This window comes from Macaca fascicularis, chromosome 4 (assembly GCF_037993035.2).
Source record: "Macaca fascicularis isolate 582-1 chromosome 4, T2T-MFA8v1.1".
Taxonomy (NCBI): Eukaryota; Metazoa; Chordata; class Mammalia; order Primates; family Cercopithecidae; genus Macaca; species Macaca fascicularis.
In genome coordinates this window covers 129,964,436-130,105,285 of record NC_088378.1, presented here as the reverse complement: position 1 = coordinate 130,105,285, position 140,850 = coordinate 129,964,436, and the positions used below count along the sequence as shown (strand labels likewise).

The following is a 140,850-nucleotide window of genomic DNA, read 5'->3' as shown; positions in this document are numbered from 1 at the left end:
TGCAACTCCCACCATACCCCCTGGTGTTGTCACTTTCTAATCATCACCCTACTGGCCCGCACCCTTGCACGTCTTCCCTGGGACAGGGCTGGTCCCCACAGAGAGCGGTGACCAGAGTCACCCTCTGTCTTCAGGATGTCCCCCACCTGCACGGCACCTCTTGTGCTCCTGCCAGGTCAATGCCCCTTCTGGCCGCGCCCTCGACCCCTCCGCTTCCTGGGGACTCTGTTCTGGATTAGAATTTTATTTTTATTTTTATTTTATTTTATTTTATTTTTCTGAGACAGAGTTTCACTCTTGTTGCCCAGGCTGGAGTGCAATGGCACGATCTCAGCTCACCACAACCTCTGTCTCCCAGGTTCAAGTGATTCTCCTGCCTCAGTCTCCCGAGTAGTTGGGATTACAGGGATGTGCCACCACGCCCGGCTAATTTTGTATTTTTAGTAGAGACGGGGTTTCTCCATGTTGGGCAGGCTGGTCTCAAACTCCCAACCTCAGGTAATCCGCCCGCCTCGGCCGCCCAAACTGCTGGGATTATAGGCATGAGCCACCGCGCCCGGCCCTGGATTAGAATTTTAAAGCAAATAAATTCTGGGATTGAAATAAAAGCTGTCTACAGAGAGCCTCCTCACATTCCTCCTTCTCCCTCTCTTTTGCCGGCTTCCGGAAGTGGGAATGCTGGAAAGGCGTGGTCTCAGGCCCTCCACAGTCTGTGTGCACCCTTGTGCCCCTCGGCCCTCGCAGGCAGTCTTTTTTTCTATCTGCTGCCCCTCCCTACTGACTGCTCCTCACTCTGAGCCCAGGACCACCACAAGGACGCCCAGTTCCTAGGCATGGGTTTGGAATTGGCTTCCCCAGAGAGAGCTGCCATTGCTCAGACCCCCACAACTGCAGAAATCTAGATTATTGCCCATTTAATGAAGGGCTGAAGTTGCAGGGTAAGGGAGAAAGGAATAAAGAAAAAGTGAGAGGTTATGGAGAAGGAACCTAGGCCCTCACAGGAAAAAAATGGTCTTTCTTAGATGCTAAAACCCTGGGTGCCAACACAGTGCTTTTCTCTACAGGGATCGGGGTGGAGGGTGGACAAGTGGCAGCCCTGTCCTCATCTCTCCCTCCAGACAAGGGTGGCAGGCCCTGCCTCCTCCCCAATTCAGGAGTGATGGAAGGCCACAGACCCATACCCTCTGCTCCCCAGCCTGACTGCTGGATTCGTAACATTTCAGACATGAGCAGTCTTCATAGGTGCCGTCTGAAGCCACCGGGAAACAAACTTGGTGGCCCCCCTGCACTACCCCACCCCGGAGACCCCCAAGGAGAAGCTGTCTCTAGGAAAGGGGGTCGGGGGAAAGCAGAGAGACAAAGTGATTCTTAAATATTTTCCTTCTCTGCAGTCACTCAGGGAGGAGGGGGTGAGGGGTGAGGGAGGCTGGAAGGGGGGACAAAGGGGGCTTAATAGGCTCCGGTGACAGCACAGTGTCCACATTGGGAAAAGATTAATGACGAAAATTAATCGCCTGACCTTTCTTTCCAGGAGCTGGAGGTGAGGCGGGCCATTAAAGCCTCTTATGTTGTAATTAACGTTGGAGGGGAGAAGAGAGCTGCCTTCAGAATGGATGTGATCATTTAATTAGGCTTAGGCGTAGGTGCCACAACAGGTCCGGAGAAGTCATAATTTAACTACAGCTTTAAATTACACAGGCAGAGTGGGGATGGCAGAGTTTGACGGCAGGAGAGCCTGCCTCAGAGCTCGGGGAAACAATTAAATAAACACCCGAGTGAGTGAGAGAGACGGTGAGAGACAGACAGACAGACAAAGCGGTAGGCGCTGACTGCAAGAGAGGTGGGGAAGAGGGAAGGAAGGGGGTGGTGCGAAGGGCGGCGAAGAGGGGCAACCGTAGGAGTCCCTGAGCGAGAAGAAAAGTGAGATCCCCAAGAGTGAGCGGCGGCCTCAGGAAGAGGGGTGTGTATGTGTGTGTGTGTGTGTGTGTGTGTGCGTGTGCGTGTGTGTGTGTGCGCGCGCGCACGTTTCTGGGGCGAGTGCCTCTGGGCACCCTCAACAGCCCCAGCCGGAGGTGCAGCCTGCATTCTTCAAACATTCCTCAAACACATCCGACCTTCCAGAACGTGCAAAGACACTGAGCTGAGAAGGCGGCAAGGGCCAGGCATTGCATTCGTCCTCGCCTTGTCGGGGCGCCACTCCCCACACAGTCTCCCTGCTCGAGTTCGGGAAGAGGAGACACCTTCCTTTCCCACCCTGTAGAATCTGGGGGTCCCCGAGCGCCCCGCCCCACCCGCGTCCTCAGGGACGGCCAGGGCCGGGCCGCGCGTCCTAGGCACCCGGAGCGAGCTGCGAAGCCGGACGGGACGGCGGGAGCCAGCTGGGCCAGCGCGGGGGCCGGGGAAGTTCAAGGCCCGGGCACTGCGCAGCGCCGAGCGGGATGACCCGCCGTCTCCGGGGCGCCAGCGCCGGCTAGTTGCTCAACCTGCGGGATTAGTCACTCGGTGGGACCCGCGGGACCGTCGGAAAAACGCGAAGGGAGCGCTAACGCGCATGGGGAGGGAAGGAGAGGACGAAGAGAGACGGGGGAGGGCAGAGGAAGGCTCGGCTGCCAGGCCGAGGTCGGGTGAATCCGCAGCTGGGCGGACCCAAGCGGAGGTGCCGGATGGACACCCCGCGGGGCTCTGGGGCGCGCTTTTAGCGAGGCGCCGCCGCCAGCTTTGTGCCAGAAAGTGGGGGTTGTCGGCTCAGGCTTGAATCCAAGAAAGGCTCCGGGTGGAACTCCGGGACACCCTGGGTCCTTACTCTGCCTTCAGGCGCTGGCCACTGTTGGGACTTCCTGGGCCCCAAGGGACTTTAATGATCTCACCGTCCCTCCTACTCTAGTCCACGCCAAAACCACTGTGAGATGGAGGGACGCTGGGGGAATAGAGGGGAGAGAGAGAGGCCGAGGGATGGAGTTGTGGAGGTGGGGTAGGAAGCGCCGGGCAGAGCTCCTGCTGCTGTCAACACTGAGGCCTAACCCGTGGAGGGCACCCACCATTTGGGTGGGAAGAAGCGAGTTATGGATGCGGGGGAAGACAGAGACCCCGCACCCCCAACTTCCCACTCATTTACTAGCCCCCATCCTCAGATAGTCAAGTAAGAGCCTCCCTCCTGCCCCTCCCCCACAGAAAAAACACAAAAGCCACCAAACGGTCGCTGGAAGGACACTCTTCTGAAGCAGGGCAGAGTTTCTTCATTTTGATTAAACATCCACAAATTTCCAAATTAGTGAACCTCTTCTCAGTTGGAGCTTTGTCCCTGGCTTGCTGGTTGATTGACTGATTGACTGCTTGATCGGTTGCCTAATGAGTCTCTTTGGTCTCTCCTAGGGCTCAGACGTCTGTCCTAAGAATGACCAGCCTGCATTGCGGATAAAGGAGGAGCTGTAGCCTCAAGAGAGACACTAGGGTGGGACTAGGTGGAGGTGCTGGGTGCCAGATGGGGGATAGGGCTCTGCTCCTTGCCCACGGCTCAGCCTGGCCCAGAAGGCTTGGGGTCACGTCTGGATTGTGCCTGGGGCTGCCTTTGCCGTGTCGGTTGTCCACAGAGCCCAAACACCCAGACCCAGAACTCCTGAGACCCTGACCTAAGTTTGATGGGGACGCAAAGGCCACTTGGCACCTGGAAGGTCAGATGGGGAGTACAGAGAAAAAGTGGGAAGCAGGGGGTGGGGTGAGGAGGCAGGGAGTTGGGAGGAGGTGGGGAGGAGGGAGTTGGTGAATAGAGATGAGGGGGAGGGGAAGAGGTAGGGGAAGCGGGAAGCCTGGACCAGGCTATAGCTCCCCTAGTTAAGACTAGCAGGGAGAATCCCTGCCTCCCACCCCACTAAGTGGGACAGTGCATCCCTCACAGAGAATCCCAGCTCCTAGGAGTCTGCTTTCATCGTTTAGATGTTCCCTTTCTCTCTTAACAAACGTGCACTCGGGGACCTTCCTAGGGAGGGACCCTGGGACCCCTTCCTTTACCATTTCATTTACAATAAAATGTGAACTGGTAAGAGCCTGCCAAACTGCCCTGGGCCCCACCTCTCCATCTCAGTCTCATTTCCCTCTTCACCTCTTCACCCGGCTCCAGACACATCCTTGACCTTCTTTCTTTTCCCCATCTACAATTAAGCTCCAGGAGGGCCAGCCTAGGCTGTCAGGTTCACCGGCTACTCTGCAGTGCTTAGAATGGTGCTGGCCCATAGTAACCACCCAGGAAACATTTGCTGACTAAATGAGTGTCTTATAGTTCTCTTTCTGCGAGTCCGCCCTCCACCCCAACAGGGCTTGGCACACACAGAAGCCCCTCACCACATGGCCCTCTTATATCCTGCTTTAGCTTTTCCTTCTGTTTATAAAGCTTCCTTCTCTGCAGAGACAGGAGTTGAGTGTTTTGCGGGGAGGGTCTCATACAGAAGTCACAAATTATCCTACAGCAAAAACCAACAGTCCACTTGGAATCTCCAACCCAAACAGCTAAGATGGTGGGTTCAGCCAGGAAGTGCAGGGGCTCACCTGGCCACTAAGTGCCCTATCCCATCCTATCGAAGTCCGTGCCAGTGAATTCCTAGGAAATAGAGGAGGAAAAAGCAATTAGAGGAAGCAGCTTTTCAGAATGGACAGCAGGGTTAGCCCCCTCAGATGAGATGAATGGGGTGATAGGGGCCCTGCCTGGAGGAATTTGGTTGGGAGGAGTCTGAGAGTGGAGGAGGGGTGGAGGGGTCCGCCTCTCCGTGTGAACAGCCCAGGCCTCCGCTGGCCTGTTTGTTTTTGTCTGTTTGTTGGATGGGGCGGGGAAGATAAGGATGTGGAAACAACCTTAAAATAACCTCCACAATTCCCTAGGCGCTGTCAGGACTAGGCGCTTGGGTCTGTCTTAGGTCTTGCAGACTTGTATTGTGGCTGTGGGGGATGGGGTTGTGAGCCGATTCTGGCGTGTTTGTGTGTGTGTGTGTGTGTGTGTGTGTGTGTGTGTCTGTCTGTCTGTCTGTCTGTCTCTCTGTCTGCATGGATACACTACTCTTGCCCTGATCCTTCTCCCCTACTTGCTCCCTTGTGTGCTCTGGGTGAGCTGGCGTTGATTTCAGTCCCCTCAGCTGACACTAGCAGGAATAAATAATCTGGTGACTTGAGTTAGGAGGCAGGGCCTCAAGGAGACATGGCAAGTGCATAAATCCTAAAGATGTGGGGCTCAGGTGGTCCCCATAGAGCACTGGGGTCACTCCCTAGGAGTTATGACTCCTTAATTCACTTACCTTCTTCTCCTCCTTTACCCCTGGCCAGTTGTATCAGCTGCAGAAGGCTTAATCCTGGACCCCCTACCTCTGTGCCCTGGGGAAGGGTGGGCACTGGGCCTTACCTGCAGAGTGGGATGGAGGCAGTGTGATCCCAAGACTCTTTTTCTCAGCCCCCATCTCTCCTGCCCGCCTCTCCTGGACTCCCATCCAGGTGCCTCCCCACCCAAGTAGGCATTCATGGCCAAGTCATAAAAACAGGTTTCTGGCCAGGCACCTTGGTGTATACCTGTAACCCCAGCACTTTGGGAGGCCAAGGCGGGAGGATCACTTGAGCTCAGGAGTTTGAGACCAGTCTGGACAACATAGCGAAACCCCATCTCTACAAATAATACAAAAAATTAGGCAGGCATGGTGGTGTACACCTGTACTCCCACTATTGGGAGGCGGAGGTTGGAGGATCACCTGAGCCTGGGAGGTTGAGAAGGCTGCAGTGAGTCATGTTTGTGCCACTGCACTCCAGCCTGGGCAACAAAGTGAGACCGTGTCTCAAAAAACAAAATAGGTTTCTGTCTCACCTATGATGACCCCAGCATCTACTCCTTCACACTGTTTAGGGGAATAAGAACCCAGGCATAGGAATCCACAGGCAGGCTCAAGTTAATCCACCCCTCCATATCTGGGCCTATGTCCCAGGGACCTAGATAAAAGTGCAGGGTAAGGAACATTTGTCTTAAAATCTACTCGCTCCCCTTTTGTGTTTTTTGAGATGGGGGCGTCTCACTCTGTCGCCCAAGCTAGAATGCAGTGGCTCAATCATGATCGAGCCTCCATGGCTCACGTGATCTCCCTGCTTCAGCCTCCTGAGTACCTGGGACTATGGGAACATACTGCCATGCCCGGCTAATTTTAAGATTTCTGTGTAGAAATGGGATCTTGCTATGTTGCTCAGGCTGGTCTCAAACTCCTTGATTCAAGCAATTCTCCCGCCTCCACCTCCAAAAGTGCTGGGATTACAGGTGTGAGCCACTGTGCCCAGCCCCACCCCGTTTCATTGCCCTTCTCTGGCTCTTGCTCAACCTGGTTTTGAGTCCCCACTCTGCCACCAGCCTCGCTCTGCAAGCCTGACCTTGAGCAAAACCTTCCCTTCTGCCTGTTGCCTGTAGCATCACCCAGCCAAGGTCTTTAGCTCTTGGTCGAGTGGTAGCATCTCCCTAAAGGAGTGTCTGAGTTTTAAGAGGGACTTTTTAACCCCCATGTTTTAGTCATTAGGTAGATGTGTGAGTGTGGGGGGACTTTCTGAAGAGGGACTTTCTAATGGATGCCCCCTTGCCCACTCAGAAGGCTCCTTTAAGCAACAGAGATGCCCTTTAACTTTCAGAAGGATGTTAGTCTCTGCCATCATCACCCCAAACCCAAAATAGTTGGTGTTGGAATTTTTAGATGTTTCTGAACTCAGGGAGACTGGGCCCCAAACTGCCAAATATAAAATAATTTTCCAGTCAAACTTTAAAAGAGCATATTATTCATTCCTTTAGACATTAAACATTCATCGAGCACCTGCTGTATGCAAAGCACTGGGCACCCACACTAAGATGAAAACCAAGATAAGTAAGACACCATGTAGATTCTAGCTGCCTGGTTGAGAGGTTACAGTCAGAAAGTACTTATAGCCATTCGGTGAGATGCAGATAGAGATAGGAAAGGAAATGGGGTGAGCACAGGGAAGGGATAAGTATAGGGTCAGGGCTGCCACCCTTCTTTTCCCCATGACCCTATGGGGCAAATACATCCTGTCTCTTGCTGGGTGGGTGATGTTCACTGCCCCTTTCTCCATTCCAACTGGAACTTCTAGACTGAGCCTGAAGCTAGACTTGCAGATCACAATTTTAAGAAAGTTGGATGTTCTGCAACAGCTTACACAGGAGCTATCATTGATTCGTCTTTTTGTTCACCCAATCATTTATTCATTCATTCATTCAACAAGTATTTCCCAAGCACCATTTCCATCCTCAACAAAAGACTCCTAAACCATAGACCAGATGAAATACATCACTATTCAATTGGAAAGATTCAGCTGATTACGATCCTGGTCAGAGTGTGCTCAGCATCCCATCAGAGACACGGACCTGTAGGGCTGCAGGAGCTCAGCAGAGGGAGCTGGCACCACAGTGGGGGGCATCAAGGAAAACTTCCTAGGGGAAGTGGTACTTCATTTACCTTTCGAAGGATAGGTATGACTGATATAGACTGAGTAAAGGGGGAAAAACTTCGGCTTTCAATAAGAAGAAGGATAGGAAGGGAAAACCGCACATTAAGTTAGGCAAGTGGGAGTGAGAGGGAATGCTACATTTTGTGGGATGCTGAATGGACTGGTTTGACTGGAATCGAGTTGTTGAAATGGGGCTGGAGAGGTAGGTGGATAGAGACCTGCTTGGAGATGACGATGACCTTGAGGCTGTATTAGTCAGTTCTTACCACAGTAGTGCTGCTTAGCAAATCACATGAACACTATCATGGCTTACAACAAGCCTTTGTCTTCTCGAACTCACGGACTTTGGGTTGGGCTCCAGACTGCTCCACATTCTCCTTGAGCCAGCATGGCAATCACATGAACTCAAGAGATAAGAGACCAAGCCAAAGAGCACAGACATTTTTAATCCTGTATTCTGGTCAAATCCATTGATTGACGTGGCATTGGCCAAAGCAAGTCTACCATGATGAAGCCTACCACCAGTGTGGTGGGGAAGTAGAGTCACATGACAAAGGGAGTGACGGTATAGGACATAGAAACTAAGAGTGAATAACTGGGACAAATGATCCATTGGAAAGTTCCACAAAACTTCCTAAGCAATTGGGTGGTATGAACCGCACCCTATGGTTGCTGATAGGGTTGCTGGATTCTTGTTTCTAAAGCCCTTTCACAGACAAAATCCCATTTTCATCCTCCCAACAGTCTTCTGAAGGAGGTGTTGTGATCCCGTTTTTCAGATGAAGAAAGGACACTCAGAAAAGCAGTGTGGCTCACCCAAGTGACATAGCTGGAAGGAGATGGAGCTGAGATTTGAACCGGGATCCTTAAGCTCCAAGCCCAGAGCTCCTTGCTCTCCCCTGCAGCTACTTCAGAAAGATAGATCTGCTGTTGTGTGCAGGATGTGGGAGAGCCGTGGGAGCTTGCTGCAGATGGCTGACAGCTGAGAGATGAAACAGCAGTCCTGGTCCTGCACAGAGGCCCAAGCTAGGCTGACAGCAGAGGAAGGGGAGACAGAGGTCTAAGTCTTTTGTTTTTTGCATTTGCTTCCTTTATTGATGTGCAGTTTGTCTAAAGTAAAATGCACAGATCTGAACAGATCTAACAGACAGTTAGATGAGTTTTGTCAAATGTGTCTGCGTTATCAATACCCAGATGAATGTAGGGAACATTTCCATAATCCCAGTAAAGGTTCCCTTGTGTCCCTTCCCGGTCAGTCCTCCTTCCTCCAGGCAACCATTTTTTGGACCCCTTATCACCACAGGTTAGTTTTGCATCTTTGGATATAAATGGAGTCACACAATATGTTCTCTTTTGTGTCTGGCATATTTCACTCAGAGAGTCTTCGGGTTCATTCATATCATTGCATGTAGCAGTAATCAGGTTTTTTTAATTGTAATACGTATTCCACTGTATGAATGTATCACAATATTCAATCCATTTTCCTATTGGTGGACATTTGACATTGTTTCTAGTTTCTTGGCTTTACTGACGTTGCTGCTATGAATGTTCTTGTACAAGTCTTTTTCTGGACCTATGTTCTCATTTCTCTTTGGGTATGTCCCTAGGAGTAGAATTGCTGGGTCATAGGTTAGGTATGTATTCAACTTTACTAGCAACTGCCAAACAGTCTTCTTTTCTTTCTTCTTTTTTTTTTTTTTTTCTTTTTTATACCAGGTCTGTCTGTGTCATCCATGCTGGAACATAGTGGTGCAATTATAGCTCACTGCAGCCTCAAACTCCTAGGCTCACATGATCTTCCTTTCTCAGCCTCCTGAGTAGCTGGGACTACAGGCATTAGTCACAATGCCTGGCTAATTTTTTTATTTTTTTGTAGAGATGGAGTCTTGGTATGCTGCCCAGGCTGCTGCCAAACAGTTTTCTAACATGATTTTACTATCTTACACATAGCCAGCAAAGGAAGAGAGTTCCAGTTCCTCCCTTTTCTTGCCAACATTTGGTAGGATCAGTCTTTTTGGTTTTAGCCATGCTAGTGAGTATGAGAAGATATCTCATTGCTGAAAAGTTCATTTTCAATCCAGTTTTCCTCTCTCCTGCTCTGGTCTATATCTCAGGAGGCTGCCCTGGTAGGCTGCTTTTACCAGCTCCTGTTATCAACTGACTGCTACCCAGGTTTAGCCAGTAGGAGGCTCTGGCAGGAGATTGGAGGGAAGGAGCAAGATAAAAGTCAGGGTAGGGTGGGTGCGGTGGTTCACGCCTGTAACTCCAGCACTTTGGGAGGTCGAGGTGAGCAGATCACTTGAGGTCAGGAGTTCAAGACCAGCTTGGCCAACACACCAAAACCCCATCTCTACTAAAAATACAAAAATTAGCCAGCATGGTGGCACACGCCTGTAATCCCACTACTCAGGAGGCTGAGGCAGGAGAATTGCTTGAACCGGAGAGGTGAAGGTTGCAGTGAGCCTAGATCCTGCCACTGCACTCCAGCTTGGGGGACAGATGAGACTCTGTCTCAAAAAAAATCCTCAAGACACTACCTCAGGTAGTGTCTGCAGCCACATTTCCTCCATGGCTCCAGCTCTTGGCCCACAGGCACACCACGGTTGCAGCTTCCACTGGGTGACCCTCATCCTTGGGTTCCCCAAACACTGCTCCTTCTTTTATCTGTCTAGCCTAGGAGTGGTAGTGGCTTCCACTAAATTTCTTCACCGGTACCTCTGCGGCTTCTCAGCTCTTCCAGTCCTGCCTCTGGGATCTTGTATTTGCTGCTCCTGTTACTAAGACTGCTCTTCCTCCAGTTATCTGCAGGGCTCTTTGGGTCTTTGCACAAACGTTACCTTCTCAGTGATGCCTCCCTGCCCGGACCACCCAACTGAAAATTAATCACCCAGCACTAGTTATTTCTCTTTCTTGTTTTATTTTTCTCCATAGCAGCTATCATCCTTTTTCATACTTTCCTTTCTACATTGTACTTGTTTATACAGGCGTCCTGCGTTTTATTGTGCTTCACTTTATGGTGCTTCACAGATACTGCATTTTTTACAAATTGAAGGTCCATGGCAACCCTGCATTAAGCAAGTCTATTGGTGCCACTTTCCCAACAGTATGTGCACAGTTCATGTCTGTGTGTTACACTTTAGTAATTCTTGAAATATTTCAAACATTTTCATTTTGAGGTCAGGAGTTTGAGACCAACCTGGCCAACACGGCGAAACCCCATCTCTACTAAAAATACAAAAATTAGCTGGGCGTGGTGGTGCGTGCCTGTAATCCCAGCTATTCCAGAGGCTGAGGCAGGAGAACCACTTAGAACCCGTGAACCAAGGCGGAGGTTGCAGTGAGCCAAGATAGCGCCATTGCACTCCAGCCTGGGTGACAGAACTAGATTCAGTTAAAAACAAAAAAGAGAGAGAGAGAGAGTCTTGCTATGTTGCCCAGGCTGGATTCAAACTCCTGGGCTCAAGCGATGCTTCCACCTCAGCCTCTCAAGTGGCTGGGATTTACAGGTGTCTGCCACGGCAGTGGGCTTTCAAATTTTATTAGTATTATTGTATCTATTATAGTGATTTGTGATCAGCAATCTTTGATGCTGCTACTATAATTGCCTGGGGTACAATGTGTATTCTGACCACTCCACTCACTGCCCATTTCCCCATCTCTGTGTTCCTCTCCTAGGGCCTCCCTATTCCCTGAGACAAAATAACATCGAAATCAAGCCAATTAATAGCCCTCCATTAGCCCATACGCATTCAAATGAAAGGAAGAGTCGCACATTTCTCACTTTAAATCAAAAGCTAGAAGTGATTAAACTTAGTGAAGAAGACACGTTGAAAGGCAAGATAAGCCAAAAGCTAGGCCTCTTACGCCAAGCAGTTAGCCAAGTTGTGAATGCAAAGGCAAAGTTCTTGGAAGAAATTAAAAGTGCTACTCCAGTGAACACACCAATAATAAGAAAGTGAGGTCGGGTGCAGTGGCTCACGCCTGTAATCTCAGCACTTTGGGAGGCTGAGGCAGGTAGATCACGAAGTCAGGCATTGGATACCAGCTTGGCCAGCATAGTGAAACCCTGTCTCTACTAAAAATACAAAAAACTTAGCCAGGCATGGTGGCACACACCTGTAATCACAGCTACTCAGGAGGCTGAGGCAGGAGAATCGCTTGAACCTGGGAGGTGGAGGTTGCAGTGAGCCAAGATTGCGCCACTGCACTCCAGCCTAGGCAACAGTGTGAAACTCCATCTCAAAAAAAAAAAAAAAAGAAAGAAAGAAAGAAAAGAAAGTGAAAAATAAAGAAAGTGAAATAGCCTTATTGCTGATCTGGAGAAAGTTTGAATGGTCTGGATGGAAGATCAAACCAGCCACAACGTTCCCTTAAGCCAAAGCCTAACCCAGAGCAAGAACCCAACTCTTTAATTCTGTGAAGGCTGAGAGAGGTGAGGAAGCTGCAGAAGAAAAATCTGAAGCTAGCAGAGATGGGTTCATGAGATTTAAGGAAAAAAGCCATCTCCATAACACAGAAGTGCAAGGTGAAGCAGCAAGTGCTGATGGAGAGGCTGTACCGAGTTATCCAGAAGAGCTGGCTAACATCACTGATGAAGGTGGCTACACTAAACAACAGATTTTCTTTCTTGTTTTTTTTGAGATGGAGTCTTGCTGTGTTGCCCAGGCTGGAGTGCAGTGACGCGATCTCAGCTCACTGAAAGCTCCGCTTCCCAGCTTCTCGCCATTCTCCTGCCTCAGCCTCCCAAGCAGCCAGGACTACAGGCGCCCGCCACCACACCTGGCTAATTTTTTTTTTTTTTTTTGTATTTTTTAGTAGAGACAGGGTTTCACCATGTTAGCCAGAATGGTCTCTGTCTCCTGACTTCGTGATCCACCCGCCTCAGCCTCCCAAAGTGCTGGGATTACAGGTGTGAGCCACTGCGCCCGGCCAACAACAGATTTTCAGTGTAAATGAAACAGCCTTCTATTAGAAGAAGATGACATCTAGGACTTTCACAGCTGGAGAGGAGAAGTCAACGACTGGCTTCAAAGCCTCAAAGGACAGGATGACTCTCTTGTTAGGGGTTAATGACTTTAAGTTGAAGCCAATGCTCAATTACTATTCTGCAAATCCTGGGGCCCTTAAGAATTATGCTAAATCGGCCGGGCGCGGTGGCTCAAGCCTGTAATCCCAGCACTTTGGGAGGCCGAGATGGGCGGATCACGAGGTCAGGAGATCGAGACCATCCTGGCTAACACGGTGAAACCCCGTCTCTACTAAGAAATACAAAAAATAGCCGGGCGAGGTGGCAGCGCCTGTAGTCCCAGCTACTCGGGAGGCTGAGGCCGGAGAATGGCGTGAACCCGGGAGGCGGAACTTGCAGTGAGCTGAGATCCGGCCACTGCACTCCAGCCTGGGCTACAGAGCGAGACTCCGTCTCAAAAAAAAAAAAAAAAAAAAAGAATTATGCTAAATCTACTCTATGTTCTATAAGTGGAACTACAGATCCTGGATGATAGCACATCTGTTTACAGCATAGTTTACTGAATTTTTTGAGCCCGCTATTGAGACCTACTGCTCAGAAGAAAAGATTCCTTTCAAAATATTTCTGGTCACTGACAATGCGCCTAGCCACCCAAAAGCCCTGATGGAGGTGTACAAGGTGATGGATGTTGTTTTTGTGCCTGCTAACTCGATGACCATTCTGCAGCCCAAGGACCAAGGAATAATTTTGACTTTCAAGTCTTATTATTTAAGTCTTATTTTGTAAGGACATACATTTTGTGAAGACACACATTTTGTGATCCACCTGCCTCGGCCTCCCAAAGTGCTGGGGTTACAGGCATGAGGAAAAAATAATAATAATAAGACATACATTTTGTAAGGCTATCACTGCTATAGATTGTGATTTCTCTGATTGATCTGGGCAAAGTAAATTGAAAACCTCCTCGAAAAGATTCACCATTCTAGATGCCATTAAGAACATTCATGATCATGAGAGGAGGTCAAAATATCAACATTAACAGAAGTTTGGAAGAAGTCAATTCCAACTCTCATGAATGACTTTGAGGGGTTCAAGACTTCAGTGAGGAAGTAGTTGCAGATGTGGTGGAAATAGCAAGAGAACTAGAATCAGAAGTGAAGCCTAAAGATGTGACTAAGTTGTAGCAATCTCATGATAAAATTTTAGTGTGTGAGGAATTGCTTTTATGGATGAGCAAAGGAAGTGGTTTCTTGAGAATCTACTCTGGTGAAGATGCTGTGAGCATGGTTTAAATGACAACAAAGAATTTAGAATATTACATAAACTTAGTTGATAAAGCAGCAGCAAAATTTGAGGATTCATTCTAATTTTGAAAGAAGTTCTACTGTGGTAAAATGGTATCAAACAGCATTGCACACTAGAGAAATATTTTATGAAAGGAAGAGTCCATCGATGAGGCAAACTTCATTGTCTTATTTTAAGACATTGTCACAGCCACCCCAACCTTCAGCAGCCGCCACCCTGATCAGTCAGCAGCCATCAATGCTAAAGCAAGACCATCCACCAGCAAAAAAATTACAACTCACTGAAGGCTCAGATGATCATTAACATTTTTAACAATATTTTAAAATTAAAGCAGCTACATTTTTTAGACATAATGCTATTGCACACTCAATAGACTACAGTACAGTGTATACATAATTTCTATATGCACTCGGAAACTAAAAAATTCATGTGACTTGCTTTATTGCAATATTTGCTTTACTCTGGTGGACTGGAACTGAGCCTGCAACATCTTCGAGGTATGCCTGTATTCTAATTGCCTCTCTACCCCGACCAGAATGTTAGGTTCATGAGGGCGGGATTTATTGTCCGTTTTGTTCATTGTTGTATCATCAGTGACCACTGGCCAATACAGAGTAGGCAACTGAACATTTGTTGAGTGAATAAATATGGGCAGAGTATGACAGCAGGCAGTCCCAAGGTTCTGAATTGGAACTCTTGAGTTAGGACTCCACGGGCATCTTTAAGTCCCGTCACAGGAGTTCAATGGGTGAAAGAGTCCCAGCTGAAAGATGGAGAAGGTGTTTCATCCCTCTGTCCCTGTTTTTCTCATCTGCCAGGCCACTTCCCTGGAAGAGGTGGGCCAAGCACATTTCAGGACCTCCCATGTTGAGCTCAGCTCTGGCCCCTACTCAGAGGCCCAGAGGGCTGCTCTTGAATTCAGCTGTCAAAGGACACATTTGGACACAAAAGCCCTTCTTGATTAAAGTAGGGCTTTCATTGGGAGTGGATGGGGTCAGAGGTCAAGATGGTGCCAAGCTGTATTTTTTAAATGAATCTTGACCCCTACCTCACGGCATATACAAAAATCAACTCCAGATGGATTGTAGATCCAAATGGAAACAATACGACAATAAAGTTTCTAGAAGAAACATAGGATATGTTCATGACTTTAAGGTAGGCTAAGTATTCTTAAAAAGAGAACACAAAAAGCACTTAGCCATGAAGGATAAATTGATACATTGGCCAACATTACAATTAAGAAGTTATGCTCATCAAAAGACACTTTGAAGGGAGTGAAAAGACAAGCTGCAGGATGAGAAAATATATATGTAAAATATATATTCACCAAAAGATGCATATCCAGGAGATAGATAGAGATGAAAATATAGATATATAGATATAGATAGAACTCTTGAAAATCAATGAGAAAAAGAAAACCAGTCCAGCACAGTGCCTCATGCCTGTAATTCCAGCACTTTGGGAAGCCAAGGAAGGAGGATCACTTGAGGCCAGGAGTTCGAGGCTGCAATGAGTTATGATTGCACCACTGCACTCCAGACAGAGAAAGATCCTATCTCTAACCAACCAACAAACAAATCAATAATAATAAGTGTTTTTAAAAAAAAAAAAAAACAAGAAAAAACAGTAAAAAATTGAATGAAATTCACAAAAAGGGCATTCAAATATCTAATACACAAAAGAAAATGGATTTCATTTCATTAGTCATTAGAGAAATACAAAAATTAAACTCACAATGTAATACCACCATTCATCCAGCAAAGTGGTTAAAATAATAAGACAGAGAATACCAAGTGTTGATGAGGATGTGGAGCAATTGGAACTCTGATTTATTGCTGGTGAGAGTATACATTGGTTCAGCAACTATTGAGAACTGTTTGGCATTACCTACTAAAACTGAACATAAGCATACTTTATGACCTAGAAATTCTATTTATCAGCAAATATTCATAGCAGCACTACATATAACAGCAAAAATTGAGAAAAGCTCAACAGTAGAATGCAGAACTAGATTGAGGTAAATTCACACAGTAGAACACTAGAAAGTAATGATAAAGAAGGTACTATTTCTCCATGCAACAATGTAAGTGAATCTTACAAACATAATATTAAGCAAAAGAAGCCAGACACAAAAAGCTTACATATTGGGAAACCAGGTGGGTAGTGTGTGCCTGTAATCCCATCTATTAGGGAGGCTGAGGCAGGAGGATCACAAGCCCAGGAGTTTAAGACAAGCCTGGGCAACATAGTGAGACCCCATCTCTTAAAAAACAAAAATAAAAATAAAAACTTGTTTTAAGTTTTAAAAAGTTTACATACTATATAATTCCATTTATATGAAGTTTAAAAACAGGCAAAATAAATCTATTGTATTAGAAACTAGTATAGGCCAGGAGTAGTGGCTCATGCCTGTAATCCCAACATTTTGGGAGGCCAAGGTGGGAGGATCCCTTGAGCCCAGGAGTTCGAGACCAACCTGGGCAACACAAGGAGACCCTGTCTCTATTAAAAATGAAAAGAAAAGAAAAGAAAAGAAAATAAAGAAGTTAATATAATGGTTACTTTGGGGGAGGAGTAGGTGGACAGGTACTGGCAGGAGACGTGATGTAATATTCCAAGGTGCTAATAAATGTTCTGTTTCTTCATCTGAATGTTGCTTACATGGGTGTGTTCACTTTGTGAAAATTCATCAAGCTATGCACTTATGATTTATGTTCATGTCTATATGTATATTCTACATTAATAAGAATACTATTTTCAAAAGAAGTTTTAAAAATATTTAAAACTATTTTAAAATTAGGCTTGGAGGCAAACTGGAGCAATAGAAGCAAGTGACTCGGAGTGGGCAGATGGCCCAGGGTAGAGAGACTGGGGGGTGGACTTCTGAGCTTGTCTCTCCTGTAAAACCTGGTCCTTTCTCCTCTGGCATTGCAGCTTCCCTTTGGGTCCTGGGACTGAGGTGCCAGCACCTCTATGGCAAACACAAGGAGGGCAGGCAAGGAACCAGGCATGAAGGCAGAAGCCCTGGAACGAAGCACCAGCTCTGCCACTGACCCCAAACTCACATGACCTCTCTGAGCCTCAGTAAAATAAAGGGAGACTGCACTGGTTGGTTGCAGGGCTATCGCTCCAACAGCAGAGGCAGAGGAGCCACACTAGCTGGTGAGGGCTGCACAAACGGGGCTGAAGGAGAGTCACAGCACGTGAGCATTTGCTCAACAGCATCCAAGCAGCAGAAAACCAGAGAGACACTATTAAACCCGGAGGTAAGAGTGTGCACCCAGTGAGCTGGGCATGGGGACATCATTTGACGAATATCTGCCCTTCACTGTCATTCCAACAAGACTTGAACATGATTCTCAGTTTCAACAAGTCAGTCCGCTATACAAAGCCAGAGGCTCTGTCTGGTCTTAGCAGCAGACATCCCCAATCTGTTCCAGGATGAAGAAAACACTGGCAAGGCGGGGAACCACAAAAGTAGGACAGCAGAAGCTTCCAGAAAACCTCTGAGTAAGTGCAGTTTGTTCTCCACATAGCTGCGTCCCGCCTCCCTGTCCCCCTCCCCACCCCAACACTGCCTGGTCTGCAAAATCAGCATCCTTTCCTGCCCTCCTTCCAGTGAACCTGAGCACTCATTTCCCCCAGATCACCTTCCCAGGCTTGGTCCCCTCCATCTGCAGTTAGGGGCACTGTTCTGCCTCCCCCTCAACCCCTGAGCTTATCTCCATCATAGCTTTTCTCCCTGACTGCCATGGTATGTTTCCCTCTCTAGACAGGGGTTTCTGGGGAACAGGTTCTGTATCTTATTCACCTTTATGTCTTTGGCACATAGGAAGTGATCAGTAAATATTTCCTGAAGAATGGAAGGGAGGAACATTCCCCTAACTAGAGTCAAATTGTAAGTGATCTGCTAAACTCATTCAAATGAAGATGAAAAGCTATCAAATTCCAGGGATAGTTAAATAAGGGATAAATACATTCACCTAAAGGACTGATCGTGACATTGATCAGAGACTGATGAGGGGAAATATATTTCAGTGGGATCCTTCACAGTGATGCTGCATTGTCTGTGCAGGAGACCAGTCCTGCACATCTGTCATCATATCTTCAACACCATCGCCAGTGGCAGACCAGACACAGTGACAGGTGTGTTGTCTTGTTTAATCCTGACAATGCCCCTATGAGGTGGCTACTTTCATCATCCTCATTTTACAGATAAGGAAGCTGAAGCACAGAAAGGTTAAGTAACTTGTCCAGGACCACTGCTTAGCAGAGCAGGAACTTGAACTCGGCTGGCCGACTCCCAAGCCCATGTGCGAATCATGCAGCTCAGTGCCTTCCTATGACCCTTCAGAACCGTGATCTGCAGGGTGACTTAGAAAATCAAGGTCCCCGCCTGCTTAGAGGCTTGGAGTTGAAGGTGAACTCACCCAAGATAACAGCAAAACATATACAAAGGCTGAGGGAGGCAGGAGAGGGCAAGCAGCAGCCGTGTGTGTGTGTGGGGGGGGGGTGTGTGTGTGCGCGTGCGGATGCGCCCATGTACCCATGTATGTACACATGTGTGCGTATGTGCCAGTGCTTACATTTGCATGCCAGGAGGTGGATGGGGTGTGTGTGCATGCATGTATGCAGGAGTATATAAGCAAGCGCATGTGTGTGCTGGGGCCAAGGGGAGGGTTTTGACAATTAGGAGAAGGTATGACACATAGTAAATATTTGTAGAATTGAATTGAAATGCTAAAGAGAGTACTTTACAAATGTGAGGTGTTGTTATTACTATTACCTCCAAATCACAGGCCTTAGGAAAAGAGAAGAGAGAGTTGGTAACAGTTAGTTGGCCTCTTTTCACCCGCAGAGAAAGAGAGAGTTGGTGACGGTTGGCCTCTTTTCACCTGCAGGCTGCATTGCACGGACCTCTTTACATGGCCTCTCTCTGGATCACTTTCCCCCTGAGCTGGCTGAAGCAGGGCTCTTGTAACCTGTAAGGATGGCAGTGACAGTAACAGAAGGAACTAACATGCAAGGAGCCCACCATATGGGCTGGTTCTGTGCTAAGTGCTCTGCATGCCTGTTGTTCATTACAAAGCCATCAATGCGGTGGGGACCTTTGGTATTCCCCATGTGCAGAGGGGGAAAATGAGGCCCAGAAGACCTCCTAGAGGACCAGGCTGTGCCTTTTCCACCACACTCTCCTGAGTCCTCCTGCACAATGCTAGCACATAGCAGGTTCATAGGTGGTCAGGGCCATGCAATGGACGGAAAAGTGCAAAGCAATACTCTCTAGAGCCAGTCAGCCCTGAGCAGGGCACTTCATCTCCCTATACCTCTATTTCCTCTGGTAAAAGTGGGGGTGAATAATTGCCATGTCAGAGGGTTGCCGTCGTGAGAGAATGTATGTAAAATGCCCAGTCCATTGTGAGTGCCCGAATACGTTAGCCATTACTATAAATGTGCTGCAGTTTTACTTGAACATAATATTCCCTCCTCTCACAAAGTAATGAAATTAGACTCAGAGAGTTGCTGCAAGTTAAGGGATTATCCAGTCCAACTCTCTCAGATAGCAGCTAAAAAAAACATGAAGCCCAAAGAACAGGCCTCATCAGTGGCAGAGCCTGGGTTGAACACAGATTTTCTTCTCCCAGACAGGGCCTCTCCCCCTGCCCGCACTGCCTCAGATGGGGCCTTGCCTGCTCTCGTAGAGCCGGCCCGAAGGTGCAGAAGGGCTCGGGAGAAGTGGGGAAGGCACCAACTCAAAGCTCCAGTCTCTAGATGTGGGTGGCATTAAGGCCTAGGGGGGAGAGCAGCTGACAACACCTCCCACTGTAAACACCTGCCAAGGAGGCCAGAGAATGGGGCCCTCCTGAGGGGGCACCAGCTGGCCAGGGATCATGGAAGACAGCATGACTCCTTATGGCCCAGAGTCCCTCAGCGCTCTCAGGCTCATGGAGAAGAGCTCCTTCTTCTCCCGGCTCCCCTGTGCCCACTCCAGTGATGGCCAGTCCTACAGTCTTCAAAAATGTGACAGCCAACCCATGAGGACACAGAGACAGCTCTTGGGCCCTGGGCTGGCCCCAAACCTCTCCCCTGCCCCTGCAGCCTCTCCAAGGCCTTGGGCCCTCCTCAGCCTCCCTCTGGCTTCCACGTAACCAGGAGCCCACAAAACACCCACGTCAACCTGCCTCCTCCCTGGAGGCCAAAGGCCTTAAAATTTAATAGTCTCTCAAATGCTGTAACGCCAGAGGGGGCTTTTATGGACTCAACAGGGATAATATTATGAAGGGCGTTAGCCGCCTAAAGTGGGCTGCTCACGGTGGGGGGCCCGCCCCAGCCCCTCCTACACACTTCAGGGGCCTCCAAGGGGCCCCTCCACCATAAGGGCCAAGTCCCTCAGCAGCGGCTCCGCTGCCTGTGACAAGCTTATTACAGAACAGTCCGCTGCAAACAGGAACCTGATGGGAGGCTGGGACCCCGCTGGCCTTGGCTGGATTGGAGCAGAGGAGTTGGAAAGGAGGGCGGTCCAGGGGAAATATCTTGGTGACTAATGAGCGGGCAATTGAAAGCTGTAGTGTGTCAGTGGGGAGCAGATGGGGAAGGAGGGGAATTCCTGCAGCCTGGCCTCAGAGGTTGTGGCGGGGGCTGGGAGGGAGAAAGTGGGAGGAGGAGGGAGGGACGAAGGGAGTAGTGTGGGGTCAGCAGGTGGGGGAGGAGAGGGAGGGAGAGAGGCCTGGCCTGGCTGTCATCCACAGATGGACGCGGTTTCTGGGGCCCAGGTCCAGGGGACTCTGGCACAGCAGGAGCAGGGACCAGGTGGTGGGCTGAGGGCAAGGCCACTGGGGTTTTCTGGGTCACTCGGCTTGTTTTCTTCTCCTTTTCTGAGGTCTGTAGTTTTCTGCTGTTCCCCTTCTGCCACTTCCTTTCCCTTCTTGCCCTCTTGGTATCTCCTTGCTCATTCTTGCCTGCTTTCTTCCCTCTCTTCCTCCAGGTTCCCCTTCACCAACCCCCTTTCTCCTTTTTCCTCCAGCTTGCTGTGTCCTGGGACATCAGAAAGAGGCATTCTGCCCAGTCTTCAGTAGGTGTGGGTGACCCCAAAATAAACAAAATACTAAACAACACTAAATAAAAGACCCTGGCTGATTTGCTAAAAAACACACGTCTCCACTTATCCTAGACACACAAGTGTACACGCACAAAGGTGCACACATACCCTGGACATATGCACACACATTCACACTTGCCCACACTTCTATGTGCAAACACAGGCACGCTCACACACACACATATTTTCTTCATTACCTCCTCTAATACTGTCTTTTTTCCATCTTGAGTTCAATGTTGTTTTTTGTCTCTTTTCGACCCTCCCCCTCCACTTCCCGTCAATTTATTCCAGCTGTGAAAACCTTTTTCCCATCTCCTCTGTCACCCCAGCAGATAGGTGAGTGGCAGGCAGAGGAGTCCACTCCGCAGCCACCGTTGGTAATCGATCCCAGATGTTGCGCTGGCCCCCAGCCCAGCCCCAGGCAGGGCTCCTGCGCCCGCTCCTACATCTGAGTATGAAAGGTGAGCTGCAGCCAGGCCTGGGTCTCTGTGGGATCAGGACCCCGGGCTCAGGGGACACTGGTGGAGAGGGCTGGGTCCAGGTGCTGCAGGAGAGAGGAGGCTGGGGTGCAGAGGATAAGGATGTGGGAGTCCTTGGAGGGAGGCCTACAGGCATCCAACAGATTGTCTGGGTTATTAGACCAGACTGAAAGGGACCAGGGCAGCCCAGAGCTGAGATGCTGAGAGATAGGCCTTCCCTTAGCCCCTTGTCAGCCATTTTATAAAATTATTTTTATAGAGATGCGGTCTTCCTCTGTTGCCCGGACTGGTCTCAAACTCCTAAGTTCAAGTGATCCTCCCATTTCAGCCTCCCAAAGTGCTGGGACTGTAGGTATGAGCCACCATGACCAGCCTGCCATTTTATTTTCTTGGGAAAGAAAGGTTTCCTGCTGCTGTTTATAAATATATGTATTTGGTAAAACACAAAAAGCCAATTATACCACTCTAGAATTCTCCACATGTACCACTAATGGCAATGAAACCAGCTAACAGTTATTGAGTCTTTTAGGTACTTTCTGAGTCATTGTACGTCAATGCATTCTGTCAAGTAATTTTCACAACAATATTATGAGATGAGGACTAGAGTTGTCACCATTTTACAGATGCAACCACAGAGGTCTAGAGCATCTATTTGTCCCATCTAAAAATGGTGGTACTAGGATTTGAGCCCAGATAATCTGACTCCACTGATGACCACATTAGGCTCTCAGTTTTGGAAGACTTTAAAATCTGGAAAGGTCAGAGCTTGAAGGAACCTGGTTCAAACCTTTTCTTTTCTAAAGGAGGAATCGAAGACCAGAGGGAAGTAACTTGCCCAAGGACACGCAACAAGCTGGACCCACAGCAGGACTGAATCCTAGGGCTCTTGGTTCCTGTTCAGAGCCCTTCACAGCACCACACTCTGCCTCTGGTTCCCACAGCCTTGACCAAGAGCTGGGCTTCCTGGGGGAGCTGTCTTTTGCAGGGCTTGGAACAAGATGAGAATCACAGACTAGCACACAGGCAGGAGGAAGTGCTTGTATTGTATTGTATTGTATTGTATTGTATTGTACTGTACTGTACTGTATTGTACTGTATTTTTTTGAGATGGAGTTTCACTCTTGCCCAGGCTGGAGTGCAGTGGCACCATCTCAGCTCACTGCAATCTCCACTTCCCAGGTTCAAGTCATTCTCCTGCCTCAGCCTCCTGAGTAGCTGGGATTACAGACGTGTGCCACCATGCCTGGCTAACTTTTGTATTTTTAGTAGAGAAAGCGTTTCATCATGTTGGTCAGGCTGGTCTTGAACTTCTGACCTCATGATCCGCCCACCTTTGCCTCCCAAAGTGCTGGGATTACAGGTGTGAGCCACCGTGCCCGGCCACGAAGTGCTTTTAATGATGAGACTTCTATTCAAAGACCGGTGTGTGGGGAAGGCTACGCCACAGTGGGGCTAGCAGACAGCATGGACTGCATCTCTACTGAGTGCCCAGCCCTGGAATCCCAAAGGGGATAAACTCTGTCCTCAAGGAACAAACTAACAAAAAAGTGAAAAACAGCACAGGGGAATAGTGGGCGTCATGGGGGTGGGGGTGGGGTGGGCGTAGTATGAGCATCTGGGGTAAGAGTGTCAGCAGAGGGAATAGTGAGTGCAAAGGCCCTGAGACAGGAGTGTGCTTAGCCTGCTAATGTGTCCAGGGAACCTATGGCAGGGGAGAAAAACATAGGAGGCATGTTAGAGAAGGTAGGTGCAGATGATGTGGGACCCTACGGCTGTTGTAAGAGCCTGGCTCTTCCTCCCACTGCAATGGGGAAGCGGAGGTGGGGGTGCAGTTTAAGGAGAAGACTGGCACCATCCGAATTCTACAGCATCTTCCTGCCACTCAGTGGAAAGAGTACCCCATGGGGGAAGGGGATGCAGGAAGACCAGGAAGGAGGGCACCACAGTCCTCCCAGGGAGAGGGGGTGAAGACAGGAACCAGGGGCTCACCATAGAGGGGGTGAGAAGTGATCAGATTCTGGACGTATTTTGAAAGTAGAGCCAACAAGATGGTTTGAGAGTTGCGTGTGGGGTATGGGAGAAAGAGAACAGTCAAGTATGTCTCCGGTTTTAAGACTACAGAAGGCACAGGCTTGGGGACAGACCAGGTTCATCTGAACATCGAACCCGCTGAATTTGAGGGGGCAGTTATCAGTGCCTGATGAGTGATACTACAGGAACAATCCGGGAGACTGATCCGGTGTCTGTTTAAAATTATAGGGTTTTGCTCATCATTAATTTTTTGTTGCATTGTTTGATTTATTAAAATATTATATTCACATATGATTTATCTTGGTTACTGAAGTTTTGTTTCATCTCCCTTTAAATTTTGCACCCCAGTTGCAGTCCTGCCTGCTGCAGACAACCATGTGGAATGCGGGGGTTGGGCTGACCTCCCGATTCCTGGCCACTCCCTGTCCACCACGGGCCAGTGGTCTTCTGATCAGGATCCGTGACAGGGAGGGGAGCTGAAGAGTGGTCACAGCCAGGAGGTGCTGGACAAGAAGCAGGGTCTGTGTGGATGTGTGGCTGGCTGACCTAGAAGCAGCCAGAGGGGTGTGAGCCCATCAGCCCGCCTCGCCCCACCCGGCCCCGTGATGGATGGCATCTGTCTTCTGCTTTATTAAACTCACGCCGTGGTTCAGCCCTGGATTTGCAAACGGCTTAATAAGCATTTGGAAGGGATCGGGGGAGGGAGGCCGGGATTTCAGGGGGTTACCAAGACCCAGACAGGAAACAGCTTTCACCCTGAGTGGGCCTCAGGAGGGAGTCAGGTGTCCGGGTGGGCGAATAGGGGGAGTATTTGGTTTCACAGAAGGCACTTGGGGCCCCAAAGAAGAAGGGGGTACAGGTCTTTGGTGCCACGCCTCCCCCAGCACTGTTGTTACCACACACTGGGGGTTCACAGCACCTAGAGGGATGTTCTGGGCATTGCAGAGGGCAAGGGAGTGCAAAGACTGGCCAAGATCGGGGAGAAAGGATGGAGTCAGGGGAGAAGAGGCCACTCCTGTGTCTAGGAGTTCCCAACTGCAGAGGACACAGGGTTACACAAAACAGACACCAATCCCACCAGCCAGCCCCCAGCACTCTCTCCCACCTCTGAATTGCTACAGACTCCATGGCACGTGCCATTGGTCTGGAACCTTCTCTGCAGCCCCTGGCATCGGCACAAAATGCGGGTACCAGGTGCCCCTTCTATCTTGAATGAGGTTTGAAGCTCCCAGCAGTCAGGAAAGATGGGCACACTGAAGTCATCTCTCCACACAGGCAACTTGGGCCCTGCTTACTCAGGGCCGTGCGGGAGCCAGTTCACATGGGCTCACCAGAGCAGACTGCAGGCATCTTTTCCCAACTCCTGGCCCAGCGAATGCCACGTTAGTAGCTTGAAGTTGGCCATGATGGGAGTATTTACAGCATGGAAATTGGCAAATGCCTTTTTTTCCTCCTGAAGAGCCAGCTGTTGAACATTTACCAGCACACCACTGCCTCACCTGCTCTTCCACCCGTAAGAACTGCAAGCCCCTTCAGGTATATAAAAATCCACTTTTCCTCCCCAAAAGGCTGGGGAGCTCCTTCTGAATGGTGAAGACTGGGACTGTCTGTCTCTTATTAATAAGGGTAGTATCCAGTGTGAGAGGCAGTAGTGAGTAAGCTTCAACTATCCACATTCAAATCATAGCTCCACCATTTAACAGTTTGTGATTTACATTGTTCTTTAGTCTGTGATTGGAGGGATTGTTCTGAAATTTAAAAGAAATAATTCCTGAAAGATGCTTTGGAACAGGGTCTGCAAACGTAAGTAGCCAATAGATGTTCATCCTTACTGAGCCTCTGACAGTGCTAAATACTTTATTGTAATTTGAGTCTTACAGCCACCCATATGCAAGATACTTATGTTATTCCCATTTTATAGATAGGGAAAGTGGGATTAACATGTGTTAGGTCCCTTACCTGAAGTCACATAGTGGCAGAGCTGAGATTTGAACCCAGGAGTGTCTGGGTCTAACAGCCCAGCTCCCTCATGCCAGTGGTCCATGCCATTGGATCTCTCCACCAAGAGGATAGTGTTGGAAGTCATAATGATAGCGGAAGTGGCCTTTGGTATTCCTCCTCTCCATCTGGCCACCAGCAGAAGTGATGAAACTTCTTTCTATATTGCCCCCAAAAGAACCCTGTTCCCCAACACATCCCCTCCACACATGCCCATCAGACAGTCCCTTTAGAGGCTGGGACTGTCTTATCAGGGAAATCCACATTTCCCGTGGGCATTTTCTACTCACCTCTTGTCTAATACACTACCTTTGTCTCCAGGTCAGTCTCCCAGTCTGGAGACTGGGAGACTCCCAATCTCTTTCCTTCTCTCACCCCAAGCTCCATATAGCCACCCCTAGTCCTCCAAAGCTATGCAAATGCCCACTCTAGGGCGGCCTGATTCCTCAGGGTCCAAGGCCAGGATCAGCAGGGGCAGACTCAGGAAGGTCAAGGGCTCAGCAGCCTTCTTACAACTTTCCTCCTGGGTCTCCTTTTTTTCCCCTGCCTCTTGCCAATTTCACTTTCTCACTCCCTTCTTCTTCCGTTTCCTTTCTTCTCATCCTATTTGTCTCTTTGGTGTCTCCTTCTTTATGTCTTATGTCCCCTCAACTCTCTCTCTGCCTTTGTCTCTTTCTGGGTCAGTCTGTTTGGTGGCAAGAGTGCATGTATGTGTGTTTCTCTGTCCCTTTGTTCTTTGTGGATGTCTGTGTGTCTGTCTGTCTCTCCGCGTGTGTCTCTCCCTGCTTATTCCAACATCCTGAAGAGTGTGTGCATGTGTGCCTCTGTGTGTGTGTGTGTGTGTGTGTGTGTGTCCCCGTATCTAAGAATCTAACTCTACCTCGATGCCTCCCTGCTCTGTGTCTGTCTGTCTGTCTGCTGCTGACTCTGTGTGTCTGTCTTCGTGGCTGTCTCTCAGGGTCTCTCTCCGGCAGCATTCGTTCATCAGGGCTGCACTCCGGAGGCTCCCGGAGGAGACCCCCACTCACCCCTCCCAAAGTTCACTGCCTTGTCAAACGGAGCTAATCTCCTGCGGGAGGAAAAAGCCTCATTCAAACTGGGCGGGGGGAGGCAGAGGGGGAAGGGGAGGTCTCCTTGGCTGCAGCCTGAAAACACCCCGGCCCATAATACCCCTTTTGTTCTAGGCTGGTGGGAGGGGGTGGGCGGTGGAATGAAAGAAGGGGGATATTAAAGGAGCAGGTGAAAGACATGTGTCTTCAGCAGCCATAGATAAGCGCTTACCCCCTTCTCATCTGACTGAGGCCTATTATCTTCCCGCCACAGTCATTACTATTAATATTAAACACCCCCAATCCCGCTTGAAAACAACCTGAAGGGGCTGCTTCTGTCTCTAGCCAGTTCCAAGGGGAAGCTGCTGCCCTGACACCTCCCCCCACAGTACTTGACCACCAACCCAGTTTCCCCAGACCCAAAGTCTCCTTGAACTTCCCCGTGACCTTCAGCCCTGAAAGTCCCCCTCCACTTTCCCCCCAAGCCCCACCCTGAATCCTCTCTGATCACCAAGCCTTTCTGCCTCTAGTGGATTCCCCATTTCAGCTTTATTCCTAAAGATTTCTCTATACCCCAGCTCTCTTCTCTCCACCCCTCCGTATAACCTGAAATGGAAGACAGAAGCACATAGATGTTTGGTTCCCTGGCTTTGACATCTAACAGAAGTGGACTCGCATTCCGATGCTGCCACATTCAGGCCGGGTGACCATGGTCAATTTCCTTAACCTTTTTGGGCCTCAGGTTCTCACCTCTAAAATGGGGGCAGGGCACTGCCAGGCACAATAGCTTACGCCTGTAATCCCAGCACTTTGGGAGGCCTAGGAGGGTGGATCATCTGAGGTCAGGAGTTCAAGACCAGCCTGGCCAACATGGTGAAACCTCGTCTCTACTAACTACACAAAAATTAGTTGGGCGTAGTGGTGTATGCTTGTAATCCCAGCTACTCTGGAGGCAGAAGTAGGAGCATCGCTTGAACCTGGGAAGCAGAGGTTGCAGTGAGCCGAGATCGTGCCACTGCACTCCAGCCTGGGTGACGGAGAGAGACTCCATCTTAAATAAATAAATAAATAAATAAATAAATAAATAAATAAAAATCGAGGCAAATTATAGTTCCTAAGACATAGGGTTGTTTTAAGGATTATTGTTTAAAAATGAAAGAGTTCCCAGGACATACCCGATATATTGTAATGGCTCAACAAACAGTGGTAGCAACTGTTGTTACCTGGACAAAAAGCATCCCAGGGCAGCAGGTGTGTCCACTCATTCCTTCTTTAGTCCATCACTGGGCCCCTACTCCATGCCAACTTCTATGTTGAGCACCAGAGAAACAGAGGTAGAGAAAACAATTCCTGCCTCCAAGAATTCACAAACTGGTGGCAGCAAGAGACTTATAAACAGGTAAACGCATCACCGTGGTGCTGGGTAATATATACCACAAAAGAAGTTATTATAGGAGCTCTGGGGAAATGGGACAATGAACTGCTCCTCGTTGGCTAATGTTACACCAGTAAAGCACTAATTGCCTATTCAGTATCTACAAGGTGGCAAGGCCAGCTATCACCATGCCCATATCTACAGTTATAGCTCGCAAGAGGAGTAACTCAAGTCTTCTTCCAAGACAGGTAGAGGTTTACCTGGGGCCATGTGAGGGGCCCCCTTCCCCGGCTTCTAGGGCTCTGGACTGCTAGGGCTGGCCTGCAGAACCCGCAGACACAGGAAGGAGGGAAATGAGAGCTCACATTTACAAAGTGTCTCCTTCAAGCCAGGCACCGGGCTGTGTGTTTCAGCAGTAGGTCACATACTCCTTCTCACCACTTCTCTACCAACCAAGCATCATCGTACTCATTTTACAGGGAAGCAAATAGGCTCAGAGAGAGGATGTGACTTTCCTAGGATCACACTGCTAGAAACTGGTGGAGCAAGATTCTAAGCTTCATCTCTCTGGCACCAAAATCCATGTTATTTCCATTTCTAGTGCATCTCCAACTTTCCAGCCCCAGCTCCATCGCTGCCCAAGTATCCTTAACATCAGGGGAGCTTGAACAAATACACAGGGAGGACGAGAGGCAGATTCTATAAGAAAAACAGCCTCCTACAAGTCCAAAACTTTTTTGACATCTTGTGTCTTATCTTAAAAGCCTATGAGCTTTGAATTTTACTCCATAGTATAACTATGTGTATTATAAATTAAAACAATGTTTTAAATGTCATTTTAAAATGTTTCCCCAAAATCTTCAGATAAAATGGAAGCTCCAAGAAGGTGTGTTAAGTTTATTTATTATACTGCTTTCTCTGTCCTCTGGGGTAGGAGGCAGGGAGGGAGTGAGAGGGTGTTGTCGTGGGCAGCCTTGTCTACTTTTGGTGACTACAACCCTTTCTTCACTGAACCCCTGCTCCTCTCTTCCATGCAATTCTGTGGGGCTGCCAATTACAACTCCCCAGCTCCTCTGGCCTCAGGGTGGGTCCATGAGCCAGGTCTAGCCAATTGTCAAACATAACTTTCTTAGACACCTGACTTGTCCAAAAGGTGGGCACATGACCCAAGTTAGGCCAATAGGAGCTCTTCGCTAAAATGTTATAGCTGGAGGGTGCTGGGAATAGCAAATCCTCTCTTTCTTCTGAGATGTGAGCATGAAATTGCTGCCATGCTCTTCTACCCACCTCTCCCTGCCCTCCAACGGACGAGAGAAGTCTCGACCTCCCTCTCCCTCTTCACGCCCCCACTGCAGTTAGAGAGAAAGATCAATTGCAATAGGAAAAACTAAACAATACAGAAAGATGAGGCTGTCACACACCAAAAAACATAGCCACCATACGAATGAGATCAAGAAAGAATGCAAGAGGCAGGGCGCGGTGGCTCACGCCTATAATCCCAGCACTTTGGGAGGCTGAGGCGGGCAGATCACGAGGTCAGGAGATCAAGACCATCCTGGCTAACACAGTGAAACCCTGTCTCTACTAATAAAAAAATACAAAAAAAAAAAATTAACCAGGCGCGGTGGCGGGTGCCTGTAGTCCCAGCTACTTGGGAGGCTGAGGGAGGAGAATGGTGTGAACCCGGGAGGCGGAGGTTGCAGTGAGCCGAGATCGCATCACTGCACTGCAGCCTGGGCGACAGAGCAAGACTCCATCTCAAAAAAAAAAAAAGAAAGAAAGAAAGAAAGAAAGAAAGAAAGAAAGAAAGAAAGAAAGAAAGAAAGAAAGAAAGAAAGAAAGAAAGAAAGAAAGAAAGAAAGAAAGAAAGAAAAGAAAGAATGCAAGAGAAAGAGAAAAAGCTGAAGATCTCTTTTGAGGCATGGCAGTCCCTAAACTTTGCCCCCTGCCCCAATGCATGTGCACGTATGCGTGCACACACACACACACACACACACACACACACTCCTATCCTTCCCGGTTATTTAAGCCAATAAATCCCTTCCTTTTGCTTGAACCAGTTGGAGGTGAATTTCCATCACTTGGTCCCTGAGCAATATCTCCTGGCACACTCAGTCCTACTTAATAACTCCCAGCTCCCAGCACACTACAGCCCAGAGAAGGAGCAAGGGCCCAATGGGGTTTGGAATTGGGGAACTCAAGTTGTATGTGGAGTAGGTGTCACATTCTTCTACCAGGAACCTCCCAAAGTTCTCCCTCACAGAGCGTTGGGCTGGAAGGGACCTCGAGCAGAGGGCTGGCAGGGAATCTATCCCAACTAGCTCTCTGTTGCCTTCAAAGAAGCTTGACTCAGCCTCCTGCCTTGGAAACCCATCCCAGGACCTCCTGTTTGAGACACTGCAAATCTGTCCAGCTTAGTCAAACCTGTTTCATCTTCTCCTGCTCTAGTGGAAGCTGGAAATAGCCAATCCCTCCTCTCCTTTTCCATTTCTTCGGAGGCTCAGCCTACTCTTTACTATTCTTTTGACCTTGTTAGTGTAGGTTCATGCATGTCGTGTGTACTAGGTACTGGCTAAGAGCGCAGACTCTAGACAGATTGCCTGGGGTCAGTCCTGGTTCTGTTCCTTCCTAGCTGTGAGACTTTCGGCAAGTTGCTTACCTTCTCTGTGCTTTGGTTTCCTCATCTTCAAAATGAAAATGATTATATGAATTAATATATAGAGAGTGATTAGAACCATTTCTGGCACATAGTAAGTGCTCAATAAATATTCATTATTATTATATGTTAATGCTGTGTGTATGGATGTTCAGCCCCTCTCCCATCTGATTACGAGTTCTCTGAGGACAAGAAACATACCTTATTCATCTTCAAAGGCCCAGGGCATCAAAGGGCTTGACATAAGAGAGGAAGCTCAAAAAAAAAAAATGTATGTTGACTGAATGAATGGTGAATTGGCTGAACACTTAGAGAATTTAAGTCCTGATTCCTGTCCTTAAGTTTCTCAATAGTCCCACGTGGGTAGCCATCAATTCTGCCTACATCTGAACCCAGATGGGAGGTATGTCAGGCAAAAAGGATCTTGCAGCAGAGTAACAACAGAAGCAAGACCAACCAGCTCTGCCCTGTGTACACCCCTTAACAACATCCAAGGCTGTGTCCCAATGCCACACATCACTGTGAAGTAGACAGAGCAAGCGTAATCCTTATCCCATCTTACAGATGAGTAAACTGAGGGTTAGAGCAGTGATGTGATTTTCCTAAAGACAGACACAGCTAGCTAGTGGCCCAGCTGAGGCCACAGCCCCATCACCAGACTTGATCAGATCTCTGTCAACCACATCCCAGCAGTCAAATGCTCCCTCCTTTTGCCCTCCTGCGGGGCCATGCAGCACCCACCACAACCCCTTGGCCCACTGTGGTCTAGGCAAGAGCAGAAGAGTCCAAAAGCAGATGACTATCATCTTCCATTTATCTTGGTATCTATGACCACATCTTCCATATGTCTCAATATTTGTATAGCCCAGTGGGAGGGTTGTAGAGAGTCCAGAAGTGAAGGCAACTCCAGAGCACACAATGGTCCATTGTGCCCCTGTATCCCCCTTCCCTTCACCACACCCAGCACACAGCGTCCTGTTTACCTGCCTCCAGGGCCTGGCTCCATCTCAGGTGCCACTCCAGCTGGGCCCACGCACAGGCATTGCCAAACCCTCTGCCCACAAGCCCTCGGCTTGGCAGTGATGCCTTTCTTGGGGATTCCCCCCAGCTTTTGTCCCACCCCCAGTCCCTTCTACCCCAACACAGACTCCTCCTCTTGGCTCATAGCACAGTACATGGCACACAGTAGGTTCTCTGGAAATGGTTCCCGACAATAAGTTGCTCCTTAATGACGATCATAATCTCAGGCCCATCTGTCAAGGGGTTCTCCCAGCTTCGGAGGTGGGCGATGGCATTGTGAAGGAGGTGGGTTCCAGCGCTGAGTGTCAGCTAGACTTAGAAAAAGCTTCCTGTCCCTTTCCCTGAGCCTGGGACTTTGGGGGGAGGGCAGCGTGGGAATACAGAGCCTGTCCATCTCTAGGGACAGAAGACCCATATTAGGCGCTGTCTTGGTCCAGCTGGGATGCCATTCTCCCATTCTCTCAGAAGTCAGAAGTCAAGGGTCAGGGCACCAGCAAGGTCTTCAGGGACAGAAGTCCAGGCAAGAGGACAGATGGAGAGGTCTGTTCCTTGGGCCCAGATTGTGTTTGGGGGTCAAGAAGCCGGGTAGAGGTGGGAGGGGAAAGCTGCCCGGGAGAAAGTTAAGCATCAGTTCATCCACATACTTTTCACACCCTGGGACAGAAGAAGAAGAGGAGTGAGAAAGAGAGGAAGATAGCTGAGGGGAGCAAGAAGGGAGAAAGATAGGGACACCACAGAGAAAAGCCAAGAGGCAAGGCCAGGGGCAGTGGCTCAAGCCTGTAATCCCAGCATTTTGGGAGGCCAAGGTGGGCAGACCACTGGAGGTCAGGAGTTCAACACCAGCCTGGCCAACATGGCAAAACCTTGTCTCTACTAAAAATACAAAAAATTAGCTGGGTGTGGAGGCATGTGCCTATAAACCCAGCTACTCGGGAGACTGAGGCAGGAGAATCACTTGAACTCAGGAAGCAGAGGTTGCAGGGAGCTGAGATCATGCAACTGTACTCCAGCCTGGGCGACAGAGTGAGACTCCATCTCAAAAAAAAAAAAAAAAAAAAAAAAAAAAAAAAAACAAAGAAAAGCCAGGAGGCAGATGGGAAATGGAAGAGCAGAAAATCACACCTCCTCATAAGCAGGCTCTAGGAAGGAAGATGAGGTTCCCCCAGCTGAAAGAAGAAGCAGACATCAACCACAAACACTGCAGAGGAGCTTGGAGAGCATCCAGTCCAACCTACTCATTTTATCTATAAGGAGTCCAAGGCCCAGAGAGGGACGTGTCTTGCCTGGGGACACACAGCAAGTCAAGATTCAACCCAAACCAGAGTCACAGAATGATGACTCTGGGCTAGAAGACATTTATTGACTTTCTACTGAGCAGAGAAAATGAGGCTTCAGAGGGTCATACTCTGCTTGACTTTTGGAAATGTGGGAGCAAGAAGAACAGCTATCAAGGCCCACCCAGCCTATGGCCAGGTATCAGAAAAAAGAAATGGAACATTCAAGCCCACTGCCCACAGCCTTGTCTACCTAGTGGCACTTGAGCCAAGGTTTGATGGGTTTTCTGTTGCACCCATTGATTTATTCCACCACTTACTCTATGTGCCCAACACTGTGCCAGGCCCTCAAGTTGAGGAGGAGGAGGACAAGAAGAGGGTGGCAAGGAGGCTACAAGCTAGTCTATTCGAATGCTTTGAAAGAAAGATAATTAAGTGGACAGTCATTCAGAGATTGCTGTATGCCAGCTGCTTGCCCCATATTACTATGTCAGAGACTCACAAGGCAGTTCCTATTGTTAGTCTTACTTTTCCAGATGATGACACTGAGGCTCAGAGAGACTAAGAGGCCCTCGATCCTACAACTGATGTGGCAGAGCAAGAAGTTAAACCACACTGTTTGCTCTTAACCATTACGCTGTAGGGTCCCCCGGGATGGGCTTTAAGAGCTAGAGTGCGGCTGGGCGCGGTGGCTCAAGCCCGTAATCCCAGCACTTTGGGAGGCCGAGGCGGGCAGATCATGAGGTCAGGAAATCAAGACCATCCTGGCTAACACGGTGAAACCCCGTCTCTACTAAAAAATACAAAAAACTAGCCGGGCAAGGTGGCAGGCGCCTGTAGTCCCAGCTACTCGGGAGGCTGAGGCAGGAGAATGGTGTGAACCCGGGGGACGGAGCTTGCAGTGAGCCAAGATCTCGCCATTGCACTCCAGCCTGGGGCAAAGAGCAAGACTCCGTCTCAAAAAAAAAAAAAAAGAGCTAGACTGATGAGGTTACCCCCACCACCCTGTGATCCATCACATCCTATTTATTTATTTATTTATTTATTTATTTATTTATTTTTGAGACAGAGTCTCACTCTGTCATCCAGGCTGGAGTGCAGTGGCATGAGCTCGGTTCACTGCAACCTCCTCCTCCTGGGTTCAAGCAACTCTCTGCCTCAGCCTCCGGAGTGGCCCGGATTATAGGCACCCGCCACCACACTCGGCTAATTTTTGTATTTTTAGTAGAGATGGGGTTTCACCATCTTGGGCAGGCTGGTCTTGAACGCCTGACCTCGTGATCTGCCCACCTCGGCCTCCCAGAGTGTTGGGATTACAGGTGTGAGCCACTGTACCCAGCCCACACCCCTCCTTCTATCCCAGCCAAGGTGAGTCAGTCCCTCCTCTGAGGCTTTTATAAATGCCTTCCATGGCCCCTGATTTTTGGCCTTGTCTTGGAATTAATTGTTGGCATGTCTGTTTCCCTGGCAAGTTGGAGGGCAGAAATGACCTTTGCTCAGCCCTGAACCCCCAGTGCCTAGAACAGTATCTGGCATATGGTAGGTGCTCAATGACTGGTTATGGAAAGAATATAGCTGGGTAATATAGTATCCCCATATGAACAGAAAATAAAGCCCAGTAGAGGCTTAGGCCCACGGGAGGGGCAGGAAGAGAGTTTTATTAGTCTCCAAATGTCCTGAGTCTAGCACACTGCCTGGAATATACTAAGTACTCGTAAGTGCCCTTTGGAGTGAGTATGGAGAGTGCTCCAGATATGAGGCTTCCATGGGCCTGGGGGATGGACTCAGGAGGTTTGAGACTGCATTTGGATTGTGGCCAGAACTCAGGGCCCCTCCTCAAGAAGTTTGAGGCCCAGCCAGACCACCATGAGAGTCTGCAGAGGCCTGGGGTTCAGGGTACTGGGGGCCTCTTTTAGGAGTGCAGGCTGTTCCTGTGGACTCTGCCAGGGCTTGGAACTGGGAACTGGGGGGTGGGCTGGATCAGAGTGAACAGGAGCAGGCAGGCTGGAGTTGGGACACATTCTCCAGCCTCTTCTGCTTGCAGGTGCCTGAGGACACCTTCAAACGTCCGCTCCCTTGTAAAACTTTTCCCAGCAAGAGGTAGAGGTAGGACAAAAGGCTGTGCCTTGGTCTCCAAAGTTTAGGAGAGGAGCCATGGAGATGGACAGAGAGAGGTGAGGAGAGAGAGACCCAGGAGGCCTCTGGGAAGGGAAGGGAAGGTTGCTGAGGAAGGAAGTCTGCACTTGGGGCCAGCTCTGCCTCTGGCACCAGCCCCACTGGGCCAGGGTCCCAGGGATTTATTGACTAATCCTCAAGTGATACACTTTCGGTGATTTATTCTCTCTCCCGCTTGCAATCTCACAAGATCCCATTGTCTCCGGACACTGCTGGCCAAGGGCCTCCACCTCGGGAGCTGCTGCCTCTCATCCACTTCCGGGGGGAATGGACGCTACCTACCACCAAGCACCACGACCCTCCCCTGCCCTCTCCAGGCCTAAGAGTCAAGCTGCCAGGCCACCAGGCAGTGCCAGGTACGAGGATGGCAGCACCTAGCCAACCCGCGGAGAAGGCGGTGAGCTGGGTGACCTCCTGAAGCTGCAGGAGTTTGTGCCGGCTGATGCGTTGCTCCACCGAGTCTTGGGGGGAGGCAGCTGGCGGGTGAGGGCGTGGCTACCAAGGAAGTGGGTGTCGGATACTGGGCGAGGGGACAGAGCTAGGTCACAGTCGAGGTTTTCACTGACCCGAGTGGGTGGGGGTAAAGGGAATTCGTAAAAAGTTTCTTTCTTCATTAATGGCCTTTTTTCCCTATCCGAGAGCCTGGGCGCGGGAGGGAGCAAAGACGGGCGGGGGCAGGGCAGGCCCTCCGCAAGTGACACTTAATTCCCGGTCTGGACTGGGCCGGCGCTTGAAAGCAACTAAATTAGCAAAACAGAAGTCAACTGTCGATTGCTTCATTGGAGGATTAAGTGTGATAAATGGGGGGTTTGTTCGCTCTCCGGTCCAGATGTTGTGTCTAAGTAAGGGTTTTTTCAAAAAAAAGTTTTTTTACATTCTTGGCCCAGGGCCCATATATATTTTGGATACTGCTGGGAGTATATAATATCATTGGAAAATGATGCGGTCTGCTAACCTTTTAAATAACATTTCCTCCCTCCTCTATTTTCTAATAGTTTGTTTTTCTTTCCATGTTTGCCTTTTATTGGGGGAAATTTTTTTTGGAAATTAATGAGGCTCAAGTTTGGAGACCAAAATAAAAAAGGGGTGGGGGAGTGTGAGAGGTGGATGGGGTGTGGAATGAAGCTGAGTGGGGGGAGGGCTACTCTGTGTCTTTTAAAGCGCTCCTGGTTTGATTTTCTTTCTTTTTTTTTTTTTCTTTTAATTTTCTCTGCCGAGGTTGCCCGCGGCCCTCCGGCGGGGCTGCGTGGTGGCGCGCGCGGGCAGGGCGCCCGGGACTCTCCGCCGCGCCCGGCGCCCGCTCGCCCTGCCCGGGCCGTGGGGCTGCGCGCCGCTGGCCTCCGGGAAGAACCTGCCATTCCCCCCGCAGCCGGGCCCGACGTGAGAGGGGGTGGGGGTGGGGGCGCCTCCTTCCTGAGTGAAACCTACGGAATCCGGCAGGAATTCGGGCCTCCCAGATTTAAGAAAACAAACAAAGGAAAGATTGTCAGAGAGGGGCCGCCAAGAGCCGCCGGGCCGCCGCACTGCCCTCCGCGCTCACCCCCGGGGCGCCCGGGCCTCCCGGCGGGGGCGGAACGCGAGGCTGGGGGGCTCCCCCGGGTGGTCCCCGGTGGGCTTCCCTGCCCTGGGTCTTGACTAACCTCTGTTGAGTCATCCTCCTGTCTCTAGAGCTAAAGAGGCCCCAGGGCTCATGGGAAAGGAGGGTGCTGCCGAGGTGGCTGCCTGGGGACTGGCCCTACAGAGGTCATTCGGGGCATCCCCTGCCTCTAGGCAAATCCCCACGGAGTCCCATCCCGCACCCTCCCACAGCGTCCAAGGCGAACCCCTGTCTCCAAGCCCAGGCTTGGGAGTGAAATCTCGACTGCTCAGGTTCCTTCTCTACGCAGTCCCCCAGCCAGACTAGGAATGGATCACCGCGCGGGTGGGCTCAGTTCCCGGCTTCGCCCGGGTCTAGGAAGAATGATAAAAAGTGAGAATGTAAAGGGAGGAGATACTATAAAACAAAAGGGGTTAGACACCTATAAGGCAGCAGGGACCCGGTGGTAAACATGCGGGTCTCCTGTGTTCCCACCGCTTGCGTTCTTCCCGGTCGCGTCCATGTTCGTTTCCTTCTCGTTATCTTGGTCTCTCCTGATTCTGTTCCCGTGTCAGTCTGCCCTGCCTCTGTTTCTCCAACTCTCTGTGGTCTCTCTCCCTCTCTGCCTTCTCTGTCTCCTTAACCTGAATATGGCTCAGTGCTTCTGGCTTTCTCTTTGTCTCTGAAGCTATCCTCCTTCGTGTTTCTCTGTCTCAGAGCTGACGCTGTCTCGTGGCCTGTCTCACTGTGTCTTCTTCTCTCCTCCTCTTCCTCCTCTCCTCTCTTCTCTCTCTCCCCCTTTCGTCCCCCAACCCTCCTCCCCCAACCATTCCTCTCCATCTCTCCACCCTGCCCCCGCCTTAGGTAGCCCAGCGGGCGGGCGCCGGGCCAAGGCCGCCCTGGGCAGGGCCTTGCTGGCGCTGACAGAGCCTCGCGCCCGCGGCCCAATTAGCGCGCGGCGCGAGGGACGCTGCATCTGGAATTGCGCTGCGCTCACGGCCAAGGCCAATTGTTTAGTCTGCGCGGCGGGGCGGGCGGCCCGTGCGGTGGCCCCACATCTGGAGCCTCGGCCAGACGGCCCTGCTGGCGGCTGGCCGGGGTGCGTGTGCATTTTTAACTCTGGGATTTGCTGACAAGTTAAGAAGTCGGAAAGTCAGTGACGGCGGGAACTGGCGAGGCACTCAAGGAAGGGAGGGGCAGGCGGAGGCTCGGGCGCATCAGCCGCGGCGGAGACATGCTCGGGGGCGCGCACAGCAGCTCAGTGCTTTGCCCTCAGTCTACCCCCACCCGTAGCTGCCCAGAGCCGCAGCCACGCGTTGACTTTTCTTCCTTCCCGGTCTTTATCCTCTCCCACTTCTCCTTTCTCTTTATTTAGTCCCTGAACTATCCCGAAATCCCACACTTCCCAGCTGGCCAGAGCTCCTTGGAGGTCAGCCTCTAAGAGGGAAGCCCTGGAATCTCAGGGCTCCCACGCTCTGGAGGAAACACACAGAGGGCCAGAGAGGGCCAACAAATTGCCCGGAGGTGGCTCGGTAGTTAAGCGGCAGAGCTAGGACCAGAGGCCAACTCTCTTGACCCCTAATAGGGCTCTTGGCACAGCTCCAGGTCCCCCTTGGGGCTGATCCAATGTGAGCATTCTCACATTGTCAGAGTTCCTTCCCATCCTTTAAAAACGTGCTTTTGCACTTCCACTCATTCATTTCACAAATATCTGTAGCACACTGTGTGCCCAGCCTGGGAAACACAGAGGTAAACAAGACAGGCATGTCCTGGTGCTGCAGAGCTTACATTTTAGTGGAGAAGACAGAAATGTTAGACAGACAGAAACTACGCAGCAAACAAACTATCCAAAGTTATAAACTGTTGAGGAACAGGAACAAAATTGCTAATGTTTATTGAGTAACTATTGTGTGCCAGTCACCATTATAGATATTTTCATTGTAACCAACTGATCAAATCTTCATTATGTCCTCATGAGATAGGCATGTGTCCCTGTTTTGCAGATGGACAATTCGAGGCTGAGAGAATTACATGATTTATCCAAAGTCACACACGTGCACAGGTGGTGGAGCTAAGGTGCAGATTCAGGTTTGACTTCAAAACCAGGGCTCTCGCTCCAACAGTGGGCTGCAAGGGCTTGAAGGACAATGGTACAGTTGTCCAGAATTGGGTAATTGACATCCAGGTGGTATACAATTTATTCTCAGCAGCAAAACAAGTATTTACCAGGCCACTGCTGTAAAGATCATTACTAGCATTTGTGTACTGCTTTCTTATTTATAAGCCATTTTCACTTGCATCATCTTCTTTAATCTTCACCACAACTTAGAGAGGTAAGTATGATTATCATTTCCATCTCTGCCTCTGGAAACTAAGACCTGCCACGTTGCCCAAGCTTCACTTGAGTTTTAAGAGCACTCCCTGCCCCAGCACTCTTTCTCAGTAACAGAGAGCTCCATTTCTTTCCACATTTGGCCTAGCTTTTCCTTGTTCTGTTTTCCGTGGACATAGAGCTCAGTGCTCACCCTCATCCCCAGAAAATAGTGACTATATCATGCCTTTGAGATGTTTCCCCCAGGAGCAAGTAGAGACTTTGTAATGTGCCATGGACTTTCAGCACAGCGTCCTGATGAACCAGCCTGCTTTTCTCGTTGTGCAGCCAGGCAGACCTAACTGTTTAGGTCTGCCTGGCAGACCCACAAAGCCACACAGGGTTAGAAACCTTGGGTTCTATCCAGCCTCTACTGTGTGACCCAGCAGGTCGCTTACCCTCTCTGGACTTCAGTGTCCTCCCCTTTGAGATGGGAGATTTGGGATAGAGCAAATTTACTTTTCTTGGATCACAAACTCCTTTGAGAATTTGCTGGAAGCTTCAGGTCACCAACTTAGAGTGGCTTAGGTGTACACGTTTACTCAAGCACTCCATTTTTACATATACACACACACACACACACACACCCACACACACACACACACACACACACACATATATATATATATATTTTTTTTTTGAGATGGAGTCTTGCTCTGTCTCCCAGACTGGAGTGCAATGGCGCCATCTTGGCTCACTGCAACCTCCGCCTCCCGAGTTCAAGCGATTCTCGTGCCTTAGCCTCCCGAGTAGGTGGGATTACAGGTGCCCACCATCATACCAGGCTAATTTTTGTATTTTTAGTAGAAACAGGGTTTCACCATGTTGGCCAGGCTGGTCTCAAACTCCTGACTTCAGGTGATTGGCCCACCTCGGCCTCCCAAAATGCTGGGATTACAGGTGTGAGCCACCATGACTAGCCATTTCTTACTTATATTTTTAAGGGACTTAAGGAGTCTTAAGGGTTATCCGTGGGCTCCCTAGGGATTCCAAGACCCCCCACCCCCACCCCTCCCACCGCCAAGTTTGGAATTACTGTACAAAATGGTTTTTACACTCATCAGATATCCGTAAAACCCACTACTGACCTAGGTAAAAGGAACCACAGGCCATCCCTGGTAGGCAGAGAAATGTGGGATCCTTTTCACTGAGGAGTCAGCAGATCTTACCCCCATGGCCTTTTCTTTTTCCATGTTTTACCTTTGGGGTTGTCTTGGAATAGGAGGAGGCAGAAGTCATCCCGCTAGTGCCAGGGGAACACACCTTTGTGCTTTGACCACAGAGTGAATAACATAACTAGGTACTTCTTGGTTGGATCATGCCTAGATAGGGGAACCTTTCCCTCCCCTACACACATCATCATCATCATCATCATCACAGCCACTTCTTACCTGTTCTGAGCATTCCCCAAATGTCATTCCAGCTTGTTCCAGCCCGGCTATGGCATAAGCAGAGAAGGTAGAAAGGTCTCAATTTTATAGAATATGTGGTCCAGAGTTGTCCTATGTCTTGCTTAGCATCACACAATGAATTAAAAACTGAACAATAGGGAGAGTCCAGGTTTTCCTAACTCTAATGTCAAGCCTCCTTTTGGTCCACAAATACTTACAGTGTGCCTACTGTGTGCAAAATGCCATGCTGGAGGCTGTCAGGGCTTGAAAAGTGATGATTCGGCAGAGGATGCTGTTCGTGCCTCACCCCATGTCCTCTAGCCCACTTCTCCACTCATCTGCCACTGTGATGGGAAGGTGTCAGCAAGCCCAGGAATTGTCCACCCTAAGCAGCCTTTCTGCTTCTCACCTGCAGGGTTTCTCCAGCGCAGGGGCCAAGGGAGCTTTACTCAGCCTGCAGGACAGCTGGGATTTAACACTGCAGGGGCAACCCTCAAGTTATTAATAAGATATAAGAATGAGTGAATGAGCAACCTGGCTGCCTTGGGACTCTGTGGGACAATTCCATGGTGTGTTCTCATGATTCCTCAGTGAGCCCCCATTGCCCCCAATGAAAGTCAATCATTAACCACTCTTCACTGGCTTTTCTCCTATCCCATCCCTATATCACTTCCCCGTTCCCTCCCTCCAGCCTCCAGTGATCACCTCCTCAGTAAACTACCTACACACAAGTCTCAGGGTCTGATTTCAGGGGAAACCAAAGTAGGACATGCAGAGACACACGTGCAGACACACACACACACACACACACACACACACACACATCTCTGTGAAAAGACGAGGCACAGAGAAGAATCATTCCCAGTCATGACTGGGTGGCATCAATAATAAAGGCTGACATGTCCAAAGCTCTAAGACTATGCTCCTCATTTTGCTAAGCACATTCTACACTTGCTTCATTTATTTATTTTTGTTTATTTTTTATTTGGCAGGTGAGAAGTAGGCATCATAATTATACCTATTACAGAGAGTAAGAAACTGAGGCTGAGAGATTAACCTGCCAAGGTCCCTTAGCTAAAAAGCCTGGCTGTGTACCTAGACCTATCCACCTCCCAAGTAGGTGTCTTGTAAAGACTGCCTAGGCTGTCTGTGGCTGATGCTACAGGAATAGAGCCCAGAGAGGACTAGGGATGGGGAGACTTCCTAGAGGAGGTGGGGTTTGGCTTGGCCTTGAAGAACAAGATAGGCTTCCACTTCTACCCATCCAGGGCAGGCCGTATGGAAAACAGGGAAAGTTCTAGGCAAAAATGAAGAACTTTGAAAATAACAGTGAGGAATTGGGTCCAGCTAGCCAGGAATGTGTCTTGGAGCAGGTTGAGGCCAGGCTGTGGAGACCAGAATGTCAGCCAGCAAGGTGGCCTCTTCCCCACTCCAGCCCGAAGGCCTGTGTTAGAGAGGGCTCACCAGGAACAGAAATGGTGGAGGCTGGGGACTAGACAGCAGTCCTGCTCAGGCATGGAGGGCAGAGAGCTCACACCTGGTCTGCACCCCATTTCCTGGCCAGGCACCCCTGGTCTCAATCATCCCCCATTTCCAAGTAGTAAATAGATGTATAAAGCAACCGTTTCCATTTAAAGCTCTGCAGACCGTAGGGAGGAGGGCCTGCAGGCCATCTGGGCCCTTGTTTGGCAATGTTTGTGCTCACAACAAACCTGATAGACAGAGATTTATCGCCGTTTTCATTAGCTGGGGTTGGTTTGGTTTGCTGCTTTTCCACCCCCTCCCCCCTACACACACACTCCCGAGTTACAGATTTATGGTGGGTGGGAGGACCAGGGACTCAGAGAGAGGGGAGGAAGAAGGCCGAGCAAGGTATGGACTTGAAGCAAAGGGGATGGGGTGGGGATTCGGAGGATGAAGAGGTGGGGGTGGTGAGGAGTGCACCAGCTCTAGAGAAAAGACTGAGCGTGTGTGTGTGTGTGTGTGTGTGTATGTGCACACACTAGCATGCATGTTAGAAGGTGGCTGAAAGACACCTGCAGCCACATCCCCTCAACACACACATACACATACATCTCATAATCACCGTAACTGTTGAGCGTAGAAGCTGCTGAAATTCTAAGCTATCAGCACTAGCACTGGGCCCAAGGCCAGGAGGGATGCAGACCTTTGGCAAGCTCAGGGTCCACTCTGGTCTGACCGTATTTAACAAATGCCTATGTAGCATTCCTTCTGTCCTGAGACAGATCTTCACTAATTTATCTATCTAGTGAAATTAGCTATCTTCACTAATTTCACCCTTAAAGCAACCCTCCAAAGTGGACACTGTATCATTTCCCTAATGCTGGTTCTTTCCCTCCCCTCACAGCAGGGTATACACACCACCCATCTCTGTAGGAAGGAGCCTGGACTTGAGTTCCCAGTTGTAAATATCATTTTGCCCCTTGGTGCTCCTGTGAAGTTCCTGTGGGCATCCCCTGAGGACCCCTTCTTGGGTTCTTTGCGCTTCCTCTCCTCCAGCACTTCCCACCCCCAGCCAGGCTGGCTCCTTCCCTGTCTGCATCTTTTCTCACACAGTGTCTCCTGCCCAGTGTGCCCTCCCTACACCTTCACTCATCAAAGTCCTTCTAGCCTTGCAGCCCACGTGGACTGCCTCTGTGAGGCCATTCCTGAGCTGTTCCCTGAGGTTCATGCCTTCAGTGAAAGACACTGAGAGCCGCCCTTGGGGATCATCCTGAAAGAAGAGGAAGAAACCAGAGAAGGTTGGCTCCCGCCTCTCACAAGCAGAGTGGCTCTACTTTTTATAGCAGAGTTCTGTGTCAGATTTCATTAGAGCTAATTTTAAGATGAAAAACAAGGTTTAACCCAGTGATCAATTCTAACTGTCTCATTTCACAGGTGAGAAACCAAGATCAGAGAGGGTGAGTGACTTGTCCAAGTCACACAGAGTTCTCGTCAGGGCCACAGGGCCAGGCTCTCCGACACTCTTTCCATGGGATAGTTTCCCCAGAGTGTGTGCCCATCCTGCTAGGAAACTGGAAGCTCTAGAGAGCAAGGACCAGAACGCGGCATCTCTGTCTCCACTCAACAAGCATGTGATGCCTGAGTGTTATTTCACAGGCATTTGATCCCCAAGGCTGGCAGCTTTCGGAGGGTCCATGTTATCAGCTTGCTTCCACAGCCCCCAGGTAGGGACAGGCTGTAGGGCTGAGACAGGGCTAGAGTGCGGAAGGGGGAGTTCCTTGTCCCTATAGAATCCCCTCCGTCTGGAACACTCACTGCCAAACAGAGCTCTCTGCCTCAGGATTTTCAACACACAAAGCACCTGTCTTTCCAGACCCACCCATAGTCATGTCCCTTGAAAAGAAAGGGTTGATGGTTGGTTGGTTGGTTGGTTGGTTGCCTGGAAGGCCCTTAGCTATAATCTGAAGGAAACCAAAAGAACTTCCTCTCCCCAACAAACCAGAACGTCAACCCACCGTCAGCCTGCCTCAGTGTCTACCGTCCCATCAAAGTGCCTCCTGTGGGACATGGCCTTGGCTCCAGAAAGTCCCACCTCTTTCCTAAGCAGGAGTGTCCCACTAGTTCTGACTAAGTCAGGACTCATCGAAGTCAAGAGTGGACTCTGGAGCCACACAGTCTTGGATTCTAGTCCAAGATCTGTGGCTGAGAAATACTGAAATACTTAACCTCTCTCTGCTCTGGTCTCCTCTGGGAAATAGGGATAAGAATATCTGGAACAGTGCTCAGAGGATTATTAAAAGAAGTGAACAATTTGTCTCAACTTCCCTGATGGAAAAAAAAAAAAGGACTGAATGAGATAACCTGTTGGGGCACTCAGCACAGCACTGGGCCCACTGATATCTTCCTGTGAATGAGGTCCTCCGGGATTAGCAAGTGGGTTGCGTGGCAAAGTCCCCAGGGAACGAGAGGATGGAGCTTGTGGAGCTTAAAGACACAGAGGACAGAGGGAGTTACCCCAGGCCACAGATAGCCCTGGTGGAGGAGGGGGAATAGCTTGATCACTGAGCCCCCATCTGCTATGGGGGATCTTGAAAGTGGGAGGAGAAAAGTCTGGCACCAAAACCAATGTCTCCTTTTCTGATTTGCCAGGAGCTGCCCCTTAGCTGGGCTTAAAAGTTCCTTCCAAGGGGTCATTTCACATAACAAACTTTCATAGAACTCACTACATGCCAAGCACTACATCTTCCCCCAGTAAACTAGGCGGTTGAGGTCATTAGGGATTATTATTGTTATCCTGTCTTACAAGAAGGCGGCCGATGCACCAGGAGCTAGTAACCTGCTGGGGCCACACAGTCCTAAAGAGCAGAACCGGGCTTTGAACCCAGGCGGTCTGCCTGCTCTTAAACCCCTGGACACTGGGTCAGCTTCCTCGCCAGCCGTTGGCCACACCTCCAAAGCCCTCGACAGTCAGTTGCCTGATCAACCTTTTCCCTCCTGGGGTCTCATCAAGTCTACATTTCTCACTGTCAGGCTGGGATCTGATTCTCTTTCCAGTTTGATGGAAATTACCAAGGTCCAGGGGCCCAAGGTTGGGGAGATGGGGGAGGGTGAACAAGACAAAGAAGACATAATCCGGGCCCTCGGGAGTTTTCCACTCACCCCTCTTAGACCAAGCGAAAGTACAAATGGAGGCCCACATTCCATATGTCTAAATATTTAAAAGTTAAAAATCAAGTTAACAAACTGTTTAATAAAATATGTTCTATTCTCCTAGGCTGACACATACACCTTCTAAAGACCTGGAAGGCCAGATTTGACTTTAGAGTTCTCAGGCTTATTGGAGTTCTGCACAGGGACACCGCACAGGGAGAAACTCCCTCTGCTCTCCCCGAGCCCTGCCCTTAGCCTGCCTCTTCTCTTCCCATCCCACCTTCACCTTAAACTAGGGCTTCAAGAGCACGTGTGTGGATACTCCAATCTGCACACGAAACTGCTGACCACATGCCCCACACTCAACTCACAGCCAAGACACAGGCTACCCTCTGGAGGTTGGACCTGGGGAGGTGACCTGCAGAGGGCCTGGATGCAGGGTACAGGTCCTTAGGGCGGGGATTTCTAGGGCGCTGGGCATCTGGAGCATGGTTCAGGAGTCGGGGTGGCTCCCTCCTTCTGGACAGACTCCTACACTGTGAGGAGGGCCAAAGGAAGGCTCTAAGTATAGGGCCCCTTGTCTAAAGGCACTGGAGCTGAAGGTGGGTCACTCTTTATTCCTTCTGCTTTCTAATCCCTTTGTCTGATCAGCCAACTCTGAACATCTTGGCAACTTTCCTTTCTAAACAGTTCTCCAAGCCCCATCACAGCCCTTCTAGTCCAGGCCACTCTCATCTATCACCATGTTACCACAACAGCTTCCTAACTGGTCCTCTAGGCCCCAGTCCTTCGCCCACCCCTCCACAGCCAGTGATCTTTTCTGAACACAAACTGGATCACGATGCAGCCACGCTTAACACTCTTCTGTGGCTCCCTGCTGCATACAGAAGACCCAAATTCAACTTGGCCATTGACCTTGGTGTCCAGCCCCTCTCAAGCCCTCCAGCCTCAGCCTGCCCTACTCCCTGCCTCTAAATGATGCTCTGGCCTATCTACGCTGCCCCCAGGTCCCTGAAAGACATGAAGTACACACTGCAGTGTGTGCTGCTCCTCTGCCCCACTTTCTCACCTCCTGTCTCTACGAATTCCTTCTTCTTGAAGATTTGGCTTCATGGTCAAAACTGCAGCAATCCTTTGTTGTCAACAACCCACTCCTGCCTCCAGGTCTGGCAGGGAGTCCCCGGCTTGTGCTCTCATACTAGTATCTACACTCTATTATAACTATCACTAATTTAACCACTTCCCAATACCCCGACCATTGCCATCTCTTGCCTGGACTATTGCAGTGGCTCCCAAATTATTCTCCCTGCTTCCACTCTTGCCCCTTCCTCCAGGCTGTCCTCCACCAGCAGCCAAAGTGAGCCTTTTAAGACATGTGTTTGGCCGAGCGTGGTGGCTCGCGCCTGTAATCCCAACACTTTAGGAGGCCGAGGCAGGTGGATCACCTGAGGTCGGGAGTTCAAGACCAGCCTAACCAACATGGAGAAACCCCATCTCTACTAAAAATACAAAGTTAGCCAGGGTGGTGGTGCATGCCTGTAATCGCAGCTACTCGGGAGGCTGAGGCAGGAGAATCGCTTGAACCCGGGAGGCAGAGGTTGCGGTGAGCCAAGATCGCACCATTGCACTCCAGCCGGGGCAACAAGAGCGAAACTCCATCTCAAGAAAAAAACACATGTGTTTGGGCTGGGCACGGTGGCTCACACTTGTAATCCCAGCACTTTGGGAGGCCGAGGCAGGCGGATCACCTGAGGTTAGGAGTTCGAGACGAGCCTGACCGACATGGTGAAAACCCATCTCTGCTAAAGATATAAAATTAGCCAGGCATGGTGGCACGTGCCTGTAATCCCAGCTACTAGGGAGGCTGAGGCAGGAGAATCACCTGAACCCGGGAGGCAGAAGTTGTAGTGAGCCAAGATCACGCCACTGCACTCCAGCCTGGGCAACAAAAGCAAAACTCTGTCTCAAAAAAAAAAAAAAAAAAAAAAAAAAAAGACATGTGTTTACTGACATCACCCCCTGCTCAATATCCCTAGTGGCTCTCATCTCACTATAGGATCCAAAGGCCTGCCGGGACTATAGCATCCTTCATGATTTGCCCCCTGCTCCCTCTACTCTTCTCCCTTCCTCCTTCCCTCCCTCACTCTTCTCCAATCACACTGGTCTCTTTCCTTGCTCCTTGTTAAACTCAAACGCATTCCTGCCTTAGGACCATTGCACAAGCAGTTCCTTCCCTTTATTCAGGTTTCTGCTCAAATATCCTCACCTCCAAGGTCCTTCTCTTCCCCCCTACTTTGTTTTCCTTCACACATTAATCTCCCCATGGCAGATTGTATATCTCTTTGCTTACGTGTTTCTGTCTGTTTCTCCTCAACCATCTAAGCTCCACAAGAGTGGGGACTTTATCTGTTTTGTCCACCTCAGTGTCCTCAGGTCTGACACATAGAGGTGCTCAAGAAGAATTTGGCAAAGGAATCTTCTGTTTATGTTTTCATGCCCCAGCTAGAATGTGTCCCCCTGAGAGCAGGGCCTGTGGCTCATTCATCTCAGTGTCCCCTCTGCTTGGCCTGTTGCTGGGCACATAAACATATGACTTCATTCAGATGGTGAAAGAATGGAGGCCAAGAGCATGACCTGTGAAAAGGCACCACAGTGGGCTTGAGCTGAGGGCACACAGGGTAAATGGACCTGGAAAGGTGAGGTGGGAGCAAACTACAGAGGGGCTGGAAGGCTGGGGGAACTTCTCTGTAGCTTAACATTGCAATGGCTCCTATCGAACATGGAGCCATTGCAAGATCTTAAGCCAGAGAGAAGAATTTTATGCAGCAACTATATTTAAAGCTGGGCATGGTGGCTCATGCCTATAATCCCAGCACTTTGGGAAGCCAACACAGGAGAATCACTTGAGGCTAGGAGTTTGAGACCAGTCTGGGCAATATAGTAAGACCCCCATCTCTATGAAAAAATTTAAAAATTAGCTGGATGTGATGGCACACTCCTGTAGTCCCAGCTACTGGGGGAGGCTCAGGCAGGAGGATCAGTTGAAATCTGGGAGGTCAAGGTTACAGTGTGCCATAATCATGCCACTGCTCTCCAGCCTGGATGACAGAGCGAGACCCTGTCTCAAACAAAATAAATAAATGTATATGTATGTGTGTGTGTGTGTGTGTGTGTGTGTGTATTTAAAAGAACTTGGGAGAAGAGTAATCAGGAAAGCATGGAGAAATGGAACTGACTTAGAGATTGCAAAATCCCCCATCTCAGAATATCCCAGAAGCAAACCATCATCTTGAGTTGGACACACCAAGGCTTGTCTCCTGATACTTCTGGGCCTCTTTACACTGGCTCAGTCCACTTTCTGACACTGAAAATTGGTTCTGGACATAAGTGCTCCAATCACCCCTAGGAATGCTGAAATTTGCATAAGAAGGTATCTTAGAGAAAGGTTAGATGTGAGCGGTTCCCTGGGGGCAAGGGCTGGGAAAGGGGCAGGAAGAGTATGGTGGCTCTGCCCCCCGGGGACAATTGAAGGCCCCTATTTGGCACCATCACTCACATGGGGCTTGGTTGTCCAGAAAGGCCTGGGAAACAGGGCGACAGAGTGTCTCGGGTCTCCCCTCCCCGCTGCCCACCCCCCAGGCTTTACTCTGGGTCAGTTGGAGCCTCAAGTGGCTTTTAAGCAATTAGACCGAGCACTGGGTACTTTCTAATCTAATTGTTTCAAAAGCCCTTGAAGGGTTTGAGTCTGAGCTCTTAAAATGCCAGAGAAGGGGGAAATCAGTGATGGTGGGAAGTATGCGGGGCCCAGCTCTCTTCCCCCACCCGTTTCTGCTCTCCATCTTCTTGAGGATGGAGCGAGTGGACAGTTTAGAGCAGAAGGATTCCTCCTCCCCAGGCTCTGAAGGTTCTGTACCCACTTCCCTGCCCTACCTCAGGTATCCAAGTAACTGTTTAATCAAAGTCAATGCCCTCCCCACCAAATTGATGAGAACTAGGGCCGTCCAGTAGGGTGACCCTGACCCCAGTGGGCAAAGCATCTCACCATCACCCAAGAAAACATGTCAGCAGCCTCACTGTGATCACATACCTACTCATGGGCTGGAGGCTTGGGATTTTTTGAAAAGCTCCTGACCTTGAGGAGACCAACAGCCTGACAACGGAGAAAGAGCTGCTTCAAATGAGCAGAAATGAGAGATTGAACTTAAGATGCAAAAGCAGTAAGCTCCGGGAACACCAAACTGGGTGGGAGTAGGGCCAGAACTGGAGGAGAGAATTGAGGAACACTCCATGGTGGAGGTGACATTTGAGCTGAGCCTGAAGAGTCTGTAGAATTGTGCAGGTCAAGTTAGAAAGAAGGATACATTATGAGTCCAGGGAATGAACATGAACCAGAAGCGATCGTGGGAGGGTGGAGGGCCCTAAGGACTCTCATCCATCCCATCATGCTCTGACTCAGTTTCTTTGTCTATAAAATGGATCACTAGACTGGCTTAGCAGATTCTATTCGTGTTCTCCTGAGCTTTCGAGGTCCACAGGAAAGCTTTGGACCACTTATGGGCCAAGTGGGAGAGCAGAGGAGGCAGGGTCTAGACCTTTGCCTTCAACTGGAGCTATAACTCTTAGCTGTTTTATATTTTGGATTTCGGTATACTTTTGAGTCATTCTGTCCTCTGCAAACTACTGGGTAGATGATTCCCTGGATATCTTCCAGCTCTGAGCTCAGGGTCTTCCTCATTATCAACCACTTCCCTGCCAAGAAGAACAGAGAGAGAAATCTACGCAGAGCCCTGAGGGCCAGCGGAGTGGAAATTCTACCCCAAGTTCTGATGTCCTGGATGGGCTCCTGCTCAGCTGCCCGGGGAGCTCAACCCATGACCAGACTGAGAGGGACTGATGGATTTGATGCCTGGAGATCTATCATTAAAGCACCTCCCTTTTCATTTAGGCAAAGTCTCCCAATCTTTTTTCATGAGGAGAAATTACCTTTCCTTCCATTGAAGGTGCAAAAAGGACAGCTTGGGTTGCTGCCAATATACCTACATGCTGTCAGAGGGTGTGGGTGTCATTACCCACAAAGCTCAGAGTTTGGACAGCAGCCCACCAAACAGCTTAGAGGTGTCCCAGCTAAGGCTTCGAGATAGGATGGAGGGTCTCTAGGAATGCCAAAGGAAATTGTTCAGCAAATCAAAGAATGAATGAACAAATAAAGAGGCCACTGCCAAAATGCTCTTGAAAGGATCACTTTGGAAACTGTTATCAGTCATGTTTACCTTGGTGTGAATTAAGTATCTTAGGGCAAGAGTTGCTAGGAGGAAGGAAAGGTTTTGGAAACTGGATGTCACTATATAAGGAAAGAATAATACAAAAAGAAAGATGATGGGTGCAAGACAATCACCCACATAACTTCATCCTAGTCTCAACTACCGGCAGCTCCCCACCTTCCCTCAACCCATCCCCAGCCTCCTCCTCATACCCTCCCTCTCCCTTCTTTCCTCCCTGGAAATGCTCCCCAGCTCAGGGCCCAAGTGCTGAAAGGTGCTTTAAAGTGAGTGAAAAAGTATTTGGCCTGGAGCAGGGGGACCGGAAGGGGGTGTCAGTCTGTGCCATCTCGAGGGGTGTGGCCTGCTGCATGTAAACATGGAGGAAGGGAGTGGCTTCCGGCCTGAGCTATGGGCCCAGGGAAGGACTGGAAATTCCTACCCGGCCTTCTGCTGTCTCCCCACCTGCCACTGCAGTAACTTCGCTTCACAAACAAAACAGAGACGGAAGTCAGTGGAGTCTTTGCAATGACATCTGCCCCTGCTCAGGTCCTCCGTCCTTGGGAGGTCCCACCACAGGCCTTGGCTCCAACTTTCAGCACCCAAGACCCCAGGATGGCCCACGCTCTCAGGGGCCCCTGCCCTGGCCCACTTTCCTGATCATGTTCTCTTAGGAGTGGCTTCTAGCTATAAAAGCCCAGGTAGGCTTAAAACAAGCAAACAACAACAACAACAACAACAAAACCCACTTTCCATGGTTCTCCCACAGTTACAGTTTGAGAAGTCAGATGTGTAACTTAGAGCAGGTCACTTAACCTTTCTGGATTTCAGTGTCTTCCTCAATGGACAAAACAGGTGGGAAGACAGTTTGAAACATATAAGGTGCTCTGTAAGGGTCAGGGATAAATACTAGGCCATTTAATTGTGGATTCAAATCCTGCCTCCACCTCCCACCAGCTGGGTGATCTTGGGCAGGTTATTGAGTTCTTGGTGCCTCAGTTTTCTCATCAGAGGTGCTCCTGTGACCTATCTTGAAGCTTTGGGAGGTGGATTAAATGAGATAATGGATGCAAATCATCCAGCCCAGGCCCCACAGTTGGTAGAGGTTAGTTGTCTATTGCTATATTTTGTTGAAGATGCACCATTATTTTATGTGTAAGATGCACCATTATTTTATGATCCACTAAGAAAGAAATACTGCTGTCAATGAATTGTGAGACACCTTGAAATGGATGAGATACTGTATTATTGGGAGGACAAGTGGGGAGTGGGTGGGAAATGGGAATGTCAATCTCTACAGCAATAGTTTCCCACTTAGGATGCATCCGGGAATCCAATGCCCAGCCTGCATCCCAGTTAAACCAAAACCTCTGGAGTATGGCCAGTAATCTTTCTGTGACTTGGTTTCCCCATATGCAAAACGGAGATAGTTAACTTCTGGGGCCGTTATATGAGTTGATTCATGTAAGTGATTTACAACAGTACCAGGCCCACAGAAATGCTGAAGTAAATGTTAACAACTATTCCTCTCTCCACCCCCAGGTCCTGGCACAGGCTGGGTGCCTTCTGAGTGTTGGTTGATGCAGGAATAGACATGATCATATGACTGCTGCCCTCCCTCCACCCCCCATCCAGCAGGGAGAGGCCCACTCTGGCCTCTGGAAGCTGGAGAAGAGGCTCACCTGCCCAAGGGCCTTCTGTCCAAAGTTCAAGGGAGCCCCACCCCTCCCGGATGCTCAGCTCACCCCACCCCCCACAGGCAGGGCTACAGTGTGGTGGGCACTGCCACACCCGGACCTGCCACAGCCTCTTGGAGTCAGTGACAAGAACCAAATGTCCCCCAGCCTCCACCCCTCCCCTTTCCTGCTTTTATTATTTTCTTTTCCATAAAGATTAGTCTGTGTTGCTCCTCTATCAAGGCCTGGAGGATAAACATGTGGTCCGGAGGCAGAGAAACCCCAGGCCTGAAGGCCCCACTGCCCCCACCCCAGCAGCATAAACCCGGGGCTTTTAAGCAAGGAATGGTTTTCAGTAAATCTCTCCTATCAGCAGAAACCTTTGAAAGAGTTTGTTTAAAGGCCAGGGAGATAAACAGCAAGGAGAAGTGTTTGTTTAAGATGTATGTTCTGTGTGGCCACTCTGGGGCCCGGATTTACATCTCTGGGGAGAGGAGCCACTCGGAGGCCAGGGTGGGGGCCTTCCAGGGGCACCTTGGGCTCCCGGTGTGGACTTCAGCCCAGGCAGGGACCCATGTGCTCAGGGGAGGGAGGTGAGCTGGACTGCACTTGCAGGCCACTCCAGGCTTGGGGCAAGAAAGCAGGGACTGAAAGGAGCTGCAGGAAGGGAAGAAGCTCTGTAAAGGAGGGGAGGGTGCCCAGAAGGACCTGCTGGTTGGAATGCAGGCAGAAATCCCCTAGGAAGCCACCCCACACACACACACACACACACACACACACACACACACACACAGTGTTCAGAACAGGCTCAGGCTCAAGGCCCATCCCAAACAGCCTCATACTCAGCAGCCCAATACACAGCTGGGTATGGCCAGCTCTGTGACCTTGGACAAGCCACCTAACCCAGAACTACAGCCCTAGTTCCTCTCTGCTATGAAAACAACACACCTGCCTCAAAGGGTTTTGAGTTTTCCTCCTGTCGTTTGACAAATATGGCTTGTGCACTTACTGTATGTCAGGCACTGTTCTGGGTGCTTGGGATGCAACAGTATACAAAATACAGCCTCTGTCCTTTTGGAACTTAAAGAGGAGGAAGATAGGCAATGAGCATAATAATGAGTAAATTAAATACTCTTCAGAAGGTGACATGAGCTATAGAAAGAAACAGAGCGGGTACAAAAACCTGGGAAAGGATGGTTAGCTTGGACCTCCCAGAGAAGGTGGTCCTTGAAGGAGATGCAGGTATCTGAGGGGAGAGAAGCTCAGGCAGAACCCTCAGCCAGGGCAAATATCTGGAGGATTGAATCAAATACCTTAGGGTAGGTGCTGAAGCATGGTCCTGTGGTCAGTAAATAACGTCCAATGTTGTCATTTTACTGAAGCAGTTACTGAGGCCTGGGATGGGCAGGGAAGCCTTCAGGGAGGATGCAGGACTTAAGCTGGGTTTCCCCTGGAATTCCTTCTCCCTGCCAAGTGGAGAGAAAGGCTCTGCAGAACAGTGTCATGGAGGTGGAAAGACAGGAGAATGATGGCAGAGCTCATTCCCCAAACCCAGTGGTGCCCAAGGGGTATATGGACCAATGCAGCTGGATTCTCAAGGAAAGTCCTTGGCCTGGGTCAGGAGTCTGGACTCCCAATTCTGGCTCTGCCCTTTGCTGGCAGGTGATTTGGGGCAAGCGATTTTAAGCTTCTTGGGTCCTTCTTTTCTCTACGGTAAAATGAGAATAATATATCCTCCCTTCACTGAATTGGTGGAGAGGATGAAAAGAGATATGGGGCCAGGCGCAGTGGCGCAGGCCTGTAATCCCAGCACTTTGGGAGGCCGAGGCAGGTGGATTGCCTAAGCTCAGGAGTTTGAGACCAGCCCGGGCAACACAGTGAAATCCCATCTCTACTAAAATACAAAAAATTAGCCGGGCATGGTGGCATGTACCTGTAGTCCCAGCTATTCGGGAGGCTGAGGCAGGATAATTGCTTGAACCCGGGAGGTGGAGGTTGCAGTGAGCTGAGATCATGCCACTACACTCCAGCCTGGGTGACAGAGCAAGACTCCGTCTCCAAAAAAAGAAAAAAGAGAAAAGAGATATGGTGGGTGTTTCTGTCTGGAACATAGCAGATGCTCAATAAACATTGGGTTTGCATTTGGGGCCGTCCTGTGCCCTTTCAGACTCCTTTTGGGCACTTTCCCGAAAGGATGAGGCAGAGGTGATGAGTCTACTGGGTCCCAGACTTGGAGGAGAAGATGATGAATAGCTGAGCATGGTCCCCATGTAGCTGAAGGGCTGTCCCTCCCGAGAAAGCCTAGATTTGTTCCAAAGGGGCTCCAAAAGGAAGGAAGAAATTTCATGGACACAGATTTTCATTTGAAAATCTGGAATTTGGCAATGGTCCGTGCTATGTAACAGCAGGATGGACCTCTATAGGGACAGCTAGCTCCTGCTGTTAGGAACTGTGCAGGCAGAGGTGGCCGAGTTGTTTTTGTTTGTTTGTTTTGTTTTGTTTTGCTTTGCTTTGTTTTTTGAGACAGAATTTCACTCTTGTCACCCAGGCTGGAGTACAATGGCACTATCTCGGCTCACTGCAACCTCCGCCTCCCAGGTTCAAGTGATTCTCCTGCCTCAGCCTCTCGAGTAGCTGGGATTACAGGCACGTGCCACCATGCCTGGCTAATTTTTGCATTTTTAGTAAAGATGGAGTTTCGCCATGTTGGCCAGGCTGGTCTCGATCTCCTAACCTCAGGTGATCCTCCCACCTCGGCCTCCCAAAATGCTGGAATTACAGGCGTGAGTCACCGCACCCAGCCCTGTGTTGTGGATAGAGGTAGAACAGAGAGGTGGTGACTCCTCTGCGAAGTTCAGACCCATTGGCTTCTGGGGTCCCTTCCAGCTTTGAGATTTGGGGATTTACCTCCATTCCTTCCCAGGTTTCACAGTCCATCAAGATCTACCCATACACCAGATTTTTTCCAATCCTTCACGGAAACTTGCCTGATCCCCGTGTCCTTTGGATTCAGTCATGTGATGGGCCAGCACATCTGAGAGATGCATCCATGCTAAATTCAGAGTGGTCACAGATTAGCACATTAGTCCTTCCAGATAACCCAGGTGCAGGTTTACAGGGTCTTGGATCTGTCAACTTACAGGTAAAAGGAACGGTGGAACTTCTAGCACCGGGGAGGGACCAAGGGACAGATATGTTTGGGAAAACATGCCTGAGAAGTTTATCAAATAGTGCCTAGTACCTTCCAAATCCTTCTTACAATAAGATTAACCTTAGCTAAGATCACAAACCAGAGCTCAAAGATCTGAAGGGCCGGAATGCCTAATTTGGCCCCTTTTCATGAGCCAAGTGAAGTGCCAGGGGATCTCTGGACACCTTCTCCTTGCCCTGTAGATGCCTTGCCAAGGAGAACCCGCTCGCCTGGCAGCTGTAAGCCAGCACTTTTCTTTTCAAAGCCTCTGAGTCTCCTTTCCCTCCTCCTCCTTCCTTCCCGCCTCCCCCCTCAGCCCCCAAAAAAGGAGGATGCCCCTTCTGTTGAGTACACAGCCTGCAATTTTGCTGTCAAATCTCAGCCAGGAGGTCAGTGTTGTGACTGACTGTGTAAGGATCGCTCCCTTAAGGGTAATTACACTAAATTCCCCTCTGAAGGACAGCTCTCTCTGGATAGAATACAAGAAAACTCCGCATCCCCCATTCACGGAAATTCATGATTTCTGTGGCTGTCACTGGCACTCTGGCAGCGAGACACTTCGAGGTGCTCCAACCACTCAGAGGTGAGTATGAAGGCGGTGGCCGCGGCAGGACCCAGGCCATGGAGGTGGGAGGCCAAGCGGCAAGATTAGGGGTGTGGGGTCCAGAGGGACCCCTCTGAGGAGCTGGGGTCCTGGGTGGCCAAGCAGGAACTGGGCCACAGACAGGAACATCTTCACCTGAGCTAGCCACACCCTGAACAGGGAATGCAAGGTCTCGCTACTGACATTCACCCCATGGGGGATACCCCTACACATGCACTCATTCCTTTGTTTAACAGGTTGCCTTAGAGCACTCATCACCTGCCCTGCACTGTACTAGGCACTAAAGGGGGACCCGCGATGGGGCAGCAGCCCCCTCTGCAAGGGCTGGAGTGCTCATAGGTAAAACAAAGCGCTTACATGTGAAAGGTGAATAAATATCCAAGCCTCCTCCATCCCCCAAATCATCCCCAGGCCCCATCAGAGGGGCAACACCCTGACCCTTGTCCCCACCTGCCCTGAGGGAGGCTGGCAGCTAGACCCTTCAGGTCTAGCAGCCACACTTCCACTCTTCCCACTCCGGGGAGACCCTGGCAAGAGTTGGGGAGTCACTCACCCACAACAAACAGTTAAAAGGAAGAAAGCAGGTCTGGCGATATCAATGCACTTTGATAACAATAAACTCTGCTTTTAATTTATGCTAATGTGTAGGGCTGTGGTGACAGTAAGAACTAAATTACAGAGTGGCTTTCGAGCTGGTAATTATCCCTCCATTTTTCGCTGCTCTGGAAGATGGACACACAATTATGCTCTCTTGCTGTATATTAATACAGATTCTTGACATCTTCAGCAGACCTGGAGCTGTCATCGAGCTTTTTGTCTCCTTTAATTGAAAATTAATGGTTACTGGGTTGCCACGGAAACAGAGGCCACGGACGCCAATGGTGCTCACGTCTCACCGCGGGACTGGCGGCGTCAGGAGTCCGGAATGACCTTGAAAGTTAAAAGAAAAAAAAAAACTTAAAAAAGAAGGGGAGAGGAGGACAGGAGGGTGGGGGGGTGATGTTCGTGTCAGAGCTGAGAGAGAGACAGAGAAAGAAGAGAAGGAAAGGAGTGAAAGGGGAAGAAGGAGAGAAAAGAGAGGAAAAGAAGAGATTAAAAATCAAAAAGAAGAGGGGAAATTCCAGGAGGTTGGGAGTGTGGATGCTGGTGAGGGGAAATTAAGTTTGTAAGTTTTACCTCTCAGCTTTTGCCTCTTACCTCTCGTGCTCTTGCTCACTTTCTCTCTCTCTCTCTCTCCATCTCTCTCTCTTTCTCTCTTTTTTAAAGACCCACTGAAACACTGGGACCTGGGTCTCCACTTCAGATTCCATGATTGTACAAATCTGTTTCAGTCAGAATGTCAGCATCTGCTGAGAGTCCCCATGAGGAGAGACAAAGGCTCCTTTGGTGCCATGAGAGGTGGCAGGCAGAGCAGGGGCAGGGGTGAGGTGTGCCACGTGGGCACTTCTCAGGAGCCAAGTGGGCTGTGCTGTCAGAGGTGGGGGCCAGGGACGGGGCCACTGCATGGGGAGCTGGGAGCTGCCGCAACATTGCTCCGGCAGACATGGGCAGGTGAGAGGGCTCTGTCTGCTAGGCCTTTAGCTTGAAGACACAACAAAAGAACTCAAAAGAGTCAGAGATGGGGGGAGTATGAAGGGGGAGGGTCCGGGCAAGGTTCAGTTTGCCTGGGAAGATAAGAGATACAGGAGGGCCATTCAGTGAGCCTCTGGGATGGCCAGTGGCTCTGCTTGGGAAGGTGTTTTCCTAGGAGAAGTTAGCAGGCCCAGCATAGAGGCACTGGGGACCCCTGAGTGTTCTAGCAGGGAAGGTGGGCTCTTTCCTCATCAGCCCACCTTCCCAATTCCTCAGCCCAGGGCACGTGCTCTAGAAAAGCAACTCAATTCAACCATTATTGGATGTCTTCAGTGAACCAGCAGCCAAGCTAGACTTTGGGGTCACAAAGACAAATCAGACATAGATCCTGCCTAGAAAGGCTCAAAATCGAACCTGGGAGTAGACAGACATGAACAGACAATTGGAAAGTTAGCGACCCCCTCAAAGATTTCTCTGCAAGGATGTTCATCTCAGTGTTATTTACAACAGCAAAAATCTAGAAATGGATGGATGACCAATAGGTGATGACTAATAAAATGATATGCCTTATGCCCAAAGAGCACTATACAGTCATTTTAAATTATGTTGGAGAAGAATATGTAATAACCTGGGGGAAAAAGTTCTCAATATTTTATTTAACAAAAAAATTAGTTGACAAAATGGTGATGTATTTTATGATTCCACAATCTTGTTTCTAAACTTTTAAAGACGTGTACATTAAACATGTAATAAAGTTACATATATGTGTATGTAAATGTGTGATTGCATGTGAGTGTATATTTGTGAATATGTGCGTGAATGTGTGTGTCCATGTGAGTATGTGTAAATGTGTGTATAAGAGTCAGCTTAAAAAAAACTAGGAGATACACTAAAGTCGTACCATGGTTATCTCTGGGTGGGAAGATTATGGCTGATCTTTATTTCCTTTTTTATGCTTTTCTGCATTTTCCTTTTTTTTTTTTTTTTTTTTTTTTTTTGAGATGGAGTCTCACTCTGTCACCCAGGCTGGAGTGCAGTGGCCGGATCTCAGCTCACTGCAACCTCTCTGCCGCCCAGGTTCCAGCAATTCTCCTGCTCAGCCTCCCGAGTAGCTGGGATTACAGGCACCTGCCACCGCGCCTGGCTAATTTTTATAGCTTTAGCAGAGACGGGGTTTCACTATCTTGCCAGGCTAGTTTTGAACTCCTGACCTCATGATCCACCCGCCTCAGCCTCCCAAAGTGCCGGGATTACAGGCATGAGCCACCATGCCGGCCTGTATTTTCCATTTTTTTAAACAATAAATATACATAACTTTGATTAACAGAACAAAAAGAAAAGAAAAGGTGTCTTTAGAATTCCAGAACCAGGCCCCTAGAGATAAAATCCCCAATAAGGTGCTCCTCACACACTTCTGCAGGGACTGGGCCCCCTTGCCCAAGGCTTTCCCCCAGAAATCAGACCCAGCAGAGCTTTTCCCCAATTACCAGAACCCCAGAACCCTGTCCTAGGCTCTCATTCCCCTCCCCCCACAACACTCTCCCCATCCCCAGCCTGCTGGCCATGGTGTCCAGAGATAGGGTGATAGGCTGAGGACACCCAAGCAGGGCTGCAGGGTGGGCCAGGGGAGCAGGCCCTGCAGCCTGGGACATGGATGCCAGGATCTCCTTCTCTTTGTTTCCCAGGTGGACCTTTAAGGTAGCACCACTGCCTTCAGCATCATATTTGGACTCACATGCAGGCCACCAGCTACTCGAGGGCTAGGAAAGGGTCCCTCATTCATTAGGGCCCCAGTTGCTGGCTGGACCTCAGCAACTCTTTGCTAAGTTGAATATCAACAGTGGATATTTATGGAGTAACTACTCATCATTACAACTCTTAAGGTACATATTACTATCTCATTTCACAGACCTGGCAGCTAAGGTCGAGAGAGGCTAACTGACTGGCTCCAAGGCCCATAGATGATCAGTTGCAGAGCTGGAACCCAACCCCAGGGACCATCTGCCTCCAGGTTTGTACTCTCTGTGCCTGTTTCTTCCCTTGCCAGGTCCAGAAACCCCAGGTACAAGTGGAGTCGCCCTGAATGGCTAGGGTTTCTGGAATAAACCCCATTCTGGGAAGGTCACCATGAAAATCTGCATCTTTTCATGGTCTTGGCACCCCTGGCCTGCCCGTGGCAGGGCTGGAAGAGTTACCCCTAGTTAAAGCAGGAACTTTGGAGAAAGCCTGGCTGGGAGGGGGAAGGGGGTCTCGTAACAAATGCATCCTCTCTGCCTCTCACCAGACACATCCTTAACTCACTCACCTGGCAAACGGGAGCTCTGTTCCATACCCCCAATTCACTTCTCTACCCCTGCCCAGTCTCAGCCTCCAAAATCAGATTTCCACACCCCTTCCCCCAGGAAGCTTTCAGGCAAGTCACTTCAAATTGCCACACTTATTCCTGTACTCTGCCCCAATAACAAATAAAGCTACCCTATGGCATATGTCCTCTGTCCTCCATGGCAGGCCCTAAGCCAAGCACTTCGCATGTGTCCTCTCCCTCTATCTTCCTGACAAGTTTATAAGGAGGTGCTATGGTTTTATCCCACTGAGGCATTGAAAGTTAGCCAGCTTGCCCAATGTGACATAGCAAATCAGTGGCAGAGCCAAAAGGTGACCCCATGCCATCTGAAACCAGAAGCCACGTTCTTCACTACCACACCAATGGCAATGCAAGGATTTGAGGTTTCACTGGAACTGTGGTGCACTGGATGACCTGGAAATCAGTAGCCCATTTGGCTAGACTCTTGTGACGTGTCAATGATAAGGCAGGTTGCGGCAATGGTCTTTCCCCAGAACAGAGGATCTTGCATGTGTAGACAGGCGGAAACAGGCTCACCTCCTCTCTGGAGGTAGACTGCATCTGCTTCATTGACCTGGGAGCCTCTCAGGGTAAGGTCAATTCTGTTCTCACTGGTCCTGCCATCCACACTCAGGACATGAGGGAGGGTTCCGGGGTAGGGGGTCGGGGGCAACTGGCTGCTCCACTGGCTGGTAGACCGGCTATAGGGACAGGTGTAGGGGAAGGGTCCCACGTAAGGGCCATCTGCGCCTCTACCCTGTCCCTGGCTGAGCCCAAGACCCAGAGGAGGCCTGACTTTCTCTTCCCTCCACCTCCCTCCACCCCTCTACCCGCCCTTCTCCACCTCTCCCCTGTCCTTCCCTCCACCTCCCTCCACCCCCCTACCTGCCCTTCTCCACCTCTCCCCTGTCCTTCCCTCCACCTCCCCACCTCACCCCTGCCCACTTCCCTCCCCGCCCACTTTCCCAGAGCCAGAACAAACAAGAAGACAAACCCAGCCGAGGCAGCAGCGGTGGCAGCGAGGGGAGCAGGGAACTTGCCTTCATTTCCCCGGCTTCCCTGATCCCGACCTTAATCCCCGCTCAGCATCCTGTCAGCTGGGTTGTTCTCAAGCTGACATTGCTGCAGGCGCCTTCTCGGCAGCCTTTCCTCAGATCTGCCTCCTCCGGGGACTTCTAAAGAGGAGCCTGAGGTTTCTCTGTTACAGCCGGCTTCACTCACTGCCCTCAAGCAAAGCCTGGGCTCCCAGGGGGCTGCAGGGAGAGGGGGCTGAGTGGGGGCAGTGCCAGTCCTGATGTTTCAGAGGAAGAGAGGAGAATGGAGGTGGCTGGACCCCAGAGGCTTCCACAGTGGGGGTCAGGCCTGGAGCAGGAGCCCAGCCATTGCTGTGGGTCTGCTCAAAGCAGGGAAGGACTTGCTTAGGTGTGCAGGCCTGAGAAACTTAGGGGAAACTGAGACTTGAGCCCAGGGAATTCAGGCTGGTGATAGTTCTGGCTGTGGAGGAAGCTGAAGGGTTTGCAAGTTTCTGAGCCTGCAGGGAGATCACAGCTCAGAGTGGGTTTGGAGAGAGGGGCAGCTGGAGCCTGCACTGAGTGTGTGTGAAAGAAAACACAGACATACACATTCATCAGTGGACGTGCTGAACACCTGCTGGGTCCTGGGAGCCAGACGGGAAGAGCAGCCTGGTGAGAGGGATGCGGGTAAGCTCCACAACAGACGGACCCCCGTGCCCGATCTGCTGTGGGGTCGCTGTGTGGCCTCAGACGGGTCACTTGGCTTTTCTGAAGCCCATTTTTCTCATCTATAAGATGTGTGGTGGGAAGGGGGAGGTGATTAGGAAAAGCGTGCTTGCAGGATCAATGTGAAGTTTAGAGTCAGCGTGTGCAGAGCACCTGGGGTTGAGGATGATTTTTACCATTCATGTCACTGTCCGCAGGGACATTAGAGTCTGGAGCTTTGTCTGGGTTTTCATAAGCGGAACTTTGTGTGGAGGGGAGTCGCAGGAGGGCACGGGTGTGTGCAAGTGAGCAAGTGAATGTCCATGTGGGGGTCTGGGCAGGACCCCCATGAAGCTGCTGTGAGTCCCTACATCTGAAATCAGGCTCAGCCCGCAGCCTGAACAAACATCTGGGACGTAGGTCTGGTCAGTTCTGCCGTCCCGATACACCCCCACCCTCCAGTTGTGACACACCCATTCTGCCAAGGGGATAGGGATATAAGAGGCTCCTGGAAGCCCAGGAAAGGTGCTCCTTAAGCTCCCCTACCTCTTTCAGCTCCCTCTCTGGGGACTCCCTCAGAGTCATAAGTGCTCCAGGGACTGAATTGGAAGGGAGTGCCTGAGACCTCAGGGGCTCAGCTTCTTGGGAGAGAGCTCAGGGCGCAAGCTGGGTGGGCTTTGTGAGAGTTGGTAGGGTCCCAAAGGCAGAGGGGTTGAGTGAGTGGCAGAGAGGGTGCCTCTCCATCCACCTCTCCATTCCAGAGTGGGAGGGAGGGAGTCCTGGAGAGGGGGCTATAAAGCAGGATCTGGATTCAGTCCCTCTACCTCCCCAATCAGGCCTCTCCCTGGATCAGTAAAAAAACAGAAGCACCAGCTCTTCCTGTTGCCAGGGTTGAGGTAGCTGGGTGGCCTTAGGCAAGTCACTAAACCTCTCTGACCCTTGCTCTCCCCATCAGTAAAATGGGAATAGTATTGCCTGTCGGTGTTGCGGTGCAGTAAAAAACAAAGCAGTATGTGCAAAGCACTGAAAACAATGCCTGGCATGTGGTAAATGCTCCAAGGTGTGCACAACATCCCAGCTGACACAAAGTTTTGACTCGGGCTGTGGCGGGTATGTCTGTACGAGCATTACTTGGTAATAAGAAATAGAATGTTGACAGTGTTTTAGGTTCCAAAAATGGATATGAATGTCAAAAAGTCAAAGCAGCCAGGTAAAAATGTCATGTAACAGCCAGGCATGGTGGCATGCACCTGTAGTCCCAGCTACTCGGAAGGCTGAGGCAGGAGAATCACTTGAGCCCAGGAATTCGAGGCTGCAGTGTGCTATGAATTGATTGTGCCACTACACTCCAGCCTGGGCCACATAGCAAGACCCTGTCTCTAAAAAACAAAAACACAAAGCAAAACGAAAAGTGTCACGTAACAGCTTGGCACATATAGGTATTGGTAAATTATATTTTCCTTCTTCTCTTTCTCCCTCCCTTCCTTCGGACCAAATGAATTTTATCATTCTCTAACCAAATCATTCTCACTCTTTGGGGGAAGTCAAATTCCCTCCTGACCTAACCATGATGCTTGCATCTCATATTTGTGTGTTGGGGCAGGGGGGTTGCCTCCAGGGCCCACATAGGGCACTGTTGTCTCCCAGTCTTTGGGAAACCACCAGTCTGAGAACTCTCAGGAACTTGCTAACCATGCTGATTCCTGGCCCCCCTGACCTGCTGAATCAACGCCGGGAAAGGAGCCTGGGGATCTGCATTTAATAATCTCCCTTGTGAATCTGTCACCCACTAAATTTGAAAACCGCCTCCTTAGCACTTTTTCTCTTTTGCCCTTTGCCCATATGCCCATATGTGCTCTTGTTGTCAGACCATGTTTAAAGTCCTCGTCTTGGGAAGGTGGCTGCTTCACCCCCCAGCCAGGAGATTCCTGTGGGATGCTCCCTGCAAGAACCCTTAGGTCACTGGGCAGGATTCTGCCCTGCACCTTAGTCCCATGGCACCTATATACATTCATCCCCTACAGTCTGCAGGAGTTGGGGGCTTCCAGGCCCATTTTCCATAGTGGATGCTATATTCCTCAAAGGTCGGAACCTTTGGGTCCCCCCAGCAGGTGACCTGGGGTACAACCAAGACTCCATGTCAAACAAAGACATTATCTCCCTGCCCTGGCATTCAAACAGACAGGCTCAGGTCGGGGCAGGTGTCCTTCCAACTTCCCAAGAGCCTCCCTGCACTGGCGGTTGGGGAGCAGGGCAGCCTTCTGCTGCTGCTTCCTTCCCTGGTTTGTCACCCAAAGGTGTCACACAAAGGCTCACCTTAGTGTTTAGGAAAGGGTGGGGAAGGGGACACTTCTCAGACCCCTGATGACTCACCTTTCCCCAAATTCCAACCCCCACACCCTTATAACTACTCCCATCCACCTTAGAATGAGTGAGGGTGACCAGAGCTTTACCAAGGGAGGCACCCTTGGGAGGAGGAGGCAGCGGGGTGTGTGAGGCTCTTCTGGACTCAGAGGCCTGAGTGTGAAGTTCTGGCTCCTCATCAGCCAGTTGCACAGACCATGGCAAGCCCTCCTCCAGTTCTCTCATCTGGGAAGCGGCCATTAAAAGTTGTGAGGCCTGAGAGAGACCACGGGGATGAAAGTGCTAAGTGAACACGAGGTATGGATCTTTTTTTTCTTCTTTTATAGAATTAATCATTTTGCATCCTCCCCCAACAACAGGTGCAGGCTACCTAGGAAGCCCCTGTCCAACTGCCTCCTCTCTGGGAGTCCCAGCCTCAAGCTCTCTGGCTCTTAAAACAAGCCCATCTGTTTGGGAGGTTTCAGAGGCAGCTGGGAGGGGCCCCCAACCACCCCAGCCCATTCCAAATAGGTAGAGTGGGAGAACCCCGTTCTGAGGCAGCCTCTAGCCATGATGTCCACCCCAGGGGCGTCAGGGGAGGTGAGGAGAGGAGGCACCAGGGGAAGAGGACTGTGGGAGCCAGATCCCGAAACTCCTATGGGCGTGAGACCAGAAACCCAAACCCTGCCCCCACCTCCCCACCCCTTAAGCCACCGTCCGGAAAAAATAAACTATTTCCTGCAACCAGCTCCGAAACAAAGTCTGTGAATGCACAGTGACACATGTTACATAAATAGAAGCCACAGAGGGGAAAAGCCTGTTTTCTCTTTCATTATTTATCACTCTCTAACCATCTCCAGCTGGGTGAGTAAACAGGCGCATTGGCCCATAATGAGGAACAGACTGCTGCTGTGGGGCTGCCGGAGGGGCGCGTGTGTGTGTGTGAACGTGAGAGTGTGTGGATGTGTCTGTCTGTCTGCCCCTGAGAGGGAAGCGTGGGAGCCTGAAAAGGCAGAAGGCTTGTGGGACACCAGATTCCAGAGGACAAGGGGGGAGCCACCTGGTGCCCCCCTGGGGTGGGACAGAGCCAGTCTGCTGCCTCCTCACCATGAGAGTTGGTGGGGGAACTGGTGAGCTGGGCGGAGGAGTCAGAGGGGAGAGACTGTGTGGGTGGGAGAGGATGTGAGATGTATGAGCCAAGTGCGAGACTGCAAATGTGCCGGGTCTCTGAGCGTGACCTTCGCAGGGTGGCCTCTGGGAGTGAGGCGGGGGTAGGAGGGCGTGTGAAGGGGTGTGACTGTAGGGGGTGTGTAGGGCTGTAAGACTGGGAACCTAAAGGAGTGGGTGTGTGATGACCTCGCCATGTGTGTGTATGCATGTGTATGTGTGCGTGTGGGGGGACCATGGGAGTGTCTGATCCTGAAAGTGTATATGGGAGTGTGTGATTTGTGTGACTACGGGAATGTGTGTTTATATCTGTGTCACTATGGCAGTATGGCCTGTGCATGTGAGATTTTATGGCTGTAGGTGGTGTTTTGGGTTGAATTGTGCTTCTCCTCAAAAAAGATATATTGAAGTCCTAACCCCAGCACCTCTGAATATGATTTTATTTGGAACCAGTATCACTGCAGATGTAATCAGTTAGGATGAGTCCCTACTGGAATAGAGTGGCCCTCATGCAATATGACTAGTGTCCATATAAGATGTCCATGTGAAGACACAGAAACATGGAGGCAGAGGCTGAAGTGATGCACCTCCAAACCAAAGAATACCTGGGGCTACCAGAAGCCAGCAAAAGCAAGGAAAGGCCGTTCCCCACAAGTCTCAGAAAGAACCTTGCCTTTGGACTTCTAGTCTCCAAAACTGTGATACAATAAATTCCCGTTGTTTTAAGCTACCCAGTGTGTGATACTTTGTTGTGGCAGTCCCAGGAAACTAATAGAGGTATGTATGAATGTGTTGTGCATATGAATATGTTGTGCGAGCTTGAGAGTGCATGAAAAAATGTGAGAAACCGGCTGGGCAAGGTGGCTCACACCTGTAATCCTAGCACTTTGGGAGGCCAAGGTGGGCGGATCACCTGAGGTCAGGAATTCTAGACCAGCCTGGCCAACATAGTGAAACCCCGTCTCCACTAAAAATACAAAAATTAGCTGGGTATGGTGGTGCATGGTTTTAATCCCAGCTACTTGGGAGGCTGAGGCAGGAGAATCGCCAGAAGCAGGGAGGCAGAGGTTGCAGTGAGCTGAGATCATGCTGCTGTACTCCAGCCTGGGTGACAGAGCCAGACTCCATCTCAAAAAAAAAAAAGGTGAGAAACCATGAGAGTGTGCATTTATGTGAGTATGAGATGGTGGTAGTGAAGATGGAGGTGACTACGGGAGTGTGAAAACGTGTGAGACAGGGAATGTGTGAAGTGTCTGCATGTGTATTTGTATGTGCCAGAACACACATGCTCAGTACCTACAAATCATCATCCTGGAAAGGAACTCAGCATCTGTCCTTCACATCTGATTGCCTCTACCCACCCTCCCTGACCTTGGGCAGCCCTACCTGAGGCCAGGTAAGCCTGGAGGAGGGCTACCCACAGCCTGCCCACAGGACACAGGATGCAGGCTTGCTCCTCAGGGACCCAGAGGAGGCCAGGAATTGAAGGCTGCAGCCAGTGAGGTACAGGGTCAAAATCTTTGTTTGTGGAGCTGGGCATTATTGCCTGAAGTCTGATTTCTATTTTTTGTTTGTTTGTTTTTTGAGACAGAGTCTTGCTCTGTTGCCCAGGCTGAAATGATATGGTGAGATCTTGGTTCACGACAACCTTCCCCTCCTGAGCTCAAGCGATTTTCCTCCCTCAGCCTCCTGAGGGACTACAAGCACATGCCATCACGCCTGGCTAATTTTTGTATTTTTTGTAGAGAAGGGGTCTCATGGCCAGGCACGGTGGCTCATACCTGTAATCCCAGCACTTTGGGAAGCTGAAGCAGGAGGATCACCTGACGTCAGAAGTTCAAGACCAGCCTGACCAACATGAAACACCTATCTCTACAAAACACCTGTCTCTACAAAAATACGAAAATTAGCCAGGCATGATGGTGGGTGCCTGTAATCCCAGCTAGTTGGAAGGCTGAGACAGGAGAATCGCTTGAGCCCGGGAGGCGGAGGTTGCAGTGAGCCATCATCACGCCATTGCACTCCAGCCTGCGCGACAGAGTGACACTCCATCTAAAAAAAAGAGAGATAGAAGGGGTCTCGTTATGTTGCCCAGGCTGGTCTCAACCCTCCTGCCTTGGCCTCCCAAAGTGCTGGGATTACAGATATGAGCCACCACGCCCAGCCCTGATTTCTTTCTAGCTGCTATGCTGGTATCCCCAGTCCTGCATAGGGAGACAGGCCTATGCTCAGAGGGTCTTGAAGCTACACTGGGTTCCTAGACACCATGCTGATCAGCCCCATTCCTGGAGACCACTGGATGTCACAGAACCAGCTGGAAACTTAGCCTCCCAGGCCATGATCAGACCAGCCTGTCCCTCTGCTGGCTTAGCCACTGTCTTCCAACCAGGAGACACCATAATTGTTCAATTACTCAACAAAGCACATGTTCCAAGGCCCACGTCTTAGCATACTCAAAGGTGTCCCAGAGAGGCTTTGCAATGAAACTTCAGACAAGCCACTTCTCTCTGAGCCTCAGTTTCCTCTCTGAAGAGTGTACAACCACCCTTGCCCTGCCTACCCTCATAGAATTCTTGTCAGGATTAAGGGGCTCAATGGACGTGAACTTGCCTTATAAAGAAACGCCTTATAAGATGCCTCCCACAGACCTATAGGGTCAGTATCATCTCCAGTATCAGCTTCCCACTGTCTCTTCCCTTAGCTCTGTAATGCTTTGATTTAATTCAGGAGTCTGCAAACTGTGGCTCACAGACCAAATTCTGCCTGGTTTTGTATGGTCTGTTAGCTAAGTGGTTTTCACAGATGAACATTAGTGGTTGATTTGATAATAGGGAGCATTAACTTTGAACCCCAACCAAGCAAAATGTTATCTCCATTCCCCAAATTTCATTCTTCTTCTTATTAGACCTGTATTACAAAAAAAAAAGTACTCAATTATTATTGTCTTTGTAATTTCATCAATAAAAATTTTGTGGAAATTTGTTTTCTCTCTTGTTACGCAAATCCCTGCATAATATTCTCAATTTTGCCTCATAGCCTGCAGAGCTTAAAATACAGCAAAAGTTTGCTGGTCTTTGCCTCCACTGCCCAACTCCGCCCCTGTCACATAAAAACAGCCACAGATGATACATAAGCAAATGAGTGTGGCTGTGCTCCAACACAAGTTTATTTCCAGAAACAAGTGGTAAGCAGGATTTGGCCATCATCTGTCAACTCCTGAAGTAGAACACTGTAAGCCCTTGGCCATTTTGATGGGTTTGGAGAAGGGCAAGTCAATCCTTAGTCAAGTCCAAATAAGCTAAGTGTTGGCTTGAACAATTGACTGGACTGAATTGGGCTGGATGTGAGTCTGAAGATGATGGGACTCCCTCCAAGGACTCTAAGAATAAAGCCCACCCAGAAAAAGGCAGAGTGAAGCAATGGGAAAACCCAAGGGCATCGTTTTAAGTCCCTGGATCACACATCATCTGCAGTGAGTCCTGCTCCCTTGACTTTCCGGTGCAAAAGCCAGTCAATTTTCATTGTTATTTAAGCCCATTTGAAGTGGATTTTCTGATGTTTGCACTGATACAAGAGCACAAAAGAAGAGTGCCTAATCCAGCCTGGGGCATTCAGGGGAGACTTCCAAGAAGAGGTGCCATCTGAGCTGGGTCTTAGCAGTGAAAACATATGGGAGAAAAGATATTCCAAGCAGAGGACACAGTCTGAGATGAAGCCCAGCTACATGGAAGAGCACAGAACATGCCACAAGTCCCGGGTGGCAGAGCTGGGAGTGGCCAGGGATAGAACCAGAGGTTCAAGAAAGGATACCTTCTACCCTGTGCACCCAGCCAAGGTGCATGAATTTTGAATGCGTCTTAAGCAGGGCATGACAAGTTCAGGCTGGAATTTTATTTATTTAATTTTTATTAAAGATGGGGTTCAAGCAATCCATCTGCCTCAGCCTCCCAATGTGCTGAGATTACAGGCATGAGCTACCACACCAGCCTGGGCTGGCATGTTAGATAGAACTTTTTCACCACTGTGGAGGATGCACTGAAGGGAGGCTCCAGAAGAGGACAAGGCTGGAAGTGGGGAGGCCAGCTAGGAAGCTATTGGAATACTCCAGATGGGAGATGATGAGGGTCCTGCCCTGACCAATAGTAGGGGGAGTGGAGGTAAAGAGGAGGGAATGACTCTGAGAAATGCCTTGGAAGCCACAGGACTTGGTGACTGGATATGAAGAGGAAGGGATAAGGAGAACCAAGGGATGATTCTAGTTTCTAGAGTGACTGGGTAGATTATGCTGCCACCAATGTGGAGAAAATGCAGAGGTGGAGCATGTTACGGATACAGAAGATGGCTTGGGCTGGGGACATGTTGACTGTGCCATCCCTGGAGGCCCACAGACATGGGCATGGGATCCAGGTTCCACACGGGATAGTGGTGGGAGCCACCATCTCACGGGTGGTAGATAAAACCATGAGAGTAGATGGGCTTGTCGAAGAGCACAGATGATGAGGAGAGCAGTGGGGCAACGCCCAGTGCTTCAGACAGGACAGTGGGAGATGAGATGAGCCCACAGAGACTCATGAAAAGGAAAAGTTAAGCAGGAGAACAGTAGGGCAGAGTGTGGCAGGCACTGGCGCCCTGCCCATCTCTCTCAGTGTTCGCCTCTAAAGGTAAAAGCCTGCTTACTGCCAACACCTGCTCTTTGCCTGAGGGTTTTTTCCTGGCCGTGGAAACACCCTTGGCTCCAACCCAGAGCAGGCCGGAAGTGCTGGAGAGTGAATGCGCCTAGAAGGAGGCCACAGCCCATGATGAAGGGAGGTTGATGGATGAGTACCCTAGGGCCTGCGCCCGTGGGTTGGCTTGTGTCCGGTGTGCGTCACGCATGCGCAAGTCCCCAGTGGGACTGCACTCCTCTTGCTGACAGTGGGATAACACTCCCTTTATTGGCTGCCTTCCCTCATTCTCCCTGCCCTGCTCCCCCACTGGTATTTCTGGGACCACCTCCCAAATAAACCACTTATGCTTGAATCACTGTCAGAGTCTGCTTCAGGGAGAACCTAAACTAAGACAGAGGTGTCATGAAAACCAAACAAATAGAAAACATGAAGGTGTTCTCACCAGGTAACTTTTGTCACTGGAGGGATCAGGTCTGTCCTGCCCCAAGGGGCCCACCTCCACTCTCATAAAAGAGGCAGGCCGATTTCTTGTCTGGTCCGAAGGTTCTCAGCAGGGGACTTTCCACATTCCCTGGCTGAGCAAACTCCAACATCAAGAAATCCTTTTGTAGTCCCAGTTACTCAGAGGCTAAGGCAGGAGGATCTCTTGAGCCCAGGAATTCGAGGCTGCAGCGAGCTATGGTCACGTCACTGCACTCCAGCCTGGGTGTCAAAGTGAGATCCTGACTCTAAAATAAAACAGAAAAAATAAATCCTTTCCTATCTGTCACCTCATTCCTTCGGTTTTTGCAGGAGCTGCTGTGTACTGCAAATGCTCAGAAAGATTCCTCAGCCCCAAGCCCGCCCTCTCCTTGTACCCCTGATTCAGTCCTCTTCTTTTCCAGCACTCCAGGTGGCTTTCACTTCTTTCTATTCATCATATCTCCAGCCCTGTAAGTGTTCTCTGCTTCTTTCTGCCTGCAATCCAAAGACTGGCCATGACTGCTGACCAGTGTCCCACAGGGAAACGGGGGCTAGGTGGGCTGGAAATACTCCCAGTGTACTCCTGACCCACCCTGCTCCCCACCTCCTACCTCTCAAGGCAGGAGGCCAAGGGGAATTGCCTTGAACCAGACTTCTTGAGAGGTAAAGGGCCCTCAAGAAGCCATATACTAGAGCAATGAGGTGATCACTCTGGTGTGTAACAAGCCAGGGTATGAAGGCAGGTGCTGTACTTACATAATTGTGGAACCGTGTATGAATTTCAACCTTTCTGAGCTTTAGTCTTGTCATTTATAGAATGAAGATAATAATAGTATCAACCTGATTTAGGCTGGGTTCCCACAGAAGCAGCCCCTGAGACACTATTCCATTGCAAATGGTTGATTTAGGAGGTGAAGGAAATACCAGTAGAAAAGTGGGGAAGTAAGACAAGGAAAGGAGGCAACAAAGTATATGTTACCAGCTACAGGATGGGCTCGGTCCCACAGAAGAAACCCTGGAAGTATGCATAGCACACATGACTCGGAGTTATTCCACAAGTGAAGTGAGGGAGTAGGGGTATTTATATACCAATTCCCATCAGTTATGGGTAGAGGGCTCCTCCAGGAAGTGCTAGTTCCCTGGCACTTCTGGCCTCCCACAGAGTGGAAAAGTGGGCTCTAATGCCCAAAGGAAACCCTTACGCTAGGAAAGGCAGGCATTAGTGATTAGAAGCCTTAGGGGTGAAAAGTCACAGTGCACCAGACAGGGCACCAACAAGTATCTGTTGCATCATCTTAGAGGACTGTTGGGAGGTGAAATGAGGTCATGTGTGGAACACGCTTAGCACAGTGCCTGATGCATGGGTGGTTCTTCTTTAAGCAAGACCCAGCTTCAGTTTGCCTTCAGCTGCCTGGCTCCAGGGACTTCCTGCTGCCTAACAACATTGAGAGAGGTCCTGGGGGCTGGAGAGCCATGGGTTAAGAGGAGAGGGTACTGGAGGAGACCCTAGGGGACATGGTGAAGACCAGAAAGCAGAGGGGGTACAGGAGAACCAGGAAGGAGGTAGGGCCTGGGGCCCAGGCCTCGCATAGAATTACAAGGATCAGGAAGTGTGTGAGCCCCACTCCATGGACCCAGCCAGATGCCACACACAATAAGGGATGTATAAAGACTCTCTTACCTTCCCTTATTTCTACTCTACATTCATTGCCTTTGATATTTGGAGCACTGCTTTCTCTTAAAAAAAAAAAATAGGACTGTTGTGGGAATCAGAGATACACGTTAAAATTGCCTGGTGAACAGTTGATGCTCAACAGACGGCAGCTATTTTCAATGTGAGCCTACCTGGGCTTTAACTCTCCTCCTTCATATCCCACCTCACCCTCCAGGGCCAGCAGCTGAGACCCCAAGCCCCAGGTCTTCCAGGTTCCATGGGGAAGGAATGCATCCTCTGCTAAGAACAGAGTTCTGAAGGCATCCTAAGTCAACAAGCAGAAAAGGAGCCAGAGGAGAGATAAGAAGAATGGGGAGCACAGCCCTCTGAGAAAAGGGGATGGCTCTGAGGAAGTGAGAGTCTTCCTTGTCCCATTTTCTACCTAAGTTCCCCCCTTGACCCCAGCCAGCTCTTTCCTTGCAATCAATGAAGACACAGTTATTACATATGTCCTACAACATGCAGCTGATAACTGCAGGACACCAACTTGCCCTAAAGTGTTAGGCTATTTTTGTTTTTTAAACTTTGCTCTAAAGTATCAAATCATAATCAAATCAATATGCAAGTACTGTGCAGCTACCTTGCAAAAGAAATTAAGCTGGGTACAATGAGAAATCCCCAAATGACTGAAACTGTAGGTCCCTAAACTAAGGAGTTTATTATCTAGTTGGAGAAATGAGGCATAAAATGGCTAAACAGTTAACAAACAATAGGGTTTGTTAAAAGTTACTGGGAGCGTATTCAATAAGTTAGCTAACAACACATTGTAACATCAATGACACAGGAGTGCTAAAGAGCACCTGGAAAGAGGCAGAAGTGGGCTGGGGTAATCAAGAAAGAGTAACAGTAGCTATAGTCTATCCAACACCTAAACTGAGAAGAATCCTACATGAGCCATATGCGTCCTCACCACCTCTCTGCCAGACTGTCATCTTTCTTCCCATCTTGCCGTTGAATAAACTGAGGCCAAGCCCCTCGCTTCAGGATTTTGGGCTAGAAAAGTGACAGAATTGAGACTTAAATCCAAAAGTCTTCAAGTGGATGGAAGATGTGGGATAGCTCCTAAAAGATAAGGAAGAGCCGGACGAGGTGGCTTGCACCTGCAATCCCAGCACTTTGGGAGGCTGAGGCGGGAGAATTATTTGAGTCCAGGAGTTTGAGACAAACCTGCGCAACAGAGAGACCCCTTCTCTACCTGGGTGTGGTAGCTCACACCTGTGGTCACAGTTAATCGGAAGGCTGAGGTGGGAGGATCACTTGAGCCCAGGAGGTTGATCACAGTGAGCTGAGATTGCACCACTGCACTCCAGCCTGGGCAACAGAGTGGAGGCCCCGTCTCCAAAAAAAAAAAAAAAAAAGATGAAGAACTGAATGAAGGGAAAAGGAATTCTTTCCTCTGTGCCCACTCCTGGGGCTTCTGCTACCCTCATGCATCCTCCACCCCATCCCCACCCCCACGGGTGGGGTGCATGAGGGAGGGATAAGGCACTGGGTCTGCTCTCTTGGCCCCTCCCAGTATGTTCTGCTCTCTTCCTGCACAGAAATCCTTCCATGTAGGGATCTCATTTGACCTAAAGATGCTGTGTTCCAATTAGTGGAAAATTGCTCACTGTTTGTCAAGTTATCGTTTATTTCCTGATTTTTTTTTTTTTTTTTTTTTTTTTTTTTTTGAGACGGAGTCTTGCTCTGTCGCCCAGGCTGGAGTGCAGTGGCCGGATCTCAGCTCACTGCAAGCTCCGCCTCCCGGGTTTATGCCATTCTCCTGCCTCAGCCTCCTGAGTAGCTGGGACTACAGGTGCCCACCACCTCTTCCGGCTAGTTTTTTGTAATTTTTAGTAAAGACGGGGTTTCACCATGTTAGCCAGGATGGTCTCGATCTCCTGACCTCGTGATCCGCCTGTCTCGGCCTCCCAAAGTGCTGGGATTACAGGCTTGAGCCACCGCGCCCTGCCTATTTCCTGATCTTTTTTTTTTTTTTTTTTTTTTTTTTTTTTTTTTTTTTTTTTTTGAGACGGAGTCTCGCTCTGTCACCCAGGCTGGAGTGCAGTGGCCGGATCTCACGGATCTCAGCTCACTGCAAGCTCCGCCTCCCGGGTTCACGCCATTCTCCTGCCTCAGCCTCCCGAGTAGCTGGGACTACAGGCGCCTGCCACCTCGCCCGGCTAAGTTTTTGTATTTTTAGTAGAGACAGGGTTTCACTGTGTTACCCAGGATGGTCTCGATCTCCTGACCTCGTGATCCGCCCGTCTCGGCCTCCCAAAGTGCTGGGATTACAGGCTTGAGCCACCGCGCCCGGCCCTATTTCCTGATCTTTAATGACTGATTTTCGACAAATCAGCCCAAAGTCCCATGCCCACCACCCTTTGGACAAGGCCTGAGTCTCTGACTCCCTAAAAGTCCCAAAAGGAACTGCAAACATCTCCAAGGGCCCAGGCGCCTGGTCAGCCTGGCACCTAGAAGGACAAGCCAGCCTCACCCCAGTCCTGGGGGCCCTCTCCTCCACAGCCCCCGGCACAGCTACCCACACTACCATGGTCATCTACTTGGGGCAATATGGTAAACTGATAAGCCTCCCCCACAGGTAGGAGCCCCGCTTAAAACCGAGGAAGCCTAGAGAGTGCCTTGAAGGTTCCTGGCACAGTTCATTAAGATGTCAACCCCTAATGAAATATTTCTCTCTTTAAATCATCATTGATCTTGGGGAAGAGGAGCCTTTGTGGAAAAGGAAAAGGCTGTCCCTCTCCTATTCCTCCCTCACCTCCAATCAGCAGAGATTCTAGGTCTTTCCCAGTCAGAAAGATTGGGAAGCAGGGAATGGACGAACAGTGGAGAGATGGGAAAGGCAAAAGATTCCAGAGTAGAGGAACCACAGCAGGGAAGGAGAGGCACAGTGGGAAGGGAGGTCACAGAAGGAAGCCTACCATAGCAATGAGACCATAATACCCAAACACCCACTACAATCGAACTGTCCCATCAGTGGGAGGCTGGGTAACAAAACAAGACGGGGCACACTGATATGGTAGAATCCTCTCCAGTGGCCTCTTAAGTAAGTGACCTAGAGACACACACAACACATGCAACGAACATGTAGACATTCATCTCAGCAGCATGAAGTTCAGCAAAACACAAGTAAAAACAAGGAGCAGGCTACCTTTCATTTAAAATTTTAATTGCTTGATATTTGACTATGCCACAAAAATGAATCAAAATAAATAACTAAAACAAAAGAAAATTTTGAGATACCCAAGCAATACCAAAGCAGTAAGAGTAGAAAACTTACTTGGGAAGGCCAGCTTCAGGAAACCACAAGGGAAGGATGGAGAATGGGAAAGAGAAGAGTCATGGAAAAGGCCTATATTAGCAATGATTTTTACATGTTGCATTTTTAAGCATAAAATGTATAGCTCAATTAATGTTTACAAAGTGAACACATGTATGTAACCAACTCCCAAATTCAAAAAGACCCCCAGAAATCCCCTTGTGCCCCTCTGTCACACCTCCACCTAAAATAGCCATGCTCCTGAGTTTTAATGCCATAAATTCATTGGATTGGGTTTTGAATTTCATATCAATGGAATCAAACTGTGTTTTCTTTTGCATCTGGCTTTTATGCTCCACATTATATTTGTGAGATTCCTCCATGTTGTTGTATGTGGCAATGGTTTGCTCATTCTCATTGCCAAGTACTAGCCCACGGATGAGAAGACCATGGTTTAGTCACCTATTCCACTGTTGACGGCTATTGTGAATAGTGAGCACATGCGAATAGATGGCATAGCATTCTGGTGTATGCCTTTTGGTGAACATATGTACATATGCATTTTTATTGGCATATACTTAGGAGCGGAGTGGAGTGGAGTTACTGCATTATGCTGATAAAATGGGTTTTATTTTTGTTTTTTGTTTTGTCTTGTTTTTTTGAGATGGAGTTTCACTCTTGTTGCCCAAGCTGGAGTGCAATGGTGCCATCTCAGCTCACTGCAACTTCCGCCTCCCAGGTTCCAGTGATTCTCCTGCCTCAGCCTCCTGAGTAGCTGGGATTACAGGCATGTGCCACCACGCCCGGCTAATTCTGTATTTTTAGTAGAGATGGTTTCTCCATGTTAGGCTAGTCTCGAATTCCCAACCTCAGGTGATCCACCCACCTGCCTCAGCCTCCCAAAGTGCTGGGATTACAGGCGTAAGCCCCCGCTCCTAGCCTATGCTGATGAAGTTTTATTTCTCAATAACTAAAAAATAGTTTTTGGCCAGGTGTAGTGGCTCACACCTGTAATTCCAGTACTTTGGGAGGCCAAGGCAGGCAGATCACTTGAGGTCAGGAGTTCGAGATCAGCCTGGCTAATATGGCAAAACCTCATCTCTACTAAAAATACAAAAATTAGCAGGGCATGGTGGCATGAGCTTGTCCCAGCTACTCGGGAGGCTGAGGCAGGAGAATTGCTTCAACTCGGAAGGCGGAGGTTGCAGTGAGCTTAGATCACACCATTGCACTCCAGCCTGGGCGACAGAGTGAGACTCTGTCTCAATAATAATAATAAAATAAATATAAAATATCTGGGCTTAGGTTTGTTGGGACCCTGGGAATGAAGCAAATGTTTCTAGATGTACACACCACTACCACCCCAAACTACTCCTGAGTATCAGGCCTGCTGCTAGGAACAAGCTCATCTATCAGCCCACTTCACCTCCACAATAGGATGGCAGCTGACCTTGGGAAACGGCATCTGCTTCAGAGCAGGAGACCTGGGAGCAAGTCCTTGCCACACCACTTCCTAGCTCTGTGACCTGAGCAAGTCATTTGACCTCTCTCAGCTTCACCTGGAGAAGAGTCACCATTACTGGGGTGATAAGCTGAATAGCACGTTATTCGACTGCCTGGCAAGCATTTAATAAGTGGCAACTCATGATTTGCAGCTTTGTGAGGTCAACATTCCTCATCCTGGAGCTCATCAAAGGGAAAATAAGTAATTATGGAAAGCATGTGAGGAACACATTACCAGGCTAGACGTTTTGCCCATCCTCCCTCCCAACCACCCAAGGAGGCCTCCTAACCTCCCAATTGATGAGTGAGGAAACTGAGATTCAAACATCATGTAACTTGCCTCGGTCACACACTGGTTAAGTGACAGAGGCTGAAGTTCAACCCAAGGCTGCCTGACTCTAGCCCCTGTGCTCTTAACTATGGCCCCCATGGAGGGGCCAAGCCATGAGCCTTGGTTCCTGCCACCGCCAAAGCACCTGCACCTGCCCTGAGTCCTGTGAAGGAACAAGGACAGAAAGGGGACCCTCCTGCCTGCTCCCAGTCACTCCCACTTTGGAGCCAAGGGCTACTCTTTTCAACCTTCTTAATGAAGCTCTTGCACCAGGAAGAAGGGCTTTGGACTGGCTTCTTTGATTGGGGGCATTTGTTCTGTATCTTTCTTTGGGGAGGCTTTATCTTCCTCCCTAAAATGCCTTTTAGGTGACGACAAGACAGAGTCTTTTGATGCCTTGAGCCCCCACAGTAGCTCACAGGGAGCTGGGAACTGAACTGGCTTGGAGATGATGGGTAAACTGAACTGAAAGTGAAGGATTTCCCAGGGCAATCCCTCTGGGCAAGTGAGCCCATGTGTGAGGTACAAGGGCTGCTGCAGGAAGGGGACGGGAAAAGCATTCAGTGAACCAGCCAGAAAAGGGCTGGAGAAGTCCCTCAGAGGTCACCTTATTCCATGGCCCCCTACAGAAATTCTCTCTTTTGTCTCCAAAGCCCCTAGTTCTCACCCCACCCTCAGCCTTTGCTGCAAGAAGGATGGGAAGGAGAACTGACGACATAGTCACTGGCCCAGCTGGTCTGACACAAGGACCTGCCACTCCAGGCTTGGCCTGGGGCTGTCCACACACCATGACTTCCACCAGAGCTGGCCCTCGACAGAAGGTAAATCAGATAGTACTACCAAGGGCTTTCTTTCTCCCAGAATATCCTTCCCCTCAGCTAACCCACAAGCAAGCAGTGCCACTTCAGAGACCACCATGAGCTTCTTTCTTGTTCTCATTGAAGTGGCTCTAGTTGGAATCTGGCTCATCACTGACCAGCAGCTGTGTAAGCCCAGGCAAGTGACTTGATCTCTTTGTGCCTCAGTTTCCTCTTCTATAAAATGGAGATAATAGAAATATCTCCCTCCTGGGGTTACTGTGAAGATTAAATGGCTGGTGAGTGGTACGACTCAGATGTTAGCTTTTATTTTATTCTTATGGCTATGGTTATCTCAGTTGCCACACTGGAAATGACACCGAGATATCCACATAAATGGCACTTAGAGTCTTCCCTGCACAATTTCACACCTAGAAATCTAAAATGCTCCAGCAAGACCTAAGTATGCCTATCACACTTGCCCAACAGAGCAAATACATAAAATGTGGACCCGTGCAGGTGTCAATAACATTACAGAAAAGGGACAGAAGTGACGAAAAACAACCCTAGAGGGTGCCTCCTCTCTGACATCCCCTTTCCTTTCAAGGCCCACTGGAAGGGCCAAGAAATCCCCTCCCCCCAGGCAACTAAGCATCAATCCTTGCAGCTCCGCCCCCACCCCTCAGGCTTCCAGCTCCCACTCCACAGGGGCTCACATACTATGCCTGCCCCTTGTCCACCTGCCTGAGGATTTAGGACCAGGGGAGGCTTCAAGAGCCATTGTCTTCCTGCCCTGATCCCACAGCAGGATCCTCCCTTGGTCATGGGGACCTGGTATCACTGAGCTGGGTTGGGGTACTTCATGAGGACTCCTGAGGCCTCCTTCACTTCTCCCCACCCCCAACACACGCAGACAGATGGGAGATGTTGCCGGCGCGTGTGGGGCGGGGAGGTGGGACGGGTATTCAGATTTCCATGGGACTCTGAGTGGTGCGTCTGCTACCAACACAGCCCTGCCCCTTGGGCCGTGGGCATTTCCTTACCCAGACCTCCCCCTCCCAAGCCAAACACACCATCGCCACCACCACCACAACCCCTCCAGTCCCCCTGGGCAAAAGCGATGTTCAGAGACGCGGAGTTTTGTTTACAATCTAATTTGTCCTCAACTTTGCACTTCACTTTGCCCGCATGGCTCTGGCCTTGGGCCCCTTCTTCACTGGTTCGCAGAGCACTATACGGGAAATTCCCTTTCCGCAGAGGGAGGCAGTGCGCGCCTGGGGGTGACCGTTCACAAAGCCCTGAAAGGGCCTCCCACCCCCTACCCTCGGCTCAGAAAGCCCACCCTCAGCCCCCACGCAGTGGGGAGCAGGAGGGAGGCCAGGCAGGGCCCGAGCCTGACGCTGGCTCAGTCTCTGGGCCCCCGGCCACTCCCCGCGCCGAGCGCAGCCCGCCGGGAACCAGTGAACCGTGTGGGAGCAGGACTTGGCCGTACCTCCAGACTCCAGGGGATGGCCGGGGTTTGCAAGCGCGCCATAGGATGAGACCGAGGCCAGGGTGAATCCCTGGGGTCCCTCCACCTACCATCTTTTTCAGATCTGCCGCCCCACGTCTTCTCCCCACGTTCCCATTTTTCCTCCCCTAAAGTTTGGTGCACGTGGTCTTCTCTAGCTCTCAGCGGGCTGCCAGGCGGGGTGAAAGTTCCTGCACCTGCTTTAGGCGAATTATGGTAGCACTAGAAGTTGGTTTTCCCTCCCTCCGCCGCTTGCTCTCTCGCTCCCTCCTCCCTCGCGCTCCGCGCGCTCCCTCCTTCCCTCTCCACCCTCCTCCTCCCCCGCCCCATCCCGCCCCGCCCGCGCGCCGCCCGCTCGCAGCCACTCGCAGCCCAGGCTCAGTCGCAGCCCCTCGGAGTCCGGAGCCCACCGCCCCTGCGGACCGGACAGTGCGGCCGGCGGCCGGGACGGAGCCCCCAGCCCGCGAAGAGGGCGCGGCGCAGGCGGCGGCGGCGCGGCGGGGAGGAGCCCGGGCCGGAACCAGGGCCGGGCCGGGGGCGGGGACGCCGGGGTCCGGGAGCCCGGGAGCCGGAGCGAGCTGACGAGCGTCGCGGAAGGACTGGGAAGGAGGAGCGGAGCCGGAGCGAGCCAAGCAGCCCACAAAGTGCGATGCCCCGGCGGGGTTGAGGCGCGCAGCGGTCGGCGCGGCGCGCTGGGAGGACGCCCGGGAGCTGCGCGGCGCGGGGCGGCGCGGAGGGGCAGCCCCGGCGGGCGGCGGCGGGCCCGGGCTGCGACCGGAGCGAGCCCCATGCCCCGCGCGGGCTGACGGGCCGGAGCCCGCACGGAGCGGCCGGGCGGGACAGGTAGGTGTCGGGCCGGGCCCAGGGACGCGGGTGGGGGCTGGGCAGGCTACCAGACCAACTCCCTTGCTCGCGCACTCTCTCGCCCGCTCGCTGGCTCACTTTGTGTTTGCAAACTGCCCGCCCGAGACGCGCCGGGGGCCGGGAGGAGCCGGGCCCTGGCCGGCGCACTTTGTTCCAGCCAGGGCCGGCCGTGGCGCACTGACCCCACGCAGCCGCGACATTCTGCCCCTAGCCCGGGCCCCCGCGGGCCAGAGCTGCCTCAGGAACAGGTGGGGGCTGCGGCGCGACGGGAATGGGGGCAGCCGGAGGCCGGGGCGGGGAGGGGGGCGGCCGGAGAGGCCACCGAGGCCCGCCCTTCCCCAAGAATCTGGGCCCCGCCCCTTCCCTGCCGTGCCGCTGGGAATGGGGTGTACGGGGGCGCGACCCCCTCCCTGCCCCGAGTCAGACAAAGAATACTTCCCTGCCCAGACTTTCCTGAGCTGGGAAGGGACGTGGCTCCCCCCAACTCTAGTCGGTACTGGACTCCCCAGGACGCGCCGGAGGCAGATGAATGTGGGGGCAAGAGAGCGGGGGATCGCGGTCCTACCCGCCGCGTCGTCTGTGGTGAAGAGGGGACTTGTCTTGCTGAGGTCGCACCTCGGAAGTGCCAGGGCCGGTCAGCCCCTTTCCCATCGCTCAGTCAGCTCGGGGATAGAGCGGAAAACTTCTTGGGGACTTGAGAGCGTCTGGAAATGGCCCCTGTGATTTGTGCGCCGGAGGTGGAGGGTGGGGAAACGATCTGGCTGACACCTCTACTTACCCGCTGTGGAGAGAAAGAGCTCCCGCTTCACCACGTAGGGGGAGAAGAGGGTAGCCGCGGGGGGCCCGGAGGCCACCAGGGAAGGAGCCCGGAGTGACCGAATAGGACCTCCCCTCCCAACTGAGGAGTCAGGTATCTCCCCTGGACAACCTCAGCACCTCTCTGGCCGGCGGCGCTTCAGCCTCGGGCTCCCCATCCACGCCAAACAAACTTCCTTGGGCTGCATTAGAGCCGAGCCAGTGGCGCTAGAATGCGACCTGGGGTCCCTACTGCCCGCGTAAAGGACCGCGTAATTTCGCGGGATGCGGATTTTGAGGCAGAGGCCCAGACAGCGGCGGATTCCCTCTGTCCCCCAATTGGGGCAACCTCGTGAACACACCTGCGTCCCACCCCGATCCTAGGTTAAGGGGAAAGGATATGGGAACCCTGAGCCCAGAGCGCGCCCCGCTCTTCCCTTTGCTCCCCAGCTTCCCTGGCCAGCCCCCTCCCGGCTGGTTTCCTCGCTCACTCGGCGCCTGGCGTTTCGGGCGTCCGGAGATCACCGCGTGTCTAGCACCCCAACGCCTAGTCTCCCCGCAGGTTGACGGCGGCGCCTGGAGCCGGGGATAGCGGGTGGGGAGTCCGGAGAAGCAAACCCGAGTCTGAAGTTGCCATTCGGGTGGCTCCTGAGAAAGCCCGGGAGCATTTTGGCCAATGCGGGTTTTTACCTGAACTTCAGCATCTTCACCCCGGTTTTGCAGAGCAGCCTAGATTCGTCCCAGCACGCACTGTGTCGGGTCTGGGATTGAGGGTTAGGGCAGCACACACAACTTGAGGGGCAGTTGGTAGGACTGACCCGAGTGCCTGCAGAAAGAAAGAGCAGCGGGATTGTCGTATGGCCTGTAGCTGCGGAAAGGTCTGTGCCGGTCCCACCGCCGAACCCAGAAGCTCACTTTCCTCAGATAACCAGGGCTGAACGGCCCCTCTGGCCGCCATGCCCTGCGGGCACCGGGCCTTTTGAGCTCCCCTCCGCCCCCCCCCCGTGAACCAGCCGGTAGGTGCAGGGGCCGAAGGCCGGGCCCAGTGGACCCAGCCGCCTGAAGGGGAGCCACGGCCTCAGAAAACCTCTGCCCGCCCCCGCGGAAAACCGCTGTAGGGAAGTCTGAAGGCCTTTTTTTTTTTTTTTTTTTTTCAACTTGAGAAACTTTTGCCTCAGGGTTTTGGGGCTCTGTTACCTGGTGGCTGGAGGGAGGATACTGAGGCTCTGCTCTTGATACCTGGACAATTGTTGGCTCCCATGGTGCGCTTTCAATCTCAGACTCTCTGAAAACTGAGTTGGGGGAGTCACTCACACTCTAGTCAGTGGGGCAAAGTGGCAAGGGGAAGAGGTGGCTTTGTGGTTGCCTCCTCCCAGCCTCCACACCCAGGGCCAGGGTGAGTGCTGAATCTCTCCTGGGGGACCCTCAGGACCCACTTTATCCTGGCTCCAGCCTTGCTACTAAGTTTGGGAGACCGTGGTAACCTCTCCTGGCACTAAGGGCTGGGCGCCTGGGTGGGGTTTTCTGTGCTTCTCCCTGTCCTGGGCAGGTTTCCCAGGAGTTACAGAGTTGGGGAACCCTGAGCCCTGGGGAGAGAAAGACCTGACCCCCCAGTGCTGGAGAACGCCAGGGCCAGAGCACTTGCAACGGGTACCACTTACAAAGGGACCTGCTCCTGTCCCTTTCCGTGTAGGGACCCTCCTCACACCTGGACACCCCCAGCCCCCTTCCTCTGCCTTTAGAGCCAAAACCTTCGTTTCTGGCTGTAGGCAGGTAGGTCGCTTCTTGCCAGGAATGTGCATATCCTGCCGGGCCCCTACCCCAAACATACCTCTTCCTTGGTGGGAGGGAAGTAGAGGGACTGGGAGAGGAAGTCTTGCTTTTGATTCAGTAATTCCCCCAAATGTTTGCTGAGCCCCTACTCTGCCTGGGCAGGTCCCAGGCTGAGTACTGGGGTACCCAAGCAGTGAAGGCTGGAGTCTGCTCTCTGGATCTCAGATTGTTGGGGTAGGAGAGACAGGTAAGATGTCACATCGGGGAGAGAAGGATGGGAACAGGGTGTCTGTTTCAGAGGAGAGGTGTGAGGTGCAAGGGGAGGGAAGGGTCGTCTCCCCAGGAAGCCCTCCCTGCATCTTAACCCTTCCTACTCCACTGCCTTGGCGGTTTTGTGTCTCTCTAGCCACAGTGCAAGCCCCCCAGTCCCATCCTAAGCAGGCACAATGTCTTTACTTCTTGAATAGCCTACACTGTGTGAAATAATAATTTCTTCCATCCAAGAAACTCCTCACAGTTTCCCTTCTTGCAGATCTTACCACGATCCAGCTTCCCCAGACCAAGGCAGGGCAGGTACTATTTTTGACAGGACTCTGAGGCTCCGTTGGCTGGAATGGCCTCCTCAGATTTGGTTCTAGAACTCTGGAACCCAGAGCAAGGAACTGAGGCCTCCCCAGGGCAGAACATGTGTCAGAGTGGAAAAGGCTTTGGGACTTGGCAGTAGAGATGGGACTCTGGGGAACTTAATTAAGCTCTTCGAACCTCAATTTTCTTACATTGTAAAGTAGGTCAATAATACCCACCTTAGAGATTCCGTTTGGGAGTCGAATGAGAAAGCAGATGTCAAGTACCTAGCACGGTGCTGGGCACATGGTAGTACTGATCAAGGGATGACTTTTATTAATAATTTGCTAGCACTGCCAGGCCACACGTTGATTGAATATGGAAATACTGAAGTATTAATCTTCATTTTATGGGTTGGGAAAATGAAGTCCAGAGAGAAGAGGCAACTTGTCCAAGGTTACACGGCTACATGGTAGCAGAGCTGGAACTAAAATACGGGGTCCTCGACTCCCAGTACAACCAGTAGGGCTTGAGCCTATGCTGTAGTGAAGGGAGAAAGGAAGGGATGGGAGGAGCTGCCACTCCTCCCCCTCCTCCACAAGCTTGGCCTAGGCCGCCTGCCTTCTAGTGTGAAGGCCACCTTTCTCTTTTCCCTTTAAGCGGGGAGGGGGACTATAGGTTCAGAATCTGGTGTTTCCACCTGCACACAACCTTGGAGCATTCCCCATTCCCCAGGCACTCCTGAGGTTCTTGTGAGAGACACATAAATGGGAGAGAGAATTCCCTAGAACGCGAAGAGGAAAAATGACTGATAACCCCTCTCTCCAGAAAGGGAGATTTTTAGGGTTTGGAAACCCTAGCCTACACGTCCTTATGGAAGATTTTGGCAGCAAGTCTCAGACCAATTTGGGAGCTATCACTGAATGGATCATCTCAAAGAAGCAAAAGGAAACTCCCCTTGAGCCTGATGTTATTGGCTCCCTTCAGCGTTGCCTCCCAGGATTCTCTGTGGAAATACACACCTTCAGCCCACTGCCAGTTCCACCAAGCCAGGATCACAGCAGGAACCCTCTTTCCTCCAAATTCTGCCACTTCGGATGCTATGATCTTGTGAGATGTTGCTCCTGGGCCCTTGCAGAGCCTGGACGCAGGGCACACCTGCCTGAGCTAGAAAACAAGAGCTCCTGGCACAAAAGGTACACATCTGGACAGGGCTGCCGGTGTTGGGCCGTGGAGTCAGTGTTGCTGTGGTGTGTCGCCCGGGCTGGGCAGGCCTGGGCCTGGCGAATGCCCTCCTTGCCTTGATCCTGGTCCCAGGATCCCTCCTGAGACCAGGGTGTTTTCCCGACTGTCCCTCTGGCACAGCCCTGCACCTTCCTTTCCCGTCTGGACGGTAGCCATACAACCGCCTGTGCCCTGAATCCCAGCTGCTCTGCCCACCTCCCTGGGCCCCATCCTCTGGCCAACTGGAGCCTCCACAGCCAGGCCTGATGGTGGGTGGAGCCAGTTGATAGTGCAAGATAGAGGTAAATGGTGTTTCCTTTCCTGCTGCAGTTCTGATGGTCTGTGACCCAGGCTACCATGTAAATGGAAAGTGGGGCGACATGGTGGGTTTTTCTCAGACTAACAGTATGTAGAATAGAGACCATTAGGCATTTGTTAAGGTAGTCAGGACTGGTGGGAGCAGAAGTTAACTAGCAGGAAAGGGGTGGCAAAATGCTGGCAACTTGAAGGCGAGGTGGCTTAGGGAATGGAGCCAGGGACTCAGTAGTTGTATCCATCCTGTGAACACTGTGGAGAACACTGTGGAGCGCCTACTGTGTGCTGGAGGCCAGGGTGGTGAAGGGCACAGCACAAGGGACCCAGAGAAGGGGTGACTTGCGTGCAACTTGGAAAATCAGAAATGGAGCAAGGGGTGGAGCACAGATCTGTGGGCACTGGCCACCTGAGCCGGCGTGGGTCCTGAAACCCCCAGCTGAGACAGGACATGTCTGCTGCCCAGAGGGCCCTTAGGAGGGCCTCCCTGTGTGAAATGAAACCGGGCGGTGGGGAGGCAGAGGGTGGGAGGTTGAGGTGGTTTCCGTTCTCATCTCCTCAGCGGAGCTTCCTTGGATTCCATTCCCGGCTGGCTTTACTTTTCTAGGAGAACATTTCTGTGGAGACTCAGGCCTAAAGAAGTTGCTCCAAAAGAGGGTGGCGGTGCACTTCCTCCTTTCCTTCGGGGTTCCCCTGCAGGTGCACATCCGCATCCTGGAAGGAAGGGGTGCACTGGGGCAAGTTTTGGGGAGATATGAAACGTCAGGATTTGTGGGAGACCCAGCGAGGGGCTGCAGCTGTGAGCACTCGGAGCAAAGCGCCAGGCTTTTTGAGGCTGCGTCTCTGGATGGGAGCTGGAGAAGCTGGACAGTCAGGCCATGCACAGGGTGTAGAGTTGGTGCACTGAGAGAATCCCTCCTTCAGGAAGCCTCTGAGCTTTCTTTCCCAGAGAGCCAGAGCTACCTGATCCCCCTCCCCAGCTGAGCACTCGCTTTGGATTGTTCCCCCAGTGAGCTTTTACCTTTTTAACTGAGCGCATCAGTTCCGGTTGCTGGAAGCTTCTGCATGTCTGAGACCTGAGCACAGTGATGTAACACAAGGGCTTTTCGGCACTCACCTGACACAGAGAAAATAACTGCAGCTGGGCCAGCTCGGGCCGGCAGCTGGGGATCCGGAAACACTGGAAGAGGGGACGGCTCAGGCAGCATGCCAGTTTTTAGCCACAGAGAGGGCTGCCCACCCATTGTGGTCAGAGATGATTTCGTGGGTCTGGGCCTAAATGGCCCGGACCCACACGGGTACATCGTGAGGGGCCCTGGTAAGCCAGCTGCTGCCGACTTCCTAACTCACTCTTCGGCCTTAGGCATGACCCGTCTTCTCTCTGGGCCTCAGTTTTCCTAACTGTACAGTGGGTGAAGAGGGTGCCTGCAGCCCCACGTCCTCGGGCTCACCATCCTGAAGCTGTGGGTTGGGAGCCAGGCAAGAAGAGACCTGAAGGTCTCAATGCACACCCTCTTTGTTCCAAGGGCGTCGGGAACCTACTGCTTCCATGGGTCCTTCCTGAAAGGGGAGCTGTGGAGCTCGGGGCAGGGGACACCACGACCCTTGCAAGTCTCCTCCTTCCCAATTAGGCAGTGGAGCCTGATTAAAAGGGGTGCTGCCTGCCTCCTCCCGCCCGATCCCCATCGACGAGATTTCCCTTCATCAGAATCTCACATCCTCCAGAAATTAATTTGATGCCTCCTGTTATCAATTAATTGAATCTCGTTGGGAGAGAGCTCCGCGAGGCGAGGCGGGCTTCAGCTTGGCCCTTGTGCGCCGCCGTCCCCCCTCCCCCTCACACCAGGGCAGCCTTCCCTTCCCCCATTCCTTTTCTTCCACCTTTCTTTTAATTGCACTTATTTTCTAAAATAAAACCACTGCTCTGCGCCTCTTTGCCCAGTTTGGCTTGGATGGATACCCATGGACTGGATACTGGCTGGGATTTGCCCTTTCTGGGGTGGGGGCAGGAGGACTTCCCCTCCCCTGGACCCTGTCTGATCTCTCCTTAAGTAAACAGAATCTCACCCTTGGGGAATTTGGCCGAGATCCTGTGGGCTCCGGGGGCTACTGGTGAGAAACTTAGAGAGCAGGACTAGGGGAAGGAGGAAGAGCTGGGAACAGACTCCACCCTAGTTGGGAATAGGGGAGGTATAGAAGGACCAAGCTAGGGACCTTTTAACCCTCAGGATTTTGCCATTCAGAAACTGTTGCCCCTTCCAGAGCTGATCCATTAAATGCAGGGCAGAGGGCACAGGTGTGTGGTACCTCCAAGCCTCCCAACAGTCAGGTCAGGTATCTGCAGGAACAAGCCCTCAGCATTTTCAAGGACACTTGGAAGCCCTTGGTCTGCCCCCTGCATGGAAGATGGGGGACGAAAGTTCTAACAGGACATCCCTATTAGGAAACCTGGGAGGGCGTTGTGGCAGGTAGAGCTAGGTAGTCACCAGGCCCTGACTGAGGAACTGTGTTTTGCAGTTTCACATACCTCTTTGTTCTTATCCCCACAACAACCCTGAAAGATTCTCCAAGCAGTGGTAATGATCACTCTCATTTGATAGGTGAAGGACCTGGGCCCAGAGAGGTTACCTGACTTGCCCTGAGTCACAGTTAACTGGAACTTGCATTTCTGAAATGCTGGCCGTAAGTGCTGAGGTCACAAATGGACTAACTTCATCCCTGCTGAGTTTTTTTGACCCATACACAGTTCATTACAATGGTAAATTTCACATAAATATCCCCACTTCAGCTCCTTTTGAAAAACCCAAGCCCTGTCAACACTGAACCTACATTTCTGTGTGGAAAGGATGGACTGGGATTGAGTGACACCTGCCTCCTTGTGCCCTCCTCACCTGGCCTCCTAAGTGACCAGCCTAGCCCCTGAGGGCATTTTGGTTAGCAGTTTTGACGTGGAGATTCACCTGTCCCCAGTATTCCTCAAGGAAAATCTAGTGGGGGACAGTGTCTGAAAGACTCTGCAGGGTCTGGCCAGGCACGGTGGCTCACGCCTGTAATCCCAGCATTTTTGGGAGGCCGAGGCAGGTGAATCACCTGAGATCAGTGGTTCAAGACCATCCTGGCCAACATGGTGAAACCCCGTCTCTACTAAAAATACAAAAGTTACCCGGGCGTGGTGGCAGGCACCTGTAGTCCCAGCTACTCAGGAGGCTGAGGCAGGAGAATTGCTTGAACCCGGGAGGTGGAGGTTGCAGTGAGCCGAGATTGTGCCACTGCACGTTAGCCTGGGCCACAGACTGAGACTCTGTCTCCAGAAAAAAAAAAAAAAAAAAAAAGACTCTGCAGGGTCTGTACAAGAAGTGTACAAGAAGAGCTCAGAGAGGACCTATAAGGACACCGTGACCCAAATCTTACTCCCACGCAGCTACTTAATAACTGATGGTGGGATGGGCGCAGTGGCTTATGCCTGTAATCCCAGCACTTGGGAGGCCAAAGTGGGAGGATCGCTTGAGCTCAGGAGTTTGAGACCAGCCTGGGCAATATGGTGAAATTCCCTTTCTACAAAAAAAATACAAAAATTAGGGTGTGGTGGCGTGTGACTGTAGTCCCAGCTACTCGGGAGGCTGAGACCAGAGGTTCACTTAAGCCAAAGAGGCAGAGGTTGCCGTGAGTGAGCCGAGATCGCGCCACTGCACTCCAGTCTGAGCCACACAGAGTGAGACCCTGTCTCAAAAAAAAAAAAAAAAAAAAAAAAAAAAAAAAAAAAAAAGTGATGGTGGTGGGTGTTTCTTTTTCCCTTCTTTCTACCATAGAGGTTAGGTCTTCTTACCATAAGCCCTTGTGTCTCTGGGGGCCTGTTTCAAGATGAAACCAGCCCATCCCTGACAGGGTGAGCCCCTCTATAATAAAGTTATCACTTGCCCCCTACATCTGGGGAAATGAAGGGAGGGGCCAAGGCATGTCTGGAGCAGGCTGGGCAGAACAGCCAGAGGCCCAGAAATGGCCGTACTCTGTGGTTTGTCCCAGGCCCACTAGAGCCCCTCCTGTGCCCACAGGAAACCCTGGTGCCAAAGGCACTACCAGAACCAGGCTCCAGATGGCCATTCAGGCCCTGGGCGAGTTGCCCCTACCCCTTAACCAGCAGGCCCCCCACGTAAGACGTCACTATTTAATTAGCCGTCTCTGATTAACCAAACTTGGCATTCGGCTCCTCTTGCCCTCATCTTTCCCAGCTCCGAATCAATGGCTTTGATATGCTAATTAGGGAGTAATTTAATTTCAAAAGGCCGCAATTAACAAGGGTGTTGTGGACATGCTGTAGTTAAGCGGAGTAATCTAATTTGCATTAGTAACAAGCAGGGACTAATTAGAAGCTTAATTAGACACTTAGATGGCTCTTATGTTTACTTTCTTAATGAGATGGAGTGGGATCTTTGGTTCTCTTTCTTTTTTTCCCCCTTTATTGTTAATTCTTTTTTTTTGGTCTGTGTAGTAGGAAGGGGTATTGAGGGAGGCCACCTTGCCAGGGCCTGTGGGAGCGTTTCAGGGCTGGAGCCAGTAAAAGGTGAGCTGGAGGGTGGTGGTAGGGGTGAGGGAAGGCTTGGATTCCAGAGCGACTCGGGGAGTTAGGACGCGGAGAAGAGCACTGGTTTAGGAGTCAGAAGAGCCACCTGGTTTCAGTTTGGCTCAGCCACTTAGCAGTCAGGTAACCTTGTCAAGTCTTTGGCATCTTTGAAGTGTGGTTCCATCCTCTGTCAAAATGAGCGCAAAATTGCATGGGGGGAGAGAGGAGGGAGAGGCTGTAGAAAAGCACTCTTGCAGACTCTGTGAATCAAAGGTTTTTTTTTTTTGAAATGGAGTCTCTCTCTGTTGCCCAGGATGGAGTGCAGTGTCGCCGTCTGCCACTGCCCAGGATGGAGTACAGTGGCACTCACTGCAAGCTCCGCCTCCTGGGTTCATGCCATTCTCCCATGGAGTGCAGTGTCGCCGTCTGCCACTGCCCAGGATGGAATGCAGTGGCACTCACTGCAAGCTCCGCCTCCTGGGTTCATGCCATTCTCCCACCCACCACCACGCCTGGCTAATTTTTTGTATTTTTAGGAGATGGGGTTTCACCGTGTTAGCCAGGATGGTCTCGATCTCCCGACCTTGTGATCTGCTCGCCTCAGCCTCCCAAAGTGCTGGGATTATAGGCGTGAGCCACCGCGCCTGGCAGTCGAATAGTTTTTAACAATAAAATATATTCACAAATTGTGTGCCAAGGCCTTGCTGCATCATGGCTCAGCTCAGAAGCCACCTCCTACAGAAAGCCTTTCCGGAGCACCCTCCAGGCTCCATGGTCCCCAGTATCTAACATAACATTTGTAAAGCTGTGTGTGTTGTGTAAGATGGAAGTTCTCAATCCTGGCTGCACTGGGAATTTAGAATGCTTGGAAAGCTTTTTTAAAAATCCACGCCTGGGTCCAATTCCCTGAAGAGTGCGATTTAATTGACTTAGGGTGGGCCATAGGTATGGGTTGGTTGGTTTGTTTTTTTAAAGCTCCCCAGATGATTCTGATGTTTAGAAGGAAAGCTTACCTGCCCATTAGTCTCTCCTCTCTCCATTTCAAGCCCTGCAAAAGCAAGGGCTCCGTTTTACTCACCTCCATTTGCCCCAACCCCAGTGCCCATTGTGCTCAGTATCAGCTGCAGGTGAAGGCTCCCTGCCCCACTCTGACCTTAGGGAACTCACCCAGACTTGACAGGGCCTATAGTGTTGAGTTGCGAATGCCTTATTCAGGCTCTGAGAATCTCCTGGAGAAGGAGCTGAGGAGAATTGAGGGAAATCACTAAAGAGGTTAGGGCCCGAGAGTCTTATGAGATGTGGCTGCCTTGCTAAAGGAGAATTGGACAAAATTGGTATGAATTTTATGGGCATCAGTTTGGGAATGAATATATCAAGAACCTTAAAAATATGCAGTTCCACCTTCTAAACATGTATCCTAGGCAAATAGTCAAAAATGTAGAGTATCCTGTTCCCATAAAGGTGTTTACTGCAGAGTCATAGTAAAACATGGCTAACAGCCTCGATGTCCAATTCTAGGGGATTGGCTCAATACATTCTGGAACATGCGGCCCATTCAGGCAACTGTGTGACCATTAGAAACTTGCTTAAGATATTTGATGGCATGTGGAAATGCTTATGATAGTAAGTGGTGAGTGGAAAAAGAAGAAAATTCAAACCATGTACAGATTATGACCCCAATTTCACTTTTTTGATGTTTATATGCCAAAAGAGAGTGAGAGTGGATTGACTGGAAAGGCTGTATATCCCAAAGGGCTAGATCTCTATGGGGTAGGATTATGAGTACTCTATTTTTTTTTCCTTTTTTTCAAAATTTTCTACCAGGATGTCTCTTACTTTTAGGATTCAGAAACAAAGTTAGTTGGAACTTGGGAGAGGACCTGGAACAGACAGCACAGGATGGCAGCTTCACCTTCCAAATCGAAGGCTTTGTTGGAGGCTTTCAGATAGGAATGTCTTTGCCCTGCCACTTGTACTGAGCTCCTCTGAGCACCGAAGTGTGCTGAGAGGCCTTGAATGGTCCCTAGAGTTGAGGTAGGTGGCTTCTAGGATATCACAGTCATTTAGGGAGACTCCCAGGCCAGGAACTCAGACAGAGGTAGGGGTACAGAGGGAAGCCCAGGGTGCCTGCCTCTGACCCACACAATGAGGAGTGCCAAAGGAGGGCAGGGGCTTGGAGAGGGATTAAGCCTACTCTGGAACTCACAGAGTCCCATGTGCTTGGGGAGAGAAACTGCTGGCATGATCAGGGAGCCAAGCAGTGCATGACTCACATCACCCAGCTCTGGCTTCAGGACCTATTTTGGAGCTATAGCCACATTCTAACCCATGGGTCTTGCCTCACTTTCTTCAAGTGCTGACCCAAGGGCTGGGAGAGCAGGGTGGGATCAATTTTTAAACCATAGCCCACTCAGAGGTAGGTTGTAGCAGGACTTTCTGGACCCCCATAATTATAGTAACTACCCTTCTCTAAATGTCTTCCTCATGCAGTGTGTCTTATTTGATATCACTGCAACCCTGGAAGGAAAATGTATTGGCATTAACCTCACATTACAGATAAGGAAACCAAGGCTCAGACTGCTGACCTCAGTCCAGAATGTCACAAAGGTAATAAGAAGCCAGGAAGGGTTAGCAGGTCATCTGGCAAATGAGTGGTTGGCTAAGTAAGCCAGAAGCCCCAAGTGGCCACTGCCCTGGAGCCCTCCCCTTACCTGGAGCCTGAAGCCAGAAGCCACTGGGCCTCTGGGGCCAGGGCTGAATGGGGGAGGCTAGTCCCTGGGACTTTGGATTGGGAAGCATCCTGCAGTTAAACTTCTAGGGCCAGGGCTCATTGCTCTGAAAAGCCCTCTGTTTTATATCTCTTGACACAGGTAAGATATAGCAGGATAGCTAGAAAGAAACAAATAGAGAAAGAAGGAACTAGAAGACATCCTTGTGCTCTGGTATCCACATGTGTGTCTTTTTATATAATCTAGAAATGTATGTATTTCAAAGACTTTTAGTTCTGGAAAACTCTGAAACTGATGACCCTTCTTTTGTAAAATAAAGGCCTTTGCATATGTTTGCCCTGCATTCATTGTATACTTTGCTTGGCCAATACCTACTCAGCCTTCATATCTAAGCATAAATGCCCTTTCCTGGGAAAAGGAGACTTTCCCTGCCCCTCTCCGCTTATGTTAGATCCCCATTTATTTCCTGTACCCACACTTGACAGAATGTATCTGACTTAGTAGGCTTCTCCATTTACTTATGTGTTTAGTTAACATTTGTACCCTCTTCATGGGAACATAAGCTCCACAAGAGCAAGGCCTGTGTCCTGCTCTGCTGAAGTCTGCATACACAGAACCTGGCACACTGTAGGTATTTAAATATTGGTCGTACCAATGAATGGATGAAGGGTCGTTGCTGGTGAAACATGCTCCTGGCCAACCACTGGAGGAGAGAGAAGCATGACTTTGTTCATGGCTAAAGCCCCACTGGTTTTTAGGAAACTTGTTTTGAGGAAAAACAAGTGCCAGCTTTATCTAGAAAAAAAGAGAAGGGGTTAGGACCTCCGGCATTACCAGTTGCCCTTGCTGAGTCCTTTACCTACAGCTCTCAGAGCATCTAAAGACACTGCTGCACTGCCTCGTTCAGTAGGGCCCACATTTCACTTTCCTTCAGGTAGATCCCCAGTGCTTCACTTAATGGGGCCCTAAATGCATGTTGAATGATTGAATGGCTTTTGCAGATATATCATCTAGTTTTGCCCATCAGGAAACTCAGAACTAAAGTTAGTGTTCATCATTGGAGCCCCATTGCCTGGGACAACCACCATCAGCATCACCTGGGAACTTCTTAGAAATACAGATTCCCAGGCCCACTCCAGACCTACTGGGTTAGAAACTTCTACTGGGGCCCAGTAACCTGTGTTTTAACAAGCTCTCCAAGGTGATTCTGATGCACTCAGGTCTGCAACCCCTGATTTAATGTTGTGGTCCATCATTCTCACCTTCTACTCCGTGCTATTGTATTTTAAGAAATCTTACCTCTTACTGCAGTCTGCTTCCTAATCTTTGTTGGAATTATAAATTATAAAATAGATGGTTACATCTAGTCCAGTTCTCCCCATTATACAGAGGAGAAAAGAGGAGAATCAACTTGCTCGAAGTCACTCAGTAGGCCAGGTGCGGCGGCTCAGGCCTGTAATCCCAGCACTTTGGGAGACTGAGGAGGGAGGATCACTTGAGCCCAGGAGTTGGAGACCAGCCTGGGCAACAAAGTGAGACTCCCCCCTCCCCCTTAAAAACACAAGTCACTCAGTAGTAAATTGGTGTTAGAGCTGGGGCTAGACACCAACTTCCAGGGTCAGGCTGTCAGCTGGTTCGCGTCCTGCTATCTCCCAGACTAGATTATAGGTTTCCGGAGAACTGGAAACAATACCTTATTTAAATTCCAACTGCCACCATTGCTCTGGGTACGGGCCACCTGTGGTCATTCCCCATCCGTGTATCCCTTAAGAACTGAGGCCGCATCTCCACTCCAGCTGCGCGTGCACGTGTGCTCCCGGCAGGACGCGCGCCCAGGAGCGCGCTGGGGGCTGCCCCGCTCCTCTCTCCCTCCCCCGCGGGTAAACTCCGGGCATCCATCAGTCTGTTAATTGCACTAATTAGAGATCGCAGAGGTGTTAATTGGAAAACCCTGGTATTGTGCCTGTTTGGGGAAGAAAACGTCAATAAAAATTAATTGATGAGTTGGCAGGGCGGGCGGCGCGGGTTCGCGGCGAGGCGCAGGGTGTCATGGCAAATGTTACGGCTCAGATTAAGCGATTGTTAATTAAAAAGCGACGGTAATTAATACTCGCTATGCCATATGGGCCCGCGAAAAGGCACAAAAGGTTTCTCCGCATGTGGGGCTCCCCGTCCCTTTTCTCCTTCCCCAAAAGCACCCCAGCCCATGGGTCCCCCCTTTGGCCCCAAGGTAGGTGGAACTCATCACTTCCGGCCAGGGAGGGGACGGGGCCGTCTCCGGCGAGTTCCAAGGGCGTCCCTTGTTGCGCACTCACCCGCCCAGGTTCTTTGATGAGCCAGGAGCCTCGGGGGAAGTGGGAGCCCCCAGCGGCCCGCAGACTCCCCCAGAGCGGAAGAGGCAGCGGCGGCTTTGACCTAGCTTCCTTCCGACGGCATCTGCAGGAGCCTCCAGGCCTGACATAGGCTCCGAGGTGCCCTGGCTCCCCCACGGGGAACGCTGCGAGTTGGGCGACTAGGTCCTGCCTAAGTGCAGGACCTGAGCCTCAGACAAATCCTGGACCTGCCAAGATAACTCGGCCTCCAGTGCTATCTCCATTTGCCCCCAACATGTGGTAGGAGAGGGGTATGGGAAGTCTGGGGTGGGGGATAAGAGCCCAGTATTAGCGAACCTTAGACCCCTGGCCAACCCCTACCTTATTGTATGGAGGCAGAAAGAGCACCCCAGTGACTTGCCCAAGGTCACACAGCTGAGCCTAGAAACCAGATGGTCTAATTCTCAGAGTCTCTGCCTTTCTGTTCCGCAGGTGTTCAGCTGCTCCTTGCTGAGGACCTTGGTGGCTGGGGGAGGAGCATGGATTGGGAGGATAGGGGTGTGTGGAGAAGAAAGGAGGACCTCTTGGAGCTTGCTCCTTGGTACCAGAGGAAGCAGCTCAGGTCTACACTGGGTGGAGTCCACTGTGAAAGGGACCGGGCTGTGACTCCAGCAGACCGTCAGTGCCTCCAGTATTCACTGAAATACTATGTTTTCATGTCCATATGCCAGGCTGAGAGTGAGAAGAGACCTTCAAGACCACCTGTTCATATAGAGATGGGAAATAGAGGCTCAGAGAAAGGGGAGGGCAGAGGAATCTCCGTGGTGTGTGGCTGAGCCCAGGTCCCTGCCTGTTCCCCTAGCCAGGGCTCAGGCTCCTGTGGACACTGACTTCTTCTCCACACCCCACACCCTTGTAGTTACAGGGGACTGATAATCAAGGCCTCCCTCCATCACCTTACCCCATCCTGTCTCTAGCTGACTGGGTCCCAGGCACCCAGAGCCTGCTCGCCCACAGTGCAGGGAGCACCCTGGTGCTATCATGGCACCCTGTGGAGAGATGGGCAGGAGACATGCGGCTGCTGGTGTGCTCATCCTTGGAGGGCAGTTATCTCAGGGCAGAGGTGAGAATTCGGAAAGCACCTGGGTGTGCCTGTCTTGCAGGTTTCGGGGGTATGTTGGTAGGTGGGCGGGAGCATGGAAAGAGGCGTATGGGTGTGTGTCAGTGGGGTAAAGACCCTGGAGGGGACAGAGCATGCCACATGGGAATTAATGCCATTCATACACCCTGCGGAAATGACTTTTCAAATGCATATAATCTCAAGCATGCAAATGAGAGGCTTGCTTCACCCTGTTTAATATGAATGATCAGCCCCTGAATAGCTATTATTATACACCACATTGCAGCAATTATGTTGTTCACTGGGTGTCATACTCCCCCCCATAAGAAGAAAAGAAAGAAGTACCTCTGTCTGCAACCTCCTCCTTCCTTTTTTCTCTTTTTCCAAACTTACTGTCTGATCTGCAACTTTATGGTATTCCTTGAGCGTTGAAAGGGGGCCACTCTCCCTAACCCCAGGGAAGTAACTGCCAGATTCTCTTTCCTTTCTCTTTTGCATGCATACACACCCCTGAGGCTCTGGTCTTTGTCCCCTGGGGCCCAGGAGTTCTCAGATCTCAGAGAAGCTAGACTTGGAATCAGAGCGGGCAGCTGCTTTCCACCACCAGCAGAGCCAGGGTTGGGGGAGAGGCCCCCCTCCCTGCTGTCTCCCCATCCCCCTCATGTAACTGAGGCCCAGGCCCAAGTGGGGGAAGGTGCTGCTGGCTGGGTGATTTCAGGGGAGGATGATGGAGCCCTGTGCTGTGGCAAGTGGAGGATGGTGCCCACCCCATCCATCATTTCACCGCCACTAGCCCTCAGGCTGACATGGCCATTAAGGCCTGAGACCGAGTGCTCAATCTCTTCCGAACCATCACTCCCATCCTGCCCTTACTCCAGCCCAGCTCCTCTCAGAACTTAGGAGTGGAGCAGCAGCTGGGTTGGGGGAATAGCAAGCCCTTGGAAACATACAGAGAAATTCACAAATATAGGGCACCCGGGAGGCCACTCAGGCTCACTGGGACAGTGACACCCAGAGTCACGGATGAAGAGGGGCCACAGGAACAGGGATGTGGCTTCTGTGGACCCCTTGCAGTTCTCTGTCTCCTCCCCACTCTGCATCCAGCCAGGATGAAAGCTGAGCAAATAGCTTGGTAGCGTGAGGGAGAAGAGTTCTTCTGGAGTGAAAGGAGAGAATTTGGGAGTGGGAGGAAATGCTTTGGGGAGCTGCTGCCTTGGGGGAAGGAACTAGAGAAATCACAGTCCAGTCTCTTTCTGCAGTTTCTCATTGTTACCTACAAGGCCCTCATCTGTCAGTTGAGTCAGGGAGACCAGTGGTTATAGGGTCTGCCTAGGCCAAAAGAGATCAAATCAGGAGGAAAGAAACTGGCTGGCTTCCATGGGCCTTGCTAAATGCTCATGTGGCTTCTATCCCTTGATGATCTCTGTGCAATCTGGACCAAGTCCTTGACCTCTTTGGGTCTCAATGTCCTCACCCTTACAATTAGGGTGGGTGGAGAAGGCACTGATCAATATTGGGGGTGCTGTCAGGTGCTGTGTGCATGTTTTATTTGCCCCTCAAAAGACTTGGAGGTCGGGATGAAATATACTTGGCTCTCTTTATCCGCAGGTTCCACATCTGTGGATTCAATCCACCACAGATGGAAAATACTATGCAGTATTTGCAGTATGCAGGACCCACAGATAGGGAGGGCCAACTTTTGTATCCACAGGTCCTGCAGGACAAACTGGGAGGCTTGAGCATCTGGAGATTATGGTATCCACAGGGATCCTGGAACCAATCTCCCATAGGTGCCAAGAAACATTGTCCTACCACAGACAAGGAATCTGAGGGCTGGGGAGTTTAAGATGGATCAAAAATCAGTAGTAGATACCAACCATGGTCTGACCTGTTTGACTGAAATCCATGTTCTTCTCAAGGGACTGTGACTCGGAGGTAGTTGGGGAGCCCCCAGAATTTGAGAACAGCTTTTCATACTAAAGGTATTGGAACCTTGTCAGGTGCAGTGATTCATGCCTATAATCCCAGCACTTTCAGAGGCCAAGGCAGGTAGATCAGTTGAGGCCAGGAATTCGGGACCAGCCTGGCCAACATCTCTACTAAAATTAGTCAGGCATGGTGTTGCATGCCTACTATAGTCCCAGCCACTCAGGAGGCTGAGGCAGGACAATTGCTTGAACCCGGGAGGCGGAGGTTGCAGGGAGCCGAGATTGTGCCACTACACTCCAGCCTGGGTGACAGAGCGAGACTGTGTCTCAAAAAGATAAAATAAAATGAATACATTAATTAATTAAATTAAATTTAAAAAGCTGTTGTAACCTCTGTGAGTTATAAAAAGCAGCTCAGGCCTCCTCCTCCTCCTCACTGCCCTGGCCATCCCAAACACCTACCATCTCTTTCTCGGAGGATGTTTCAGCCACTCCTTGAGAGGCATTTCTGGGGTCAGGGGATCCAGACCTTGACTCTTTGTCTTGGGTACGTAACCTAACTCTCTGGACCTTCAGTTTTTCCATCTGTAAAATTGGCGTGATAACTCTCTCCCACAGTTCTCAGGAGGAGAAATCATGGTTCCTATGGAGAGTGAGTTAACCTTACTGAGTGTCTACTTTTGACCAGGTGCTAGGCTGAGGGCTTTAAAATGGAAGATGGAAAGTGGAACCAGATCTTCCTTCATTGCACACCTCCATGCCCAAGACCAGTGTCTGGCTCCCAGTAGGTGCTGGGCAAGTGGCAGCCTTTTTTATAAAAGAATAATTGTTGCTTTGGACCTTCTGTGGCCTGGGATGGGAGCAAACACAAAGTCCATTTCACGTGGGGGTAGGAAGGCAGTAATCTAGTGGGTTCCTAGTGAATAACTTTTGATTTTGCTTTGTTGGTGTAGGTTTAAGACCCAGACGGGGGCTGGGCGCTGTGGCTTATGCCTATAATCTCAGCATTTTGGGAGGCTGAGGCAGGCAGATCACCTGAGGTCAGGAGTTTGAGAATAGCCTAGCCAACATGGTGAAACCCCTTCTCTACTAAAAATACACACACAAAAATTTAGCTGGGCATGGTGGCAGTCACCTGTAATCTCAGCTACTCAGGAGGCTGAGGTAGAAGAATCACTCAAACTCGAGAGGAGGAGGCTGCAGTGAGCCAAGATCGCACCACTATGCTCCAGCCTGGGCGACTGAGCAAGACTCCGTCTCAAAAAAAAAAAAAAAAAAGAGCCCTTCTTCATGTCATTATTATAAACAGTGCAAAACCTCAACTGGGGCAAAAAATCCCCACCCAGAGGGGCAGTGCAAGGGCTTTATCTCCTCCCTTCCCCACCCCAGCACGAGGTCTCCTAGAAGTCAAGAACACATGGTGGGGGATGTGGAGCCGCCCCTCACCTGGGGGGACTTCCAGAGGGGCCACACTCCATCAGGCATCCCAGGAGCAGCCTCTGGGAAGTTGAGAAGGAGTAGATGCCCAACTGCTCCTGTGGCGATGGTTGTGTTTTTGGGGGTCAGCAGTCACTGCCCTTTCAGCCTTCAGCCTCAGCCTCTCCCCTGGGTCTCTCTTCCTCCTCCAGGTACCACTAGAGCGACATGATGGTGGAATCTGCCTCGGAGACAATCAGGTCGGCTCCATCCGGTCAGAATGGTGTGGGCAGCCTCTCTGGGCAAACCGATGGCAGCAGTGGTGGGGCCACAGGGACAACTGCAAGTGGCACGGGCAGGGACATGACCACAGGTGCAGACAGCAATGGTGAGATGAGCCCCGCGGAGCTGCTGCACTTTCAGCAGCAACAGGTAGGAGCTGGTGTGCCTTGGGGTATCTGGGAGTGGGAGAGGGGGCACTAGGCCGCATTCCACTTCATCTTGGCTGCTGGAGCATCACTCCCTGCCAGGCAGCATCGTTTTACCGTTCTTAAGACAGTCCAGCTTCCAAGGACTCCCTGTCCACCCACCCATTCTGGTGGCCACCTTGAGCCTGGGCTACCACAGCGTTTTCAAGAGAGAGAAGTGGGACTCAGAGGTCTGAGATCATGAAGCTTGAGACTGTCCCAGAAATGCCAATAAGAAGAGACAGACACACACCTGGGCAGCAGGCTTGAGATTGGCATGTTGGATTGGTGGGCACTCCACTTTTCACCTGCACACTGGCTAGGAAACTAGCTAAATGAACAGGGTTAAGAGGTTGCTATGCACACGGGGATCTTCACATTATTTCTGTTGCAAAAGATTATCTGCCTGAGTCAGCCTGGGCCTCCATTTCAAGCAGTGAAGAGAGGCCCAGGCAGCTGAGTAAAGGCCAAGAGAGGTAGGCAAAGACAGGCCTCCATTTTTAGGGCTCAAACTGGGAACCTCTTTCTGTGTCTTCTATTTCCTCTTCCACCCCGAAGTGCAGAGTTCAGGAGTTTAAAACCAACCTCTCTGAGAATCTAGAGACACTAGAATGGGTCTAGATCTGGTTGGGTGATGACAGAGCAGGGGCCTCATGTCCTGGTCCCACCTGGGGAAAAAAGGAGAGTCATGCTCAACAAGTTGAGGAGAACCTGCCCAGCCAGCCCTGGCCTTGGGATTCTCTTTCTCTGATTTGACTCTGCTCCTGGAATCACTGCTGGTGGTGCTGGCCCTTGGGATGTGGGGGTCTGCTAGGAACAGGGAGAAGCAGGGCTCTGTGTGTACCTCCCGCTCAGTACCCCACTACTGCCTCATGCATGCACACATGTATGTACCACAATGCCCTCATGTGCGCCTCCATGGCCCTGCCGTCTCTCCCAAGTTCACCCTGGGACTCTGTCCTCCTTTTCCCACAGCCCAGCTTCATTGTCCCTAAGGGGCCTTTTCCCATCATATTCGTTGGAGCCAGAAGTCAGACTGGAGGCAACACCATCAGAAGCCTGACTCCCCTGCATGGAGCTGGTCAGCCAGCGCTAAAGCAGGAATTGAAGAAACTTGATTTAAGTCCCAGCCAGCCCCTTAACCAGTGGCATGACCTTGACCAAGTCATGAGCCTACCTGAGCCCTGGCCTCCTTGGCACCTAAAGTACAGAGTTGTTGGGATCAGATGCAATTTGGGTGTGCAGCACGTGCAGCTCACTTGTTGATGTGGATGTGAACAGAACAGAGGACTTCAAAAATCACTTTCTCTTGCCAGCAGTGGAGGCTAGAGCAGGGAAGGGCCTGACTCCCTTCCCCAGGGAGATAGTCTTCAGGCGTTCGCTGGCATCTCCCAAGCCTTCCTAAGCAGGTTCCCTGGGGAAGAGACCCACAGAGTCTGTGCCGTCTGCTGGAGACAGAAGGTTAAAGGGCAAAATCCTACCCCTTACCAACATAATAGCAAAACACACCCCACCAGAAATCTCCAACACCACCCATTTTGTATGGCCAGCTCTTCCCTCTCTGTGACTGTGCAGACAGAGTTATGAAAAATTTTAAATGCGGTAGGGGTTGGGGAGTGCTGAAACTGGAAAGTTTCTTTTAAAAAATTACTGAAAGTGAAGAGCGAACACAGTTCTCTGGATAACTGGGGAAATGTTTGGGGTGGGGAAAGACAGAACTGTCTGTACTGATCAGGTTTCTTGGTTCTGCGTTGCACATGAGCCATGTTTTCCCATCTATATTCCACGTTCCAGTTATTCCTGTTTGTTTTGGGGAATATCCCACAGTCCTGGAAAATCCTATATCTGTTTCACAAATAAACTGGGGTGGGGAGTTGGAGGCAGGCAGAGGGCTGTTTTATCCATTTGGGCTCACTATGGGCAGAGCGCCCAGGGCCAGGGAACATATTTGAGACTTAAAAAAGGTTTTCTTGGCTCCAAACTATGAAAAGAACCTTACAAAATTAAAATTATAAGATTTTCAATTAAAATGAAATAGTCCATGGGCTATTCCTCTACCCTGAACGTGTGAACGAGGCTTTTGGGGGAGTTTCAAGGGTAACATTTTCTGGTCCCCAACAACAAATGTTCGTAATTGGAGAATAAACAAGTTTGGGAAAGACAGCTTGGCCCTTTGGGTTCCTGCTCCTTCTCAACCCACCCTGAAAGGACTTAGAGGACAAACCAATGCCTTTCGTCTCTTTGGTGCTTTGGGGCCTTCACGTATGCTGTGTCGTCTCACCATCCCTGCAAGGTGGATATTATTATTCCCATTGCACAGATGAGAGCCAGAGGTAGGCACTGACGTGTCAAGATGGCACAATAAAGGCTGCGTAGACCTCACTCTCCCAGTTCCTAGTTCAGGGCTCAGCACACCTGCCCCTTTGCTGGTTCTCCATCACACAGTCGCCGTGGGAAATGGAGGCAGCGAGGCCTTGAGCATAGTGGGTGCTAAGGAAATGTCTGTTGATGAGTAAATGAGAGCATTTCATTTCCAACCTGAAAGGGTTCTGTGATAGAGAAGCAATGCTGCCCACTGGTCCTAAGTAGCCACTCTAGCGCCATCTGCAAACTTGATAGGAAGTGGGGTGGGAGAGGGTCTGTGGGCCACACGCTGATCCCATTCTCCTCGTACCCTCCGTGGCTCTCCAAGCCCCTCTGTCTTTGTCTGTCTGTCTGTTGGTCCTTGTCCTTCTGCTCTCAGTAAACAAGCCCTGGAAATGCAATCCTGGCCTTTGGGAGTAATGAGTTGACAGAGAGGAGAGAGATAAACGGGGCGAGTCAGAAGTCAGGCCTATGACAGGACTTTAGGCTGAAACAAACAGTGCTGAAGAGGGTGGCCACGTCACTTTGGAACAAGAGCAGGCGCTTGTTTCCATGCAACGAGCAGGCTGGGAGCTTGTTTAAACAGAGGCTGGGGGGTGACCTGGCTTGGCTGTCAGGCCAGGTCTGACTAGAGGGAGAGGGTCCTTAGCTGGCTGCCCCATTTCAGCCCTTGAGGCCCCAGCTTCCACCTCCCTCATCTCAGCCCGGTCATTGGTGAGTGACAGAGCCATACCACCTCCACGCTGTCCTTGGAGCTTTCACCAAGTCTGCAGTCTTATGCCCTGTGAGGACTCTGTCTACCCTGAGGAGAAGATGCAGGAAGTACAGTAGGCTCTGGAGCAGTCAGTCAAGCTGCAAACACACCTTCAGCCTTATTTTGCACTGGGCACCATGCTGCTCTTAAAGAATACCCTAGACTGTGGACACACCCGCGGCCCATCCGTCCCTTCCCTCACCAAGGCAAACGCTTCTACCACAGTGCCCCTCCCTGCATTTTTACCCTATGGGGTGGCTCTTTTCTTTGAAAGTTGCCCTTGTGTTTTATCCTAATCTGATTTCATTTGTATGAAAATGTTCCCAGTGTGGGGGTTTTCTCAGGCACCCCACAAATACCCTTAGGACACTCTCTGATAGGGGCCATGGAGCCTAGGAGAAGTGTGTGCCAGATTTTGGGAGGGGAGGTCTTGGGGGCTGGTCTGGGTGTGCTGGCCAAGTTGGGGCCAGGAGGGCCAAGCTGGTGGGGTGGGGGCAGGCAGAGCCACTGGCGGCAGTGCTGAGGCCATGCCGAAAGGCGTCCTAGGCCTCTGGAGCGCGCACTCCCATTGTCCATGGGTTGTGGGGGTGACAGGTCAGCAAGGGTCACGGGAGGGTTGCCTAGAGTCTGGGAACTCCCACCGCAGTTGCCATGGCAACTGGGCCAAATCCCACCCCGTTCACATCCTGTGAGGAGATTCAAAAGGGTTGGGGGGTTCTGCACATTAATGGGCTTTTAACTCACCCCCCTTCAAAGAAAGGGGGGGATGTCAGGCAGTTGGGGGAAGGGAGAAGAAGAATGGGAGAGGCTTTTCTTTCCTTTTCCTCCCCCATCTGGCCCTCCTCTGCCCAAGCTACTTAGAGGGATGACAGCGGGGGAAGGGGAGGATTCAGAGGGTGAATTTACCCCCCACTCCCCCGACACACACACACACACACACACACACAGAGTCAACAGTTGTCTTTCGTCTGCAGGTCCGGGGCCCATTTCTCTTCAGGACTGCTGCCTGTGTGCCCCAGATTCTACTGTTTCCTGTCTGGTCCCAGACCTTCTGCATTCTCCTTTTTCTTCTGGAGAATGAGCCCCTCCCGTGGAGGAGCCATGGCATGGAAGGAGAGTTGGGGCCTGCACTCACCAGGGGGGAGGCTTAGGGACATCACACCAGTTCATACCAGCTGCTGGGGAACACTCAGAAACTGCCCTTTTCTCCTTGGCCTGGACACAGTGAGAGGAGGGCAGGTGGGAGGTGGGAGGAGCCGGGCCAGGAGAGGGCCTTAACCATCCCCCTTGTTGTACCCCTCCCAGGTCCTTGAGAGCCAAAGACCGCCCTGTTTCCTATGTTGGAAAATTCCCCTAGGAGGGAGTAGTGCTAGGGCAGAGGGTGGGACTGGATCCTGGAGGAGGGATCTGCAGACCCTTGCTTTCTTGGGACTAAAAGGAGCCAGCCCACTCTACCAGCAGGAGAGCCCCCAGCTTCCCTCCTAATATGGAATTCTGAAATCCCTCTTCTTCCCTCCCTCACCTCCCCTTCATGGCAGAATTCTTGTCCCTGCTGATTAGAACTGGGGATACAGAGGAGAATTTGGGGAAGGGAGGTAAATGTTCCTTCTGAGAAGGGATTTATCTTGAGGATTGAAGTGGAGAAGGCTGCATCCTAGGGTCACTTCATCAGGGCACAACTTGGCCTGGAACCCTCAGTCGGAGAGCTGGCTTTTCCCCTGGGGTAGCACCTTTATTCTGAGAAGGCCCACTAGGAATCTCAGGATGAGAACTGCATCCCCCCTCACTATTGCCCCCATTCCAACCCTACATTGCAGAAGTGGCTAGAGTGAAGTGGCTCAGAACCCAGACCTCAGCACAGACCCATTTCCAGAGAACTCCACAGATACTGGTGGGAGGGATGTATGTCTGGTATCCATCTCCAAATGCCACCAAGAATGGGGAAGGTGATCACGGGAACTTCTGCATCACCGCCACTTGGCCACCCACCACCACCTTGGTGATTTCACCTCCTTGCTGGAGGTCAGAGGGTTCCTTCCAGGCACTGAGGACTCTGGCCGTCCTTCTCATGACACCCTGCAGAGCTGGTTTTGGCTACAGGAGCTGGATGAGCCCTGGGCTGCATCATCGCTAGAAGCAGGCAAAGGCCGGGCACTGCTGGTGCGAAGCCTGCCTGAGTTTGAGAGCAGTGGTGCAGGGAATGAAGAGAATGAAGGAGCCCTTTGAAGGATCACAGTTCCTCATTCACGCTGTTGAGTTCAGCTGTAAATTCTCATCTCTCTGAGGCCAGAGACTAGTTCCCTGTAGAGAGGAGGCATTTTCAAGGCACTTGGTGGGGAAGGGGTCTTGAAACCAGGGCTGTATGCCCAGGATGTGAGTCGTCTCCCACCCATGTGAGCCTGTCTGTGTCTGTGCATTGCTGGTTTTCATTTTAATGGTTCTAATTTGAGAATGTGCCGATGTCATTTTTACGAGGTTGGTGTAAAAAAAATTTACAGCCTTTTCCAAAAAGCTTTTTTTTTTTCCCAAGGGAAAAAGGTGCGGAATAACTTCGGGGGTTTTATGGTCTCCTCTCCCCACCTTCCTTGTCCCCCTTCTCTGTGTAATTTCATTTTTATGTCTCTTTGCTGGAGGTTACAAAGCCTGGCTGGTCAAGAACTTTCCTCCCCCCAGGTCAGTTCCTTCAGTGGTCAGGGCCACTAATCTCTAACTCCTCCTCCTTGTACCCCTTTCTTCCATCCTCTGGTCCCTGAGGAGTTGCATTTTGAGGGGTAGATGAAGAGGTGTCCCTTCTTTACTTTGAACCAGTGAGTACTTACTGGCATCCATTGTTTACCAGCAGTAAGTATCTACCCTGAAAGACAATATCACTTCGTACTCAAAATCCTTCAGCGATTTTTCAAGTATAGAATGAAATAAAAAATCATTGTCCCTGTGTAATCTGGCCCCTGCACACCTCTGGGACTTCTTCTCTTGGCCACACTGGCTTTTCAATTCATAATGCACTCAGCTTTTCCCACGGCAGGGCCCTTGCACCATCTGTTCCCTCCACCTCAGATACTCTCCCTTGGAAGAGTGCCTCCTCCTAATGCTGTGTCTCCTCAGAGAGGCTGTCCCTGGCCACACACCCTAGAGCCAGCCAGCCAGCCAGCCAGCCAGCCAGGGTTTGCAGGACACTCACCACCAGCTCAGAGTTTGCATGTCTGTCTGTGTAGTGTCTGTCTCGGCCCATTAGAATGTGAGCCCCGTTAAAGCAAAGACGCTGAGTCCCCAGTACTGAGGACACTGTGAGTGCCCTGCAGGGCTTGATAACCACTCATTAAATTGTTGCTAAATTAATAGTCATGCTGTGGCTCTGGAGGTAAAGGTAGTAGGCTTTCCTAGGGATGCTTTTCTGGCTTGGAATGGGGTGAGGTGGGCCAGCACCCTCAAATACCCTTCTAGTCCATTCTTTTCCTGAATCCAGCCAGTTTCCAGTGAAAATTAATTATGGAGACAATTTAGATAAGACTGAATCCCAGTTTTGCCAAAACCAGCCAGAGGCAGACAAAGGAAGTTTGGAGTTTGTTTTGGCTGCCCCTCACCACAATCCAAATTAAACCAGAATTTGCTAGTACCTCTTCCGTCCTGCCCTGCCAGCGCTTGGTGTCTCTTCCCTGTGCAGAGCCCAGTTTCAGGTCTGGTACATTCAGGTTCTGCTTTTGCCACTGTGTCCCGTTGGACAAATCATTGCCCATCTCTGGATCTCTATTTCTCCATCTATCAGTGAACTAGAAAATACCTATTTTTGACCCACTAAATTGATATTATGACCCACTGCTGGGCCATGAGCAGCAATTTGAAAAATACTGGACTAGATACCCTCTAATACTTGCAGTTCTCCAGGGCTGTGGCCCATGCTCTTCAACTGCTCATTGTCAACAGTCCTTCAAGCTCGTCTCCCTGATTATCACTTCCCTGCCCTCCCGCACACACACAGAATAAGGCTGGCACCCCAACACAGATCTAGGATCCTCCAGCCTGCTGAAAGGACTGGTGAATAGCCCCACACCTGGCTTCCTGAGAGAGAATGACCCCTTTCCCACCCCTCCCACCAACCCCAAATTCCCAGAACCAGAAATGGGAGTGTGGTCCCAAGAGAGAGACCCCACAGCACCAAGACTTGTTTTTCTATTCATAGCAGCTCCCTGTTGCCCTCAAAGCTACAGCTTCATTCTCCACCATCCCAGCCGCCCTCCCTGGATGCCATCCGTTATAAGCCATTTGTTCCTAATTGCGGAGATCCTGCTAATGACTTCTGAATGGGGGATGGGGGGAGGAGAGTTCAGCTTCATTAGCGAGACTGAGTTCTTAAGCTTGAGGGGGGATGGGGGCTGGGCTAGAAGAGGGTTTGGTTAGCAAGGCCTTCCGGGTGGCACCAGGCAAATGACCAGGAGCTGCTGGTGAAAGATCAATCATAATAGTGTTCGTCCAGGACCTACTGGATGCCTGACAGTGTGCTGAGTACTCCATGTACACAGTCCCACGTGTTCTTCCCAGGAACCCCATGAAGAAAGTATGGGGTTGTTGCAGTTTTGCAGAAGAAGAAATGGAGGCCCAAAGAGATGGCGACTTGCCCGAGGTTACCCAGTATACGGTGGACCCAGAACTTGGATCCAGATCTCTCTTGAAGTCCATGCATGAATGGACAGTATGCCTCCCTTAGAGGGAAACTGGACATCATCCCCAAACCACAGAGCTGAGCATTTGGTTTTCAGTCCCAGGGGTAGAAGGAGGAAAAATAGGAGGTTTGAGAGGCCAGATAGCTCCCAGTTTTCCACTCTGCCTAAGCCCCCTCTTCCTTCCTCCCCTAGGTTTTCCATAATGGCTTCTTCCTGGTGTGGGTATCTGAACACCTTTCTCACCCAGGGCTGTGTTTGGATATCTCTTGTCCGTAGGGAAGGGAAACTGAGCCCACTTTTCTCCTGGAGTTTCCTTTCTTGGTCTTCTTCCTCTACCTCCACCATCTTCACTTCCCCTTCTCACTGGAGGGCTAAACACATGCAGATTAGGGAGAAGGCAGATTTGAAGGCCTCACTGGACTGTGCATGGGATCATGGAGACCCCTCAGTGGGGTGAACCCTGAGCAGTCAGAGGTGTTTGGACTCTCCCACTTCCTAGCTGTGGAACCTCAGGCCTCAGTTTCCTTGTCGGTAAAATAGGGACATCAGTACCTGCTCCACCTAGCTCAGTGTTGTGAAGCTTCAGTTAAATGTTTGAAAAAGTGCTTTGGAAACTGCAAGGTAAATGCTAGCTGCTAAGCTTAGTGTCAGCCTGTGCCAGCCTCCCATATTCAGCCTAGACTAAAATGAATTTCGTGAGTGGGTATCGCATGTCTGCTCTGTGCTGGTGGTTGACGATGGGGGTTCACAGCTATATTTGACAACATCTGTGCTTTCAAGGAGGCCCCAGTCTGGTTGGCATATTCAAAGAAAGTGGGGCTGGGGATCTGCCAGAGTTAGAGTTAGGACCCATTATTTCCCACATCTCTCGGAGGTGGGCAGTCCAGTGGTCTCCAGGCCCCAGTGCCAGCAGGCAGTGTGAACACATCTGGTGCAGCAGCGTGGTAGATGTGACCCTCCTCGTTCGCCGTGTGAATTCGCCCTTCAGGTGGCAAGACTCCAGTTAGTGCTGCAGCCACCTCTGGGAAGCCTTCCCAGACTTCCCCAGGTAGAAGAAAGCCTTCTCTGAGCCCTGGCACCCACCCTCACTTCAGGCTAACTAGTTCCTAGTTCCTTATTCTTTTTTTTTTTTTTTTTTTTTTTTGAGACGAAGTCTCGCTCTGTTGTCACCCAGGCTGGAGTGCAGTGGTGCCATCTCGGCTCACTGCAAGCTCCACCTCCTGGTTCACGCCATTCTCCTGCCTCAGCCTCCTGAGTAGCTGGGACTACAGGCTCCCACCACCATGCCTACCTAATTTTTTGTATTTTTAGTAGGGATGGGGTTTCACCGTGTTAGCCAGGATTGTCTCAATCTCCTGACCTCATGATCTGTCCACCTCAGCCTCCCAAAGTGCTGGGATTACAGGCATGAGCCACTGTGCCCGGCCTATCATTCTTTATATAAGAGGCTATCATCACAGAACCTGAGCTGTGAGCCCTGGGGGGCAGAGGCCATGTTCTCTTTCTCTGTATCCCCAGCCACTAGCCTGGTCCCTGGCACGAAGCAGGTACTTCATAGATGTGAGAGGAGTGGGTGAGTGAGGACCTACATATGAGAAGAAATGGTGGGAGGGAAGCCTTGACCAGACCTAAGGTCTTACCTGGCTCTCATCTGGCCTAAAGGGGAGAGCCCTGGCCTGGGCACGAAGAAGGAAAGGGGTTGTGGGTGGGGGTGTGGGGGGAGGAAGGGCCTGTCACAGGGAGGGAGAGGTCTCAGGAATGAGATTGCAAGGCCTTGCCATTTTTTTCCTGTAAATCGTGTAATTTCATGCTCCAGGGGACCACAAAGTAAGAGAGTCAGTGGGGAGTGAATTCAACTCCCCTGGCCACCCCCCATCCCACCCCAGGAGACTGAGCAGGGCTCTGCCCCCAACTTCCCCCAGAAGCCCCTCCCCTGCTGCTCCCTCCTGTCCCCCAGGGATATGGAGTGCTTCATCTCCCCACCCCAACCAGTGTCCCTTTTGGGTCTCCTGGGCTGGCCAGCCTCTCTGAGCCATCTTCTTCCCCTACCCTTGTCCCCTGGCCTCTGATCCCTGTGCCCCCTCCACCCTACCCTACCTCCACCTTTGGAGGACGAAGAGCACTTGTCAGTAGACTGGAGGGGTTTGTAAAAGGTAGTAGAGGCAGGGGCTCCTTCCTGATGACCACCTGACTCCCTGCCCTTCCTCACCCACCCACCCCACCCTTCCTCCTCTTTCCACAGAGCCTTTTGACTTAGAAAGGTCAGATTTCTGCTTTCTGAAGTGAATCTAGAAGAGGAGAAACATCCTGTTTCCCTCTGGAAGCCCAGGGCACTTCTCTGGGTGTGACATCCGGGGAAGGAGGTGGCCTGTGAGGAGCACACCAATCTGAGCTCCAGGTTTGCTGCAGGACACCTTCCCGTCAATAGGCCAATGCATATTTAGATGCCCTCCTAAGATAAACTAGATTTAAAGCCTCAGGAGGCTCGGCTGTTCGCACTGATGATAAACAGGCGGGAAGGTGGATGTGTGTATATGCTTGCTACACAGTGGACACTCTCTTTGCTTGTTGAGCGATGGGTAGTGCAGCCATATCCCACCTTAAAAGGTTTGCCTTGAAGGTGCTTGTGGTGGGGTAGGAGAATAGGGGTCCATATGGCAAAAACAAGTGAATGTGTGGACAGATGTGAAAGCGAGCCACAAGCGGGCGCATTTCGTCTAATAAGTGCGCAGGGCACAAGGCTATGTTGGGGAGAGGCTGTAGGAGGTGAAGTGGAGAATTGTTGAGAGATTAATGAGAGTTGAAGGGAGTGAACACTTCCCGAATGCCGACTGGATGCCAAACATTGGTCCTTTAATCCCCCTAGTAATTTGGAGATGGGTAGTTTCCCAGTTTTGCAGATAAGGAGACTGAAGTGCAGAGAACTGGAATAACTTGCCCAAGGTCATAGCTGGCAGGCCGCACAGCTGGGATTCAAACCCAGGACTGCCTAAGGTTGAAGCCCTGTGTCAAGGGCTTGGATGCACCTGCACTGACTCCCAAAGGGGTCTTGAGCAATCTGGAAGCAGATAAGTTTTTGTGCTCCTGAAATGTGGATTCAGAACTTGCCTTCAAACCTCCCACTGAACCAGAGTGAGGACATAGAGGTCTTGACTGGCCTCATAGATAATTTCCTGGACCCTCCTGACCCCTCACTCCTACCAGATGTCTCACTTTACCTCCCAGGCCACTACTACTCCTTGACTGTCACACTGACCCACTAGAGCGATTCCTCCAGCAATCTCTATATGCCTTTCACTCCTGTGACCCCTCTGGCTCAGTTCAGTCTAAGCCACTGTGGCCACCAAGCCCACAGCACCATGGTCCATGCATCTCTGCTGATAGTTCACCTTTCAGAACTTGATCTAATTCCTCCAGCACCATGCATGTTCAATCCTTGAACTCAGAAAGTCACATAGTACTCAGACCTTGTGCCACCGACCCCAGGGCTCTTCCCTCATCCCCCCAAATGTGTGCTCTGGCTCCACAGTGAATACTACTTTTTTAGCCCCCAGACTGACCACCCAGTAAGGCAGTTGGCCTTGGAGCCAGGCTTCCTGGGCTCAAATCCTGGCTCTGATGCTGCCTAGCTGTGTGATCTTGGGTAAGTTACTTAACCTCCTAGAGACTCAGTTTCCTCATCTGCAAAATGGGGCAATAATCCCTACCTCACAGCCTTACAGAGGAAGATTAAATAAGCTCTTGCCTGTACAGTGCCTGACCCATAGTAGATGCTCAACCAATAGTACTGATTTACTAATGCCCTGAGTTCACCACCTTTATTTTCCTCTAGAGTCCCTTTTTGGCCATGGGCCCTTCCATTTGCTGCCCCCGTTGGGTCCTAACAAAACTTCACTGGGTCCCAGGCTGAGTCTGTAGAGGCTTTGATCCCTGAACCCCTGACAGCTCTTCTCAGTGACTCCTACTGCCCTTATCCCAAGCCCTTATGGACCCATGACCCTGTGACCCCCAAGACCTTCCACCTTAACCTAAGCTCCTTCTCCTTACTGCCCCAAACACTCCCTAATCTCTGGATCCCACCCAGCCTCCCAGGCCATTGCTGACTCAGCCTCTGTCTTGCAGGCTCTCCAGGTGGCCCGGCAGTTCCTGCTGCAGCAGGCCTCAGGCCTGAGCTCCCCAGGGAACAATGACAGCAAACAGTCTGCCTCTGCTGTGCAGGTGAGGAGGAGAGCACCCTGCTGGCTCTGGGTTGGGCTGGAGAGTGGGCCTGGCACAGAGGGAGGGCAAGGACCCATTGGAGAACTGCTCTTGCCAGTTCCAACACCAAAAAGTGGGCAGCTTTTCAAAGGAAATACAGTCACTGCAGGGGTGGGGCAAAAAGACTTCCACTTTCTCTTGTCTCCACCTGATCAGCCAGACCTTCTGCTAGCTTAGCCTCTTTATCCCTGTCACTCAAAGTTTGTCTGCAGCTCTCCCTGTCTCTTTGTACCTCTCTCACTGTTTCTTCTCCCCTGCCTCTTCCCTTTAGGGTCTCCCTCGGTCACTTCTCATGTTTCTGCATCCCTGTGGGTCACTCCCTCTGTCCCTTTCTGTTCCTGTGTCTGGGTCTCGGCTCCTCCCAGGCGATCTCTGTTGCTGCAGTCACGTCACGAAGTTCCCCCTTCTCTTATCCTCCCCCCTTATCCCTCATCTACCAACTATCTCGCAGTCTCTCCGTGCTTCCTGTCTCTTGATGTCTCTCTGTCTCTTTTGTTTTCCTTTGCACAATCTGCCCTTTTTTCCCCTTCTCCCTTCCCCCCAGCTTGCCAGCCCATCTGGCTGGCTGTGGGAGGGGAGATCTGTGGGGGTGGGTGGGGGGTGGGGGAGCCAGGCCTTCTGTTTACCTTTTGTGTCACAAAGAACTTGGGAGAATTGCAGTCTGAGTCCGGGTTGGGTCACTACTCGGGCAGCCGCTCCCCTCCCCCTCTGCCCAGCAGCCGGGCACCCATGCTCCCCCCACCCCTCCCCCAGCAGAGGGAGGCTCAGAATTGGGGAAAGGATTAAGCCAGGCTTTGAAAGGAAGTTTATCTAAGGGAAGAAGGGTGAGCATGGTTGGTCCTGAGCTGGAGGTGCTCTAAATTCTGGGGCTGGGTGCTGAGGGAAGTGAGGAGGAGGGTGGGGTGGGTGCAGGGTGCTCAGAGAAGGACCCAGGATCAGGCTTTGTCCTGGGTGGAGATTTCCAGTGCTCTGACAAAGTCTGGATTTTATGTAAAACAAGTTTATGTTTGGAAAAAGTTCATGGTGCCCAACAGATGTGCAGCCTTAGCAGTAACGCTCTTTTAAAATTCTTGACCCTAAGGAGACAAGCCTCAAAGGGGAGGAGCTGGGCAAAGATCAGGGCGTGGCCTGGGGTGGAGGAGGGGAAGACACTATCTGGAAAGTCAATAAAGAGAGGAAGAGAAAGATCTCATCAGGTTGAGATCTAAAAGGTTCTTATACCCATGCTGGTCAGGATTGGGTCTCTTTAAATTAATGACCCCCACATACTCCTAGGTTTTGAAGTGTTTCTCCAGCTTCCACTCTGAATCCTCCCTGCCCTGGGCCCAGCTTAGAACAGGAAGGAGTAGGCTGGGCAACAGCAAACATTCCCCCAAACCAGAAAGGGGCAGCTGACCCAGGGGCAAGAGGGAAGGAGCTTGATGGTAGTGGGAGGGACTGGGGTCAGACGTCCAGAAGGACTGCTCAGCTAGGGATTAAGGGTCACAGATCTGAAATGATTGAGAGATGAAGGAAGACTATGGAATCTTCCTTAGGAAACTCCCTCCCTCCAAAAGAAGAGAGGCCTAGAGGTTTCAGGGTCAGAGAGACCGATAAAATGATCTTTTTCTCAGGCCTTCTCTCTCCTTGTCTCATTACTTCCAAAAATTGATTGATTGATTGATTCATTCATTCATTCATTCAACAAATACTTACTGAGTACACCCCAAACTAACAACTGACATTTACAGAGTGTTTACCATGAAGTGTAGACACTAAGCACTTTACAGCTATCTCATTTATCCTCACAGTTCTATGGAAGAGGTGCTGTTCTAGCCCCATCTTGCAGATGAGGAAACTGAGGCCCAGAGAGGTTATGAAACTTGTCCAGAGTTATACAACGAATAAAGGACAGAGTGAGGCATTTGAACCCAATAGCTCCAGAACTCACTTTTTTTTTTTTTTTTGAGATGGAGTCTCACTCTTGTTGCCCAGGCTGGAGAGCAATGGCATGATTTTGGCTCACCGCAACCTCTGCTTCCCGGGTTCAAGCAGTTCTCCTGCGTCAACCTCCCGAGTAGCTGGGATTACAGGCTTGCACCACCACGCCCACCTAATTTTGTATTTTTAGTAGAGTTGTATTTTTAGTAGGTTTTAGTAGCGTTGTATTTTTAGGGTTTCTCCATGTTGATCAGGCTGGTCTCAAACTCCCAACCTCAGGTGATCTGCCCACCTCTGCCTCCCAAAGTGCTGGGATTACAGGCATGAGCCATCGTGCCCGGCCAGTAGAACTCACACTTTTAATCTCTGCATTGTGCTTGGCATGGTAATAATGCCAGTATTTGCCAGGTGTAGAAGCCTAGGCCAGATAGTTCTCAGGGTCTCAGGGAGATGGGGGTTCTTGGGGCCATGGAGCCATGCTCCCCCAGGAGCCTGGATTCCCCGCCTATATTGATCCCTCTATTTCTCCTCCAACCCTGGACACCTTCCTTGCCTTCTGCCCCTATTCCTAAGTTTATTATCTCCAAGGAGGTCGGATCCTTGTCCTGAGGTAGGGCTCAGGGCCTTGAAATGCTCTTCTGTGAGCTCAAGACTGGTGAGAGCAAGGCCTGGGCTCCCCACCTGAGCAGAAGAGTGCATCTTGAGCCTGAGTGCAGTGGATAATGGAGGGAGATCAAGGGCAGCTCCTTTCCCAGGGCTTCCCACAGAATGCTGCTCTGCTCCCCAGCAGGATTTTCTGCCCGCGCACCTCCCAGCCACGTTCACCACCCTTCTCCTCCAGAGTCAGCTTTAGAAGAGTTTCCAAAACTGTATCAGGTCTCCAGCTCCAGCCTAGTGAGGGGCCCTCCTTCCAGGCCTGGACCCCACCAGGGAGAGGGCTGTCATAGAAGGTGGCACAGGTGGCCGAGAGTTGAGGACATGGGGGGGGCAAAGGTGGCTGGGGCCTTGGCTTCGTCCATCCCCATCTGGCATTTCCAGAAGTTCTTCTTTATATTGCGCTGCTATGTTTCCTTGCTGCAGCTACAGCCCAGAATTAGTTTGAGGCCTTCTGGTCATTTGCGGGAGAGTTTAAGCCAAACCAAACTCTGGCCTGATCTCCCCACGTTGCCCCCCACTCACAGGACCCCATACTTAAGAGACAATTTGGGTCCTTGACCCTGGCACCAAATTGCATTCGTTCCCACTCTCAGCCCCCAAATAAGCTTCCTGTGTGTCAGGCACTGTCCCTGTTCCTTCCAGTCAGACCATCCAGCTGAGCACACTGTATTCATGGCTGGGTGCATAGTCCCTGAGGGAGGGGCTGGAGGCAGCTGCCGGTGTTTGGCCCGGGGCTCACACGCCAGGGCTTCAGTTAGCACTTAGCTGCCCAACTACGCTCCAGATGCTTGACTCATGGGCCCTGCTGAGCCTGCTAGCTGCAGAGCACCCATCCCGAGGCATCTGAGCCTGGCGAGCGGCCAGCAGGGACACCAGAGGAGCTCCAGCTCAGTTCTCAGACCCCCAAGGGGCACAGGGAGAGGTGGATAAGGTCAACCAGCTCAAGAGATCAGCATGCGGCAGCCACTTCCCAGACCCTTTGTGACCCCAGTGGGCCACCTCAAGATGAGTGCACACCATGTAATCCATCCAGATCTCTGTAGCAGCCTCCACAGGCAGCTGCTCAGCCAAGTGGCAGGAGCAGCAAGTGCCAAGGAGGCCTTCCAAGGTCATCTCTTCCATTCCCCTGCGTCCAAGTAGGAAAAGCCACATCCTTTTTTTGCATGCCCCTGTCAGTGACTCACAGTCCTGGTGCCTGGAAAGATCTTCTGAGTGTCTGGTCTCAGTCTTTCCTGTTGCGGGCCACATTCATCTCTAGTTCAGCTCTCAGCAGTGAGAATGAGTGTCCTGGTGCCTTGGTCCTCAGTAACCTTTGTCTGGCAGTAACCTAAGGCACACCAGGGGAGGAGACAGAAGAGGGGAAAGGGAAAATCCAGAATGTTTTAAAAAGTGATTTTCTTCATGTTTACATGGAATTTAATGGTGTACAAGTCACTTTCACCCCTGCTCCCACTGTCCCTTTGGGGTCAGGGTCAGGGCAGATAATTTAACCTCTCTGGGCCTCAGTTTTCTCATCTCATCTGTGAGATGTTAATGATGATGACACCATCCTCACAGGGTTGCCCTGAAGATTCTATGAGATATACGTGTAAAGGGCTTAGCCAAGTGCCATGCCTGGCACGTAATAAGCAGTCAACAACATCCACTAATGATGCGGGGAGGGCAGGTGCCCCAAATCCCAGTTAGCCAACAGGGAAAGTGAGGCTTGGTGATTTCAAGACTAGTAAATATCAGGGACAAAAACCAAGGTCACCTGACCCAGAAATCTAGGGCTCTGAGCTCACCCCCACCAGGATGCCTCTCTTTGTTGGGCACCCCCTTGGGAGGAGGAAAGAAAGGACAGTGGTACTTGTTCCATGTCTTTGGATGGCAAAACCCACCTTCTTTGAGCAGCCTCCCCAGCTGCCTCTGGAACACCCAACAACAGACTTAGGGGCTGGCTCTGGTGTTGGATCTATGCCACTGTCTGCCTCCAACCCCAGGCCCCCACATCCACCCTTGCAGCCTGGCTTTCAGAGAGTCCTTCTGGGATATAACCATAGAGGAGGAAGTTAGCCTGTGGGATCTCAGCCATATCAGCCCCCTCAGCCTCCAGACGTCCCACCTCCACATTCTCTCCCTAACCCTTCCCAAGACCTGCCCTGGGGTGGGGCAGGCAGCATAGGACGTGAAAACCCTGAGAGCTATGGAGTATGCAGACCTGGGCTTAAATCCCAACACTGCCACTTAAGGCCACCAGACTTTCCTAGTCTCCTCATTGGTAAAAATGAGGTTAAAAAAAAAAAAAAAAAGAACTAAAAACACTTCTAAGGGTGCATCCCCCACTGGCCTAGAGGTCCCTTGGAGACTTCATTCACGTGGTATGCCCATGACTAAAGAGCTAGGTGTTACCCCTCCCAGGGCCCTGTGGATAGAGATGGGCTGGGATAGAGGAGTAAAGCCCAGGGGCAGGGACAGCCGCTAGTGGTGGGATGAGCAAGAGGTGTTGGGAGCAGTGGGATTCCCCGATGTCCTTGGATTCACTGTACCTCCCCGGTTGCTTCTCTGCCTGGGGATTTCCTAATCCATGGCTTAAGGGGTGGTTCAAGGCTGAGTCCTGCCCCTGCCAGGCATTGAAAAGAGAACCAACTCCTCCTCCCCTACCCCACAGGTGAGACTGAGGCTTGGGGGAGGACCCTGAGGACCTAGCCTGTCATAGCCTAGGACAAGTCCCTGCACAGCATTCCTCCCTGACTGGGCTAGCCCTATACCCTTCCCTTCCTGCTCTGGGGCTGGCAGAGGGGCCTCTGAGGTGCCAGGGAAGGCATTTCAGCTCCGGGGGGCAAACAGTAAGTACCTACTGTGTGCCAGGCACTCTGCCAGAGCTTGGAAGTGAGAGAGGAAATTATAGAAGAGTCCTGTATGCATGAGGTCACAGAGTGGAGGGGGCAGCAGACAGCCCCATCAGAGCACCTGTCCTGCTAAAACGGGAACAAGACAGAATAGCAGCTGAGACCTGCCCGTCCATGACTGCACAAGCCTGGGGGGTTCAGGGGAGGTGGGGCTGGGAAGAGAATGATGTCATTGCTTTTCTCTGAATCTTTTCCCTATAGCTAGATTCTTTGGGCCTTCTTTAGAGGCCTGACCCAGGGCAGGGGGCAGAAAGCTGTTATACTTTGAGAATCCTGAATGTTCCAGCCTAGAAGGAATCATCTCTTACAGCCCAGTCTCCTATGTTTTATGTTTGAGGAGACCGAAACATGAGAGAGGGAAAGTGACTTGCTAGAGTCACACAGCCAGTTCAGTGCAGAGCTAGGAGCAGAAGCCTGCCCTGCTAACTCCCTGCCTGCTGTTCTTCCCACCCCACCCTAGACATAGCTACACACATGCACACACACCAGGACCAGGATGGCACCAAGAGCACTCCGTGGGCTTCAGCTCTGGCCACTGTGTGTGCCCTCCAGGCAGGTGTGCTGGGGTGTGTGAGAGGAGACAAAGTGCAGGTCCTCGTGCAAAGGTGGGCCACGTTTTGAATCCTTCCCATGCTGTAGACTGCCCTCCCAGCCAGGCCCACCTTGCAGGAAGTGGTCTCAAAATAGACTGTGTGAGACTATGGGTGGCCTAGTGTGCTGCCCCTCCCCATTACTGGGGGGAACCAGCCAAAGCATGGGTTCTGCTGACCAGTGTCACTTCCTGCTCTGAGGACAGCACGTCCTATGGTAATAGCCAACCCTTATATGCACTTGCTGTGTGCCAGGCCTTGTTTTAAGTATTCACTGATTAGTCCTCATGGTGACCTTAATAGGTAGGCACTATCACTGTTTTCATTTTAGAGATAAGGAAAACAGACAACAAGGAGGTAAGTCACTGTCCAAAGAGAGAGACAGCCAGCAGGTGGCAGAGCCAGAATTGGAACCCAGGCAGCCTCCCTGGGAGCCATTCTGCCACGCTTTGAGTGGGGCCCTGGGTGGTGCCTCCTCCTGGGGTGGGGTCGAGGGGACGGGGCTAACGGGCCGAATCCCGCAGGTGCCTGTGTCGGTGGCCATGATGTCGCCGCAGATGCTTACCCCGCAACAGATGCAGCAGATCCTGTCACCCCCGCAGTTGCAGGCCTTGCTCCAGCAGCAGCAAGCCCTCATGCTCCAGCAGGTGAGTCTGGCCCCAGGGCAGCTGGTCCCTCCTCCTCTGCCTGACCTGGCTCCTCCCACCCTGTTTACAAGGGCCAAGCTGTCCCAGAAACCAGAGAGACTGCTCAGGCCAGACTGATCTGCATTCCTCTAGGGTAGTGGGGAGAGGTCAAAGGTCAGGCATCTCTCATGGCAGCCCTGCCCCCACAATACTCCCGCTCCTCCCTCCCTGCAATGCTGGCCCCAATTCTGTCTCCTGAACAGGGAAGGGCAAAGTACTGGAACATCCTGGCACCTTGTCCCCTATGACCTGTTCAGGAGATCCACCAAAAGCTGGGAGGGTTCAGAGCTGTGGGAATGAACCTACTCCATCCCTTGCCCCCTCCCTCTCCACCCAGACCTGCTCAGGGCCCCTCCAGGCTGACTGGGGAAAGCTAGGCCATGTTTTAGGGAAACTCCCTTCTCCTGCCCCCAGGAGCCCAGATGGGACAGGGCTGGGGTGGTTGTGGGGATAGCAGTCCCCTGCCAGTGGTAACCTTCCCCCACCCCCCAGCTGCAGGAGTACTACAAGAAGCAGCAGGAGCAGCTCCACCTGCAACTCCTCACCCAGCAGCAGGCTGGGAAGCCACAGCCCAAAGAGGTAAGGGGCCGTAGTAGGGTCCACCACCGCCTTCATCCCCTGCCCGGAGGCTGGGTGTCCAGAGCCAGTCAGGAGGGAGTTGCCTTGCAGGAATAGTAGAAAAATCAAGGTTGAGGAAGGGGATCAAGGAGCAGTGTGGGGGAAATGAGGATGGTGGGTCTTGCGCGTCTCCATCTCCCCTCATCTTCATTCATTCTTTCTCTCCTTGCCTCGTGGTGTTGTCTCTGTGCACATGGGTGTAGACAGGTGTGTACGTGTCACCCCCGTGTGTGGCGTCTGCCGGGCCACGCTCGTGTGCAGCTGCCTTGTGGTCACACCATCTTCCTGTACCCTTGTCTCTTCGTGACCCAGCACCTCAGCCCTCCCCTCCTTGTCCTGCAAATCTCTGAGTCCCTCAGCAAACCACCTCCCCTTACCTCAGCCTGCCCCCAGCTTCTTCCCATTCTTGTCATGACTTGCCCAGCCGCCCCTCAGTCTCCTCTCAGAGCTCCCCAGACTACACCCCCTGCCCCATCGGAGCTTCTATACCAGGCCCTGGAGGCCCTTCTCCCATGGGTCCCAGACCTGTACATCTCTCCTGCTGCCCAACCACAGTCCCAAGCTCTCAGTTTCCTCTTCCCAGAAGGCTGCCCTGACACCCAGGCATTCTCCAGTACCCCCAGCCTCCCCCTCCGCAGTCTTATAATTGCTCTGTTATTGGCAGGTAAATCTCTAGGCTAAGTTTATCCTGTGTCTGTGTATTGAATAGCTAGCCCCCACCCTACCCCATGCTTCCCACCCCCAGCAGGCAGGCGGAGACATCTCTGCCTCTCAACCCACCCAGGACATGCTTGGCTTCTGGGGCTCAAAAGAGACTTGCTGACAGCTTGACTTGTCAGTGCCTGTGTGAAGAACTGAATGGGTGGGGGTAGGTAGAGTGGGTGAGCCAGCAAGCACGGGGCGCCTGGGCAGTGGTGATGTGACTCTTCTCCGAGCCTGGATCCCAGTGAGTCCCGTCAGACTCCTTGATTCTGTGTATCTAAAAAGCAAGAGAGGAAAAGAGCTGGGGGAGAGAAAACTCCCTCCCCAGAGCAGAAGGGGGGCACCCCGGGCATGTAGGAAGAGTGCCCTCCAGGCAGGAGTGGCCCCCAGAATCTGACAGGCTCATCGATCATTGTGATGAGGCCCCCCCCAGGCGTGCACAGCTGCGGTGCAGGGAGCTGAAGCAGCGGAAGGAGGGAGGCGGGAGGAGGGAGGGCGTCGTGCTGCGTGTCTGGGTCTGGCTGTGTGTGTTTGCGCGCGTGCGTGCGTGCGTGCATGCGTGTGTTTACTGCGAGGAGGCATGCAGCCTTATGGAAGCTGGGCCGGGAGCAGAGACACTGCAGCTGCAGACGCCACAACGACAGCTCCAGGGGCTGACAGGCCCTGGGAGGGGGTGGCCGCAGGGTGGGGGCCAGATGGCATGCCTGAAGCTGATGGCACCCCTCTCTGCCCGCCCCCTCGGGCCCCTCACCAGGCGCTGGGGAACAAGCAGCTGGCCTTCCAGCAGCAGCTCCTGCAAATGCAACAGTTGCAGCAGCAGCACCTGCTCAACCTGCAGAGGCAGGGGCTGGTCAGCCTGCAGCCCAACCAAGCCTCGGGGCCCCTCCAGACCCTTCCGCAAGGTGAGCGCCCATCACTCCTCCCCTCCCAGCCCCAACCCCACAGCCCTGCCTGTACCCAAGAGCTGGCAGCCCCTGCTCTTGGGGCCAGGTAGAAAGCCGAGCATTCGTGGGGCCCTGCCAGCCTCCCCTGTCTCTCCCACAGCAGCTGTTTGCCCAACAGACCTGCCCCAGCTGTGGAAGGGTGAGGGTGCCCCCGGGCAGCCTGCCGAGGACAGCGTCAAGCAGGAGGGGCTGGACCTCACTGGCACGGCCGCCACCGCTACCTCGTTCGCCGCTCCCCCCAAGGTCTCACCCCCCCTCTCCCACCATACCCTGCCCAACGGACAGCCCACTGTGCTCACATCTCGGAGAGACAGGTATGGGGCCCAGGCTGGGAGGGGCACCAAAGCCCTCCCTGGGGGTAGACCTGGCCCCCAACCCCCCGAGGGCTGACTCTGTGATGGGGACTGGGAGGGAGGGGGTGGAGCCCAGGGACCAGAGGTTCACTCCCTCTCCTGGGGTGTACAGATGGTGCTTGGCCACTAGGAAACCTGTATTAAGGACAGAAATGTCACCAGCAGGGGAGCTGGTGCTCAGCTGACTACAGGGCCGCTGGGGTCTTCAGGGTCCCTGATCGGCCACCTCCCTGCTGTCCTCCCAGCTCTTCCCACGAGGAGACCCCCGGCTCCCACCCCCTGTACGGACACGGAGAGTGCAAGTGGCCAGGCTGTGAGACCCTGTGCGAAGACCTGGGCCAGTTTATCAAGTAGGTGTCACCCCTAGCCCCTCCCCCAGCAGCCTTTCCCCACAGGGCCCCTCCCCCATCCCTGCCCACTAGCTTGCCCCTTCTTGGGGCCCTCCTCACTAGCTGTACTACTGTCCTCACTCCAGGGGGTTCTAGTTCTTTCTCTGCCCCCCACGGACTCCCTGATCTCTCACTCCCTATCCCGTCTATATTTCTGGGCCTGCATTTCTCCGACCCCATCCCCAGCAGAGCGACCCCATCCCCAGCAGAGCGTGCGGGTAGGAGAAGGAGAGGACAAACATAAGCATTTCTCCTCCCCCCACCCTCCCCAGCTCCTCTCCAGCCTCAGCCCCGGGGAGTGATGGCGAGTGACAGGCTGAGGGCCACAGACAGGCAGGGCGGGAGGTGGACAGGCGGCTGGCAGCAGGCGGCCAGCTGCCACAGCCGTGCCAGGCTCTGTCACTGACTGATTAACTCCACTGTCTCCCAGACCCTTGCAGCATCAGGGTCAAACAAATTGTTTTCACGCTTCGTCAGAGGTTTACTTAATTAGTTCATTTGCAATTAGATCTCTCTGTAGCTGGGATTTTAGCAAAGACATCAAAGGAGGCTGACGAGAAGGGAGAAGCCTTCCTCCATTGCCCCGTTTTCCCACCTCTTTCTCTTCTTTGTATCTCTTGGTCTGTCTGCTTTTCAGGCCGTGGGTGGGATTAGAGGATAGGATGGGAGGATGGTGGCAGCAGGAAAACTGGAGGCAACTTTCTCTCCTCCCTTCCCCTTGAAGACACCTCAACACAGAGCATGCCCTGGATGACCGGAGCACAGCCCAGTGCCGGGTACAGATGCAGGTGGTGCAGCAGCTGGAGATCCAGGTGTGGCCCGGAAGATGCTGGGGAGGGACGTGGCGGACTCCAGCCCCTGCCCACCCACAGCACTGACTTGCTAGGTGGGCTCTGTTGGGAGGGTCTCATGGAAGGGTCCTATGGTCAAAGCCACCATCTTATGCTTTCTAGGTCCTAATGACCATGGTTGTGAGGTGAGGACAGCTGGATTCTGAGGGGTAAACCAAGGTTGGGGGCGTCTCTGCTGGGAGGTCCAGAAGAGACTCATGCTACATAGAAACATCAAAAATAATATTAACAGCTAACATATGGAGCACTTACTTTGTGCTGTACTAAATACTTTATATAACTCAAGGAATCCTCTCAACAACCTTATGTGGTGGGTACCATTATTGTCCCCATTTTCCAGACGGAGAAAACAGGCCCACAGAGCTCAAGTAACCTGCCTGTGAGCGGCAGAGCTGGGATTAGAACCCAGGAAGCCTGGCTCTCCCAAGGGAGCCTCCCAGCTACTTGGGAGGGGACACTCGGCAGCACAGGGTTCCTAGGAAGCTACTCAGGGCAGCTCCTCTGTGCTTACCCCTCTCCCTCCAGCACCTGCCCGTCACCCTCAGCCCTGCCGTGAGAGGGTGGTCATGAAAGACCCATTGAGTTTATGAATGGGGTGTCTGAGCCATTCATCCATTCCTGCATCTGCATTCAGTATGTGAGGCCCTCACACACAAGTGCCACTGCACAAGGCACAGTGGCCACCCCCTGTGGGTGGGGAGGAAGAAGCCCCCCAACATGTAGAGGCAGGGATAAGCTCCAGCCAGGACGCACTGGGAAGGCTCAAATGGTTGCCATCCAGGGGAGAAAGGGAGAGGCTTCGTGGAGCTGGCAGCCCCTGAGGGGCAGAGCATTGCTGAGGCCTCCCTGGAGCAGGGGAGAGAGGGAGCTGGGATGCTGAGGCAAGGAGGCAAATGGGGGTGGGAACCCGTGACCTTCTGAAGGGCCTGGCGGTGGAGGGATGGGACAACACTACCTCCAGGGTTCAGCCTCCTGCTCACCTCCTGCCTTGCCACCCTCCACAGCTCGCCAAGGAGAGCGAGCGGCTGCAGGCCATGATGGCCCACCTGCACATGCGGCCCTCGGAACCCAAGCCCTTCAGCCAGCCAGTGAGTGCTGCTCCCCTCCCCGCCCCTCCCAGAGCCTTCCACGGACCCGGAGCCTTGGGACCCCCACCCTCGGGCACTGGTCTCAGTACCCTCCCCGTTGCTCACAGCTGAACCCGGTCCCCGGCTCCTCCTCATTCTCCAAGGTGACCGTCTCTGCAGCAGACTCGTTCCCAGATGGTCTCGTGCATCCCCCGACCTCGGCTGCAGCCCCTGTCACCCCCCTACGGCCCCCTGGCCTGGGCTCTGCCTCCCTGCATGGTGGAGGCCCAGCCCGTCGGAGAAGCAGTGACAAGTTCTGCTCCCCCATCTCCTCAGGTGAGGGTGGGCTGGGGGCTGCAGGGTGATAGCAGAGTGAGGCTGTTTTTCCCAGCTGAGCCCATGTCTGACGGCTGCCTCATCCTCTGCCTGTCTCCCCAGAGCTGGCCCAGAATCATGAGTTCTACAAGAACGCCGACGTCCGGCCCCCCTTCACCTACGCCTCCCTCATCCGCCAGGTGAGCAGGGCAGGTAGGAGGAGGGTAGGGAATGGCACACAGGCTGCTTCCCCAGCCCCCAGCACACCCCTGCCTCCAGGAGGGTCCTGGGGCCAATGGAGCTGTCCCGTTCCCTCTCACATGGCCATCTTCCCTCTCTGCTATGCGGGGCTATCCTGCGGGCTGGGCCCCGTCAGCCTGCTGGGTAGGGTCATGTGTCTCTGGGGGTGTACACACTGCTCTTCCTGCTGACACCCACCTTGACATTTGTGTGCTGATTTCCATGTACACAGCACCCCATGATAGATTTAGAGTCGCTCTTCGTCTGTCTTCTTCCTTTTTCCTCCCTCAAGCCCATGATCTTCATGTCACCAGTGTTCACATAGTATTCACACTCAAGCGTGAACATACATGGACATGTATGTTCTCCCTGATACACAGGCATGTACACCCTCACACACTCTCACACACACACACACACACACACACACACACACACAGTGCTTAGTGTGCCTTTTGCCAAAATCAGGATAAATTCCAAACAGCCTCCACCTCGTGGATGTCTATCCCAAGAAAGACAGGACTGACTGCTTTCACCCTCAGTCCAGGGCTGGGTACTAAAGGCATTTCCTCTCCAGAAGCAGCTCCAGTCCTTTTTGCACAAATATATAGCCCTTGGAAGCTCCTGCCCTCTTTATCCTTGGCCGGGCTGTAACCAGCCTGTCTGTCTCAGGGGACCCACCAGCCACCACCCATCTTGTTATCCACACATTTCTGAGCAGGTCTTCTCACAAGGTGAGCTCGGGGCCAGGCAGAAGGGAGAGAAACTGGGGGAGGGATCCCAGAGGTGTGACCCTTCGAGGCCCAGGCTGACTGTCCCTTTGCTTGTTCTTGCCCGCAGGCCATCCTGGAAACCCCTGACAGGCAGCTGACCCTGAATGAGATCTATAACTGGTTCACCAGGATGTTCGCCTATTTCCGCAGAAACACTGCCACCTGGAAGGTGAAGCAGGCCCCTTCCACCTTCTGGGCCCCAGTCACCCTTGGACTTACCATATCCCGTGGAGACCAAGGCTGCCTAAACAATTAGTTCCCTAAACAATTAGTCCTGCAGAAACAGCCACCCAAGAGCCCAGCCAGGGCTGCGTGCCCACGCCCACCTCAGCAGGAGCCGTGGATTGTTCCATAACCTCCTTTTAGGGATCCCTTTCTTCCAGCCTGGTGCTGCCTCCTTTCTGGGAAGCAATCCTTCTCTAGGGCACACCCCCAAGGGCCCCAAAGATGCCAGCCCCATGAAGTAGGGCCTCTAGGAATTGTTGATGCCCAAGTTGGCTTAAGGTACATGTTCTGAAGCCTGGGCTGGGGCTAGGAAGGTGCAGGTATAGACACATGGATGGACCAAGAGCCGTGGACCACACTCTGGGGCACTGACGGCACTCACAGCCCTCCCCAGCACTGCCGTCCCTGGCAGGAAGATAATTGTCTCCATCCAATTAGTCATTTCAACACCTTCAGCCCTAAGTTTTCCTGGGAGAGCAGAAGCAGGCAAGAGGGGGACCCTAGAAAAATAGGACACAGAGATGCTAGGGCACTAGGCCATTTATTTTTCTATAGCCAAAAGGGGTGCGTGTGTGTGTGTCAAGGTGGGAAGGCGATACCTAAATTGGGAGAGTGGGCGGGGTCGGGGGGGGGGCAGGGCGGGGGGGAAGGAGGAGAGAGTGTTGGCCCCTGCAGGGAAGCTTAGACATCGGGAAGGACTCTTATCTCAGAACCTTAATTGGATCCCTGGCTCTTGAGTCCCCCTGCTGGCCACTGAAGAAACTGCAGTTAAACGGGCTACCTCCCCCAGTCCCACTAGGTTTCAACAAGTGTCACTGAGCCCCTCCTCCCCACCAGCGCCCAGGACTTGGTGGGGTCTGCACAGTGCCTGCCTACCTTTGCCCTGGGAGTATGCTAAATGCAGCTGAAGGGACTGCATCATGACTTTCATATCCCCATGCCCAATTCCCAAAGCTTAGGAGAGAAGCTGGGAGGCTGGGACAGCTGCTCTAATTGGCTGTGAGTGATGTCATTTTCTGCCAACCACATTCCTGCCCTCTTTCTGAGCCAGCAGGGCTTGCTTGGGACCACCTGGTCCAGTCTCCAACCTCCAAGTCAGTTCAGATACCAGATTTTTATAAATGATAGAGCCCTACAAACGTAAGGGATCGTTATAATTATTACCTAATGTTGAATAATGCATATTAATCCTTTGCCTTTAGGGGTAGCAATATAGAGCTTCCTTTCCATAAGACAGCCTCCTTTTTGGGGGCAAAGTACTGCGAAGCCACCTTCCTTCCTTCCTTCCTTCTGTCTTGCCTGTTATGCCCTGCTGCAATTAATTCTCTCTTGAGGTCAGATTAGGTGACTTCTTTAAACCACTCAGTGACCATCCTGAAGCCACCCCCCAATATTCTAACCCTGCCACCCTTGCCCAGCTCCGCCTTTGACATCTCTGTGGTGTGTTTCTCCTTCCTAGTTCTTCACCCCCATCTCCCCTCACCTAGTCTAGGGTCCAGTAAGAAGCATCTGGGCTGGGGAAAGTGGTGGTGACTTTCCCTGTTAGCAGTACTCTGCTGCTGCCTTTGTTGCCCGAGGAAACTGCCTGAGCCTTCCTCATGGCACAACAGAATCCATCCAACTTGAGGTCCACTTTGACCTTCTGGTTTTTTTCAACCAAATTCATTCATGTTACTTTGGAAATACGCCATCTACACCCAACTCTGCTTCCCTTCTACCTCTACTTTCCACTCATTTCTCAGCCCCTCAGGTCATCTCTCCTCCTCTCCCACATTATGTGTGCTTCCTTCTTTCCCTTCTTCACCTTTGCTGGCTCCCACCCTCAGATACTTTCCACCTCAGACCAGGGCAGAAGGGTTGGGAGCCGGCATGGTGTGGGCCCAGCCAGCTGCCGTTCATCCAGGGACAGAGCTGCCATCTGCCAAGCTGATGGTCCTTGCTGGCCCTCCCTGTGTCCATCCCCTCCCAAGGCCCGTGTTGTGGGCCCGTCCTTTTGTTTACGCAGCCCCCGCCAGACCCCTTAAATTGCCGTTAATGTTTCAGCGTAACGAATTAGTCTCTCATCACGAATCAGGCTTCGAAATGAGGGAAAAAAGCCCCGGTGAGGCCATCCTCGGAAATTGGGGTCATTCTCATTTGCAAAGCGGAGGATCGGAGCCCCATAATGCGGGCAAATTTATTCCGAGGCAGGAGCCCCGGCGTGATTAGGCCCTTTGTAATTATCGCTCCGAGAGATTCCACTCCAGCCGCCCGCCTCCCTCGTGGATTAGCAAGCGAGTCGGAAAAATACACAGGATTTAATTAGAGGCAAATTAAAATTGGTAATGAAATCGGGCCAGTTGCAAGTGGCAAGAGTTGGAAGGGAGAGAGGGAGAGGGGATCTCCAGGGGCACGGGCTGCCTGCCCTACCCACTTTCTTCCCCGTTTAGAAATGTAAAGAGGAGACAAGGATGGGGACGAGGCGGGGGAGGCTAAGGGAGGACAGGTAACAGGGACAGGGATGCAGGCAGGGATGGTGATAACTGGGAGCTGTCGATGGGGGCAGTGCTGATGAGAGAGGAGGGTGCAGGGACAGGACTGAGGGACATGATGAGGCAGGGCAGACTAGTGCCCTAGTCCGGGCTCCCATGGTGATGAAGGGGGGAATTGGGCCAAGCACCCCGCCCTCACCCAAGCGTCCTACAAACCAGATGACCTCAATTCTTGAAGTTATCCTTCCAGGAGGAGGTGGGACGGACAAGGTGACTTATCTTCTTTCTCTCCACTTTCTGCCTCTCAGCTGTCAACCCACACTCTCCTCTCTCCCTATTTCACAAGTATGTATGAGGCCTCTACTGTATACCTTATGCTCTCAAAATATGAGCTGCCTGTTCTGAGCCACAGCTCAAAGCATGGCTCCCAGACTCCTGTGGGTCAGTGGAGGTGGCAGTGAGGGTTTGTGAGTTCCTTCCTAAACTTTTAAAAGCTTAGTGGAAATTCTGCGTGCACCTGAGATAAAGCATACTGGGCTTGCAGAGATGCTGGGGCCCGAATGTGATCTGCTGTTGATCCAAAGCCCTGAGTAACAATTACATGTGTCTTTGATTAATAAAGATGATGAAACAGATTATTACTAACTAGATGGCATTTAGTTAGTAGACAGAACTTTCCAAGATGCAGCAGGGAGAGAGGAGGCAGCTAATAAAATGGGTCATCCATGGTGAAGAGGCTGGGAAGCCCTGGCTCTATGGAAAGGGTAGGGGCCCGCCTTCCGTTTGGTTGGCTCTCCTTCCAGCCCACGCCCATCCCCTGCTCATCCCTGAGCTGGGGAAGGTGGGTCACTGCTGCATGGGACGTGGGATGGGATGAGGACTGTCCTGTTTGTGCTTGGCCAAGCAAACCGCCTCTGAGCTCCTCTTCACTGCACCCACAGAATGCCGTGCGCCACAACCTCAGCCTGCACAAGTGCTTCGTCCGCGTGGAGAACGTCAAAGGTGCCGTGTGGACTGTGGACGAGCGGGAGTATCAGAAGCGGAGACCGCCAAAGATGACAGGGTACGTGCATCCAGAGCTGGGTGGGGTGTACCTGCCCAGGGGGTAGAAGCCAGCTCACCCCCACCCCCTGCCTCTCCAGGGTACCCATGTGCACCAGATCCTTCCTGGCTGGGGGAAGGGGTGTGGGGAGAAAGGAGCAGAGGAGACTAGTGCTTGGGGACAGGGGACTGGAATCTGGACGTGATGGATAATCAGAAGGCAGACATTTATGTCCTCTTCTGTCCTCGCTCTGACTGAGGGAAGGGGCCAAGCGGGAGGCCTGGTAGCAAAGAGAGACAGGGGCCCCAAGTAGCCCTGGCTAGAGCTGACACATAGGCAGATGCTGGCCAACGGGCCATGGGTGAGGGGCTGCCACCCCCAGGACACCCGCTTTCTCAGCTTATCAGGATGACTAGACCTCTGAGGTCCCGGGACCCCACCAATTCATCTTACGGCAGAGGAGGGCCAGTGAGGGCAAGGGGCTGGCAGGAGGCCCCAGAGCAGATTTGTGGCAGAGCTGGTTCCAGGACCAGGTCTCTGCCCTCCTAGTCTTTTGTGCTCGGCTTCACCACCTGGCAATTTATTTATTTATTTATTTATTTATTTATTTATTTATTTATTATTTTTTAATTTTGTTATTTTACTTTATTTATTTGTTTTTGAGAAGGAGTTTCACTCTTGTTGCCCAGGGTAGAGCGCAGTGGAGCGATCTCAGCTCACTGGAACCTCCACCTCCTGGGTTCAAGTGATTCTCCTGCCCCAGCCTTTCAAGTAGCTGGGATTACAGGTGTCCACCACCATGCCTGGCTAATTATTTTTGTGTTTAGTAGAAATGTGGTTTCACCACGTTGGTCAGGCTGGTCTCGAATTCCCAACCTCAGGTGATCCACCTGCCTTGGCCTCCTAAAGTGCTAGGATTACAGGTGTGCACCAGCGCACCTGGCCTAGTATTTTTTTGAGAGGGAGTCTTGCTCTGTTGCCCAGGGTGAAGTGCAGTGGCACGATTTCAGCTCACTGTAACCTCCACCTCCTGGGTTCAAGCGATTCTCCTGCTTCGGCCTCCCAAGAAGCTGGAATTAACAGGCATGCACCAGCACACCCAGCTAATTTTTGTATTTTTGGTAGAGACGGGGTTTCACCATGTTGACCAGGCTGATCTCGAACTCCTGACCTCAGGTGATCTGCCCGCAGCGGCCTCCCAAAATGCTGGGATTACAGGCATGAGCTATGGCACCTGGCCTCCACCTGGCAGTTTAAACGGAAACTGAGGAGCCTGGTACAGGGTCAGGACCTCCCTTTTGACTTCCACATAGCAGCAGTGGCCTTCTCCCCACTCCAAACACCCCCACCCCAGCCACCTGCTTGCTGTGCCCCTTGGGCCAAAGCTGTTGGGTAAGGAGAGGAGAGCAAGTTAGATGGATGTCTCTGAGGTGTGGGGTGTCTGCTCCCCTCAAAGATGCCTGCTCTCCAGGCAGGAGCCTTTGCACCCCAGGCAGTGTGGGAGCGTGGAGAATGGAGGGAAGCCATGCCCTGGTGAATGCCCGGGGCCAGTCTCCAGGCTGGGTGTTGGCATGTCTCATCACTGACTGACATCAGAAGACCTGGCTGTGCTTGCACCTCTGCTTTCACCAGCGTGGTGACCTTTGGCCGCTTCCTTAGGCCCTGTGAGAGCTCTGTGATGGGATCCTCACTGGAAGAGGGACAGCCCTCAGCCACTGCTTCTCCTGTCCCAACTCCCAAGCACCTTCCTGTGCAGAGAAGCCTTCTGTATGGAGCATGTGGGGACAGGCTGAGCATATGTCTGACAGGTCCCAGAATCTAGGATGGCAAGACAGTGTGGGCAGACTAGGTGTGTAACTACTGAGGCTATAGATCGGACCTTGCCAAACACTGGAAAATCTAGACCGGAGAGAGAAAACGGGTGGGGGGGGGCAGCATGCTGTGAAGGCAGACATTGCGGGGATGCCAGTTCCCACTTCCCAGCTCCGAGACCTGGACAGGTCCCTGAACCAAGCCCCCTGCACCCACCTGTGAAGGGGCTGCTCCTGCAGGGCTAGTTCAGTGTGAGGACCAAATCAGACCAAGCACACACACAGCTCCAAGACAGTGGCTGATCCGCAGTGGCCTCCGGGAATAGGGAATGGGACCCATTCCCAGCACAGGCCTTGACTTAGTAAGAGTAAAGAGATGCGCATGAAGAGCTAAGTGAATGAGTGAGCCAAAGATGGCCTTCTCTGTCCTCCAGGAGCCCCACCCTGGTGAAGAACATGATCTCGGGCCTCAGCTATGGAGCACTTAATGCCAGCTACCAGGTGACCAGCCCAGAGCCCACCCACTCACCTCTACCCCTTGCTTTCTTATACAAGAGACGCTCATCCTCCCCTGCAGAGGACTCGCCAGAGGAGGGAGAGGGTGAAGACCCAAACCCTCCAAGACCCCGCCTGTCTGCCCCACCCCAACTTGGGGCCAGCCTCCACCTCTGCTTTCAAGGCTGGGTTCAGACAAGGCGGGCAGCTGGGAGGATGGCATACCCATAGCATCCCCTTTCCTGGTTTGTCAGTCTGGGGATTCTCTGTCCCCTGGGAGAGGGGATAAGCCAGGCCCAGGTTCCAGGAAAGCTGGGAGATAGGACGTCGGGGGTCAGAGTTCCAGCCATGGGGGAGGGGTGCTACATTCAAAGGCTGAGTTGGGGCTTGGGGTTGCCCAGACCTGCCCGCCCAGGGGGCCAGTAGCAGACACGCAGGCGGCTCTCTAGCAGATGGGGAAGGCACAGCACCTAACTGAGTGTGCCCCGTCCTGTGGAGCCATTGACAAGGCCCAACCCTGTGCCCCTCCAGGCCGCCCTGGCCGAGAGCAGCTTCCCCCTCCTCAACAGCCCTGGCATGCTGAACCCTGGCTCCGCCAGCAGCCTCCTGCCCCTCAGCCACGATGACGTGGGTGCCCCCGTGGAGCCGCTGCCCAGCAACGGCAGCAGCAGCCCTCCTCGCCTCTCCCCACCCCAGTACAGGTGAGCACACAGCACGGACGCCCACCCACCCCAGTGCCCCTCAAGCACCAGGGAGGAGGCATCATCGCCCACTCTGGGTGAGGTTCCCCATCCCACCCCCAGCACGCCTCTCCCCAGAACAAGTGGCTTCTCTCTTCCTTCCCTCATCAGCCCTCTCAGCCCTTCCATGTCCCTCTTGCGTGTTCTTCTTACCCCCTCTCCCCACCTCCCCACGTTCTCTTCCCCCTCTTTTCTCCCTTTCTTATTTTTCCTCCTCCTCTCTTCTCTCTCTCTCTCTTTTTTTTTTTAAGATGGAGTCTCGCTCTGTCACCCAGGCTGTAGTGCAATGGCAAGATCTTGGCTCACTGCAATCTCTGCCTCCTGGGTTCAAGTGATTCTCCTGCCTCAGCCTCCCAAGTAGCTGGGATTACAGGCATGCACCATCACGCCCGACTGATTTTTTCGTATTTAGTAGAGATAGGGTTTCACCATGCTGGCCATGCTGGTCTCGAACTCCTGATTTCAGGTGATCCACCAGCCTCGCCCTCCCAAAATGCTGGGATTACATGTGTGAGCCACCTCACCTGGCATCTCTTCTCTCTCTCTTCTCCTTCCTCCGTTCGCTCATCTCCCCTCTGCTCCCCTCTTCTCTCCTCCCCAACCCAGAGCAATCTCTGCCCCAGCACCGGCTTTTCTTTGAAGAGAGCCCTAGGGGAGATCAGCCCTCAGGGCTGATGCGATCCTAGGGAGGGGGCTCTCAGCACCCCACTGTGCTCCAGAGTTGTGGGTGCGTTTGGGGGGCAGGGGGCAGAGGGGATCAGAGGACAGCCACCGGGTGCCCATGCCATACTTTTGCCTCAGCCACCAGGTGCAGGTGAAGGAGGAGCCAGCAGAGGCGGAGGAAGACAGGCAGCCTGGGCCTCCCCTGGGTACCCCTAACCCCAGCGCCTCGGGGCCTCCAGAAGACAGAGACCTGGAGGAGGAGCTGCCGGGAGAAGAACTGTCCTAAGGGCCTGTAGGGACCGACAGGGCTGGGGTGAGACCCCTCCCTTCCAGAATCCAGGCCCCATCTCCCCTCACTCCACAGCCCCTCCCGAGCCTCAAGGCAAGTCCAGGACTCAGATGGGGGAGGCCCGGGCCAGCAGCTCCCAGTGTGACCTGACAAAAACACGTGGGGGCAGGGACGGTCCCCACCCCCAGGGACACAGCCCCTGGTCTGGGACCAGCAGAGGACACGGAGGGTTCAGACCCCTCCTCAGACCCTCCCCACATCTGAAACCGCCTCCCCCCAACCACCAGCAGCAGCAGGGCCCTCCTCCCCCACCAGCTCTCCCCACAGGGCCCCTCAGCACCATGGAGACCCGCAGGCGGGGCTTAGCCACCCCTGTCAAACCCAGGGCCCCCTGGCACCTGGCTCTGGCCGTGTTTTCTGGCCAGAGGCTCCCACTCTCCTAACTCGTGCTCCCTTCCGCCTTCTTTTCCGTACTGTGAAGAAAGAACTCTCCACCCCCAGCTCCCACCCTGCCGTGGCCTGGGTGGAGGAACTGAAGTTCCAGACCATCCCCAGAAGAAGCAGCCCCCTCTGCTGCTGGGGTGGGACTGTGTGAGCCCTGTGGGGGTCCGTGCGAGCAGGCCCACCTGGCTCCAGCCCCGCCCCCAACCTGAGACAGAACCAGGCTGAGCCAGGCCTCCACCCCCACCCCCACCCCTGTTTGCTGGGGGCTCCTCCAGCCGCCCCCATAGGAAGAGGCCTGGTACCGCCTCACCCACAGAGGTCTGTGCCAGGTGTGCTTCTGCAGGTGGAGCCAAGCTCCCCCTGAGGCCAGAGGCGGGGCCTGGGCCGGGAGCCCAGGAGAAGGCCAGGCTGGACCCCGGCTCCACACCCACATCCAGCCTGCGGGCCTCTCTGCAGTCCTCTCACCCTCCCTCAGTTCCCCTTCCTCTGCAGTCGCCCTCAGCTCCCCTGCCCTGCCCGCCTCCCACCCCCGCCCCTCCACCTGCCCCAGTTAAACGGATGACCAAAGACCTTTCTTATGCCGGAAGCAAAAACCAAAACTTTTTGTTGGCTTTTTCCTTTGTCGCCTCCCCAGCACCTGCCCTCCCAGTCTCCCACCTCGGCCCCAGGCTGGAAGCCCTCCTTCCACTTAAGTTATTGTTTTAAACCAAAGTTTACAGTGTCTGTTGGTGGCCAAGACCCTCTCTCTCCACCCCTCCTCCATCCATCCCGAGGACCCTGGGGCTCAGTGGAGGCAGGCCCCTGCTCCCCTCCCCTCTGCTCCTGCCCAGCCCGGGGGAAGGAGAAAGGAGGGGAGGAAGCGGGTTCTCACCCTCTCGGGAGTGGGCACGGGAGCCCTCCTCCCCGACCCTGGGCTGCTTCCTGGGGGCTCTCCAGACCCCTCTCTAGGACCAAGTCACTCGTTGTGCTGGGAGTGTGGATTCCAGCAAAAGAGCTGGAAAAAAGTGAGACTCTCCACAGACCCCCTATGGGGGACCCCAACTCAAGGCCAAGGACTGGGCGTATCGGATGCTCATAACACCCCTGGCCTGGCCCCTTTACTGAGAAGACTCCTTGGATATTTCCCAAGAATCCCCCACATACACCCCTCACAAGCCACCCCTCCTGAGAGGCAGGGGGCCCTCTGCCCCCTCCCCATGTATTCCCCACCTGTGTTCCGTTTGACCAGCACAGAAATATTAAACATCCTCTATTCACCGGGCCCTGTGTGTGTCGCCAAGATGCGGGAGGGGAGGAACATTAAAGCTGAAAGATCGCTCTGCTGGGGGAGCCTGGGCAGAGCAGCAGCAACGTGAGGGTCACTGTGGTGATGGTTTCTGTGAGTGAACGGAATGAGTAGCCATACGGGGGAGTCCCAATCCTTTGCCCTAGTTCTTTCACTAGTTTGAAATCCAAGTTCTTGCCAGAGTGTTGAAGCAAGGCAGCTGAATTGCTGCAGGGATGGAGAGGACCACGGCCGCAGGATTCCTTTACCTGTGTCACCAGCTCTGGAGTCGTCCACCCCCATGCCCAGGTGTCCTTCCAGGCCCATTGTCCACATCTTTGAGGGGGCTGCCTGGATAGGTGTGTGTGTGTAGTCGTGCCCAGGTGTGGCAGTGGCACCCTGAAGCAGGACCATTAGTGTGCATGCACACACACGTGGCACACTGCGGTGACCACAGTCATCATAGTCATAGAGGGCTCATGGCGGAAACGGGATCATGCAACCTATACAAAGGGGACCCTGGATAGACCGCAAGGAAAGAGGCCAAGGGCCAAGCTGTTAAGCCAAAGATGGGCCCTGACACCTCCCCCAGCCCCAGCACACCAGCCTGCGCCTCTCATCCCATGTTAAGTTCTGGTTCCCCACCTGCTACCCCTCCTTAACACAGAGCCCCTCCCGCCACCTCAGACCACTCTGCACATCCGCAGGGCCTCGGCCGTCTCATTGGTCTTTTTTATTTTTTATTTTTTTTAAGATGGAGTTTCGCTCTTGTTGCCCAGGCTGGAGTGCAATGATGCGATCTCGGCTCACTGCAACCTTTGCTGCCTCAGTTCAGGTGATTCTCCTGCCTCAGCCTCCCAAGTAGCTGGGATTACAGGCATGCACCACCACGCCGGGCTAATTTTTTTGTATTTTTAGTAGAGATGGGGTTTCTCCATGTTGGTCAGGCTGATCTTGAACTCCCAACCTCAGGTGATCCGCCAGCGTTGGCCTCCCAAACTGCTGGGATTATAGGCGTGAGCCGCCGCGCCCAGCCCTCACTGGTCTAATGCCACCTTCTGGACACTCCCTCCTTGAGGGCAGAAAGGAGCCCCAGGCCTGTCCCTAGGGACAAGGCCCAAGAAAGAGTGTATTTGGGGATCAAGGAGGGGAGGGTGTTGAGAAAGCTGAACTGGAGTCAATCACCCTTCCCACAAATCAAACTGCTGGAACTCTCCAGCCAAATGTCGGGAGGAGGACCTGCACGGTGAGTGTTTGCTGACCTCTGTCTACTCTCAGGCCTGTCTTTTGCTGTGGCCGCTTCCCTCTTCCCCTTCCCCTCCCAGCTGGGACCTACCAGAATGCCCCAGAGAATCCTTAGGTGTTGGCTGCCAGTCTCCCAGCCCCCTTACTCTACCCCCTTGAAGAAGAGGGTCAGTTCTGTGGACAGCCCCGGGGGCATTCTTCCTATGCCAGACTCTGGAGGGACAAGACTGCACCTAGCTTTATTCTCAGGACCGTCCTTCCTGCAGTCTAACTTTAGTTTCTCCTGCTTCAACTGGAGTCCTCTTTTTATTCCTCTCACAGGGATATAGTGAATGGTTAGTGCATTTGCAGGTGGGGTGATGATCTATTTTGGACACTGGTACAGGAGAGGATCTTGCAATATAAGAAACGAGCTGTTATGAACCACCACTTTCTGAGTGCATTGGGCTTATAGACCCAATAATTTGTTTTCTTCCTGATCTGACATTCTACATGGGGCAGTCCCCCCACCATTATTACCTCATTCGAAGTAAGAACCAACACGTCCACCCCCCACCCCCATCACGCTTTGCCGTCAGGAAGCCCTGCGTGCTGGGTGTGTAGTTTCTCTCCTTCCTACTGTTAACTCACAGCCAGGGAGCAGGCTGTGGTTAGCTGCGGCTGGCAGCTTGTCCTGGTCTTAGCACTGCTGAGCCCTGTTGGGGAAGCTATCTCTGGAACCCATTTTCAGGCTGGGAAAAAAAAGAGAAATACTCCAAGCCGGACATTTTGGGAGTGGGATAAGTAGCGCTCTGGGCTCTGTATCCAGCAGAAGTCCCCCTTCCCCTTGGCACTCAGCACTTGGCTCCTGCACCGTGAACTCGCCACCTTGCCCAAGGCCTTCTTGCCGATGGTCAGCAGAGGGCGCTTTAAACAAAGCAGACCAGCTCCTCTGGACAAACTTGCTTGTCTCCCACCGCACAACTTCCTGAGAACGCCAGCCGCCCGCACAGCAGAGGGCTCAGTACCTGTTTTTAATAGTAATAATTATTAACATTTAATGAGCCCTCATTATGTGCCAGGCACTATCCTATAAGTTTTATATTTCATTTCATCCCCACAATGACTCTGAGTTAGATACTATTATCCCCATTTTACAGATGAAGAAACTGAGGCAGAGTCAAAGAGATGAGCAGATAAAGCATTAAGAATAAAGAATCTTTGCAGATGAACAATCCGGGTTAAAAAAAAAAAAAAAAAAAGGAACCTGTGGCTGACGGTGGGGAAAGAGAAGAGGGAGACCTTGTGGTTTGCCCCAGCTTTCTAGTGACACGATTTACTTTGGTGTTTGCTGCCTCCCTGCTTCTCTGGAGGCTCTGAGTGGGGAAATGAGGCTCCAAGCGCCTCGGAGCCGGGAATTAGGCCCTGGCTTCTGAGTTCCCCAGCTGCCATTCTTCTCTAAGCAGAATTAGGTAAATTGATCTTGGAACAGTCGCTGGAGGACAGAGTGAAGCAGAGAAAGAAGTCTGAAATACCCTATAAAAATAATCAGACAGGGGCCCTTCTGATGGGATGGCGAGGCAGAGCAGTGCAGACAAAGATCCCCTTGTCTGTGGTGGGGAGTTTAAAATGACACCCCTCACACACAGCACACACCTTCACACAAACATGCACATGCTACTACCCAATATGCTGACACCAGAGGTCCCCTCCATCTGCAGTCATCTCTAGGTGACCAGCCATGGACCCCCAGGGCGGGACATCTCACCACACAGAACCCCCGACAGCTCACTGCAGTCTGCATCCGCCTCAGGATCAAAAGTTTAGAAAAACAGCCCCTCCCGAGAAGGTGATCATGGCGGCAGCCCAGGCTGAAAGGCCCTCTGTCCTAGCCAGGAGGGGCCAGGGACAGGGCGTGGGGCTGGCAACCTTCAGAAGACTGGCTGAATTAACAGGGACAGTGCAGCAGCGGGCTGGGTAACCAAGCCGGCACTCTGGGCTTCGGGCCCTGGCCCTCCCACCAGGCCCTCTCCTGCTCTGGGACCTGGAATGCAGGCCTGTCTATACAAGGCCACCATGCTTGGGCTCCAGGAGTGGGCCAGGTGCGGGGGGTAGAGGTGGGCGGTTACCAGAGAAGCACAGGACGGGTCTCTGTCCTCTGAGAGCTGCTTCTCTGGCCGAGAAACAGAAGGAGATCATCCAAGTGTCATGTGCTGTGAGGGAGTAAACACAACGGTTCAAATCCTGCCTCTGCTGCTCGCCAGCTCTGTGGCCTTGGGAAAGCCACTGGACCTCTCTGGGCCTCAGAGTTCTCATTTGTAGAATAGGGTGGGATAATAATCTCTACATCACTGGCTTGTTGAGAAGGTTAATGATATATAAAAAGATGTCTGGTGCATAATATGCCGTCAATGCATAATGGCTGTTAATGAAATGGAGTCCTGGGTGCCAGTCACCATAGGGGCTCAGGGGGACCCAGGTGCTCACTGGGAACCAGTGTATCCTGGAAGACTCCCTGGAAGAGTTCTGGAGCTGAGGAGGGGAAATGTGGGTAGAAAGAGGGGAGAAGAGAGAACATTCTAGGCCTGCAGGGGAACTGAGATGGAGCTTAGGGAAGGTTAATGTGGCAGTAAACAAAAAATTAAACGGAGGCAGCAGAGACAGAGGCCGAGGCAGGGAGGCCAACAGGGTCTTAGAAACCCGGCCCCATCCCTGCCATTACCAACTGATTGACCCTGGGCTTCGGGCAGGTGAATTGGGGTGTGGTTTCCTTATAAAGTGGCCCTAAGACTCCGTGACCACTCAGAAGGTTAAGGGGAGAATTACCCGTCTTGGTGGCATAAGCATGCCGACACCTGCTGACGCCAGTAAGCGGTGATGCTGCCGCTGCTGTTGATGCCACTGGGGAGTTTCCACCCACAGAGGGACTGTCTCGGACTTACATGGGTACTTCACAGGCGTGGCAGGGGCCAGTGAGTGGTGCCCACACTACGTGCTGTGAACTTCAGAGGTGCGCAGAGCAGAGCTGTACAGATTCGACTTAGCAGGAAAGCTTTGCAAGGCAGAGGATAGCTGAAAACACACAGGTGGACTGGGCAGGACACCTGGGGACAGCCAGGAAGGCCGGACAGGGAGACTGGGTTACTGGGAGGTGATACTGAAAAGACAGGCACCAGACAGGGGAGGGCCCCGCAGGTCAAACTGGGGACCAAGCTGGGGCTTGGGGGAGCTGTGCCCACAGGGGCATTTAGAGCAGAGGAGTAACGGGATTGACCTGAGATTTGGGGAACAGGCCAAGTGGAACCATATAGGGTGACAGGAGCCAATTAGGTGACTCTTGGGATTGTCCAGGTGACAGATGATGAAGGCCTAAGTAGGGTGGGGGTTGCTTTGGAAAATAGTGTCGGGAGGCTTTCTGCGTAACCACAGAGTAAAAGAGGGGCTATTGGCTACCTGAGAGAAGGAGGCCAGGAACCAGCTCAACAGGGTCTTCCTAAATGTCTATTCACAGGAGAGAGGGAAATCAAGTGTGGCACATTTGACAATGGAATATTATACTGCAGAGAGAGTAAATAAAGAGCTCCCATCAGCAGGGCAAATTTGAGCAAAAAGAAAAGTAAGTTGAAGAAAGATACATAGAGACCATTTTCATTTGTATAATGTTTGAAAATGTGTAATAATTCTATATATCATGTATGGGCACACATACATGTGCCAAACATTTAAATAATTTGTAGGAATGATAAATAAATTCAAGACGGTGGCTGTCACTCTGGGGAGGGGGATGCAATGGGGAGCAGTATTCAAGGGGCTTCAAGTCTGTTGGTAATGGTTAGTATTGGAGCGAGGTGGTGGGAACACAGAGGTTAAATCTGTTCTCTGTACCTTTTTGTGGCTGGAATATTTCACTTAAAAAAAGAATGCAGTGGCTCTTGCCTGTAATCCCAGCACTTTGGGAGGCCGAGGCAGGCAGATCACCTGAGGTCGGGAGTTCGAGATCGCCCTGGCTAACATGGTGAAACCCCGTCTCTACCAAAAATGCAAAAATTAGCCGGGTGTAGTGGTGCGCCCCTGTAATCCCAGCTACACGGGAGGTTGAGGTGGGAGAATTGCTTGAACCCAGGAGGTAGAGGCTCCAGTGAGCTGAGATCGTGCCACTGCACACTCCAGCCTGGGCAACAGAGTAAGACCCCGCCTCCAAATAAATAAATAATTAAAGGGGGAAGAAGGAAGGAAAGGAAGGAAAGGAAGGAAAGGAAGGAAAGGAAGAAAAGGAAGGAAAGGAAGGGAAGGAAGGAAAGGAAGGAAAGGAAGAAAAGGAAGGAAGGAAGGAAGGAAGAGGGAGGGAGGGAGGGAGGGAAGGAAGGAAGGAAGGAAGGAAGGAAGGAAGGAAGGAAGGAAGGAAGGAAGGAAGGAGAAAAGAAAGAAAAGAAAGGCTCCAAGGCTTGGGGTCCATGCCACAGGAAGAATTCTTATCCTTTCAGCCTCTGTGGGCTCAAGACAAGCAAGGGAAAAGATAAAATGTTAGAGGGGTTTGCAGGGGTGGCAGGACATCAGGTGGCTCCCGTGCCCAGGGCTGGACAGATGGAAATTGGCAAAGCACATCTGGGCTCACATCTGTTCGTGGGGCGGGAGATGTGGCCACAAAGGAAGGTGCTTACAGCTTACGGAGTCGAGCATGTTCTTTTGCGTGGGACCTTATCTTGATTTATTTTACTTCTTTACCTATCAGTGTTATTTTTCCTTCCTTCCTTCCTTCCTTCCTTCCTTCCTTCCTTCCTTTTCTTCCTTCCCTCCTTCCTTCCTTCCTTCCTTCCCTCCCTCCCTCCCTCCTTCCCTCCCTCTCTCTCTCTTTCTTTCTTTTTTGACAAGTCTTGCTCTGTCGGCCAGGCGATTCTCCTGCCTCAGCCTCCCCAGTAGCTGGGATTACAGGTGCCCACCACCACATCTGACTAATTAAAAAATATATATATATTTTAGTAGAGATGAGGTTTGGCCATGTTGGCCAGACAGTTTTCAACTGCTGACCTCAAGTGATCCGCCCGCCTCGACCTCCCAAAGTGCTAGGATTACATGTGTGAGCCACCGCACCCAGCCAACATATCAGTGTTCTTTTTCCAGCTGCTCTGTTAGCCCCTCAGGATAGGGCCTGTGCCTAGTCATTGCTTTCCATATTCCCTGTAACACCCAGCCCCAGGCTGGGTGTAGAATAGATGCTCAATAAAGGTTTGTGGATTGACTAGGTGTGTTCTGGGGTAGGGAAAGATACACAGGTCAGTTTGGGGTGATTCTCCAATGCGGAAGCAAAGTCAGGAAGCTGGGGGTGGGTCGTGGCAAAGGTGTGACAGCCGAGGACCAGAGTAGGTTGTGGGAGAGAGCATCCGGGGACAGCCAATGGGAGCTGAGAATTCTTTGCAAAGCAGGAAGCAAGAGAAGTATGAAGAAGGAATTCCACAGAAGAAGTAGGAGAGAAACTTGTGTGAATGGCGTAGTGGTTGGGTGGGGGTGGAGAGTGCAACAGGGGAGGAGTGCAGGGAGGTGAGAAGGCTCCCGGGGTGAAGGCCTTAGCAGGTCTAACAGGCAGGCCAGCCCTGTCTTCCCTGCCACCTCTCTTGCCTCCTGTTCACACAGGTGCTCCACACTGTGGCCCATCTGCCAGAGCCACCTTTCTTTCTCTCTCTCTCTTTTTTTTTTTTTTTTTTTTTTTTTTTGAGACAGAGTCTTGCTCTGTCGCCCAGGTTGGAGTGCAGGGATCTCAGCTCACTGCAAGCTCTGCCTCCTGGGTTCATGCCATTCTCCCGCCTCAGTCTCCTGAGTAGCTGGGACTATAGGTGCCCGCCACCATGCTCGGCTAATTTTGTTGCTGTATTTTTAGTAGAGACGGAGTTTCACCATGTTAATCAGGATGGTCTCGATCTGACCTCAGCCTCCCAAAGTGCTGGGATTACAGGTGTGAGCCACCGTGCCCAGCCCAGAGCCGCCTTTGTCTTAACTATTGAGGAGTCCCTGAACCGCCCCACCATCCCCCTGCAGTGTCATCAGGCCCAGACCTAGGACTCTGCTTAGAGATGGGATTCCCATCTGCTTTTGACTTCCCACTGCCAGCTGTGAGTCCCAT

The 140,850-nt window shown here is 51.8% G+C and overlaps 1 protein-coding gene and 4 long non-coding RNA genes across 15 annotated transcripts; 3 read left to right on the top strand and 2 right to left on the bottom strand.

Moving 5' to 3' along the window:
- The first annotated feature begins 34,734 nt into the window (after positions 1-34,734).
- On the top strand, positions 34,735-52,129 carry LOC107129550 (uncharacterized). Its single transcript, XR_001490256.3, has 3 exons — positions 34,735-34,899; positions 35,091-35,256; positions 51,653-52,129. It is a non-coding gene; the product is annotated as an uncharacterized lncRNA (long non-coding RNA).
- Positions 52,130-56,179: 4,050 nt separating this feature from the next.
- On the bottom strand, positions 56,180-79,097 carry LOC102127255 (uncharacterized). Of its 2 annotated transcripts, none has more exons than XR_006697546.2 (3): positions 78,950-79,097; positions 69,834-70,119; positions 56,180-56,510 (listed from the first exon to the last, which is right to left on the bottom strand). It is a non-coding gene; the product is annotated as an uncharacterized lncRNA (long non-coding RNA). The 2 variants fall into 2 exon arrangements; XR_012433813.1 differs by having other exon boundaries at positions 79,039-79,097.
- On the top strand, positions 59,237-65,454 carry LOC123572932 (uncharacterized). Its single transcript, XR_006697547.2, has 2 exons — positions 59,237-64,421; positions 65,178-65,454. It is a non-coding gene; the product is annotated as an uncharacterized lncRNA (long non-coding RNA).
- A 440-nt stretch (positions 79,098-79,537) lies between the features above and the next one.
- FOXP4 (forkhead box P4) lies at positions 79,538-133,505 on the top strand. 10 transcript variants are annotated; one of them, XM_045390836.3, is made up of 17 exons: positions 79,538-79,810; positions 98,778-98,997; positions 110,934-111,029; positions 117,651-117,773; positions 118,311-118,391; positions 119,887-120,034; positions 120,177-120,390; positions 120,675-120,779; positions 121,543-121,630; positions 122,674-122,757; positions 122,865-123,072; positions 123,175-123,251; positions 124,132-124,233; positions 127,702-127,823; positions 130,048-130,114; positions 130,640-130,809; positions 131,650-133,505. In XM_045390836.3, the coding sequence occupies exons 2-17, from the start codon at positions 98,794-98,796 to the stop codon at positions 131,795-131,797; spliced, it is 2,037 nt and encodes a 678-aa protein (XP_045246771.1). In that variant the 5' UTR covers positions 79,538-79,810; positions 98,778-98,793; the 3' UTR covers positions 131,798-133,505. The 10 variants fall into 10 exon arrangements, with proteins under 10 accessions (XP_045246771.1, XP_045246770.1, XP_045246773.1 ...); XM_045390835.3 differs by having other exon boundaries at positions 120,156-120,390; XM_045390838.3 differs by having other exon boundaries at positions 118,305-118,391; positions 120,180-120,390; positions 122,901-123,072.
- Positions 89,116-114,949, bottom strand: LOC135970631 (uncharacterized). The gene is made up of 4 exons (XR_010586419.1): positions 114,830-114,949; positions 92,442-92,584; positions 90,074-90,108; positions 89,116-89,247 (listed from the first exon to the last, which is right to left on the bottom strand). It is a non-coding gene; the product is annotated as an uncharacterized lncRNA (long non-coding RNA).
- Positions 133,506-140,850: the final 7,345 nt, after the last annotated feature.

Coding starts and splice junctions, on each gene's coding strand:
- FOXP4 (XM_045390834.3), top strand. CDS start 98,794: ATGATGGTGGAATCTGCCTCGGAGACAATCAGGTCGGCTCCATCCGGT. Junction 117,774..118,304: donor AAGCCCTCATGCTCCAGCAG/GTGAGTCTGGCC, acceptor CCCACCCCCCAG/CTGCAGGAGTACTACAAGAA. Junction 120,035..120,155: donor CCTCCAGACCCTTCCGCAAG/GTGAGCGCCCAT, acceptor GGGCCCTGCCAG/CCTCCCCTGTCTCTCCCACA.